At 50.1% G+C, this 142319-nt stretch overlaps 1 protein-coding gene and 2 long non-coding RNA genes across 9 annotated transcripts; 2 read left to right on the forward strand and 1 right to left on the reverse strand.

The window, feature by feature from the left end:
* The first annotated feature begins 7671 nt into the window (after positions 1 to 7671).
* Positions 7672 to 28442, forward strand: SDC1 (syndecan 1). Its single transcript, XM_073216071.1, has 5 exons — positions 7672 to 7999; positions 24824 to 24905; positions 25725 to 26197; positions 26809 to 26944; positions 27104 to 28442. Exons 1-5 carry the CDS (start codon positions 7934 to 7936, stop codon positions 27271 to 27273), a joined length of 927 nt encoding a protein of 308 aa, XP_073072172.1. The 5' UTR covers positions 7672 to 7933; the 3' UTR covers positions 27274 to 28442.
* A 9033-nt stretch (positions 28443 to 37475) lies between these two features.
* Positions 37476 to 107868, forward strand: LOC118973943 (uncharacterized). 5 transcript variants are annotated; one of them, XR_005063494.2, is made up of 6 exons: positions 37476 to 37987; positions 57001 to 57074; positions 58447 to 58554; positions 100870 to 100991; positions 106358 to 106514; positions 107233 to 107868. It is a non-coding gene; the product is annotated as an uncharacterized lncRNA (long non-coding RNA). The 5 variants fall into 5 exon arrangements; XR_005063495.2 differs by lacking the exon at positions 37476 to 37987 and adding an exon at positions 39955 to 40182; XR_005063498.2 differs by lacking the exon at positions 37476 to 37987 and adding an exon at positions 44579 to 44727.
* Positions 107869 to 110643: 2775 nt separating this feature from the next.
* Positions 110644 to 117789, reverse strand: LOC118973919 (uncharacterized). Of its 3 annotated transcripts, XR_012133078.1 has the most exons (4): positions 117679 to 117789; positions 114026 to 114088; positions 112987 to 113798; positions 110644 to 112329 (listed from the first exon to the last, which is right to left on the reverse strand). It is a non-coding gene; the product is annotated as an uncharacterized lncRNA (long non-coding RNA). The 3 variants fall into 3 exon arrangements; XR_005063447.2 differs by lacking the exon at positions 114026 to 114088 and having other exon boundaries at positions 112987 to 113493; XR_005063446.2 differs by lacking the exon at positions 114026 to 114088.
* Between the last annotated feature and the right edge of the window lie 24530 nt (positions 117790 to 142319).

Below are 142319 nucleotides of genomic sequence, written 5' to 3' on the forward strand. Positions count from 1 at the left end.
GCACATGTAGAAACATCAGGTCTGGAGAGAGTTCCACTTCCCACGGCATGTCCCTGGGATTATCAGCCAGAAGGGTGAGACCTGGGGAGAACAAGCTGTCCAAATTAAGGACGGTCCCTGCTGGTCTCCATGGAGGTCAGCTTTGATCCTGAAGTCATGCCGCATGAACGTGCTTCATGGCACGCAGGGCCTCTGGAACGCAAACCCCACGGCCCCGGGAAGGGGTGGATGAGATGAAGTGCACACTTCACAACTCTTGGCTTCATCATCCTTACCATGAAGGACTAAGGATCCAGCAGAACTACTCTGACTGCTAGAAAATCAGAAATCTGGATTCTTATGTGCAATTCTCTTATGGAAATCTTTATTAAAACACTGAGGGCAAAATGCTTCTTCAGGTCAAATGTAGCCCTGGGCATTGGCAACCTCTGCCTAATACAGCCTCTGTCACAGAATTCAGTCACCTTCTATCTCTGGAGTGAATTTTCATGTGTATCCTGGGCCTGGAGGTGAGGGTTCCCTGTGTGGGTGTGTTTGTGTGTGCGCGCACACGTGCCCGTGCACACACTACACCCAGGTATCTGCACCCACAGAACACCATGCCTTCGCCTGGCTGCTGTGAGCAACTCAGTCCCTTCAGAGCCCACCCCAAGGTCTCCCAAGGGGGTTTAGAATGCCTAGTTCTCTATTATTTCTATTCACCCAGCCTGGTGCTGGGTAATTCCAAGTGTTGTATATGTATTGTGTCATTTAATCTTCACAACAATCTGAGCTCAGAATACCTCAGGAACCTCCCACAGGCTGCATGGGGAGAGGGTAAAGCTGAGGTTCAAACCCAAGTCTATCTGCTGCTCCCAGTCCCCCTGCACATCTTCAGCATCACTAACAGGTAGGGAGCATTTCTGTGGGTGCCAGGCACCCTCCTAAGCCCTTCACAGTGCTTATTGCATTTAACCCTCACAATGACTCTCTCAGAAGGTATTACTATTTCATCAGTTCACAGAGGAGCAAATTCAAGCACAGAGAGGTAGGTTAAGTTGCTCAAGGTCACACAGCTAAAGTAGTGCTAAGAGTTTGTAGGAAGGAATTGCCTATAGTTGTCTGCTGAGAGGGTGGGGGTGTGCTAGACAGACACGGCCTGCAGCTTCCTGGCTCCCCTGCCCTAGGAGCCCTGGCATCAGCACCCCTTCCCAACAGGAGGCTGAGTCAGAGATTGCTCTCAGACACCAGGTCATTGGTGCTGGCCTCATGCAGATGGACTGGGCGGGCCAGTGACAAGTGGCCCCACCCAGGAAGTGGCTCAGGATGAGTCCACCTGACTGCACCTGGGAGGGTGTGGCTGGTGTGGCACACACCTGCCCTCTGGAGAGCTTCCTGTCCCAGCCTCGGGCAAAGGCTGCTCCCGAGGTGGCCCAGAACTAGTTGCAAGCCACAGGGGGAGTCTACCTCCTGCCTCCCCATCCAGCACTCCACCCCTGGGGCCACTTCACACACCAAACTGGCCCCTCCGATGCTGCTATTTACGTAAACCAGATGGAAAGATGCTTCCACTGATTTTCAGAATCGCACCCTCATCCACCTCCCAGCCTTATCGAATTCTACCTCCTCCAGATTTTCAATCCTGCTCCCTCCCATCTTCATTGCCACCCTTTCAAGGCCTGATCCTCTCTCCCCACTGGCTTTCCCTATATCCCAGCCAGCAGTCTCCCACCTGCAGCCGGCCCTCCGTGCAGCGCCTGAGCAGCTTTCTAACACGCAAGCCTGGTGGAGTGCCCCCTCTGCTCTGAAGGGTCAGGGTTCCTCTTGCTGAGGGAGGTCGCCCGTTAGTGACACACAGGCTGCACAGGAGGTTTCCCTCAGACCTAGCTCTTGCTGGAGCGCCTATGCTCGGTCCAGTGCAGCAGACTCGTTCCGGTTCCTGAACATTCTCAAGCTCTTTTCTTTCCTCCCTGCCTGGAATGGCCGCTCTCTGCCTGCTTATGGTTGGCTGAATAATGGCCCCCAAAATAGCCATGTCCTCATTTCCAGAACCTACAAATGCTACCTTACATGGTGTGGATAAAATGAGAGTTCCTGTGTCCAGGATTCTCCCCTGGCCCTGGCTGACTAGCTCACTGCACACCTGTGGGCAATACATGGCTGTTTAGTCTATAAAAGGAGCTCTGCCCAGTGCTCTGGGCACGACACGGTGGCAGGGCTGCATGGCTGCAGGAAAGCAGAGCAGAGGCTGGAGTGGCAGCACTGAGGACAGAGGCCCAGAGGACGGCTGTGCGGACAGAGGGGCCCAAAAGTAGAGACTGGCCTGCTGCATGCAGACTCGCTCTGAGTGAACGGGATTCTAGTGCCTGACCTTGTTGTGCCCCGTTTCCTTGAGTCCCCCGTGTGGAGCCACAGTCACCAGCCTCAGTCGCAAGATGTAAGAGCAAAACAGGTCTTTATTGTCAGTTCGAACTAGGGTCCCAGTGACCTGTCAAAACACAGGACTTGGTCTGAGACCCTGAACAAAGTTCCCTTTTTGCTTTTATACTTTTGGAACAGTTAGGGGCTCTCCAAGGGGGGGGTGGTTTATTGTGACCTTAGCTGATTGGCTGAGGAGGGTCAGGGTCTTGTTGCACAGGTTGCTGGGCATGGTTTCCGTGGGAGTGGGCGTGGCTTGAGCAGGAAACTTTTTACTCAAAATGGAAGACACAAAATGGGGGCAGGGGTTTATGTTAAGTTATTCAAGATGGAGGACACAAAATGGAGGCAGGGGGGTCAAGTTAAGTTTTTCAAGATGGAGGACACAAAATGGAGGCACATAGTTATTCAAGATGGGGGACACAAAATGGAGGCAGGGTCCCACAACCTGCCACCTGGAAATAAAGTCGGGTATAACCCTTTCACCCCAAAGAACATTTTGCTGTCAATTTCTTTGGTCACACTGAATCCATAGCAAACTTGTCCAGGGCTGAAACCCATTGGCAAGACACATGGCAAGGTGGGGGAGAGGGGTCTCTGCAGATTGCAGGTGTGATTCAGTTCAGCACTTTGACATGGGGAGATTGTCTTCAGTTATCCAGGCGAGCCCTAAATGCAATCACTCCTGTCTTTATAATTGGAGGGAGGCAGAGGGAGATTTTACTACACACAGAGGACGAGGCAATTGAAGAGGGAATGGAGAGGTTTGGAGAGGCTGGCTCTGCAGATTGGCGGGATGCGGCCTCCAGACAGGAAATGCTGGCGGCCACCAGGAGCTGGAAGGGCAAGGTACAGATTCTCCCTGGAATCTCGGGAGGGAGCGCAGGCCTGGCCATACCTTGAATTTGGCCAGTGAAACTGGTCTGGGACTTCTGGCTTCCAGAACTGTAAAACAATAAATATGTGTTATTTCAAGCCACCAAAATCGTAGTAATTTGTTACACCAGCCACAGGCAACAAATATGCTGCCCAAATCCTCTTTCTTCATGTTAAGACAGGTTCTAATGGCTTCCCCCAGACCCAGCCCTGCCCTCTCTGTGAAACCTTTTGGAGCCTTTTCTTTGTATTTGTGAATCAATTGTTCCCTCCAGTTGCCAGTGAACAGGCTGGCATGGCATACGTTTCTTTGTTTCGTGACTGTTTACGTCTGTTTATTCCCAAAGACAGCGACCTCCTCCATCCACCTTGAGATCCTTGTGCATTCACCTTGTATCCCTGCATGTCCAGCAGGAGCTCCTGCAGCTGTCATCTGTAGCACTGCCCAGTGCCAGTGTACCATTCAGGCTGGGGGACTGTGGGATGTGAATCCCTGGAGCAAAATTCTAAGGGACACTGTTTACCTGCAAGGTACTGGGAATGGAGCTTCCTGAAGTTGGGCAACTCTAGAAATGTTTATCAAATGAATGAGCTGCATCCCACCCTCCTCCTTTGTCCTCATAGACAGAATCCGGAGGCCTCCCTAGGGTGATGATGGGTGGGCAGCATTAGGTGGTTAAGTTCAGTCTCCCAAGGGGGTCTGTGGGCAGGAAGTAAATACTCTGATTTGAATGTACTTACAAAGGATGGATTTATTCCCTCTCTCCCCTGCTGACATTCTAACAAACATTAGCAGCAACTCAGAAAGTGAGGGCAACTGTATGTTAGAAATGGGCAGATGAGGCAGGGGGTGAGAATGGGAGGGGAAGCAGGATGTCAAGGCCAGTCCACTTGCAATAACCCACTCACCTGTTTCGGAACTACCTGAGCACAGAAGTGAAGACAGATACAGGTAGTTACATAATCCTCAATGTCTCAGCGTCTACGAGAACAAACATGTTAGCTGCTTAGAAGAAACAAAAACTTCCCACAGCCTTTAGTTCTCCATGTCTCATGATGGACTGAAGCACAGCCCCACAGTGGGCATGGGGACGGGGCTTCCTGTAGAGCCACTGGAGATCTGGCCCTGCCCCACCTGCCAGCCCATGAGAGCAGCCCAGGACTTGAGGGGAGCAGAGGGCCTCAGACTCTGGAAACATTCCCTCGCTCCAACAAGATCCTTCTTGTCTGCCCTTCTACTTTGGGACAGAGGTTTTAGGTAAAAAGTCAAATCTGGGGTAACAGTCCCTGAAGCAAAGCAGAAGTCTAATTTCCATCATGTAAGTCTAGGTGGGCAGTCCAAGGATGCTGGGGCTTTCATGTGCCAGTAGCCCACAGTCCTTCTAACCTTTTCCTCTGTCATGTTCATGTCTGAGATGACTGGTCCAGCTGCAGCCATTATATCTGCCTGCCAGCCAGGAGGAAAGAGAAAAGGGAAGGAGAAATGCCTCCTCCCTTTGACATATCCCTGAAGGTACATACACCAGTTTTGCTCATGTCCCTGCTCATGGTAAAGACCTAATCATGTGGCTACACATAGTTGAAAGATGCTGGGAAAATAAGTCTTTCTTTCAAGTGGCCATGAGCCCAGCTAAAATTTAGGGGATCTTTCATAAAAAAGTAGGGGGGGAAATAGATGTGGGAAGCAACCAGTAGTGTTGGCCCAACCAGTCAGCAAACAAAGGCTTTAGCAAAATGTTTCATAATAGGAGATATCAAATAACAATGAGATATCATTTTACTGGCATCGGATTGGCAACAAATAAAAGGTCCAATAAATGCCAAACTCATATAGGGGATGTAAAAAAATATGAACTCTCATAACTGCAGCCAGAAGTGTACATTGCTATAAACCCTTTGGAGAACAATTTGTTCAGAGAAATTGCTTAGAGCAACTCCTAAGAAAGATGTATTTACCTATAACCCTGGAGTTCTATCTCACATGTGCTCAGAAAGAAAGGTATAAGAACTGACAACAGAACTGTGTATAATATTGAAAAACTGGAAACAACTGAATGTTCATGGATAAATTATGGTAGATGCAGCAAATTATAATAAAGCTATAAAGACAAATGACCTAGGACCACATGTATCAACATGGATAATTTCAAAACATAAACTGAGGAGACTCAATCAAATCTGCACTGTTTCATTTCATAAAAAAAATACAAAGAAAAAAACCATGTTAAAATACGATAAAACTGGGTTGTACTTGCACAGGTGTTCATTATTATTTTTTTAGGATTGCAATTGAGGGTGTTGGGGCATTTTTCAAATTACAAAATATACATAACAATATTTACCATGTTAACTCTTAAGTGTACAGTTCAATGGCATTAAGTACATTCACATCGTTGGCAATAATCACCACCATTCAGCTCCCACAACTTTTTCATCTTCCCAAACTAAAACTCCATATCCATTAAGCAATAATACCTCATTGCCACTCTTACAGTCCCTGGCAACCACCATTCTACTTTCTGTCTCTGTGAGTCTGACTATTGTAGGAACCTCACATAAGTCGACTTACACAGTATTTGTCTCTTTGCATCCGACTTGTTTCACTTAGCCTGAAGGCTTCAAGGTTCACCAATGTTGTAGCACGTATCAGAATTTCCTTTCTTTTTAGGACTAAATAATAGTCCATTGCATGTATGTACCATATTTTGTTTATTCATTCATCTGTCAACGGACACTTGGGCTGCTTACACGTTTTGGCTATTGTGAAAAGTGCTGCTATGAACATGGGTGTACAAATATCTGAGTCCCTGATTTTAATTCTTTTGGGTATGTATTCAGAAGTGGAATTGCTAGATCATATTCTATTTTTAAGTTTTCGAGGAACATGATGCTTTATTTTTACATATTTATTATATATGTATTTTATGTATAATATATATTATATATTTGAAATAGTTCACAATAAAACAACTCTAAAGTGCTTCATGATGGGAAAAAGTTGCTTGGGAAAATGTTTTGTATCATCTTGAAGAGTGCCCTGACATCGGCACCCCCAAATCCAAGCCTCCAGGTTAATCTACACATACACTGGTACTCAACTGGCCAGTGATGGCTTCATGAAGGTGTGGGACCCACTTCAGGCCGGTGTGATGAGAAAAGAAGTGTGTATATTGGGGGACTTCAGAGGACTATTTCCTTAGTTCTGAGAAAGCACTAGGTGAAGGTGGCTCTTGTGGAGTGTGGCTGGGATGGGGACGCAGGAAGCTGTATAGCTCCAGGCAAACCTGCTGGGTGGGTGAAGGAGAATCCAGGGGCCTGCAGCCAATTATCCCTGCCTGCATAACCCAGGACCCAGGAATTTTTAATCTGTTAAAGAAAAACACTGAGACTGCCTGAGAGGCCAAGTCACCTCAGGAGAGCTTTTAGGTTCCCAGTTCCAGCCAATCGAGGCCAGCGTCGTCTGATGCCTGGGGAGGATGGGAGAGGAGGATGCCATCTTCGGTCTCTGGGTCCAGGTATGAAGGTCATTTGGCACCGCGGCTCCTGCCTACCAGATTGCTCATAGGGCCCAGCTTCCTCTTCCTCTTTTCTCTCAAGGTCGCCCTACACCTATGTGGCAGGCTTGCAGAGCCATTTTGCACTGCCGTGCCTGATTGGTGATGGAAACACGGATCCAGGACCTCTCAGGGAATCACGAAGGAGCAGGACCTCAAGCGGTGCTTCTCAGATCTGCAGGTCAGAGGTCACCTGGAGGCAAAGCCACTTATTTTTTACTTTAGCTCAGAGGGTGAAGGGCCTTGTCTTCTACAGAAACACGAGGAAAACTTTTTTTTACAGTTCCTTCTGAACACGTCCAGCTGTTTAAAGTTAAGGCCCCAAGTTTCCAGCACCTCATGGAGTGCTGCAGAACGCAAGCGCAGGTGGGAACTTGTGCTGAGGAAGCGAGACGCAGAGTAGAGATTGGTTTCAGGCCCGCTCACCTCCGGGCCCCCGAGCCGCCGACACAGTCCCAGAAAGTGATCCCGCCGGATCTGGGAGTCCAATGCACCTGGGGTGAGCTCCGTGTCCACGCCCAGAGGGCGCTGCAGACTGGCGCCCACAGTAGACCAACTACTGCCCCCATGACCCTCCCCAGGACAGCGTCTCAATACTCTGTGCCTGCGCGGAAGGGGTAGCACCCCGGCCCCGGCCACCCGGGAGCAGCTGAGCTGAAACGCTGGGAGCGACCACCAGCCCGGACCGCAGCTCGCGAGCAAAGCTAGACTGCCCCGCGGTGCAGGAGGGGGCGGGGACAGGGCGGGGCACGGGCGTGGGGCGTTCCGAGAGGCCCGGGTGGGCGGCCCAGGGGGAGGGGTTCTAGGGGGTGGGAACTGGGGCTGGACCCGAGACCTGGCGAGCTGGGTGTGGGGGGCTAGTTTTTGCAACGGCAAAAGGCTTGTGGGTTTATGATAAGGCGGAGCTCCACTGGAGAGGAGCGGGCAGGAGCTGAGCCGAGCGGAAAGGAGCCCAGCGGTGGAGAGCGGACTGCAGCCGGCGGAGCCCGCAGTCCTCGCCGAAGACAGGCGCGCGGTAGACATTGCCCGAGGGAGCCGGCCCGGAGCCCCGCGCAGCTCAGACCCGCGCAGCCCCGGCCCACGCTCTCCCCGCCGGTCCGGGCAGCATGAGGCGCGCGGCGCTCTGGCTCTGGCTCTGCGCGCTGGCGCTGCGCCTGCAGCCGGCCCTCCCGGTGAGTGCGGCCCGGAGCCCGGCGGGGAGGCGGCGGGGAGCTGGGGCTGGCCGACCCGCGGTGCCGGCGGCGACACGTGGAGGGGGAGGGGAACGGGGTCTTCCCTTCTTCCCGCGCTAGCCCAGCGGGCCTGGGAACTCCAAACCCCGAAACCAGGGCTCCCGCCCCCATTGCCTCCGCCGTCGGTTGGCGCAGCGTAGTTTCCGCTGCTCCGGGCGGAGGGCTCGTGCGCCCAGCGGAGTGAAGCCTGCACCGGGGCCCCGTGTTCAATTATGTAAAACTGCTCCACTTGCGTCGGAGCTCTCCATCCTGCGGCAGCGCCCGGGGTGGCCGACTCCCACCCGGTCACCCCGGGCATCCCTGTGGCTAGGCTTCCCGCCGGGGACCCGAGAGGATGCAGTGACCGCAGCCACAACTCCCGCCCGCAGACCCAAATTTAAGCCAGCCCGGCGAGCCCCGGCGTCCGGCCCCTTCGGCGGAGTCAAGTCTGGGCGCAGCGGCGCCGGCGCGGGAGCCGGAGGGCGCGTTGGCCTGGGAGCTGGGGCCAAGACTGCGCCGGGGTCGCGGGCGGGCGGAGGTGAGGCCCGCCGGCTTTCCGTTGGCTGCCCGAGGGGACCCGGACCAAGCTGGCAGCGAGAGGTTCCGGGAAGTTGGTCCCAGGACGCCGGAGACCAGCAGCAGGAACCCAACTTCTGGGCTGCTGAAGTTGTGCTCCCCGCGGAGAGGCGCGTGCCCGTGCTGGGCACGGCCAGGGCGGGCGGCTTCAACGCCGGTGCACCCCGGAATGGCTCTTCCCCTCCCCCGGCCTGGCTTTGTGCTGGAGCCGCGCGAAGGGAAGGCGGGTCCCCTTGGCCCGCGCAGTGGAGCCGGGGGGAAAGAGGGACAGATGTGGAGCCCGGTCCTGGGGGGAGGCCTTTGGGTAGGACCCCAGCATCTGCCTTTGGCGAGGAGTGGGTCCCCTCGAAACAGGAATCTGGCCGACAAAGACCATCCCGAGGGTCTCCAGAAAGTGATCTCCCGCCCCAGCCGCCGTCCGCTAGCCCGCCTTCCCCAACGGGGGCGCTTTGTTCTCGGCCCCTGTAACCCTTCCCTGGGAACCGCCCCATAGCGCCGGCCCTGCTGTGGGCTGGGATCGCGGCCGCCGCCAGGTGTCAGCGCTGGCCGCCGGGTGCCCACGAACACCCCCAGCCTGCACACTGGTGCTGGAATCCTCCCCGCGGGCTGGGTGGGCCTTCCCCCGGGATGGGGAGAGGAGGTGCGGAGCGACGGGCTCTCCCCCTTCCGGAAGCGGCGGAGTGTCGCCACCACATCTGGCCGGCCCCACTTCCCCAGCCCTGGCAAAGGGAGGCACGTGGGCAGGGAAAGAGGCTGGTTGGAGTAGCCCGGTCCTCCACTTGTAACGTGGCTTCTGGACATTTCTCTCAGTAACGCGACTGCTCTGTAAAGCGGGTCCTTCTATAATAATAGTACCTACCAGGTATTGAGACCTTTGGGGTATTTAAAAGGGTCTAGCTCAGATGAGGGGGTGCCCCCTCCAGCTGACTGTTGGGTTTGGAAGCCTTTTGAAGCCCAGGAGCATGTCCCTGATGCCTCTTAAATTGCTGATGAGTTGGGGTGCCATATCTGGAGAGTCATGGGGTCAGATAGGTTTTCTGAGCTGGGTCTCTAGTGTAGTCCTGGCTTTTGGGTCCAAGAAGTTGGGGTCTGGCTTCTCATTCTTCAGGGTTGTGGCTTCTGTGGGACTCAGATTGCAACTTGAATCACAGTTAATACTCTGGAGAAGAGAGTGGTGAGGTGTGGCTTGCTTCCCTGGCCCACTTGGTGTCACCTGGCTGTTCCACTCCCTCCAGGCCCAAGGTGGGACCTGCCCACGTGGGGCTGTCCACCTGCTTCTGGCTAGGAGCGGGAGGAATGGTGGGGGTTCCTTTGCCACCTTCGGGGAGGCTGGCATTCCTGTGAGAAGGGTCCCAAGAGCACTCGTTAACACCAAGAGGCAGATGGGATTTCAGATTCTCTGGGTACCATGTTTCCCCGATTTCGTGCTGGGTAGGGACAGATGCTGCAGGATGAGGTACTATTTCTCACCTTGAAACTTTGATATAGTGTGGCTGCACAGGGCCCTGGGGGCAGCTGAGTCTCAGGAGGAAAGGGAGGGAGGCTCATTAGAGCTGTGGTGGTGGTAGAGCTCCTGGAGGAAGTGGTTGAGTTGAGCCTGAAAACACTAAACTTTCTCAACCCTGTCCTGTCCCTCTTACAGTGGGTGTCCATGTTTGATTAAAAGTGGGGGCATGAAGTGCCTTCCCAGGGCCTTCCTCTGACCACTTCCTAAAAGAAGGAAGGCAGAGAGGCATGGCCTAAAATGCAAGGAGTCGTCCACAGGTGGCAGAGCTCCAGCACTCTCCCAGGGTTCACTGTGGCCCTAGTGGGAAGCAGGTCAGAACCCCCCTGGGGACCAGTGAGTTAGCTCCTGGGTGCCAGAATTTGAATGAGCACGGGAAGCAGGAGGTTGCTCAAAACCTCTCCCAAGAGATGAGAACAGGTTTGTCTAAAAGGTTGCTGTGCTGTGGGGGGTGGGGTGGGGGGGGGTCTTTTGTTTCTCTCTTGAATAGTTCTTCACAGTTTGCCTCTCTTTCTCTTTTCTGAAAGGCATAAAATCCCTTTTTGCCTTAATTATGGGGGCTAGTAGAGACATTTCCCCAGGGCCTGGCAGAGTGGGTGGGGGTGGGGGAGGCACTAACTGCCTGGCCTGGGCCCAGAGCCTTCTGGGGTGATGTCACTTCTGGCTTCAGCTCCACAAGGGAGGGTGGAGTAAGCCTCTACCTGTGGCTCACGGTGGGTTCCAATTTAAACCTTATTAACCCAGATTGGTGGGGAGAGTGATAAGAAGAAAGGGCCTGGAAAGAGTTACTGAAAATCTTGAATTTTGCAGTGTTTTATAGCGGAGTGTTTTCTGTTGCAGAATTTTGGATTCTGAAATCCCTTGGGAGAGAGGTATTGTTGATATCCAGGTTTTTTTCAGTCACCTGAGAATCCCTATTACCTTCAAAAGGGCAGGCTCTCTGCAATATTTACTTCCCTTTTTCTGTTAACAAAAGAATACTAAGCATGATTTAATGTCTGAATGCCAGCATTCTTACTGTTGTCAGCATATCAGGTTATGGCATTTGTCTTCTGGGCTTATTGAGCTTGGGAGAGCACTTTGCTCTGTGCCTGGTGGCCTGAGGTCGGCACGATTTGAATTCTGGTTTGCTCTTTTTCCTCTTGCATCCCTGTCTGATAGCAGCCAAAAGGGACATTTGTGTGCTGAAGCGTAACAAGCAGCTTTTGATTCAGTTCTCATTTGCACTCTTCTCCAGCAGAACTAAGAAGCAAATCAGCTTTGTTAGAATTATTTCCAAGACAATAGTGTTCAGCTCTGAGTAAGGGTCTCTCCTGAATAATGTTCATCATCTGTGACACATGGATTTTGTGCTTTCCAGGACCCAGCCAGGGCCCTGCAATATCCCCAATAGTACCTAGAATAACAAAGAGGCTGTCAAAGGAGGTGCTCATGGGCTCGCTCAGTGAACAGATGTGAATAACCTTCTGGGGGGATCACCTGATGACCCCATCTTCTGAGTTCCCCACCTGGCTTGAGTTGTAAGTGACTTGGCAGTCACAGGTAGCTTGGACCTGGCAGGGCTAACTTGCTATATAGATCCTGATTGGCGGGGGCCCTTGTCCTTAGCTGGGGTCCTTTGTCCACCTCCTTGCCATGCTCTGTGGACTGCAGTGCACCCCTACTGTTTGGCAGGCCAGAAACAGTTGTGGATTAAGTAGAGCACCAGACCAAGTTTCAGCTCTGCCACTGGTACCATGAAATCTCGGGTGAGTCACTCCGCTTCCAAGTCTTGGTGTCTGTGCAGAGCGGACAGCATACCTGTTTTCCCTGTTCTTGTTTTGTCATTTGGGTGTTCACTTCATAAGCAATGCATGAAAGTGTTTGGTAATGAAAGTGCCAGAGGAAAGTTAGCTGTCAATATGACTAGAGTTACCTGTAATTGTGTGCCTCCTATTGGTGCCCAGTGCTTTTCCTACATTCGGATTTTATCTTTAGCCCAAGCCTTTATGACCTATGTCATTGCCCCCTTTTCATTGATGAGGCCTGTGGAGGTGAGCCCCCCCAAAGGGGCTGACATGAAAGGAGGATTGTATGTATGTGTGTGCCTATGGGTATGGCATGAATAAAGTAATGGGCTGTCGGCCCCCAGTGTGTGAGGCTGGCTGAAACCTGCAAGGCCCTGTGGGTATTTGCTGTTTCATCCTGGAGAACCATGAGTGTGTGTGATTTGGATGGAGGGGGACTTTGGGCTGGACTGGGCTGAGCTGAGCTGGGCTGAACAGGGCCTTTAGGCGAAATCTGAGCATAGACAACATCCTGGCCTTGGGTTGGGTTCACCAATGGCCACTTATGGACAGGCCAGAGTTCCTCCCAGGAAGCCTATGCCAGGAAATGGCGGGATCTATGAGGGCAGGTGGGAACTGGTGTCCATTCAAGGACCATATGTCGTTGGCTTGGTGCAACATGGCCTGATGGGGGCAACTCTCCATGTTTGTAGGTGCCCTTGTGCTTGGCCCCGGGGCAGCAGCCAGCCTGCACTGGCTTTTATCTTAGGCACTGGGGCAACATTCGCAGAATTAGTAGATCCTTTTTTAAGCCTAGAAGGTGGGCACCATGGCACCAGTGGTGTGACCAGAACCCAGGACTCCTGGTTCCTGTGCTGGGCGCTTCCTGGCCCCCTCCCATGCCAGTTCCTGTAGCCACATGAGGAATTGCTCACTAAATGATTTCTGGTTCTGGAATCCCAGTAGTTTTGCAGAACAAACTATTTTCTGATTTCCTTCTTTTCAACAACCAATTTTGGAGTCTTGGGTTGAGAGCTCCATTTGAGGACCTGTCTGAGTGTGTCTAGAGAGAAGCAATGGGATTAACAGAGTCTGTGGAAAGAGGGCTTTTGGCACTGGCATCTCGTACCCTGGAGTGGATTCAGCACAGCGTCATTTTCCTCTCAGCTCTTCCAGGAGAGGTTGGGCTTTAGAGGGGGGTGTGCGTTCTGGAACCTCCCTCTGAGCGGGCCATGAGTGCCCGAGGGATGGCATGCATGTGTATATCCCTCGCCGCAGGGAGGCATGTTTGGGGCACAGGCTATGAGGTGAGTCCACAGATGCAAGACCCTCTGCTCAGAGTCACTTCAGCAACTATGTGCAACTTCCAACTCTGGGGACACAGGCGGCTTCGTCCCACAGCCCCCCAGAAGAGCAGCTGTGTCTGTGTGATCTTACTGCTTCTGCCTGTCCTCAGGAAGCTTATGTGGGGCGCCTGCACTGGAAGGTCCCCTGCACCTAATCAGCTCCCCTGGGCTCAGTGCTGGGAGACCCAGAGGACAGGCAGGTGTGGGGCGGGCTTCCTGCTGCCTGTCAGGCCATGCAGGGTTGGGGAGTCAAGGGGTCTGATGGGGCTGAAGTGTGTGGAGTCTTACAGGGGTGGGGGTGCAGGGGGCAGAATTGGGGCTTGGATCATCCGGTCAAGAGAGGGGAAGGCTGAGGGCTGGACCTGCTCCTGCACTCAGCTGGCTGCGCAGTGGGTCTTCCCGTTGACTAGAATGGAGAGCTTGGTGGGGGGTCCTCTCTCACCTCGGGTTCTTTGAGAGTCTCTCCTCTGGCGGTAATGGCTCTGTGAGCAGCCTGATTATATGGAGACGCTGTTCCTCCTCTGACCCTCAGCCCTGGTAAAACAACCTCTTCTCAGTGACTCGCCTTTAAGGGTTGCAGCAACAAGATAGGCAGTATGCATGCACGTGTGCCTGTGTGCACCCTGGGTGTCCAGGCACCTCTGCCTGGGTGTCTTGACTTGATTCCTCCCTGGGCTTTTCTCCTGGTTAGGCTGCAGTCTGAGTTTTTGGGAACTTCCTCCTCAGAAACCAGGAAGCCATCTTCCTCCCTCCCAGTCCAGCTAACTTTTCTCTTTTTAACTACAGCTCTGGCACACCTCCGTCCCTGAGTTCAGAAATCCCAGAGCAGGGCAGCAGAGCACCTGTCCTTTCTAGTTCCAGTTTAGCTTCCAACTCCATGCTTTGGGCAGGTCATTGCCCCCCGTGTCTCAGTCCCCCATCCCATCAAGAGTTTGCCCTTCCCTTCAGCTCTGACAGCCACGGAGCTGCAGAGGGACCTGGTCCTGGGAAGGGTGAAGGTGGCACTGGGGGACTTGCTGGGGGCTCAGGGTCCTCCACTGTTACTCTTCTGGGGACTCGACGGAGCACTATCTGCCTGAGGGGTTATCAAGAGGGAAGGCAGGGCAGGCTGCTTGGAGGAGGTGGATTTAGAGCTCAGTCTGGCCACCAGAGGTGGATAGTGGACCCTGGCCAAGGTCAAGCTGGGGCTGGAGGCCAGGTGATGTTCTCTGCACACACCCCGGCATCCTGGCCACCTGCCCCAGGTCTGCTCATCAGCAGGAGCAGAAGCCACGTTGGGCAGGTCGGGGCAGTGGGGAAGGCGGACATGTTTATCTCTCCCCTCATCAGCTGAGTCATGGTGCCAGGCCCACGGGTCCTCCCCTGAGACTCACCCAACCAGCCCTGACTATGCACCCACTGTGTGTTGAGCAGGGGGAGTGTACAGTGAGGTGGAGGAGGGCTCGGGAGCCTGCCTTCCAGCTCTGACTCTCCTCCTCACTGCTCAGCGACTTTGTTCATGGGCTTCTCTTGGCCTCAGTGAGCCCATCTGTGAAATGGGATGAGGACCTGAGAGGCTGTGGCTAGGTCATGCATCTGATTTGTCACAGGACTGGTGGGTGGCTGGGCAGGGCCTGCCTCTCCTGCTGCCCGGCAGAGTTCTGTCTCAGGCTCTGGGAGTTGGAGAGTATCCATGGGCCCTCCCTGGCTTGACCATATCTAAAGCCCAGAGCCCAAGCAGGTGAGGGGGAGTCCACAGCTGGTCCCGGGACACATGTAAGAGAGGGTGGTCATTACTGGGACCAGATAGGAGGGTTGGTCTGTGCAGATAGACCAGAGGGGCAGTGACAGCTGGAGGTCACTCAGCCTGAAAAGGGGTTTATCCCAGCAGTTCTGCGTCAGTACAGCACTTTTATGTCGGGAGCTGAAGCTGTAATTTTTCTGGCCATGGCAAGTCAGGGTAGGGGCTTCCCCTCATGGGGGCAGTGGGAGAAGTAGAGGCTGCCAGTCCTGCCCTGGGACTGCTCTTGGATGCCCTTGGTCTACAAAGGCGGTTAAGAGTGCTGTCTCACCAGGATGATGATGAATTCACAGTCTTTCCCACCTGTGGTGGCTACCTGGCATTTCCTGTGGCTCTGTGAACAGCCTGATTATATGGAGGCCACACCAGCCTTTGTTGGGTCCTTCTGCCCCCCTCAGCAGGCCAAGGATTCTGGGGCTGGCCCAGGGTGGATGAGATGAGGGGAGGTGGGAGGGAACCTCTGAAGTGGAGGTGCGCTTGTCCACCTGCCACATGCTGGGCGCTGGGAGGCCTCAGAACTGCCTCTGCGGTCCCACGGCACCAGGGCTACAGTGGCGGCTGATGTCCGGGGTCTGGCCCGACCTGGTTGGGCCTTATCTGTGTTAGTCGCATGGCAGCACTGGCTCTGCTCTCTGGTAGCTTCTCAGCATCCCTGCTGCCCAGGAGGCTAGAAGGCCTTGGAGTCCCATCTGGGGTGCGTCCCAGACAGACATGCGGTCAGGTTTGGGCTCGCAGGGCCCCAGCCTGCAGGGTGTTTCAGAGCCTCTGAGACTGTTGCAGAGGCTGCCGTCACCCCAGCCTCTCCCAGAGAGACCTGCTGGGGTGTGGTGCTGCTGTGCCCAGTGACCACATCTCCTCCAGGATGGGGCGTGGGGAGGGTCTGGGCAGCACGACCTCCAGGCGGCCCAGGCCCTGCTGAGCTGTAGGCCGGGCTAGGACAATGGGGGCCCACTTGGGCTGAGTGAGCTCCTCAGCCTCTGCCCCTTCCCCTCCCCACCCCTCAGGCACTTTGGGGGCTCAGGGGCCTTGGGGTTGAGCAGAGGTGCAGGTTCCCCTGGGGCAGGCTTGCTTGCTTGTTGTAAAGTCTAGGAAGGCTCAAGCCCAGACGCCGGCCCCGAGGTCTCTGTAGTGTGTCTGGAGCAGTGGCTGGGCATCCTGGGCTCTGGGAATTGTGTGAATTCTCCCCTGCCTTCTCCTCTGCACACTCCCTGTGGAACAGGACCATTCTTCTAGAAACCCGTCTAGGGGCTGAGCATCTGGTGGGTGCCCCTTGTCCTAGTGTAACTAATGGCAGCAACCTAGGCCTCGGTGTGCGCACCTGCCTACCTTTGGGGTAGGTCCTGGGGCCCAGTCTGGGCTCCCGAAGCCTTGGGGCTGGGCAGGCGAGGTGGGACCCGGAACCCGCCGGCTAGTCTGCCCTAGTTAGTCCCACCTGGGGCTGGAGCAGAAAGAGGTATGTGGGGGCTGGGACATGGAGTCTGGCTGACCCACATCGTTATAGGGCTTGATCCCTTTCTCCTGGAGTAATCTTGGGCCTGCTTTTCATCTGCCTCTGAGCCTCAGTTTCCTAATCTGTAAATTGGCATTTTCTTGGCCTACCTCAGAGGGCTTTGGAAAGATCCAGTGAAATAACGTAAGGAAGCCAACCCTTCCTTGCTTGCACTCAGGAGCAAGTCTGGAGAAGCTTCGGGGCTGCCTCTACTTAGGAAGTCCCCTGAGGAGAACCCCCAGTGTCTGTAGCTGAAAGAAAGAGGACAGTCTGACCCGGCCTGGGCAAGCAGCCACTCCATGCAAATAGCTGGCTGGTTTTACCCCCGCATGCTGATTTAACAGGGTCTGCACACATGGCTTTTGCCTCTTCTCACAAAGATGAGCCTTGGCTGGCAGGCCAGGCTTTGCTTGCCTCTGCCTGAGCTTCTGCCAGGGACTGGCTCCTGACTTGAGGTGGAACTGGGCTGCCAGGTGGGAGGAGGCCTGGTGAACCCAGATACCAGCGCACCTGCGTTGGGGGCTAAGCCGAGCAGGGCCTGTGCCCAGAACTTCAGACTGAGGGTTGCCCCAGAGAGGGAGCCCTTCCCCCTCCCCCCTCCCCACCTCTACCCAGAGGTCCCCCTCCCTGTGCACTTCCCCACCCCCATGGAGCCTCCAGTGGGAAGGGCAGTTCTTTTCTTCCTGAGGGTAAGAGTCCCATGATTGTCACTGTGGGTTGGGGGGTTCACAGCATGCCTTCTCTGGAGCAGGACCGCCTGCCCTCAAGCCCTTCCTCTGGCACTTCATTGGCTTTGTCCCCTGGACGAAAGACTAAGTCCGCCTTGCCTCAGTTTCCTCATCTGTAAGATGGGGTGGCACTAGAATCTAAGGTTGTTGTGAAGATTAAATTAATTCCAGTAAAGTGCTCAGATCAATACCTGGCACATAGCACTCAATAAATATTATCTGCCATTACTGTTTTTTCCCAAGGCATTATTCAGGTATTTCTATTTTTCAAGTAACCCCCAGCCTAGACACATTAGGTCCTTCCACCCCATTACTGTCCCTGAACTCTGGGCAGGGTGGTACAGCCACCTCCCCTTTCTGGGTGACTGGGCTTCTACGCCTGGGACCACATCTATACCTCCCCTCCCTTCAGCCAAAGTGGCCCTACTGTGTTCAGGTGCTGCAAAGGCCTGGGAGCTCAGCACTGAACGTTTGAGGCTGTGTGAACCCTGCAGACATCAAGAGGAGGAGGGCAGGCTGACGGGAAAGCAGCCCAGGCTGGTTTGCTTCTCTTTGGGCCAGGATCTCACCAGTAGTCTGGGAGCAAGCCCCCCCCGTGCAGACCAGGCCTTCCCAGAAAGTTCTGCCTACCTCCATTCAGGCCAGAAAGTACCAGCTCCACGCTGCTGTGGTCCCCACGGGACCTTGTCAAGGGCTCTCTGCCTTCCTGTGTCTCTGGCCTTTGAGCAGCCTCAGTGCCAACTCCGACTGAATTATATTTATCCTGGGGGCGGGTTCCCAGCAGGCTGGTCCGTTATTCTTCTGTACGTGGGAGGAGAGGCCATGTATATCTGGCTCAAAGTGGAAGCAAAAGTAATTTAATTAGTCTTTCTTCTTGGGTATGGGGTTGGCTGGCGACTGCATTCTGACACAGGTTGAAATTTTTGCACTTGGCATCTTCTGGCCTCCCTTTTGCTCTCCTTTCCCATCTTCCCTAGCTCCTACCTGCCCCCAGGGCCCCAGTTCCGGAATTAGACCCTCTCCCATATACAGCTGATTGACACTTCAGTGCGAGTGACACCCTTAGCCTTCTCAGAGACACTTCATTTTAAAGGGAGTACCCCGCAGCTGTAGGAACGCCTGTAGGCGAGATGTGGGTGATAAAGTGGTCCCCTGGACGCACAGCTGGAGCCCTGACTGGGGCTGCATGTTTCTGCCTCTGAAATCTGAGGACACTTTCTGTAGCCAGAGCAGGGGGAGGATGTCTCTAGAAGCCCCTCGTGGGGGCTGGTTAGGTGACCCTGCCCTGAGCTTCTGGCCTTGGGAACGCCTCCTTAGGGCAGCCAAGGCTGGGGAGGCTCAAGGCTCTGGAAGCCTTGGCTGCTTCCTCTGTCCCCAGGGGTGACCAGATGCCATCCCAGGGTCACCTTGGCTGGGGACATCGCCAGCATCCTGCCAGGCTGTAACCCGCCTTGGGAAGCTGAGAGCAGTGTGACACCGAGTCAGTGTGATCGAGTCGCCCCCCCCCCCCGGCCCCCATCTTCCATTGTGGGTCCTTCCCTTGCTGAATGCCATGTCTGCCTCTCGCCACCCCTCATAGGGGCAGCCTGTGGTGGCTGCTGCACCTGGCTGACCCTTGAGGTACATACCCTTGGAACTAGGAACCCCCTGTTACACTACCTGAGGCAGGGCTCTTCCAAGGTCACCCTGTAAATTGGGAACAGCCCAGGCTACAACCTGGGCTGGGCTAGTCACTTCCGCAGCCTCCCCTTGTCGGGCTCCCAGGGCAGCACCAGGCATGGTGGCTGGCTCAGCTGAGCCACGCAGCCCTGCTCAGCTCCTGAGTAGAATCCTGCCCTGCCTCGCCTGGGTCCTGGCAGGTGGGGAAAAGCAGAGGAACTGGTCTTCCAGCTCTGCAGCTCCACACCCAGCCCTCAGCTGGGCCTGTTCTGAGACGAGTCCCGGCATGCGGGCTGTGAGGCGGATGCCAGCTCTGCAAAGGGATGGGTATGGGGGTGTTGGTGGCAGCTCTGACCTGGCTTGGGAATCGGGGCTGGCACTGGCTGCCAGGATCCCCTCAACACAGCCCTGCCCCCTCGGGATTCTCCAGGGAGGCTGCATGGAGCAGAGGAAAGGGCTCTGCAACCTCGACCTCCAGTTTCCCATCTGTAAAGCCCCGGCATTCAGTGCCATGGGAAATGCTATGGCAAAGAGGTCTGTACAGCCAAGTGCGGATGCTGTCCTGCACCCCAGCCCTACCCTGGAATCCTGAGTGATGAGGTCTGTCTCCGAGTGGCAGGGTGGGGACAACTGAGGTGGGTTGGTGTGCGTGTGGCAGGAGGTTGTGGGGAGGGCTGCATGCCCAGGAGGCCCCCTGAGAGCTGCACCGCCCAGCGGCCCAGCAGAAGTGCTGTTGGGGTTGGTGTGGGTGCTCTGGGGGGAGGTGGAAGAAGCCCCCTCTTTGCGTGCCTGCACATTCCCTGGCCCTAGCAGCCCCGGGCCAAGCCCATCACCCTTTCTGCAGGTTTCGGCTTGATTTGGTTCTCTGTGTAGAGACACTGAGCTGATAAATCACCGTGCCTGTCAGGCCGGAAATGCTGATGCTGCCCTCAGGCCCTGGTGGCGCCCCTTCCTCCTGGGAGTGTCTTGGATGAGGGGTACCTCAGGGTCTCGAGTCAGAACCCAGGAGGTCTGTCCTCAGTGGCCTAAGCATGCTTCCCCGGCAGCTCCCAAGTTAGGAAAGAAACCCTCAGAGAGACAGTGATTTCTCTGCCTCCAGCATGATATCCTGGGGCAGGAGGGAGCCCAGTGTCTTCCTGGATCAGGGGCTGTGGTCCCGCTCCTTCCCCCTGCCTGGCATGGCTGTCTGGGGCTAACTTGTCACCCTCAATCCACTCCAGCCTCACTGATAAGGAATTGGGGCCATGGCTCCCAGGTGCCAGCCCAGCCTACCATAGCCCTAAGGGAGTTTAGCATTCTTCAGCTAAGCCCCTTCTGTTGACCAGGTGGGAAGCAGGCCCAGAGAGAGGCAGAGAGCTGTCCAGGTCACCCAGCAAGGGTGTAGTAGAGCTGGACCTCACCCTGGGGTGGCCACCCTGGTCAGGACTCCTCCGGCTGACAGCCCCTGGCTCGGTCCTTTCCCTGAGATCCTTGATCCCAAGTGCTTTAGGTTTAATCTACCTGGCCTCTCAGGCCTGCGAGGCCATGTGAGCCAGGACTAACCGAGGGGGTGCAAATGATCCCCCAGACAAGGGAAAGTGTTGCAGGGCAATAGGGCGTTTGGTGGGCCACAGGAGTGGGGCTGGTTGTTCTGCAACATTGTCTTTCTCGTCTGCCCTCTGGGCAGGTAGGTTCCCCTGGAAGGCAGCACAGAAGTCCTGTAGCCCCTGTTTCCCTCCCTGGGCCCTTGGCTTCACAGGCAGGGTGCCCCCCACTCCCTGCCCTGAGAGGAGAGCCATTCTCTCCCACTTGCTCCTGCTGGCTTCAGCCAGGCAGGGGGTACAGAGGCTCAGCCCAGCTTTTCAGGATAGATGAGTCTCGCTCTTCTTTGCTAGGACTTGAGGGGTGCTGCCTCTGAAAGTTCTGGGGTCCTCCAGCTCCATGGTGAGGGCTCTCCTGCAGACTGGGCAGGCACTGTGGTGGGTGTACTGTCTGCCGAGAGTGGACACATCAGAAGTGCACAGAGAATGTTCAGACCCTTCTTGGATCACTGGACTCCTTGGGCTTGTTTATGGGGGCTCTGTTGCTATTTGGTGCCTCTTCTTTGAACACTGGACCCATGTGGGGTTCTTGCCTCCCCTTGTCGCCAGCCCCCAGGCCTGTCCAGGTGAGGCCTTTTCCTGTTCAGACAATTGTTCTCTGAGTGCAGTCTGTGGAGCTGGGAGCTTGTTCAACATCAGAATCTGGGCCTCTGCCCCAAACCCACTGAATCAGCCTCGGGGTCGGAGCCCAGTACACTGAATCTCTAACAGTCTCCAGGTGATTCTCAGGGACCCCCGAAAAGAAAGGCCCTGGCAGGATGCAGGCGATGGTTTGGATGTCACCTTTGGCCAGTTCGGTATCTTGATGCACAGGTGGTGGGTAAAGGCTGGTAGTCTATAGCCTGGAGACCTCAGCCCTCGGGACTTCTGGGGGTGGGGGAATTGGCCCAGTTCCCTTAGATCCATAGATCTGATCAAGAAACCGAGAGGGTAAAAATTTCTTTAAAAAATGCCTGTGAATCTCTTCTAAGCCCCTTGAGGATGCCTGCTCTCTAGTGGGCTCTCGATGGTGGGGGTGACTGGTATTTATTTATCCTGTAGGTGTGACTACAGGGGCCGCCTGCTTTTTGACCCACAGCCTGGGCTCCTGGACCAAGTTGGGGGCCCTTCCCATCATCAGCACCACCTTTGGTTGTGCGGGAACGGCTGTGACCCAGCCCTGGCAAGGGGCAGCTCTTTACCCTCGGCTTCCCCCGTGACTGCGAGGGCTTTTGGGTTGAGGGACCTAAGCTTCCAGCACAGCAGCCAGGGCTTTTGTCCCACAGCGGGACAGTCATGGCCAACAGATACCTACACCTCTCTTTTCCGCTGCATGCTGCAGAGATTGCCACACCACCGAGGCCCCCAGCACTGCTGAAAGGGGGTGAGCATGGGTCTTACCCTCTTGGGGGTTGGTCTGAGGGCTTCAGGGCAACCAGAACATTTCTCACCCTCTTCTCCCCAAAGCCCCAGATGATGGTCCTCTGAGTTCTGAAGTTGAGGACCCTGTTTAATGTCAGTCTGTGACCACCACACGGCACTGTCCTTTTAGCCTGTGTTGGTTTGAAAGCAACATGATCCTGTGAACTTGGCGATGCTTTTTGCAGGATTTGTGTTTTGTCCAGCAGCAGGTGACATGTGTTAGTGGTTCAGGGCATGGTTTGGAAACTACAGGTCTTTGGATCTGGTGGCTATGGTTAATGGGGAAGCAGAGGTTGGGGGAGTGGGCAGATGGGCAACTTCTCTGGTCAGCCTGGAGTTAGAAGCCCCTGGGTCCACCATCCTCACTTGAGCCTCTCTGAGATGCCCACTTGGTATCCTGACCTTGACCCTGCCAAGGAACTTTCCTATCCAGGGTGTCTTGGGGGGATGCTGCACTACAGCCCCAGGCCCTCTGACCTACCAGGGCAAGAGGTCCACTCCAATGGAGGTTGCTATGGAGGGTGGCCTGTTTGTGGCCAGTGCGGGTAAGAGCTGGTAGGACTTCTTGAGTCCACAAGCTGTGGCCAGGAGAGCAGTGTGGCTGAGATGGAGATGAGCTGATAGTTCCTCTCCTGGTCCCTGTCCCCAGGCCGCCATGTGTCTGCCCCACTCCCTACTGGAGCCAAGCCTGGCCTCTCAGGCCAGTAGGCTTCTAAGGGTCTGTGCTAAGCATGGGGAAGGAGCAAATTGGCTGTTGCTTTGAGCACACTGAATGTGTCAGTTTAGACCACAAGGGTGTGGATTCGTTGTATGAAGAGCTGATCTTCCCTGGGACTTGCAGAGGTTACAGGGCCCCATTACAGGTACCTGTTGGCTTGCCTTGGAGGCGGCCGGCCACAGGCTCTTAGCACAGCAGGCCTGCTGTATGAAACCGGAAGTTTCACCCATAACTCCAGAGTCAGCTGGCACCTGGTGATCCCAGCTCAGCAGTTTCTGCAAGTTTCCACCCCAGGGAGCTGAGGCTATCACAGAAGGTTCCAGCTGGAGGGCATTTGGGAGGTCACCACAGCCCATCCCCTCCTGGAGACTGGCTCTGAGAGGGGAAGGTGGCCCTGAGGCCTGGGAGCTGGTTTCTGTGGAGAAAACGTTTGCTTAAGAACTTGTTGTATAAACAAGATTGCAGAGGGATAAGCCAGGCAGAGTTGCGGGAACAAATTGGTTTTAGGGAGTAGGCAGATTTCAAGTCTTACCTAGTCAGGAGGGAGGCCTGTTCCTGGGAAACTGCTCACCTGTTGGGGCCTCTCTGGTTAGGCGAGAGAGGCTGACCACGCTGGTATTCGCCTCCAAGACTGCCAGATCCCCAGTCCGTCGAGTTCTCTGTAAGCCTCAGTTTCCTCATCTGTGAAATAGGACCTGGGCCCCATGGCCCTGGCTTCTGGTAGCATGGACCTTCATTACGGTGCAGCTGAGGCTGGTCTGGCCAGATCCCGGCCCCCTGTTCCATGTCCACCAAGCCTTCTCTCCAAGGAAGGGGAGTTGGTACATTGGGAAAGGTGCCCGGCTCCAGGGTCTCAGAGGATGTGAGGGTGGGCAGAGGTGATGGGTGACACAGTGAGTGGGGGTGGGGGTCCTCGAAGGCTTGCCCCCTACAAGCTGCCCTGTTGGGAGCAGTGTCCCATGGCCTGGTCGGGGGGTACCCACTCTGTGCCTGCCTGATGGGCAGTACTCTTTTGTTACTGAAGGGGGCAGGCTCTGGGGAGGCGAGGGGCCGCTTCGAAGCTCTGTGAAGCAGGACTGATATTTGAAGCACCATTTGGCAACAGTACAGACAGGATGTGCCGGACTGTGGGTGGTGGGCAGGGACTATGACTGTTCGTTGTAGATGGGCCACGACACCTCAGACAGGCCCTTCTGGGGCCAAAACCTTTCTCTTGTGGGTGGTGAGAGGTGCAGTTTGGGTTTTGTACTTTGAAAGGAAGCTCTGGTATTTCTAGCCTCCTAGTTTCTGCCTGTGTCTGAAGACACGGCCCCTGGGGGTGGAGCCTGGAGGTCCAGCTCTGCCCCAGGCAGCCTCAGGAGGCCAAGAGTCTTGTCTGTCTCTGCTCTGCTCTGCTCTGCTCGAGTGAAGGGCCTCAGCCCTGCAAGGCCTCTTGGGCTGAGGCGGCCTGTTCTCTGGAGCCCAGCCTTGGGCAAGGCCTGCTCACTGACAGGTCTGCACACCACTTCCAGTAAGCTGACTTCCTCCTGCCTCTCTGTTCTTGAAACCCACGTCTGCCCCCCACTCTTCCCAGACAGGCCCCCAAATCCTCTTCCCCATGCTGAGCAGCCTTCCCTGAGTTAGGACAGCTGCTGTGGTTGGCGGGGCACTTCTGCATGTCAGACTCTGATAGGTCCTTGATGTGCATAAACTCATTGATTTTTGCAACAGTCCTGGAATGTAGATACTACTGTCACTGTTTTACAGATGGGGAGACTGAGGCCATAAGGGGTTTAGTGATGCGCCCAGAACCCCTCATCCATGTGTGTGCACTGTGGCACCTGTGGCCTCTTGGAGCTGGGCCAGGCAGGCAGCATTCCTGGGGTGCTCTTTGCACACAGGGCCCACCCATCACAGTCCAACAGCCCATTTGTGGGGCCTCCTTGATGCAGCCCCTTTTAGATCAGCCTCATCTGTCCTCAGCCTGATGGGTACCTGCCTTCCTTTCCCTGGGGGGCCTGGACCTAGTCCTTCCTGTGGGTGAGAAAACAGGCTGGGTGCCATCATAGCATGAGTGGATGCGTGGGCGACCAAAGGGCTGCCCAGAGCCCGGGGTCCTGGAGCCACGTACGAGTGCTTCTTTTCTGTGCGGTGTGTGTGGGGCTGGGGGCAGCTTACTCACCTGTCCAGGATTGGGACACTGGAGTAGTAGGTCCCCTGCCAAGCCTCCACTCATACCCTTTCCTGATCCTTTTCCAGCAAATTGTGGCCACAAATGTGCCCCCTGAAGATCAGGATGGCTCTGGGGATGACTCTGACAATTTCTCTGGCTCTGGCACAGGTGAGCTGGCATGAGGGCCCCGCCCCAAGGCAGGTGGTCAGGCAGCCCCTGACTGGGCCCAGAGGGCAACACTAGGGAAGAAAATGGGGTGTGCACTGCCAGGAGGGGATGCTGTGGGTTCCAGGAGGCCCTGCTGGCTGCCTGCTGCAGACAGACTTGGGCCCATGCTCTCCTCTTTAACTCAGTGGACAAGCTTTGGGAAGTCTGTTTGACTTCTCCAAGTCTTAAATTCCTCCTCTGTAAAATGGAAATGATATCTTGACTTGATAAGGTAGTTGAGAGCTATGAGGCAGCACAGAGCCTGCTGGGGTGCAGATCTTCAGTGAATGTTCCCTTATCTCTCCTATTTCCCCTTTTCCTGGGGGAGCGAGATCTTGAGCTGAAGGTAATCAGGGAGGCCTCCCAGATGAGGCGCTCTGGACCTGGGCAGGGTGCCGTCCATGGGAGAAGTGGGTTAGGCAGGGGCCTGGGAGCTGGGGGTTAGGACACAGGGCCTAACCTCTTCTTGGGAGCCTGGGCCTTGTGGGGGAGGGCAGGTGGACCAGGGAGGGGGCCAGAGAGGTACATGTGCTGGGGATAAGCCAGTAAGGCCCCTGAGGAGCCCTGTGCACCCCCAGGAAGCAGGCTTCAGAGCCACGGGAAGAGGGCTGTACCCAGGCATGTGCAGCACAAAAGGGTGGCTTTCCTGACTCATTTTCCAAAGTTGAGTGTAGCCTCAGCAAGTTCTACCCTGGGGGACACCGCTTCTCATTAAAGGAAGAGTCGGGCCCTCCTCACAGCCTGAGCTTCACCCCAACAAGCTCTCTTCTTGCCCTGCAGGTGCTCTGCCGGACCCCACCATGTCACAGCAGACCCGCTCCACTGGGAAGGACATGGGGCTCCTGACAGCCCCGCCCACGGCCCCAGAGCCCACTGGCATGGACACCATTGCCCCCTCCGCCTCTGTCCTGCCGGCTGGAGAGGGGCCCGAGGAGAGGGAGAGGGTGATTCTGGCAGAGCTAGAGCCTGGCTTCACCACCCGGGAGAAGGAGATCACCCATCCACCCAGGGAGACCACACTGCAGCCCACCACCCACTGGGTGTCAACAGCCAGAGCCACCACAGCCCAGGCACCTGCCACCTCTCATGCCCACAGGGACATGCAGCCTGACCACCATGAGACTTCAGCTCCCACAGGACCTGGCTTGCTCGACCCTCATCCTCCTGGCATGGAGGATGGAGGTCCCTCGGCCACCGAGAGGACTGCTGAGGATGGAGCCTCCACCCAGCTCCCTGAGGGCTCTGGGGAGCCGGTGAGTGCCCTCTGCCATCCTCTGCATTTTCTGGGATGTGGGGTGGGTGGGGGCCCTCGTGCCTGGTAGAGCAGAGGAGCTTCGGGGTGGGGGCCTGGTTCGGTCATCTGGCACCCCAACACCCTGTGTCTCGGGAGCACCCCATGCTCCCCACTGGGAGGGTAGGTCCCCAGGCCCCACCTTCCTGCTGCCTTCAGGGCTGAGCCAGGGCAGGACAGACTAAATAGGGGGACTGAAGCGAGTTGTTCAAGATCATGGAGAAGAGGGCTTCCCAAACTTAAGCAAACAAGGCCCTTGTTCTGACTGCAGAAGTTCTCCCAAGTCATGTTTCTCTTATGAGGTCGTTGTACTTTACATTTTACACTCATTTTTTCATGTAAAAATGTGTACTTTATCACTTGGATGGTCTTTTTTCCACAGTCCAGCCAGGGTCCAGTGTGATGTGACGAGAAGGGCCTAGCTGGGGGGTCCAGGAGGTCTGGGTTTGGGTGTATCTGAGCTGAGGGCACGGGGGCAGTGGGGGGGCTTGAACTGCTTCTGGGCCTGAAATGGAACTGGCTGCTGCTGGCGATAGCCCCCGCTAGCCTGACCCTGTCCCTGCCCTCCCGTAGGACTTTACTTTTGACCTGTCTGGAGAGAACACGGCCGGGACTGCTGTGGAGCCTGACCAGCGGAATCAGCCCCCAGCAGATCGGGGGGCCACAGGGGCCTCACAGAGCCTCCTGGACAGGAAGGAGGTGCTGGGAGGTGAGTTCTCTCTCAGATGGGTGGGGTGGGGAGCTGTCTTTAGCCCTGGTGTGCAGCTGAGCGTAGCCAGGGCCATCTGCGGGGCTGCCCGTGTGGGAGGGACTGCGGCCTGGCCTGAGGAGCCGGCAGGGCTGAGCCAGCTTCTGTCCACCCGCCCAGGGGTCATCGCTGGAGGCCTCGTGGGGCTCATCTTTGCCGTGTGCCTGGTGGGTTTCATGCTGTACCGGATGAAGAAGAAGGATGAGGGCAGCTACTCCTTGGAGGAGCCGAAGCAAGCCAACGGCGGGGCCTACCAGAAGCCCAGCAAGCAGGAAGAGTTCTATGCCTGATGGGGACCACTTCCTTGCCCCCCCTCGCAGGCCCCACCACCTCTTCCATGAAGAACCGCAGGCCCTGCTACCACACCGCTGCCCGGCCCTGCTGGCCTGCTCCCTGCCGGCAGAGTCCCGGGGCACACTGGGGGTTCTCTGCTTCTCCAACTTCTGCCTGGAGACTTGGGTGCGGGGTGCTCTCCCGTATGACCTTTCCCCCAGCCAGCACCTGGCATCTCACCGTTCTGACTCCGTTTCCCCAGAGTGGAGCAGTGCCTTCTCAGCTCTGGAGAGAAAACAGACCCTGTTGGAGCTGGCTGGCCCACTGTGGCTGGAGGATGCTGGGGGCTGACACCCCCATAGCACTTACTGGAAAGACAGACCGTCTTGGGGGCGTGCACTGCCGAGGGGCGGGGAGAGGAGGAGTCCAGGGCCCACTGAGTTCACTTTGTTTGGTGGGGCGGCCTGCTTTAGATATCGACTTGTTTTTGCACATGTTTCCTCTCGTTTCTTTGTTCATAGCCCAGTAGACTTTGTTACTTCTGAGGTAAGTTAAGTAAGTTGATTTGGTTATCCCCCATCTTCCCTAATCCACGGTGAGGAGATAGCATCAGCGCTAAAGAAGACTTTCTTTCTTTTTTTTTTTTTTAACTAGAAGAACCAAATCTGGAAGCTACCATGTAGGCTGAGTTTGTGTGTGGTCTCTGAGTTTGTTGCTCACGCGCGCAGCGGGGTCTGGAGTGTGTGTTGGGCGGCCCCGCCGGCGGGCTGGCCCATCTTGGCTGCCGTGGGCAGTCACCTCCTTCGAGCAGTCGTCCCTGTGTCTGTGCACTTGGGGCTGCTGCTGGGGCCTGTGCGCAGAAGAGCCTGTGTGAGAACGGAATCCTGACCCCTCAGCCTGGGGCGTTGGAGGACCATGGGCCCAGAGGGTCTCCCACAGGCGCCATTTCTGGGGGGACACTTTCTCCTAGAAGGTGACAAGAGAGATGTGGGCACGCCTGGTATTGAGCCGCTCCACGAAGGACCAGGCTCACCTTTGCTTAGCTCCTGTGGCCCTGCCTTGGGCTGGAATCAGGAATGTTCCAAAGAGTGATAGTCTTTTGCTTTTGGCAAAACTCTACTTAATCCAATGGGTTTTTCCCTGTACAGTAGATTTTCCAAATGTAATAAACTTTAATATAAAGTAATCACGTGAGCGCTACCACTGTTATGTCTTCTCTCTGTGCTGGTGGTGCGGATGTGACCGGCCTTTCCTCTAAACACCAGCGGTACCAGGAAACCTGGCTAAAAGCTCTGTGCCTTTCTTTCCTGGTGGGAGTGATTCTGGGGCCAGAGGCCCTCTGGCTTTTTTTTGTTTGTTTGTTTGTTTTTGTCTTTGCTAGAAATCTTCTGGAGGTCGGTAGGTTCAGCCAAGGTTATATGAGACCTGATGTAAATGTCTGTCACCAAGCTCAAAGCACCGTCTTCCTAAATGGCTGAAGAAGCTGTGACAGCCCCCGGCACAGCCTGACCCAAGGCCACTGGAGCCAAGGCTTGCCCCTCAGACACTCGGGGTAGTCCTCTCACACCTTTGCCAGGACCACAGGCCCCCTAGCCCGGGGCTCCTGGGAACTCCTGTCCTTGCTTTAATTTGACAACCTTCTGGCTGCTGTGTTGGCACCCGCCCCCCCCCCACCTGAGGGGGGCTGTCTGTGATTCAGAGTGATGCACTGCCAGATGAAGGGAACCTGGCTCTGTGTTCAGTACTGGACTTTCTGCCCAGAGTGTGTGACTGCATATGACTTCAGGGGTGGGCAAGGGGTCCGGGGCTGCTCATGTCTGCTGGCTTGTGGGGCAGCGCCGAGCCTGTGGCTGGGCCCATTCGTGTAACTAATAAACGGTACTCGTCATTTCGGGCCGTATTGATGCTCATCCCTCCTTGCCCTGGCAGTGTCCTTCCTGTCACCTTCAGGGGAGGCTGGCTCTGGGCTGTGCTGTGGCTGTTACTCCGCTGTAAGGCAGGGCTGTGTCCGCCTCTGCCCTCCTCCCCCAGCCCTCGGCCCAGCCTTCACTGTCCTCCAGGGCTCTCTGCCTCCCTCCCTCCTGCCCAGCCCCCCTCCCTCTCCTAGATCATTCCCTTCTTCAAGGACATGAGCGCTCCTTTCCCACTCAAAGTTTGCCCGCTATTCTGTTTGCTCATTGTCGCAAATCAACTAGCCAATGGTCTAGAAGAGTTGTCTGCTCATTGGGAAAAAATTGCATGTAAAATTTAGGGGTTAAAAAACTTAGTGTGTTGCAGGAGCCCCAGTGTTCTAGGGCCTCTTGCTGCCCGCCCCTTAGTCCTGTCCTGGCTGCTGACCCCCACCACATCATCAGCTGCCCCTCCATGGCAGGCTTCCCTGCCATGCACCCCCAGTGGGGCAGGGACGGCAGGCTCCAGAGTGAATTCTACCCTGCGTGACACATTGTTCTCTAAGGGTTTGGGGCTGAGACAGGACCTCAGATCATTCAGCAAAGACCGAAAATGCTGACTGCCTATTTCTGCCAGTCCCTGGGCTGGACAGTGAGGCACAGTTGAAGAAGGGGAAGCTTGGAGAGTAATACTTTTCCCGATCTTACTATGGGAGGGACACTGCTAGACATGACACCTGGATCATTTCCTCACTACCTATAACTCCTCAGCTGGCTATGGGACGGTACTGCTATTAATTATCCCCGCTTTGCAGCCAAAATCCATGGTATAAGGAGGAAGTATTTGCCCATGGTCTCACACCAGTGAACAGGGGAGCTGGGATTTGAACAGCCTGAGCCACAATGGGCCGTGCACACGCTGAAGATGGTATTAAGACTGCAGGAGGGTGTCTCCTCACGTGGGACCAGCAAGGTCCCACGACCCCAGCCTCCTGGGCTACCAGTTCCTGTCATATTCAAATAGGCTGAACTGTGCCCTTGCCCCACTGCTCTCTCCACTCACTCTGCTAATTATTCCTACTCTGTGCCTCTGCCCTGGGTCACCCCCACACCTGGGCACTGCCAGGACAGGATGGTGTTATAAACTAGGCTTTGCTGAGTGTGTAAGACTAATTGTGAAGAAGCTATTATGTGAATGGGTTTAAACATCATCTTCAAATTTCTCAGGACCCCAACCTCAAGGAGTTTATGTCCATCCTTCCTCAAGCCTTGGCTTGCTGCCCTACTTCCCATGACCTTGACCCCTTCTCTCTTTTCTGCTTCCCCAAGACCTCCCCGCCCTGCCCCCATGCCTGAGAACACAGCACTATTTCATTCTCACCTTTAAAGCAGGCCCACGGTGTGGCCCCACTGTGTGTGTGTGTGTGTGTGTGTGTGTGTGTGGTTTTGTACGTTGTATGGAGATGGCGGGACTCACTGAATTTCTGCTGAGTTCTTCCAAGTTATTTTCTGAACTAGTAAGTCATCTTTTCTTTGATCATCTCCTCCTTAATTTGCAGCCAGTTTCTGCCTTAAGTTGCCCTGCCTGCCCTGCCCTGCCTGCCTCTTGGATTTTGCCGAGGGGAGCACTGTTTTCCCAGCCGGAACAGAATGTGCCCCCTGCTTGCGGGGATACTGTGGGCCAGGGGAGACAGACGAGTCCCAACAACAGAGTGGCTGCTGCGGGCTAGCGCGGGGAGATGGCACCTCACCGGGCGTGGCATCTGGGTCACGGGAGGTGCCCAGAGGTGGCGCTTGAACTAGGTCTTGAAGAACAGATTCACTTCGGCCTCTCAAATGGGGAAGAAGGCACAACTTTGGCAAAAATAGGGACTCGGGGCTTCAGGCTGATTGTGCGGGGTGAGGGCAGGTGTGGGAGAGGACGGGTCTGGAATGTGGTGAGAAAGTGGGGGCCACTCTGCCCTGAACCTCCGTGAGGGCCTCGGAGCAGATGCAGGATGGAGGCCCAGGGACAGGAAAGGGCTGGTGTGGTGAGAGCTGGGCAGGAGGGGCTGGCTTGGAGAGTTTGTTAAGAGGGAAAACTGTTCCCACTTCCCTGGGCATCACCTTGTCCTCCCACAGGTGCACTCCTCATGTGGAGCCTGGGAGAAAGGTGCCTCCCGTGAGGTCAAGGGTGAGGGTGAAAGGGGGCAGAAAGGGCCATTGTCTCACACCCTGCTCCCAGGCTAGGCACTGACGGTAGGCAGACCCCAAAGCAGCAGCTGGGACAGAAGGCTTCTCTGAAATGGGTCCGCAGGGAACTACTGCAGAGGCACACCTGTCTGCCTCTTCCTGTCAGCCCCACCCCACCTGCCTTCTTAAGCCAGAAGCCTGACTGGGCTGCCCAGGGGGGAAGGGGCGCTAGGGCCCCTGGAGCTGCACGGGCTATGGCGAGAGGGCCCCGGCCCTGCTCTGCCTTGTGGCGGGCACAGCCCTTACCTGCCTTTCCCGGCTCCTGCTCCACTTTAAGGCTGGGCTCAGACTCCTCTAGGGAGAGGCACTGAGTCTCTGTGCCCTGTCCCGGCATCCTCTCGGCACCTCTCGTCCTGACCATGCAGGTGTGTGTTTCCACACTGGCTTCCTCCTACCCTCCTACCTGGGTGCTTCTTGAGAGCACATGCCTTATTGTGAGCCAGCACACAGCAAGGGCTTGCTGCAAATATGGGATTCTCTGCCTTTGGGAAGCTCATCGTGTCCACCTGAGGCTGCTTCCTGTTCTGAAAGCCAAGCATCTTTAGAAGCTTAATAATGGTGTGTGATACCACACACCCACCAGTGGAGAGTAATCAGAGGGCTTGTGAGGTGACGGGCACTCTCCTACGTGGTTGGAAAGCATGCCAGTTGACATGAACACTTCAGGACTGTTTGTGGTAATACCTGCTAAAGCTAAACATAAGCCTGCCCTATGATCCAGACAGAATGAGAGCACACGTCTGCTCAAAGGCACATAGAGAATGTTCACAGCAGCTTTGTGATCATAGCCCACATGACAACCCAAATACCCGCCAGTAGGAGAATGGATGAATAAGCCATGGTACATTCATATAATGGAATACTACTCAGCAGTGAAAAAGGACACGCTATTGGTACACATACAACATAGATGAATATCATGGGCAATGTATTAGTGCAAGAAGCTGGACACAGAGGAGCCCATACTGTACAATTCCATTTATATGAAGTTCAGAAACAGGCAGAACTAATCAATGGTAATAGAAGCCAGTGGTACCTCTGCTGGGGGTCTGGTATCGACTAGGCAGGGACATGAAGGAATTATGTTTGAAAGTTCTCTGGAATGTTCCCTGGCTTGACGTAGGTGGTGATTACAAGGGTGTATGTATGTGTAAATAAATCATCAAGTTATATACTTAAGGTGAGTGGATTCTGTGTATGTTCTTCTGTAAGAAGAAAGTTAAAGGGGTTATAAAAGGGCTTCTGAGATTCTAATTAGTTCCTTCAAACTACACTGTAGCTTTTTCAGCCAAAATGAGGGAGGCCCACATGGCCTCCATTTTCTTCAGGATCCCAGAGGATTCTAATTTATGGGCAAGGAGGCCCAGGGTAAGAGCCTCCATGACTGTGCTGAACAGAGCAAGCTGGCTGCTTCCGGGGCCTGGTGGGCTACGCAGCAGGCTCCCTCCTTGGACAGCCGGAAGGAGGGCTTGCCCGGGGCAGCCCTGATGAGCCCTCCTTCCCCAGCTGCAGCCAGACCCTGCTCTGCCTCCGGCTCCTGGCACCTGCCCGATCCAGCGGTGTTCTCAGCACTTACGGTTGGGAGCTAAGCTGCTCCTCCACTCCAGGAAAATATTTGTTCAGGGACTTGGCACTCGCAGAAGAGGAAATAAAAGCCACCTTGGAGTCGAGCAGGCGGCGCGGCTGCGGGTTGCTTTGCCTTCCCCCCAGATTGCCTCAGCAGGCCCTGAGGCCCGCCGTCTGGGGCCAGGCCCAGGAATCCCTCCCTCCTGCCTTAGTGAGAAGCCTGGGGTGCCAGCTCTTTGCTCATTCGGTTTGGGCAGTCATCTTGTCAGCTCAGTCAGCAACCATTTATGGAGCCTACTATGTGTCAGGCACAGTGCTAGGCCCTGGACGCCATCGGTGAGCCAGGCCCTGTCTTTACACTAAAGGCTGTTGTGAGGTAGCAAGGGAGGTTGACCAGTGGAAAGGCCCTTAACCGCATAGTAGGAGCACTGGAGTGGCAGAAGTGAGGCCAGGGCGCTGAAGCGCCAGCTAGCCAGGGCAAGCCTGCCAGTGTGGGGAGGATGGGCGGGCACCTGGCGTCTGGTTAGAGGACAAGGAGGCAAAATTAAGGGGTGATCAGAGAGGGCAGAGTATTTCGGGTAGATGGAACAGCATTGCCAATGGCCCAGAGGTATGAGAGAGCAAGGGGCTTGGGTGTGGAAAGTGGATGGGATCGGTGTGGTGGGGGCCAGGGGAAGCAGGTGCTGGTGTCAAAGGACCTCCCAGCAGGAGCTCAGGAGCCAGACTTTATCCCCAGGGCAGCCAAAGCTGGTGTTTGTTTTGCAACATTTAAACACATTGATTTTGATTCTTTTTGACATAGAAAAGTATAAAGAAGAAAACAAAATTAGCCTCAACTCCCACCACCCAGATATTTGTTGATGAAATTTACAAAATTAAAATACACATGATTAGAAACCCAAGCAGAACAGAAAAGGACATGGTGAAAATCCAGAGCCTCCTTCTCCCCACCTGTCTCTCTCACCAAAGGCAATTTCAGTTAGCAGGTTTTGACATCCAGAAACTTTTTCCGTGCATATTACTTGTGAGGATAAGTCTATGCTTTTGAAGAGCTACACCAAAGGAATGGTTCTCTACGCAGGCATGCAGCTTCCTTTGTGTACCCAGTTTCACTTTAGCGCATATAGTCGGTCCTCTCCGTTCTCAGTATCTACAGAGCATTCAGTTATATGGATGGAGCCAGTTGCAACTCTCCCCTCTTTCTGGGCATCTTACTTCCAGGCTTTTGCTATTATTAATATTGCTGGAAGAAACCTGCCCATACAGCCATCACACAATGTCATGTGGTATAGACAAGAGTGGAGGCTTACAAGTATACACCACAGGCACCGTGCTTGCTAGCAGTGGGTTCTGGGACCGAAGAGGATGTTCTTTATCATCCTCCTCCAAAAGTTTCACCAGTTTGCCACACCCAGCCTGCATGTTAGAGACCTAGAGCTTACCCTCTCCCATGCACCACACAAGGCAGCATTTTCTTTTTACCCCTGGGGTGGGAGATGGAGATGGTTATCATATGGTGTTTGGATTTCTGTTTACTTAATTTTAAAAAAACTTAGGAATCATTTCGTATCTCATTGCCATTTGTATTTCTTTTTTTCAGAGGGGAACTGCTTTTTCACATTCTTTGACCCATTTTTCTACTGGGCCTTTGTCTCTTCCTTATGGATTGGTGTGGGTTGCTTGTGGGCCAATGATTTTGAGGGAGCAGCCCTGTCAGGCTTTGGTCTCCAAAATGTCCCTCTGGCCATGGTGGGGGGACCAGGGGACTGGTCAGCTAGGAGGCCTGCGCAGTGGTCCCTGTGAGAGGGGCGAGCAGTTGGCCTTGGGAAAGGGAGGTTGGGGACATTCAGGAAGAGTGTCAGAACAAGCCCGTGGATGGATTTTTTGCACAATAGTCCAGGACACTTTTGGATCAGTGAAAATAACTTATTGCCAACTGCCCTCCCCAAATGTTGTGACACAGGATTTGTATTGATAAGCCACAGAGTTGGGCCTGAGCCCCCATGGGCCACCTGCCTGGTAGTTTGTGCCCCTCTTCCCTGACTATGTGGGGCATAAGACGGGTGGGGTGAGAAGGAGGAGCAGGTGTCAAGGACAGTTCCCAGGTTTCTACTTCAAATATTATGGCCCCATAAACCATGGAAATGTCTCAGAAATTCCAGTACTTCAGTACATAGTTACTGATTGACCCACATCAGTCAGCATTATTCTGAAGTAACCCAGAGTCCCCAAAAGGGGAATAGGGGCACACTGGGCCTGAGCAGCCATGTTGGGAGGGATGGGCGGGGAGCACGGGCTGACGACACAGCTGAAGAGGGACAGGGGTCCCTGAGTGAGCCCAGGCTTCCGGGTCTCACTCTCTTCTCTGCACAGAGCAGAGGGCCTGGCACACAGGAGGCGCTTTGGAAATATCCACTCAATGAAATTCATTAATGTTCAAATTTATGTTCAGGTCAAAATGAGTGGAAAAACAGGAAGGAGAGGAAATGTAATTTCTTCTCTTTTTTTTTTTTTAAACTAAGGTATTTTTTGATATAGAGTAAAATTCATTGTTGTTATACAATCTTTAACCACTGCCACCTTTACAATACAAAGCAACTCCAGCACCCAAAAGCTCCCTCAGGCCCCTTGCGAAGCCCCTTGGCAGTCCCTGCTGTGCTTTCTGTCACAGTAGTTCCTCCTTCCCAGATGTCCTGGACTGGGAGTCGCAGAGCCTTTTGAGTCTGGCTTCTCTCACTTAGAAGACTGCATCTGAGCTCCACCCAAGCCGTTGGGTTTATCAGGAGCTTGCTTCTCATTACTGTTGAGTAGTATTCCATCATATGGATATGGTGACTTTATTTGTCATCTCCCCAAACTAGAAAAACCCAAATGTGTTTCAACTATATGGATTTCCTTGTTTCTAGATTCATAAATCAAGAAACTTCAAGTACAAATCCTGATTTTGGATCCAGAAAGCATGGTCCCTCCTGCATGAGGACGAGAAGGTACCTGTGAGAACCTGCAAGGGTTAATAGGTCACTTGTGAGGAGGGAAACCAGGGCCAGGGCCACAGACACCTGCTCCTGGACTCTTGGACTGACTGGTCCGTCTCCGGGATGGCCCACACCTGGCCTACATAGAACCTCTGATGAATTGGAGAAGGTTTCCCACCGGGGGCCCAGCTCTGTTAGCAGATGGTGCCATGGTCAGAGAAAGGTACCTTATCGTGCAGGCCTACGATGAGCCTCATGCCTGGATAGCAGGGTATCAGTCTCCTCTTGCTCCTTGGCCCAGGCAAAGCCCGCACAGCCACATGGGGCAGCCCAGATTGGGGTTTCCCACCCTTAAAAGCTGCAAAGAGCTGAAACCAGCAGACTGGAAGGGAAGCAAGCCTGAGGTCCTGAGTAGGCCTCAGAGCTGGGTTGTGTGGTGCACCCGGGCTGCCACAGAGTCCTATGGGCAGCCTGGGCTCCAGAGACTTTGCTGAGGAACGTCTTCAATCCTGAATCTGTGAAGCCCTTCCTAGGACACAAGCCCTGACTGGCCAGGACTCACCTTGGCCTCTGACTGGCACTTCTACTCAGGCAGCCCAGATTCAAGGACTCCCCTTGATGGGGGCTCTTAGCCCCCATGTTACCCTACAAAGTGAAGGTGGTTTGGGGGAAAACAGGAGATGTGGTTACCCCTTCAGAGCCCATGGAGAAGTTAGAATAACATGGTGGTTAAGAGAGAGACCAGAGCCAGATGCCTGAGCTCCAAATCCTGGTTGGGCCATCTACCAGTCACGTGATCTCCCTCACAGGGTGTCCTGAGGACTAAGTACGGTCTTATGGGGATGGCACTGGGTCTACTGCTGCTTTGCAGGAAATGACAGATGTGGTTAAAGCAGTGACAGCACCAGGAGCTGGCTAGGTGTCAGGAGCCCCAGGGTGGCCTAACTAGCATTCTCTCTCTCTGGACCTCAGGTTCCTTCTCTAGGAAGTGGCCGTAGTGAGAGGGCCCTCTGCACCTTTCAGGATTCTGCCAGGGCAGGGGACCAGGGTCCTGAGAACCAGGCCTGGGTGCGTTGGTGATGTAGACCTCAGCACCCACCCTCTTGGGAGGTGGTCCTTGTAGCCTGAGGCTCAGGGCAGGAGGATTTGCACATGGTCCCAGGAGGCCCCAGTGCAGAAGCAGCCTCAGCCTTCCTGGTAGGCCCAACCTGGCCACTCCCGAACCGTGCGTGACAAGACCTGTGGCACGTGGTCATTGTCCACAGGAGGAAGAAGAATTTTATCAACTGCTTTTCTCTGTGCCACAAGGTTCTCAGACTGTAAGAAATATTTATATATTTTTCTCTTTTAAAATTAAGGTGTTTTGCTGTATCAGATGCACTACCATGAGATTTTATTAGAGAAGTCTTGTTTCCCGGAGTAACAAATGAACAGCTTTTGGGCCTAAGAATACACAAGACGCAGTGCAGGGCTTCTTTCGCGGGGGACTTCAGCACGCTGTGCGCAGCAAGGTGCTCAGGACCAGTGTCCCGAGGTGGGCGTAGCTGTCCTGAGCTGCACCATGCAGCTACAGTTCAGCACAAGGCTGGCAACCCAAGGCTCGTGGGCTGCCCCTCCCCAGACAGGGCTCCACCCACGGGTGCAAGGGGCTGTCGCAGTCAGAGCCCTGGGCTGTGGAGATCACTCATTCCCCCTTTCCTCAGTCTGGAGAGAGAGACTTGTGCAAGGTCACAGGCCTCAGGCACCCAACTCCTATTCTGACTCAGTTATGTGGCCCAGGGCGGTGACAGAGAGGGAACTGGTTGAAGGCAGGTAGCTAACGGTCAGTTGTTCTTCTCAGTCCTGCCTTTCCAACTCCCTTCCTCCCCTGCACCCACAGACAAAGCAAGGTTTCTCCTAGGAGCCAGGAGCAGCCCTCACCCTGCAGGAGGCAGGCCAGAAACATGGACCTAGGGCAAAACCAGGCTCTGCTGCAACTAGTTGGGGCACCGTGGAGAACCCCACACCTCCTCAGACCTCAGCTTCCTCATTTGAAAGCCTTGAATGCCAGTGCCTACCTTGAGGTTCAGGTAAGACTTGAAAGAGGCTTAAAAATTCCATTTCCTGTTAATGCTGGATAGTAGAATTTTGGATAATTACTGATAATAGCTACCATCTACTACATGCCTACAGTGTTCCAGGCCATACATACACCTACCCTCTAGTTTTAGGGACACAGAGTAGCAGAGAGGTAGAAGCAGGAGCTTTGGAGTTAGAACCCACTTTACTTGCTGTGTGACTAAAACTCCTCAGAATCTTGGTTTTCTCACCTGTGCAGTGGGGCCACAGCTCTTATCTCCAAGGGCTTCGGGGATACTGCGTAAGATGGAGTGAGTGAAACTGTTATCACAAAAACTGCCTTTTGCTGTGAGCATTTTGCAAGCACTCCATAAATAGTGGCTGTTACTCTTCTGTTTACCAAAACCCTGAAAGGCAGGTGTTACTACCTACCTTCTAAGGTATTACCGCCTTACAGGTGAGGAAACTGAGGCCCTAAGCTGTTACTCTGCACAGCTACTGAGTGACTAAGCTGACGTGCAAATCCAGGTCTTTTTCACTCCGAAGCCTATAGCACTCCCCTGTCCCCTGCTGCTTCCTGTCTCACCTGTTCTGGTCACAAAGGACCATCTGGGTAGGATGTGGGAGGCTATTCTAGACCAGGGCTGTCCCAGTGAGCTCTGAGGCTATTCCCAGGCATGGGAAAGGGTGGCCTCCCAGAAATGCCTGGGTGCTGGCGCCAAAGTCAATAATGATAACCTGCCCTGCAGGAAACCATAGTCACAGGATACAAACAACTGTGAGGGGGTGGCAGCTCATTTCTGTACCAGCCTCAGCCAGCTCTGTGCCCCTGTGTGCCAGAGGGCAATCTAGGGGTGACACCTGGTCTATGTCAGATCCAGGAGGTGGGAGTATGCCCCCTTCACCAACAGAGCATGAGTACGGGTCACATTTCTCTGTCCCTGTCCTGAAACTCTCCTAGGAAGCTGGCCAAGAAGGTGGCCCTGGGCTCTGCTGGGAAAGGTCCAAGAGAGTCCCTCGGGCCCCTGGGGTAGCTGTTCCCCCAGAGCCTGGCTCCGAGCACACCGCTCCATATATCTCTCCCACTCAGTACAATCACTGAGGCTTCCTCTATTTCGGGGCCAGGACCAGAGACCCTGCAACACAGCCCTGGCTTCTGCAGAGCCCACGGTTTCATGGCAAGGACAGACATGCATTATTAAATAATACAGATTCCCAGGGCAGTATTCCAGGGGCACAGAGGAAGGGCACCAATCCAGTCTGGGGAGCTAAAGTAGACGGCCTGGAGGAGGAACCATCTGGACAGGGTTTCACCAAAGGACTGACCAGGCCGAACAGAAAAGGGGTGTTTTGGGCAAGTACTAGGTGCACTCAGGGACACACAGGTGCCACCTGCCACCTGGTGTGCAGTGTCCGTGTCGGGGGTGGGAAAGCAGTGAGAGATGAGGCTGGGGGGAACATGTGGGGCCGGTAAAGGAGGGCTTTGTGTAGGTCAAGGGTGAGGGGGTATGGGTGGTGGTGCACAGGAGCCCCTCCTGCCTTGAGAGAGCTCTTCGTACATTTGAGTTCAGTGACCACACATTGCTAGTTTGAAATTGGCCATGGTGGGAATCTTTACACCATGAGAAGTAGCAAGTGCTACAAATCAGAGCCAGTTGTTCAAACAAACAAACAAGCAAGCAAGCAAACACAAAGACAGAAAGGGCAGCCTTTGGTGGATTTTAAAGTAAGGGCATGGGATCGTTAGCTTTGCTGCACAGAAGAACGCTCTGGCTGTTGCAGTATGAAGGATGGGCCTAAAGGAATGGGCTCGGAGCCAGGAGCTGGGTCTTGGGTGACCTCTTGGTGAGTGTAGGAGGTTGCCAGGAAGAGCTGGGTAGTGGGAGGGGACAGGCCGCACTCAGTCACCTGACCCCGCTGTGTGAGCAGCCTGGGGGTGGGGTGGAGAAGTAGGTAGCTCCTTCAGCCTTCTTCAGCCGGAGCCTGAGAATCAGCAATAAAACCCTTAATGAGAAACACCTGGGCTCTGTGCCAGCCAGGCTGTGAGCTGGGGCTGGGAGGGGCTTGGGGACTGGAAGTGAGTGGGAAGGCCTGCACTCCATGTGTTCGAGTGTTTACTGAGCCGCAGGCCTCCGCTCCAAGAGATGCTGGAGATACAGTGATGGTCACTGAGCAGGAGCCCCACTGATGAGCAGAGTGCCGATCTGTGAGTGCTTATTTTGTAGAAGCTTTTTGTCAAAGTCACAGGTGTCAGCCCAACCATGCTAAGTCCTGGGTCCCCCATATCTTCCCCATCTGAGTCCTGGGGGCAGGGAGGGGGTGTTGATTCGTGAGCACAGATAGGATGCATTCTCCTTTCCCCTCCTTCCCCCAACACCATTCAAGGGGGAGGCTGTGTCTGACACCCCAAAGGGGAGACTTGGCCTATCCCAAAGCCCACTGGGGTGTGGCCTGGCCCAGCCTGCCCTTCAGATCAGAACTGACCCATGGGCTCTAGTGCCTGGAGATTTGGGGTGGCCATGGGAGGGGCTGGGCTCAGGCCCTCTACCCACCTTTCTCTGAGGAGGCTCTGTCAGGGCAGGAGGGCATCTGGGTGGGAGGCTCCTCCAACCAGGCAGCACTTCTCTTTGGTTTCGCAGGATGGCTCAGGATGACGTAGAAGCAGCCGTGGGGTTCCCAGGCTGGGTGCTGACTGGCAGAGCTCTTAGGCTCCTGGCTGGAAGTGCCAGCAGTCACCAACCAGGTGGTGGGAAACTGGGAAAAAGATGTTCTGGCACTGGGGGGATGCCACTTTGAGAAGTGAGTTTCCATCTGCTGGCTACCTTCTGAGCCATCCCACCCACCCAAATTCTGCCCAGGTGACCCTCAGGCTCAGCTGAGGGTGTCCAGGGCACACACAACATCTCTGTGCACATTAGAAACAGCACCCACTGCAGGCAGATCCAGCCCTGTGGGCACATGGCATGGTGAGCGGACACCTCAACTGCAATTAGAAAGCAGGACAATTCCCTCAAGCAGACGCAGCTCCTGTGCAGTGGCCAGTGTGCGCAGACGTGCTCGGAGGCCCCAGACATGCCCTCCAGTGGCCAGAGGAGAGGATTTCACCTGCACACGCAACTATGCCCTCTCTGACCTTCCCCGTTCCAAGGGCCACCCTAGCTTTGGTTAATAAACACCCTGGAAAGGATGGGAGGGACTTGGAGGGTGGGGAGGAGTGCCAAGAATCCTCAAACAGTTCGAGGGCTGTGGGAGGTATAGCCCTCCCTGACCCCCACTCTAACCATGCTCTCCCTGCTGACAGTTCTGCCGCAGCTGCTTCCAGGAGGGTGAGCCCACGCTCCTTCTGGGCACCATGTGGGGAGGGAGGCCCAGGCATCTGGCGATGAAAGGCACAGGACCCAGGTGGCCCCAGCCACCACCCAGGAGACAACACAGCCCTCCCTGTAGGGCTTCCCTCTGGTGCCATGTAGTCCCTTCCAGCCCCCACCCACCCTCCAGACACATGGAATCACCAGCATAGTCCCAGAGGCTCCTGGGTAGAGAAGCTTGCCTCGCCAGCTGGGCTATGAGAGGTGGCTGACTTCATCTCAGCCCTTGCAAGTCAGCCATGCTTGCCAGCACCCTGGCCCTCTTCAGACCATTGACCCTTTGAGTGAGTCCCCTGGGGAAGGAGCAGAGAACTGCAAGCCAGGCTCAGGGACACACCCTAGATCTTGGGCGTATTCCTTCCATCCTGGGCCTCAGGTCCCCTCCTCTGTAAAACAAGGTCAAAAAGTTTCATAATGTGCAGGTCAGAGCAGAGCTGGGCCCTGAATCCAGAGCTTCCTTGCAGCCAGAGGGGGTCACATGGTTCTACTGGACCATGCTCCCCTGGGATCCTTTAGGACATGGTCAGCCTCTTGGCCCTTCTCCACATACATGGATTTCTGGAAGTCACAAAACTGTGTGGATTCTTAGGATTCACGAGGCCACATTCTTGAAACTGAGGTTGAGAAGGGGAGTGGTTTGCTAGTCAGCGGGGGAACCCACACAGCTCCCCCACTCCCTCCTCCAGCCTGCTTGCTCACAGTAGCTCCTTAGGCTGCTCAGGGTGGCTCTCTAGAAACTCATCCAGTTAGACTGCACGTACATTTCATCCATGTTGTGACGGGGCCCCCCTCCCACGGGAAGAGAATGTCCCCCTGGAGAAGCAGAAGCAGCTGTGCCTCCCTCCGTGACTATAGTATCACATGAGGCCACCCTCTCCCTTCGTCCCCAGTGACTGACTCACAGAACAGCAGTTAGTTCCTTGAATGGAAAGGAGTGGCAGCCACTGACTGGCGGGAAGGAGGTGACAGCTCTCTGGGTGGTCAGTTGCTAAGACCAGACCCCTGGTTTGCGCAGCCTGGAAGAGGCTGGGCCAGGGCCTGAGAAGCCAGGGGTGGGGTTGAGCCCACAGGCAGGAATTCCAGTGGCTTTTATAGGCCAGCTCCCTGAGGCCAACGGGCTGGGGAGTGGAGAGTGGGTTGGGGAGCAAGGGGCTGCAGCCGCAGAATCAGTGCACCACTGAGTCCCCACTGAGCACCTGCAGGATGCCCAGCCCCAGGCTCCCCTCTGGCATAGGCACCTTGCCCTTAGGGACCCCATGATCCTGCTGGGAAGACACATCAGATCCTGAGGACTTGGCCCTGCAGGAGCCAGGGAAGAGGGAGAAGCCCGCTACGGGCCCTTGGTGTCAGGGAGGGACTTCTTAGGCTATCCTGGAAGGATGGGTAGACTTTTTTCCCTAGGGAAAAGTCTGGAGATAAGAAAAAATAGGAAACTCAGAAATTGAGGTCCAGTGGGGGAAATGAGTTGGCGGTGGGTGGGCCTGGGGGATGAGGGGCTGGACCTCGGTCTCTCTGGGCAGTGCAGACAGACAGGGGTGCTGGTTTCCCTGTGGGGGCCACAGCCCTGGCCAGGGCAGGCCACCCGAGGGCACGATGGCTCAGGGGACTGTGATAGCTTGGGCTCTGGTGAGTCAGGGGCTGCCCCCTAACCCCTGGTTCCCAGCATCCCTCCCCGTGAGCATCAGTCAGCTCTGGGGATGCCCCCTCCCCGTGGGGCGCTCAGGCAGCCAGTGCCTCTCGGGTGGGGCAGCTTCTCCTGGGCCTTCTGGGGCTCTCTTGGTCCTGTCCAGGAAGCCTCCCCTGTCACCTGCTGCCTCTCCCCAGTGTCATGTGTGTCCTGGACATCCTTCTGGAAAAGGGGTGCTCGGGGGCCAGGCCACACACCAAGGCAGCCAGCCTCCTGGGGAGCACGAGCCCTGGATGGACACTGGACCCCTGCTGCCTCCCTCTCCTCCTCATCCCTCAGGCTCTCCTGGCCTCTGCTTTTCCCAGTGACTTTCTCAGCAGCTGCCCTCTGATTCTCAGACCATCAGCACTCACATGGCAGGCTTCCTGGAGGAGGTGGATCTTGGAGTGCTAGGAGGGCCGGTTTGTGACTCTAGAAACTTCCAGGAGCTTCCAGCCTTCCAGGAGAGGGTTGAGGCTATGCGTGAAAGCAGCTTGGCCTTCGTTCCCCACCCCCGAACCCACAGATTCTCTTCAGGCATAAGGGCAGTGAGTGGGGGTTGAGACCTGGGAAGAAGGCAGGAATAGCCTGAGGAGTTCTCACACTGGGGGACACACCATTCTGTCTGCCTGGTGGGTCTGCAGGTCAGGGGCAGCTGTCTGTGGACACAGCAGGAGGGCTGAGAACCCAGAGGGAGAGAGAGAGACGGGAAAGGGCACAGGGAGAGAAGGGGCCGAGGCCTCCTCTCCTCACTGCCTCCACCAGCCCGACACAGAAGCACCCCTGGATCTCACACCAGTGTCTTGGGGTCTCTGTTGCCAGGGATGCTCCTCAGCTTTTCCCTGGAGCTCCCACTAATTTTAGGTTCAGTGGTAACCACTCCCAATGGGACCCTGTCCCCATGCTGTGCTGTCATGGGAGAGGCTGTGGGAGTCCAGCCCTGGGTGCCTTAGCCAGGTGCACTGACCAGAGGGACGGCTGGATGCTGCTGACTCGTGACAGTTACAGTACTACGCCCCTCCCCCACCCTGCCCCTGAGATTGATGACTTCCTGAAAAGGGGTTAAATAGGGGGTTTGTGACGTGGAACATTTGATGTGACCTGAGCAGTTCCTGTTCAAATAACCCCTGGGGCTCCTGACCTCTGACAGTGCCCTGTGCATGGTCAGGAGACCCGGGTATCACACTTCTCTGAGTAGAGCTGCTTGAGGCTACTGAGCGCCCTGGGCACTGAATCTAGGCTCCCTGACTCCTGTAGGTTTGTTTGAGTTGCTGCCACAGAGGCTTCTTGGTGCCTTGAGGCTTAGGAAGTGAGCTGGGGAATCCCAACAGGAAATGAATCTTCCAGTCAGACTGGGTTCTGATGCCTGTCCCCTTTCCTCAGGGCATTGAGCAAAATAGATCGGAACACACCCTTGGGAGCTCAGTACTGAATCCCGAGGGCCCAAAGACTCCCGTGTGTGTAACTGCCCAGGGCTTCTAGTCAGGGCTTGTTGCGGGCTTCAGAGGGTCCCTGGGATTGGCTGAGCAAGCCCACACTCTGTAAGGAAGCATGTGTCACCCTTCCTTATGTGAGCTGGACCTTGAGGGATGGGCAGTGGCATCATTTTAGTCTCTACTCTCACTGCGCCCAGGAGCCTTTGAGAAGCCTTCATCAGAGTGGCTGGTGCTCATCCTTGTCTGGGCTGGGATGCCCACTCCTTTCGCCTTTCGTAAAGGTAAAGCCTCTACTGAATGATTTCTAAGGAGACTTCGCATCCCTCTAGTTCTATGACACCCTGGCTGTTCTGGTGTGTGATATGGGCCCTTAGCTCCAGTCTGAGCTCAGGGGCTGCAGTCTGTGGGGCATACCCCAGTATGAATGGGGAATTTCATGGTAGGAAGATCTGCTTCTTGCATGGATCTGAGCTGAAAATGGATTGGCAGAAATGTAGACATCAAACTGCTTGTCTATCATTACATTCCATCCTCTACCCCGACCCCACAGCTGGAACCCTAGAATTACAGGTTAATCACTGCATGCCCAGTGAGGTGTAGGTTCAGTAGCTGGTGATCTAATGGGTCTTCTGGAAGCCTGACTCCTCAGCAGTCTCCTGCATGTCAGAGAAGAAAGATTCAGTAGCAGCGCTCAGTCAGTGCACACACCCCAACCCCTGCAGCAGTGTAGACTCCGGCAGGCGCACTTGCTGGGGCGTGCTGAGCAGAGGTTCCAGGCCTCATGGCAGAGCCAGGAAAGCTCTCTGGGAAAAGAGGCCTTTCTGAGTTTTTTTAAGGTTTCAGTGTCACCTGGTGAGTCAGAGCAAGGGTCTGTTCCCCAGGCCCTGTCTCATCCTCCCCCGGCTGAAGTCCACCCAGCTGTTCCTGTTAGCTGCATGGCCACTGACCTGACCAACCAGTTGGTCAGACCTGGGTTGCCCAACGCATTACGTGTCTGCTGCCTACACTGCCTGTGAAGCAATGTGGCTGAATCAGGCCTTGGCTAGACATTAATGAATATCAGACCCATGGACTAGGGCTAGCAGTCGTGGGGGTGAGGGAGATGTGGTAATTCATCTCATCGTAGGCAAATGGAGAGAAGCATTGCGCCGGCTACCATCCGCCCCCTAGAAGGCAGTGAATATAAGATAAGCCTCTAACTTCCTGGGGTTCCGTGGGCAAGAAAGAGCAGGGAAGCCTGAAAGCCTGTCCCAGGAGAGAGTGAAGTGTGACTGTGGTCAGAATGTTGAAGAGGCAAAAACGAGTGTGTTTGATTTCCTGGGAGAAGGCAAACTGAACGGTGACTCAACTGAGAAATATTCAATCAAGTGTTTGCTTTAGGAAGGATGATGGAATCAGCAGGCAGTCCAGTTAGGAAGGAGACGAAGCCCTGGACAGGCCTCCCCTGTTCCCCCAAGCCCTGGCCCCCAAGCCCTGGCCCCCCAAGCCCTGGCCCCACGCTGGAGGATAGCTGGGATCTGATCTCCTGTCTTCCGCAGTCACAAGAGATGGGAGGTTAAAAGGAAGATTTAACCCAAATATCCCCCAGATAGAAGTGCCTCCCTCATGTTCAACCTCCCTAGCTGCTGGGCAAAAACATTCCTCAGCAATGTCATTGGCTGGCCGCTCTGGCTTTACTTAACTCATGGCCTCTCTGGGAATGGAGTCCCCTGGACCAATCCCGGGGACTCAGTGTGTCTCCCACACTCCTCCTGTATAATCCATGCACCTGAGAGCCTTCTCTCTGCATCTAAAGGGAAAGAGAAGGCCAGCAACCACTTATGCACTGACCACTCTCTGAAGTGCCTAAGCCATTCCCAGCATGATGGTTCACGTGGCAGAACTGGGTAGGTCATGGCTAAAGGTCAGGTAGAAAATAAGGGCTGCAGAGAGACTGGGGTACACCTGTGCACTTAGCCACCTGGATGTCCTGCAAGCTTCGCCCTTAAAGAGAAGGATGGAGGGTGGATGTGGAGGGCAAATGGAAGCTGATACAGGTGCCGACCCCTTCTCTACATGGCCACCAGGGGCTGCTTCCAAAACCCATACCTGAGTAGGTACCTGCCTAAAACCTTGAGAATAATCAAAGCAATTGTATGAATCAATAAGGGCCACTCTGTGACCCCAGCTGGCCTTTTTCACAGGACTTGCAAGGTCACGGCCAGTGTTCCATTTTATACTGAAGCAACTGAAGCTCAGAGAAGCAAATGCCTTGGATCTCAGGGCCAGGACTTGGTGACCCTGACGCCCAAGCCTGGGGCTGACCCTGCTGTGGCTGCACATCCTGTCAGGGCTCATGAGGCCCCGTGGGGATGGCCCAGCCCCTTCCAGCCCTGGCCCAGCCCCCTCCTTACTCCTGGGCTCCAGCCAATCTGTGTAACTAGTTTTCCGAAGCCTCCATATGCACTCACCTCTCTGAGCTCTTAGTATAGAGATCAGCAAACTGCGGCCAGGAACAAATCACACCCCACATGCCTGTTTTTGTATAGCCTGCAAGCTAAAAACACTTTTTACATTTCACATGATTGAAACATTTAACAAAAAAATGTTGTGTGTGTGGCATGTTGAAAATCATGCGCCAGTTCAGTGTCCATCAACAAACTTTTATTGGCACACAGTCACACTTATTTGTTCACATACTGTCTGTGCTGCTCTGAGTAGTAGAGTTGAGTAGCTGTGACAGAAAAAAGTATGGCCTGCAAAGCCTCAAATATTTACCATCTGGCCTTTTACAGGAAATGTTTGCCAACTCCTGCTTCAGGGTGTTGCTTTTTGCCGTGTTCATCAGTCTTTAGGGTGTTAGTGTGTGCCTTTAAACATCACCGATAATACTTGAACATGGGCTCATTGTGGGGGACTCACGCCAGGCAGGGGTCAGGACATGAACCCCTGTTTCCATCTCCTCCCGGGGTACTCGCTGCCCAGGTCTCCCAGCCTTGCAGATATGCTTACTGGGTCTGGGGTGCCTCAAGTGCTTCTCTGACAAACTCCCACTCCCACCTCAGGCCCAGCTCTGCATGGTCACCTTCTGTCTAGGAAGCTGCACCTGGCCCTCCTCTTCTCCTCTATGTTGCATCAAAGGCAGCATAGCGTGGGGGCTGAGAGCACAGGTGCCTGTGTCTGAATCTGCTCCTGCTACTTATATCGGTTTCTCTCTCTCTTGGTTTTCCCCTCATCAGTTACAATGGGGGTCATGAAATGATCCACTTCATATCTTTCTGTGAAGCCCATGAATAAAAATAATAATACCCATGGTCTGCTTGGAACAGGGCCTGGTACACAGAAAGTGCTGCATAGGGGAGGAGCTCATCAGTCCCAGCTGCTGGGCCAGGCCTGCATTGCGGAACTTCTCACCTGTTCTCGGTCCTTTGTTCATGGCCCATCCCCACAAGGTCGCATGCTCCTGAGGGCAAGGAGTGTCCTCTGTGCTCTTCCAACCCAGAGCAGGGACTCGGTGACAAACCGGTTTTCTGTAAGAAGGCAGGAGGGAGGCGTCAGGCAGCGGTCTCATGCCCTGAGACGATGAGGAGGAGACCAGGTCTTCTCAGTCCAGGTTGTAGGAGGTGGGTGGGGTGGGGGTGGGGGTCCTGTGAGGGACAAAGCAGGATGTGATGCTCCAAGCACTTGGCCCAGAGAGTGCGGTCCCTGAGGCTGGGCAGGTGAATCTGGAACAAAAATGGGACCTTCCTGTAAGTCAGGAGGAGCCCATCCTGTGTTTATTGCTGAAAAGTCTTTGAAAAGCCTCAGGGTCGCCATGCCCCTATGTTGTGAGGAGGGGCTGGGCAGCCCAGTCAGGCCCAGGCCTTCCCCCCCACCCCGACAGCCACCTGGTGACAGTAGGGAGGTGGAGGGTGGTTCCTGAGCAGGCACGCTGCAAGGCTGACTGACCCTTCGGATCAGGTAAGACTCCTCTCAGACCAGCCCAGACCAGCCTTTTTGGAATATTGAGGCTGGTGGGGTAGGGGGTGGAATGCATCTTCATGTCCAGCCAGACTGTCCCCTGTCCTTCCCAGAGCCATTTCCCCAGCTTCTGGGAGCCTGACTGGCCCTGCCCTGCTGTGTCGCCCTTGAGCTGGGCAGGTGGGTGTGGCAGCTGTTGTGCAAGGGGTGAGCTCACCTGCCTTGCCCGCCCTGGCCTGCACCGGCCTGCCTGCTGCAGTTAATCATTGTTCAAACGGCCTGGCAGGCAAGTGGGCTGCAGAGGTAGACGTGACAGGCCAGGCCGCTTCTCCAGGTCTCAGCAAGCTTCCCAGGCCTGGGGCTGGAGCCCTTCCCCAGGACTCTACAGCAAGCATCCTGAGGTGGGGCCGAGACCACCTTTCCTGATTCTTTAGTAGGAACTTGGCAAATACTTTTGATTGAATTAAAAGAATGTCCCTTTGTCAGTTTCCTCTCTTAGAAGGCCTGAACTCAGAGCAGTTCAGCAGTGGAGACAGCAGGGCCCAAATGCCTCAGTTCAAACCACAGCTCTACCACCTACCCACTGTGTGACCTCGGCCAGGCATCGTAATCCCTCTGTGCCTGTTTCCTGGAACATACAAGGTGGTGTTGGTGATATTGATGCGTTCCTCAGAGGACTGTCCTGATGATTAGGAAATATACAAAATGCTTACTATGTCAGTAACAGGAAGCCCAATGCCTGAAACCAAGACTAAACCACTCATTGCTGGGCTCAGCTAATCCCCAAGAGGGAGCCTAGTGGCCACTGGAGCTGGGCTGGGCTGTCTGTGCACATGGTGCAATCACTCCTCACATGCTGTCTTGTGAGTTAGATACAAGTGGCCCCATTTCCCAGAAGAGGATACCCAGGCTTGGGGAGAGAAGTGACTGCCCAAGGTCACAGTGGTTTAAGTGACAAAGCACAGATTCAAGTCTGTCTGCACCTGAATCCAGTTCCTCTACTACCCAGCATTGCCAGGTTTGCAGATCAAAGATGCGAATCTGAACTTGTCAGGCAGTTAAATTCTGCCCACACTCCCTGACATCCTCTGAGTGCTGGGGCATGGCTGGGGATGGGGCAAGGGGGTTCTGCTCTGAGTTCTGCTGTGAGAAACACAGAGATCAGCAACACCCAGCCCAGCCCCTGCTCAGAGAACCCCAGATGGATGAGGAGATAGGAGGTGCCATTCATGCCACTGTGGGCTGGGATCTGGGGGGCCCCAGGATGCCAGGCAGGGCCTGGGTGGAAGCGGATGGGAAAATGGCCTTTAAACAGCACACCCACTTTTTGCAGTATAGTTTATCAGGAAAGGGTAGCTGTAGAGTTTGGGGGTGCCTAGAACCCTTTCTCCCTCCCATCCCAAGCCTCCCCATGGAGCAGCTACTGGCTGTGACGGAGGCAAAGACAACTGCAATGGGATTGTGCTAGAAATGCCAGCTAAATAACCCTAGTAGGGGAGCATGCACCTCCAGGGAGGGTCTTGGCCCTCTGCAGGGGCTCTTGAGGGAGAGTCCAGGGAGTCAGGTAGCTTGCTCCTGGGCCACCGGGAGCATCCTTGGAGCCCCGTGGGAGCCAGCACACCATGGGATTAGCAACCGGGAAGAATCCATGTCAGGCATGTAATCTGAGACCTTGGGAAAGAAGGGACCACGAGGCCAAGTAATGCAGTTCAGGGACCGTGGCGGGTGGTGGGGGGCACGTATGTGTGTTGAGGACTAGGTAGGGCATCAAGGCTCCTCAGAATGGTGAAATTGGTGGAGTTCATCTCATGAAAGCTCTAGAAAGCTCTCTTTGAATCCTCCACCTCCCTTGGTGTGGGGGCATCCTCCCTCTGGGATGCCCATTCCTTCCCCGACTCAAAAGCTGGGTGCTCCTGCCCTCTCTGCCTCTCTCCAGCCAAATAAACTCCCAGAATATGTTCTGATAAGCTCACTACCGCTGAGCTGTTGATGACTGAAAATAGGGCTTCCTGGGTGGCCCTTCCCAGCTATCTTGCTGTCCACTGACTGTCCTCCTGCTCCTAAATACATGGCCACTACCTGTGATGAGGGAACACAGCTCCAGGCAGGAAAGGTGGCCCTGAGCACCAGTCCCCCAGCTTTTTAGGACACTGAGGCAGCCTCTTCCTGCCTGGCTGCAGCTGGAGGCATAGGAAGGGAAGCTGAAAATCTGCCTTGGCCATGATGAATTCCAGCCCCAGATGCCAGACTCAGGCCGAGGAGCTCTCCTGCATATTCATGGTCACACCTTGGAGGCCTTGAGGGCAGAGGCCGTTCCTGGCTGTGGCTGAAGCTCCAGACGGAGGTGTTGGGATACATGGGTGAGACCCTGGCCAGGTAAGAAGAGGTGTGATTCATGGTGTTGGTGCCAGGGAGGGACATCGAAGATATTAGAAAGATCCTGAATGAAGTGAAAAGGTCTAATCTCTCTAATCTGTCCACACACACCACCAGAATTATCCTCCTGATCTCAGCCAACCTGGCCCTTCAGTGACTATCAGTGTCCTAGGTAAATATCAGTGTCCCCAGGGATTAAGTAAGGTCTATGAATCTTCAAGTGACACTTTTCCTACAAAGACATATGTTACAATGTAAGCAGATTTCAGACCAGATTCACCACAATGACATATCTTTACTAGCGAGTAGGCACAAAAACAGTCATGAGGCCCCATCCACTGAGCTCTGGGACATCCCCTTTCTTTGTCCCAAGGTGTACCCCCAAAGCACTTACATGAAAGGCTCAGTGCCTAGGGATAAGCCTCTGTTCTGTCTTAAGGACCAGCCCACCTTCTGATTGGACCAGGAGATGGGCCTTCTGTCAGAGCTGGGCGATGATTGGGATCCAGAATCAAATGGGAATAGACCCCAAGCACTAGCCCACAGGTGTTAGTCATCCAGTTTTTCTGGATCCTTCTATCTTCCTCAAGCAAAGACACAGGTTCATGCTCCATCTTTCAAGCCAGACACATTTCTTGCACATCACTTCACCAATGACAAATGATCTAGAACATTTTCTAGGCTACTTAATGAATTTTCAGGAGCAGATTCAGGTAACTATATTTGAAGTGCTGGCTAGCCACACTCCTAGAGTGTGAATTCCTTTTAAGTGTTAACTAATCACCTCCAGAGCGTGACCTATAGTGAACTCACACATAGACACACCATCCTTCCTGTTTGTACTGTGATGCCTTAGTAAACTGCAGACAATTCCACTAGCCTAGGTTTCTCAACCTCAGCACCACTGACACTTTGGGTTGGATAATGCTGAGTTCTGGGGGCTGCACTCTGTGCTGTAGTGTTTAGCAGTGTCCCTGGTCTGTACCCATGAGATGACAGTAGCACACATCCCCATCTTTGCTTGTGACAACCCAAAATGTCTCCTGACACTGCCAACTGTCCCCTAGGGACAAACTGCCTCCTGGTGACTGAACTAGAGTGACTACATTTATTATGCAATCTGGGGCACTTTCTTTTATACTTTTTATAACAGAAAATGTCAAACAAATATAAGAATAGACAGACTTGTATAATGAATTCCCACCAAATATCACTCATCCTATCTTATTCCATCTCTGCTCCCACCCTTGAATTATTTGGAAGCAAATCTCAGACAACAATCATCTATAAGTATTGAAGCATGTCTCTCTAAAGGATAAGAATTCTTTTTTTTTTAACACAACTACAATGCTATTGTCATATCTTAAAAAATTAAAATTAAAAAATTAAAAAATTAAAAAATATCATAAAATATCCAGTAAGTAAAACCAGGATACTTCTGAGAGTGTAACGGAGAGTTAAACGGGATAGGAGGCATAAATTGATACTGTCCAGGAAAATGGGGCCTAAGGCATGCACACTAAGACATTGGGCTAAATAGAGACCTTCTAATGCATGTGTCTAAAAAGTCATTTCCCTGCTCAAAAACCTCCACAAGCTCCCCAGTGCTAAAACACAAAGTCCTGACTTGGGCAGGGAGCCAGCTGGGGGCAGCAAGGGATTATGGGTGCCTTTCAGATGCCACTGGCCCGGGGAGGGTGCGAGCACTGTGCGTTTGTTTGCTGGCATCTTTGATGTACCTTGGCATCCGAGGACGTGCCAGGCCTAGTTGCTGTGTGCTGTTTGCTCTGGGCTTTTCCTTTCATTCATTTTTAAATTGATCTCGTTAAAATAGTTCTATAAAGAGCAAAAGAAGGAACCTAGGAGAAAATAAATGCTCTACAATTTATAGGGTCAGGGGAGGTGGGAGCCCGCTGGCCGTGGGCCAGTGCAGCTGAGAGCTGCTCACCCACCCCACACTTCCAGGCTCCAGTATCGACACATTCAGATTTCTTAGAATCTTTATAGAATCTGCATATACTTCTTGTGGATGAACCTAAAATCCTTATGAGATCTTAATGCAAACCATGTAGAAGCTTCCCAGAATCCTTTTAGAAGCCACATCAGACTGTCTGACAGCAGTACCTCAGTGCCCCCACCACCTTTCAGTGTCAGAGGAAGCTTCTGTCTGGCTCTTCTTAGCAGCCCATTGAACTGAGACTCCTGGGCCTTCCCTGGGCCCCAAAGAAGAACCCCCAGGACACAAACACACTGCAGGCAGGTATAGATATACACAAGGGGGCTCCCACTGTTCCAACCCACCTGGGGCCTCAGGTCAGCCCAGGCCACACCCAGTCTGAGGTGGAGGCCACTCCTTCTCCCTGGGGGGCTGCCATGCCACCCCACACCCCCTGCCTGTCTTCCTTGGGTCTTTGACAACCCCTCAGCCCAGGCCCAGGCTGACTCTCCTTCTGCTCCCCAGACCTCTCCAGGCTACTGTTGGGTCTGAGGACAAACTGCCCCATCTCTGACACCAGGAATGAAGTCACATTTCAGAGCATGTTTGCACCAGCCTTTAGGGACATTTCCTACCCTCAGAAGAAGGCTGGCAGCAATCTAGCACCTCAGCCTTGATGGTGTTGGTGCAGTAACCCCAGGGAAGCCTACAAAACATCCTATCAGAGACATATTCCCGTAGGAACTTCAGAGCGACTGTATTCCGAATGGAGCATTTTCATGTCCCCAGATCGGGTGTTTCCTCCACCAGGAATGACCTGACTTCTGTCTGTGTGTGTGTCTCAGCCTTTCCAGTCCTTCAAGGCCAAGTTCAATGTGACTTTCCCAACTGAGTGTGAGGTTTTACTCACTTGCTCTTTCCCTGTGCAAATCCCCCTTTTAAAACTTCTGTTAATGTCCCCAGTGAGATGAAACTTCCCGGCTGCCGCTGTCTATGGCCACAGATGAGGCCCCAGGAGCAGGACTCCCCACTTCCAGCAGTCCTTGTCCTCGCAGCTGCAGGACTTCCATGTGTTCAGAGCCACCTGCCCCCACTGTGTCCCAGGTGTGTTCAGGAATGAGCCCTGCCACTCGCTGCTGCAGCTTCCCCCCACTGCAGGCCATGGGGGCTCCTGACCCACCTGCTGGCACCTCTGTCACCTGCACCTTGCGCTTCTGTTCTTGCATTCCAAGGTGGCAGTCTTCAGGCGCCAAGCAGGGCCGCCTTCCCGTCAGGTCCCACTGGCTGGGGTACACATGCACGTAGGTCCTCTCTCCTTCCAATCTGTACACGTTTTGTCACCCAGGCCTTAAGGAAGTGAGCTGCTGATGTCCAGGCTCTCATATGCTCTTATTTCAAAAAAATAAAATGAAACAAAATTCTTCCCAGTTTTTGTCTATAGCCCCCTCTCCACACAGCCTCAAAAGCTAGCCCAGGGGAGGGCAGGGGACTAGGGTGGTCACATTCTCCGTGGTCCTGTGATCTGCCCACCCTCAGCAACATGCCTCTTGCACCCAAGTCTGTCCTCCTTTTTCAGCACTGCCTCCTCCCAAACATAAACTAAAGGGGAAAAGAAAACCCATGGGCAAACCTGCTCACCTACAAGGACACCACAGGCCTGCCATGGCAGCTCCTGGTTGGTCCCACCCGGCAAGGCTGCTCGGGTAGCCCTGACCTTCCCCACCCTGCGCACGTGGGATCCCACTGCACTCCAACTCTAAGGACAGACCAGGGCACGTGGCCAGAGCAGGACTTGAAGGCCATGTGGCCAGTGCCAGGGCTGCACTCCAGTTTGCTATGTATCAAACTAGTATGTCTCCTACTACGCACGCGATTCTTGACAGCAAGGATGTGGGGGTTATTTATTACATTCACCCACGGGACTAGTTCATTGTGCCTAGCCAGCCCCCGCACCCTGCAGTGTCTGCACGCATTCCTCCCTCAGGTGTGAGCAGAAGGAAAGCAGCACCAGGACCCACCAGGCTGCCCCTTGCTGTGCCAGATACAGAACTCAGCCCCCCTCCCAAGATGCCCTCTTGCTGTGTTGGGGGGTCTCCCCTAGGGCCCTGGCGCAGCACTCCTAGGCGTGGCTGTGGCTGGGGGTCTGGGTTCTGGTGCTTTCCTTCCAGGCCCTTGGAGCCCGCCCAGGTCAGGAGCAAGGGGGGAGTTTCTCCTCCATGCCATGTGGCACCTTTGTCACTAAGCCAGGTGGTGTAGAGAAGGAGGTGTGGCCTGGAGCCAGGAGATGGGGCTCAGAGTTCTCACCTGCTTCTGAATTAGTATCTGAACTGGGCAGTCATTTTATTCTAGGCCCCTCTCTAAAATAGGACACTAACCCTTGTCTCATGTGGTGAGTTAAACACATGTTCACGGTCATGTTCACACATTCCTTAACATGCTTCCCATCAAAAGGCAGAGGTGAATTGTCGTCTCCTTCGATATGGGCAGCTTTGGTAAGATGCTTCTAATTCACTGAGGCAGGAATGATGCTGCATGGCCCCATTTCTAGGTTAGAGGGGGGATAGAGCATCTGCCTGGCTTTGTTGCGCCTACGCACAGCCCCCAGGAGCCCTGAGCCCACATGAGACAAGTCTGGCTACCTAGAAGCTGCCATGCTGGCTGGAGGGACGGGAGGCATGACTATAAGGAGGTGGAGGTGTGTGAGGCGCCCCAGCTCTCATGCCCCCAGCTACTGGGTGCCCCAGGCCAGGCACCAGGCATGAAATGACTGGCTTCAGATGACTGCTGCCCATAGCCTCCGGCTGCCCCAGCTGCTGCCAAGTGGGGCAGAGTCAAGCTGGCCCCTGCTGAGCCCTGCTCACTTTGCATATTCACGAGCAAAATAAATGTTGCTGTTGTTTTAAGCCGCTTAGCTTTGGGGTGATTAGTTATGCAGCATTAGCTGATAACCCAGCACGTGCTTACCTTCAAGGGACGCTGTGAGTACCACCTGGCACCATCTCTTCCACATGGTAGGCACTCAATGAAACTGAATACATGTGACCTGAAAACTGGGCCAGTGTGGGTAATTGTTGGTCACATGACAGGACAACCTGGTTACCACCTGGTGAGAGATCTGTTTGGCTAAGCTAAGTCACTCTGGGTTTCCTGGAGGTGCAGAAGGTTAGTCACCCCAGGGCAGCCAGTGGGCTGTTTCCGGGGTTAGGGGTGTGTTCCCTGTGGGAGGAGCACCGAGAGGAAGGGTGTTGTTTTTCCTGTTGGCTGTTGGCAGGCCAGGCTCCCAGGAAAGGGTGGGGAGGGTGGGGAGGGTGCGGAGGGCGGGGAGCAGGGGCCTGAGGCTGGGCTGGGTGATGGTGGATGGTGGTCCCTGCAGGATTTGCACTCTGCCTTTCCACCTTTTGGGGTCTGTGCTTTCACCCTGAGGCTGAGGGTCTCCCCTGTGTACCTCTAAGGCCAGCTCTGCACAGGCTTAATACACAGGCTGGTGTCCAGTAAATGTGTGTTGAAGGTCTCCACGCATCTCATTGAGTAGCGTGGCAACAAGATAGGTGGTGGCCACGAGGTAGACTGGCCGCCCCAGAGCCTGATGTGCAGGTGGCAGGAGGCCAAGTGCGGGCCCCTTCCCGCCCATGCCGTGGGGAGAGCAGGCCTTATTTGGAGGTCCCTGTACTACTCTGTGCCCCATATCCAGGGCCCACCCCCCTGCACTACCTGCCCAGCCCCACCAGGCCTGTAGGCTAGGGTCCCATGGCTGGGCTCCCTGCTGCTCTCCGCTCACTGTCAGGACCTCTGCTGTCTGCTCAGCCAGCCTTCTTGAACCCCAGCTCCACCACAGCTGGTGGATGAGCTTCTTCTTCCTCCCGCCTGTCTGAGCCCACAAGCCACTGTGCGGTATCAGCTCCGACTACTGTTTTCCCAGAGGTGGTTCGCCCAGAGCCAGAACTCAGAATCCACATGAAGAGGCTACTGAAGAAAAGGCTGAGTTGTTGGAGGCTCTTAGACCTTAAAGGAAGCAACCCAGGCTGCTTCCCCTGCCCCCACCCTACATTTCCTTCCAGACACAGAGCTTTACAGCAGGAAGGCCTGCCCGCCAGAGCCTCAGGCCGGGCCAGGCACTCCATCTGCCTGCCTGCCCTGGGCCTGGATGTCTGCCCGAGCAGATGCTATTTAACTTGCTGCAGGAGAAATGTCTGTAAATGTTAATTATTGACCTAAAAGCAGCCTGTCAGAAGCACCCAGCTGCTGGGTCCGTCCCCACTGTGGAGGCCACAACCCTAATGACTGCACAACTTGCTTTCTCCAGGGGGGGTTCTTGCCGATCCCCATCACAAGATGTTGCTGCCCTGAGATCACGGAACTACACTGATGGAGAAGCAGGTGAGCCTTGTACTGTGGGTCATGACCAGACTGCAGTGCCCACTCGCATGCTGGAAGGGCCCTGAAGCCACGTGCCCCTGAGACAGGGACCCGGCCTTTGTGGGAACCGGCTTGGTCTGCAGCTGGTGCAGCAAGAGTGCAAGCTCATCGCCTGAAATCAGGGTTGGCTCTGTGGCCTTTTAGTCACAAAGGAAAGAGTGTGATATTCCACCGGCCATGTGACCGACAGCCCTCCCAGGGCCCTGTTCACACTGGTATGCCCAGAGATGGTGCATGCCGGGGCCCTGGCTCTCCCTGGGGCATCACTCGACATGGGAATGGGGGGTCCTCAGCGGAGGGGCTCCCAAGGGGCTCTCCTGCTTCCTCTTGGTCCTCCTCTCCTGGCCACCTGCTGCCTGGAATTGCCAGAGTTGTCTGGGGGTGGAGAGGGGGTTTATAAGCTGTGCAGGGGTTTACCTCTCAGTCTGATGCTGGTGAGAAGCCCCAGTGTCCCTGCTTCCCTCCTGCCTCTGCAGGGCTGAGGACAGGCACTCTCAGAGCATGCCCACCTCCGCTGGAGAGGTAGCTCATGTTCAGACCAGGCAACATAGGCTGGGCAAGCTGGTGGTGCCCATGTGTCCCCAGGTCATGGGGTGAATTTTTTTCTTTCCATACTGCCCATATCCCACCTTCTGGGGCCTGGCAAATACCTGTATCCCTGCACACAGCACCGCCAGGATAATAAATGGGGCATTGACCTCAAGAAGAAGACACAGAGCCTCTGAGCTTAATTCCACACTGGCTGGCTATGCATTGACAGGTGGCCATTGTGGCAATGTGCGAGCGCTGTTTATCTTGGAGACCCTATCTATGAAATCTAAAGTCAGACTCCCTCCCTCTGGGCAATGTAGAGTGAGAACTGATGGCCTGGCATAGCTGACAACACTAACCAGTGGCTGGGGGACAAAGGGTCAGTGTCCTGCCAGGAGAGAGAGGAGCAAAGGGCTGCCTGGCTGTGTGGGGGAACAGAAGACAGAGGTCGGAGTGGGAGACCTATGAGGCCCCCGTAAATGAAGGGGGTGAGTGGAATGGGGCTGAGGGGCCCAGCAGACATCCTTCCCACAAAGGCCTCTGCAGGGGCTGGGAGACATCACCCAGAAATGAAGGACCACTGGGTTCACGTCAGCACTCTCTGTATGTGCCGGCAGGCAGACAGTAAGGTGTGCAACAGTAAAACCACTAACAGGAGATGTGGGGCTAGACATGGGGGATGTGCACACACATGTGGGTGTATACACATGCACACACACATACCCTGTTGGGATGGGCTATGCTGGAGGCAGAAGATCTGAGCAGGGCAGACAGTTATTATGCACCTCATGTATCTCCACAGAACCACAGAGGAAGAAGAGGATCTCACGGCCTCAGAGGGACTTCACTCTGCGTGGGAAGGACATGCCCCTTGGACACCCCCACACACCAGACACTGGGATTGCAGCGAGTTGAGTAAAAACTAGACAGTGGCTGTGTCTCCCTGCTCTGTGGTGTGAGTTACAGGGCTGAGCAATGCCCCGTAACTGGGACAAACAGAAGACACGCTGAGCTCATAAATCTTTCTTCTTGGCCTGGTGTGAATCAAGAGGCTATTTTCCAGAAATGAGCATCCACAGACTTTTGAGGCCTTTCTCCCAAAAGACTGTGATATTCTCCTGCTGTCTGGAGTGAATGCCATCTAAATCCAGCTTTCCCACAATGTAACTGGCAGACAGTGTCACCCCCAGAGATCTGGAGATTTAGGAGGGGTCTGATTCGAGCACAGAGGTGCTCTGGGAAATGGAATCAAGTGTCTGGGCCTGTGTGGTCACCACAGCGTCTCCGTACCTGCTTCTGGGTGTATTTCTGGGAAAGACCAACGTGCTGACCTATCACCTGGGAGATGTGGATGACTGCTTGAAAATCTGATTTGAAGGCCCCCCACCCCAACCCAACGTGCCTACAGAGTGACACCTCTGTGGTCCCCCGTACTTGGGGAGCACATGGGTCGTGCTTGCGCCCTTGTGTGGACAGAAGAGGTTTCCTGGCCTGGCTCAATAGAGACAGGGAGAGGGGAGGGAAAGAGGGAGGGACTGGTCCAGCCCAACACTCATAAAACCTCTTCATCTGCGTGTTTATGGGCCCAAGTTCCTGTGGTGAGCCTTTAAAGTCACACAGCAGGCTCCTGTGTGCTCATGAGATCCCACCCATCTGTGATATGCTGCCCTTAGCAACACTTGCTGCCCAGGCCACTCTGGTCCCCTCCCATGTCACGGCCATTGGGCGACAGGGAAGCAAGGGGCTGGAGAGTTCAGGGATAGTCCTAGCGCTGAGTGAGGGTGGAGCTGGGGGTGCAGGGCCCTGGGCTGGGGGTGCTGCTGGGCACAGGTCCCCCAGCTTCTTGGGGAGATTCCACATTCTCTCATTATCTTCTGCCCAACTACCTGGTGGAGGGCAGGCATCCCTGGTGACATCCCAGGGTCCCCAAGCTATGTCCCAGCTCTTCCTCATTCCAGAGAAAGTGTGTGGAATAGGGTTGCCAGACAAGTCACAGATAGCCCAGCTAAATTTGAATTTGTTGAAAAACAAGTAGTTTTTTTAGTACAAGTATTTCCCATATATTGCATATAATTTTTTATACTAAAAAATTATTTGTTTATCTGAAATTCAAATTTAACGGGCTGTCCTGTGATTTCATTTGTTGAATTTGGTCACCTTAACTTGTAAGGAACCACAGTTACTGCTGCAGGTCACTGAAAGCCCTCCCTGGGTTCCAGGCGCTGGGCTGAGCCTTTGCATGTGTTATTCATTTAAACCTTATCAATTCACTGCATCCCAAACTTGGATGATTTACTTACCACTTTCAAGATGTTTGCCGTATCTTTTGCACACTGCTGGTACTATTTTTTATTTAATTCTTTTCTTTAGATCAATTTCCTTTTTCTAAAAAAAAAAGTAGTTTTAAATGAAATCTTATATGCACTATGAATTGTCATAATAGTTGCACAATTAACACAATATGATCATGGTATTGCCTGCTGGATACTCTTGCCTGCGGGAAGATTGGAGGCTGTGGTATTCTGAGGTATTTTAATCACTGCTTGAGAGGTCCAGACTCCTGCCGGAGCTGATACTGTTCTCTGCCATCGTCTCACCTTCCTCGCTGGAAGTCTTCATCCTCCGAGAAAGGCTAGAAATGCTATATTGTACCCCCTTTCCCAGCCTCCCTTCAGCCAACAGGGGGTTATGGCCCAGCTGTCACCATGGATATCGAAATTAAAACCTCTGGAAGCTTCTGGGAAAGATTTAAAAAACAAACAAACAAACCTTGGAAGCAAGCTTAATGCCCATCAGAAAATGAATGGATAAAGAAAATGTGGTATATACATAAAAGAGAATTATTCAGCCTTAAAAAAGGAAATCCTGTCATATGCTACAACATGGATGACGAACCTAAAGAACATTATGCTAAGTGAAATAAACCAGTTACAAAAAGACAAATACGGCATGATTCCACCTATGATTCCACCTATATTTATGTGAAATATCTAAGGCAGTCAAACTCTTAGAAACAGAAACTAGAATGGTCTCCGCAGGGACTGGGGGGAGAGGAAAACAAGGGGTGATTCATTAGGTCTAGTATTTCAGTTTTGCAGGATGAAAAAGTGCTAGAGAGTTTTTGTATAACAATACACAGTAGCAATTGTTCTGAGCACCTAAAAATGGCTAACATGGCAAATGTTATATATATATATTTTAACACAATAAGAAAATTTTGTAATTGGACAGTGACAATTATTGTACAATTTTGTAAATCACTAAATGGTTCGCTTTAAAATGGTCATTTTATGTGAATTTCACTTCAATAAAATTTTTTGTGTGTGCATGTCTTACAACAAACAAACAAATTGTGATTCAAGCTACTCTAAATGTCTTTAAATAAGGTCATAGATATATACAAATCCTGGTGCAAGGCAGCCAATTTGTAGTTATGAGGAAACTTGCCTAACAACCAAGACAGTAAGATGAAGATAACAAGGAAAGATGGAAAGAACCTGGGTCTTTGATGACCTTATAGAGCTGCTGAGCTTCCCTGAAACTGCCTTCGCCTGAAAGGCTATGTGAGATAATGTGTTTTCCTCCTTGTTTTATTCACTTTTAATTTGAGTATTATTGCATCAAAGGCATCCCAACTTGTACGAGAGATTTTCTCCTTATGTGCTTAGAAGAATTTCAAAGAAAAATGAAGAAGGAATACATTTCCTATCATGGGATTCACCATTATTTAAAGGTACGTCCACAGACTATGAAAAATTATCGATTATACTACTCCAAATCTCTAGTTTGGGATGGTATAATAGAAATCTTGTAGAGTTGTTATCCCTATTGTCATGTGAGAAAATAGCTATAGTCACAGGGCTAAGAAGCTGAAAAGCCTTCTTCATTTACTTATGAAACCCTGAATTTTCATGACACAGCTGGAACGAATATTTCTGGTGAAGAAGGACAGGTGGGATTCTAGTCCTGAGTCTTCCTTCCCTCTGAGGGACTCTTTCTTTCTGCTCCCCACTGACCCCTCTACACTGGCCCCCGTGACACCAAGCCTGTATCCCCCTGGAGGCTCCTTCCCTGGCGCTCTGGCTCAGCCGAGACAGGCTGGAACTCTGACCCACACCATGACAAATCCCTAGTGAGACAAACACAGAAACACAGAAACCAAGGGTCACACACATGATTAAGCTCCCCACACCCTCTCTGAATCCACAAAAATGGACCCACAGCATTCTTGCTTCCAAGGTTCCCAGACCACTTATCCCCACCCCATACCTCACATGGAGGCTACTTCACAGGCCCCTCTTCTGCGGGCCTGCCTCCCCACAAGCATCGTCCTACGTGCTGGTACTGGAGGAGGTTGTCTCCTGCATTCCTGGCCCCTTTGCTGCTCAAGCTATGATTCGTTCTAAACCTGCCCACCAGGCTCCTCCATCCTCACCTCTTACCTCTCACCTTGTCCCTAGGGAATGACCAGTAGCCTGGTCCCCATTACCAATCCGGTGGCATAATGACCTTTTATGGTTTTAATGATTAGGCATCCACTTGCCAGGTGGGACCCTTGGGCCCACGTGCAGCGGGCCTGGTCACAGAGCCAGGTAGAAGAGCAGACCTGGCCTGTGAGAGACAAGCCACAAAGCATTGGGGAACACAGTGGGGAACACTGGGGAGGGTGAGCTGGGGTGCTACAGTGGGTGGGGTGCTGTAGATCAGTCTTCTTGGGGCCTTCCTGAGAGGGGTCCAAGTTAAAGCCATGAGCTGGGTCCCCATGCAGCAGTCAGAAGGGGTACCCCTGGAGCTCTGCTGTCTACTCACCCACCCCCCCTTCCAGGGCATACCAGGCAGTGCCTAGCACTTGGGGTGACGGACGACTCACATCTGGCCCCTCTTCCTCCATAAAAAAGTTCCTGTTAGTATCCTTGGGAGTATCCCTGAGAAAAGGCTTTTTTTCCTACAGATAGTGGCCAGTTTGAAAATATATGTGAAAAAGATCCTCTTGGTAACACAATTAAAGCTCACAAAATATTTAGGACCAGTTCTAAAAAGAAATGGGAGAGACTTATGTGAAGAAAACTGTAAAACTTAATAATAGACATAAAAAAAGACTCAGTTAAAGGGGGGTACATACTACATTGGGAAACCTCAATATTATGAAAATATCCCCTGTAGAAAGTATCTATAAATTCAGTACAAAACCAATCATCATTGTGATTTCTAATTAAAATTGACAGTGTTATTATTATTGTTCACATGATAGAAAAAATGCATAAGAAAAAGCTATTTTGAAAAGGAAGAACAATGGAGGGGAATATATTTTGCCAGATATCAAAACATACTATAAAGTTATGGAATTAAAAAAGACATAGGAATAAATAGGCAAATTGATCAATGGAATAGAATGGTGAATGAGAAACACACCCTTAAATATATAGGAATTTAGTATGTGATAAGGTTGGTATTTCAAATGAGAGGAAAAATAGTCTGTTAAAAATGTTGGGAGAAATTACTGCCGAAAATGAAAATCAACTTTGAGCTCTACTTCATACCATTCATAATAAAAATCTGTAGATTACTTAAAGAACAAAACACTTTTTAAAAGCTACAAAAGAGTTATAAAAAAACATTATTTTTATGGTTTTGTGATAGAGATAGCTTGTGAAATACATAAGATTTTTTTGTAGATATAGACAAACTACTCCAAAATGTGTATGGAAACATAAAGAAATTAGAGTAGCCAAAACAATTGTGTAGAAGAAAAATTAACTGAGAGTTATTCTACCCAATTTTCCACATGTTATATTATATAGGTATAGTAATTAATTAAGGCTGGGTAATACTGGTAGGGGGAGAGACACAGATCAATGGAACAGAAAAGAAAACCCAGAAATAGACCCACACAAATATGCCCAACTTATTTTTTATAGAAGTACATAAGCAATGGTGGAAGGAGAGCCTTTGAAACAAATGGTGCCGGGGAAACTGTGAAATCCACAGGCAAAAAAAGGGACACCACACCTTATATAAATATTAACTAAAAATGGATCATAAACTTAAATGTGAGACATAAAACTATAAAACTGTTAGAAAAAACAAACATAGGAGGAGAATCTTCAGGATCTTGGGCTAAGCAGAGTTCTTGCCTTGACATCAAAAATGCTATTATTAAAGGAAAAATTGATAAATTGGACTTACTCAAAATGAAAAACTTTTGCTGTGTGAAAGACCCAGTAAAGAGGATGCAAAGACCAGCTAAAGACTGGAGAAAATATTTGTAAAACACTTATCTCAGAAAGAAGAGTGAAAAAACCAAACACGTAAATTCATAAATGGGCAAAATCCCAGGAAAGCTATGTCACTGAAGAGACTATTCTTATAGTAAATAAACACATGAAAAGATGTTCAACAGCCTCAGCCATTTGGAAAATGGCAGTCAAAACCACATGAGGTATCATGACCCATCTGTCAAAGTGGCTATAATGAAAAACAGTGACAACATCAATGGCTGACCAGGATGTGAAGAAATTGTATCTCTTACACTTTTTGCAGGTGGGGATATAAAATGGGAGAGCCGTTGGAAAACACTTTGGCAGCTTCTTAAAAAAAACTGAACAGGTAACTATCATTGGACCTACCAGTTGTGCTTTTGAACAATCTGTGGACAAGTGTTCCTAGCACCTCTTTTGTAACAGCAACAAAATGGGAACACCCCGAACTTTCTTCCCCAGATGAATGGTAAGCAACATGTAGGCATCCACACCCTGGAATACTTCCAAGCCATAAAAGGGGACAATTTTGACACACAAAATAACTCCAGTGAATCTCCAAGGACTTATGCCCAGTGAAGAAGCCAATTCCCAGAAGTTACATATTTCATGATTCCTTTTATAGAACATTCTTGAAGTGACAAAAGTATAGAAATTTGGAGCACATGAATGGTTGCCATAGTTGAGGATGGGGTGGCAGTGTGCTGGGGAAGGGAAAGGGAAGTGGATGTGGCTAGAAAGGGGGCACACAGGGGCTTTGGGTGGTGAGAGAGTTGTTCTGTGTGGCCTACCCCAATGTCAGTGTCTGGCTGTGGTATTGTACTACAGATTTGCAAGGTATTACCATTCGGGAAATGGGTCAGCAATATAGGAGATCTCTCCGTATCATTTCTTTCAACTGCATGTGAATCTACAATTATCTCAAGATTAAAAGCTTAATTAAAACAACTAGAAAAGAATAAAAAATAAATAAAAGGTATTATTTGTATGGATTTGTGACAGGGAAAGCTTATGAAATAAGACACTCAAAACAAAAGCCAATAAATGCAACCACATCAAAAGAGACCATGAACAAAACTGAAAATGAGCAACCCATTAAGGAAAATATTTGCAACAATGACAATATCCACCTATTAATATTTAAAAATATAAATACCTCTTATAAATCAATATGAAAAAGTAATGCACAAGGAAACATAGCAAAGGATAGGAAAGGACAATACGCAAAAGGAGAAATCCAAGTGGTCACAAAAACCTGTTGTAAGATGTAGTATCTCCAATAATAAAGGACGTGCAAATTAAAACGATGAGGATCACTTTTTATTCCATCAGACAAGCAAAATAGAAAGTCTGATGGATGCAGGGCTGGTGAGGACACTGGGTATTCTCATCTTCTGTTGGTGGGTGTATAAATCGGTAGAACCACAGTGGAGGGCAATTGAAAGAATATGTAAAACCTCAAAACACGCTGACCTGTGACCCTGGTACCTTCCCTAGAGAAACAGTCCTGTGTGTCCTGTGTCCTTACTGCAGCTTCCCTTTATCACAGTGAAGAACTGGAAATGACCTTGCTGTCTGTCACGGGGAGAATGCTTACGTAAACTCCGGTGTCTCACTTCTGTGGAACACTGGGTGCACAGCTGCTTGGAGGGAGAAAAAGCAAGTTGCCGGTCATACACAGTGAATGACAGATACCATTCATGTAAACACACACCCTTCCTGGGGGTCATTTCCCTGTTAAATTCAGGACGGCAGACCTCCAAGGATCAGGCAACACAACCTCGGAATCCTAAAATGTTTCTCTCATATGTTTGTTTTCTCTTTCTAAGGTGATTATTCTGTATCTTTTCTCTCCTCACATCTCCCACATCTCCCCACTTCACGTCCAGTTGGTGACCTTACCTAACACTTCAACAACAAGAAAAAAATTAAAAATAGGATTGCCATATGTTTCCAGCAATCCCACTTCTGGATTTATATCCAAAAGAATTGAAAGTAGGGTGTCGAAGAGGTATTTGCACACCCATGTTCACAGCAGCGTTATTCATAGTAGCCCAAATTTGGAAACAACCTGGATATCCACCAACAGATGTATGGACAAACAAAATGTGCTGTATACATACAAAGAAATAGTATTCAGCCTTAAAAAGATGTGAGATCGATACCTGACACAATTGTGGCTGGACTTTGAAAACATTCTGCTAAGCGAAATGAGCCAGACACAAAATATGGTATGATTTCACTTTACACAAGGCACTGAGAAGAGGCGAATTCGTAAAGATAGAAAGTAGGATGGTGGTTATCAGTGGCTGGAGGGACGAGGACTGGGGAGTTGTTTCATGGGCACAGACTTTCTCTTTGGGATGGTGGAAAGTTCTGGAAGTGGATAGAAGTGATGGTTGCATAGCATTGAAAATGTACTTAATGCCACTGCATTGTAAAATTTAAAAGGGTTAAGAGGATAAATGTTACATGTTGTATATCATCTGCCCCCTTACACACAGAAGAAGAGTGAGGGGATTTATTATTAGTCTTTCTTCTAGACAGCAGGACTCACTCCGGAAGGTTAAAAAAGAAAAATCTACCTTGTTTTCAAAGGTACCCCCCTTCCCGAGTCAGCACCAAAATAGAGGGGAAAAATAAGACATCTGGTCCCAGGAGCCGGTAGCTGTACTGGATGATTGGGTGTCTGGGTCCTCAGGGAGCATCTGCTTCTGCGTACCGTGTTCCCTGGACTTTGCATGCTCTGTGCTCCAGCAAGTCCTGCCCAGTGCCGGGCATTCTGCTATATTTGGAGGCCCCGAGGCCCCAGGCCTCCCACGCCTGACAGCACACCCCGCAGCCAAGATGGTCCCTGTGTGGGCACAGATGACAGAACTCTTGTCAACAAATAGGAAGTGGTAACTTGAAAAAAAAAAGGAGAAGAAGGCCTGTGGGGAATTTTTCAGTTGACAATTGTACCAACCCGATCTCTGGCCTCCACATGTCCAGGTTTTAAGCCTGCTCTGTGCAGCTGAGGTCTGCATCAGGGTCTGCCAGGCAGCTCCTGCAGACGCAGCCATGGAAACTAAGTGGCCTTGGGCTCCAGGAAGATTTTATACATCCCTCCAGACTTTCACAGCCCGCATCTTCTGCCCGCCAACATAAGCTTTAGGAAATACATGCACAGTACATCAAATCAATCTCATGAAGGTCCCCTCACTTAATGGGGCACATGTACTCCATCAAAAATGGCTACAAAGCGATAGACTTTTAAGTGAACTTCATTTTCCCACTGCTTTTCATTCTAAAATCGGGAACATGTACTTCTGGAGAAAAGTAATCAGCCATTTAGACATGATTTCTTTCCCCACTTTATTGAGGTATAATTAACAAATAAAATTGTATATACTTAATGTGATGATTTGGTATAAATACACATTGTGAAATGATTATCATACCAAATTCAAGTTAATTAACATATCCATCACCTCACATAGTTACCTTTTGTGTGTATGTCTGGTGAGAATGCTTAAGATCTACTCTGTCAGCAACTTTCAACTACACAGTACGGTAGTGCTAACTATAGTCGCCATGCTGGACAGTAGATCCTCAGAACTTACTCATCTTAAAACTAAAAGTTTGTATCCTTTGACCAATATGGCCCCATTTCCCTCACACCTCTGCCCCCAGCAACCACCACTCCACTCTCTGGTTCTATGAATTAGACGTTTTTTTTAGATTCCACATGCAAAGTGATACATAGTTTTTGTTTTTCTCTGTCTGACTTATTTTACTTAGTGTAATGTCCTCTGGATTCATCCATGTTGTTGCAAATGGCAGCATTTATTCTTTTCAATGGATGAATAATATTCCATTATTAAAAACCCACAGATATATGATATATATGTCATATTATCTTTACCCACTCATCTGTCAACAGACACCTGGTTACTCCCATTATCTGGGCTATTGTGAATAATGTTTTAGTGAACATGGGTGCACAGGTATCTCTTTGAGAGACTGATTTTATTTCTTTTGGGTATACACCCAGAAGTAGGATTGAAGGATCATATGGTAGTTCTATTTTTTAAATTTCTTGAGGAAACCCCATGCTCTTTTCTATAATCTCCATACCAATTTACATTCCCACCAACAGTGTGTATAGGATTCCTTTTTCTCCACATCCTTGCCACCGTTCATTATTTTTTGTCTTTTCGATAATAGCCATCCTAACAGCTGTGAGGTGATACTGTGGTTTCAATTTGCACTTCCCTGACGATTAGTGACGTTGAGAACCTTTTCACATGCTTATTGTGCATTTGGGTGTGTTCTTTGGAAAAATGTCTATTCAGATCTTTCGCCAATTTTTAAATTGGATTACTGAGCTTTTCATCTGTTGATTCCTGACCCATTTTTTTTCTCAGTTCCTCTGAAAACTTTATTATGAAAATAGTACCTCAGAAAGGCTTGATCTCTCAAAGATTTGCTTGGCCATTTATGCATCCATCGTACATTTATTGAACATCTACAACTGTCACTAAGAGTATCGTGGTGAGCAGAACTGGTATAGTCCCTGCCCTCATGGAGCTTATAGCCTTGTGGGAGAGTCAGATATTAGGCAAATAATCACAAATATATATGTGTGTGTGTGTGTGTGTGTGTGTGTGTGTGTGTGTGTGTGTGTGTATGCTCTGACCTACTAAAAGGAGGTCAGAAATCAGAGCATTTAACAAGGGGGATGTGACCCAGAGAAAACTGAACTGAGGAAGTAAGATAGAAGCTGAGGTCTGAAATATTATTAATTACTTTATTCTTTCAGTTGCTCAACAGGTATTTATTGAGTGTTGACTGTATTCCAGGCCCTATAAGAGGCTGCAAGGATGTAGTGGTGAACCAGCCAGCCAAGGTTCCTGTCCTCATGCAGCTTCCTTCTAGTCCTCGTTAATGAGCGGTGTTGGGGTCATGAGCGGGACAGCGGAAGGAGGGCGGGAGCCAAGCGCCCAAGGCAGAATGGAATAGGGCACTCTCAAGGAGCAGCCACGCACCCCTTGGCTGGAGCCCAGAGAGGAAGGAGAGACAGCTACAGATGAGACTAGACTGGCAGATGGGGCCCATCCTGTGACTGAGGATGCCAGCAGTGCAATCATTGGAATCCATCTGTGTGACAGTCCCATTCTCAAATATAGCCCATTGGTTTTATGCCCCCTGATGATTATGGCTTCCTGGCTTGGCAAAAAGCTGTTTGCTTCAGATGTTGTCTGACAGATTGGGTTTGTTTTCCCTTGTGCATGTATAACAGATGTCAGCAGCCTTAGCAAGCTTGCCGCCCCAAGATGGACTCACAGGGTGGTGGGGACTTGATAATGGGGGGAATCTAGTAACCACAATGTTGTTCGTGTAAGTGTATATGAATGATACCAAAAAATAAATAAATAAATAGGAAAAAAAGGATGGACTCACAGGGCACCCGCCTTCTCTAGAATTTATTTTTCGATGTGCCCTTCTTTGAGGAGCTCTTTTACTTGATGGAACAGTGCCACGTACTAACCCTGTGACCAAGAGACAACCAACAGCCTCTCTGAGTCTCAGATTCCTCACTGTACTGTGGGGGATAATAATACCTTCATGGTGGGTATGTTGTGTGGCTCGTTGAATGAAATGTGAAAATGTATGAGAGACTGACCAGCACAGTACCAGAACTCGGCAGACGTGCACTAATGTCATTTCCTCTCATTTATCCCTCATTCAATCTGGAGTTTTGTTAAGCAAATTGCTCTTAAGCAAGGGTTGTCTATTCTCAAATTACAATAACTGCTACTTTCCAGGGTAAGAGTTTATTAGAAAGATTTCCTCTTGCCCCGGTTCAGAACCAGCCAGGGGACATGGTGGAAAGGGTCCTTTAGGAACTCTTGGGGTAAGACTTCATCCTCCAAGAAAGAAGCAATAAGGAAGAAACCCAGGCCTTTGCCTTCTTTCTCGGGGAGCAAAGTCATGTGCATGTGTAGATTGGGGAGCACACCTCGTGACCTCAGAGCTTTACAGCCTGGTACCTCTGAAAGCTGGTCTCAGAACAAAATAATTGCATACAGACATTCCCTTTGATTACTTTCTAATACCAGTTTACAACTCTGCTTCCTTGTAACCCCAAAGAAAGCCCTAATCATGGAGCACATAACAAAAATCAGAATTTTGGCCCCGTAGGAGTGGGATCTGTAAGCATGTATTTGGACAGGGGCAGTGAGCAGTGGTTTACTAATGTTGAGCTCTTTCTCCAAAGTAAGCTCCCCATGAGGCTAGCGGGATATTTCCATCTGAATGTTTCAGTAGAGCGCTGGAGGCAGAAGATAATTTTTCTGTGGTTTGCTGGAGGCCAGGCAGTTTTTCCATTCGGTTCTTTTATTGTGATCATGATTACTCCATTACCTACCCTTAATGGGGTTTCTATGGGTCCCAGTCTGTTTCTAATAAGAAGCACACTAAAAACAAAGTTTTGGTTGTGTTTGAAATCTTCAGCTTTTTTTCTGAAATAATAGGTTAAAGGATTTTATTTGTCTTCTGAGGTTGCAAGGTTGGCTCAGAAATGCTCTGACCCAAGTCCCCTGGGGAACGGGGAAGTGGCACTTAGAATGCCACCACCGAATGCAGATTCCTGGGCTCTGCCCCATCTACTGAATGGAAGCTCCAAAGGTGAAGCCCAGAAAATCCCCCCTTTACCAAACATTGCAGGTGATTCCAGTGAATATTAATGTTTGAGAAGAGGGAAAGGAGGAAAAATCCATCAGCAATATTTCTTTTTAATTGCAATATAATTAAAATACCACAAAATCCACCATTTCAAAGTGTACAAATACCACAAAATCCACCATTTCAAAGTGTACAATTCAGTGGTTTTTAATGTAGTCACAAGGTTGTGCAACCATCCCCACTAACCAGCTTCAAAGCATTTCTAAGCTCCCAAAAAGAAACCCTGCATGTATGAGCAGTTAGTCCCAATTTCCCCCTCTTCCAGCCTCTGGCAACCATTAATCTATTTTCTGTTTCTATAGATTGGCCTATTCTGGACATTTCATATAAAGGATATCTTATCAATTATGACGTTTTATGTCTGGCTTTCTTCTACTTAGCATAATGTCTCCAAGGTTTCCTATATCATAGCGTGTGTTAGTACTTCACTATATTTTGTTCTTGAATAATAGTCCACTATCTGAACACATTACGCTTTGTTTTTCCGTTAATCAGTTGCTTATTAATCAATATTTGCTGAGTACCGTGCCTGTGCAAGACAGTCCGCTGGGTTAACCAGGAGATGGACACAAGTTCTCCAGTAGTGCAGGGAACTCAGAGGAGGGGACAGGGAAGATAGCATCTGGCACAAAGCAGAATGAATGAGATGCCACACGCAGGGGAAGAAAGGTAACTTGGAGAGGCAGCATGGTGCCCAGCTGGGGGATAAGTGTGCTGCCGGAGTTCAGGACCAGTGGTGACAGTCACTCAGCCAGCTGCGGGGGCCTTTGCTGCAAGCTGGTTCAGGGTCCTGGGGCCCCAACGATGAACCAGACACTGCCTACCCCAGGGGCTCATGGACTATTAAGGAGGCAAAGCATGGTTCCTGATGATGGTATAATACAGGGTAGCTGTGGAGGGAAAGGGCAGAGGGGTACAGTGGGGGAGGCCCCTTCTGGCTCAGGGGTTGGGAGAGATGAAGGGGCACTGGAGCTGGGAGTGGCCCCTCAGATGGGACTTGAAGGGATGGTAGACAGTGGAGCAAGTCACCAAAAAAGTCAGGGGCAGAAACGTCTGACGTGCGTGCAGGGACAGAGTGCCAGGACACCTGTTTTCCTTGGGTCAATAGTTCTCAACCCTGGCTGCATATCAGAGTTGCCTGGGGGCTTAAGAAAATTACCAACCCTAGAGATTCTGTTTTTTTTTTTTTTTTTTTTTTTTTGAGAGGGCATCTCTCATATTTATTGATCAAATGGTTGTTAACAACAATAAAATTCAGTATAGGGGGGTCAATGCTCAATGTACAATCATTAATCCATCTCAAGCCTAATTCTCGTCAGTCTCCAATCTTCTGAAGCATAACGAACAAGTTCTTACATGGTGAACGAATTCTTACAGAGTGAATAAATTCTTACATGGTGAACAGTACAAGGGCATTCATCACAGAAACTTTCGGTTTTGATCATGCAATATGACCTATAAACCATCAGGTCAAATATGAATATTCATTTGATTTTTGTACTTGATTTATATGTTGATCCCACATTTCTCCTATTATTATTATTATTTTTATTTTTAATAAAATGCTGAAGTGGTAGGTAGATGCAAGATAAAGGTAGAAAACATAGTTTAGTGCTGTAAGAAGGCAAATGTAGATGATCAGATGATCAGGTGTGTGCCTATGGACTAAGTATTAATCCAGGCTAGACAAGGGCAGCAAGACATCCACGGATGCAGAAGATTTCTCTCAAAGCAGGGGGGGTGAGGTTCTGAGCCTCACCTCTGTTGATCCCCAAATTCTCACCTGATGGCCCCCCTGCGACTGTGCCTGTCTTAGGTTGTTCCTCCCTTGAGGAATCTTACCCGTCTCTGGCTAACCAGTCATCTTCCGGGGCCATACAGGGAAATGTAAAGTTGGTAAGTGAGAGAGAAGCCATATTGTTTGCAAAGGTTAGCTTTTTACTTCTTTGCAGATTTATGCCCTGTGGCTTCTATGCCCAGCACTTGTCTCGAGGTATCTTTACCACCTGGAGGAATTATGATACTCGGTAAATTCGATATGAGGCACGAATTCTATTTAAGGTTTGTAATTAGGAAGGAAGAAGAAAAGCTATAGATGTAGCATATGAAGGAAACTTGGGAGGATTGATTATTTCTTTGACATATCTTCTTGTATAGTACCTTAAGTATGTATAGGTTTTAAACTACTAACTAATTTGCACACACATATTAACATAATAGGAATACGGTGACATAAACAAAGCAAATCTATAATTACCAGCCATCTCCAGTGAAGCCAAGAAAACCATTTAGGCACCCTAGGCATTTGTGAAAATTTATCTATGATATGATGGATATTTTCCAACTGTACTTGAACCATTAGACAAATTAAAGCAGCCCATTTCTGGGATCTGTTCACATCCCATATGTTCTTTTAACCATAGATAGTCTATAGTCATGAGATTTTGGGGTGCTACAACTTGCACCCCTCCCAACTCCTGGTTGAGTTCCAACAGTACAGATCCAGTCAAATTCGTTGTCTCACTGTATGCACATGCCAGCCTAGACATCTCCCTCCTCCTTCTTATGGCAAGTCCAGGAGACGGTGGGCTGGATGCAGCCACAACCGCAGCATCGTCCGGATCCCTGTGGAGGCTTTTTGATGATCATCCCCCGGCACGAGTCCTCCAGAGAGTGCTGATGCCGGAAGCTCCTCCTCATATTGTATCTTAGTTCATTTTCTGGGTATCCAAGCTAGGCCTTGATCTTCTGCGTAGAAACAAACAGACCCTTTGCCCACACTTTGACATGCCCTCTATACCACTGTGCAGAACTCATTGGAGGTCAGCACACAGTAACTGCTTTTTTTTTTTTTTTTTAATTAAGAGAAAGGAATATTATCAGAAAAGAGTACCTCCATAGCTGATCATCTGACACCCTTTAAGTGATCAACATTAAGGATATTTAAAGCATGCGTTGATCTTTGATTTACCAATAGTTTTATCCTGTTAAGGAGTAATCCCCCTTTTCTTTCTTTCTTTCTTTTTTTTTTTTAATTTTTAATCTACACTTACCTGAAGAATACTATGTTTACTATGCTCTACCCTATATCAGGTCCCCCCTAACAACCACATTACGGTTACTGTCCATCAGCTTAGCAAAATGTGGTAGAGTCACTACTTGTCCTCTCTGTGTTGTGCAGCCCACCCTCCCCTTTCTCCCTCCCCCCCATGCATGCTAATCTTAATACCCCCCTTCTTCTTCCCCCCCCTTATCCCTCCCTGCCCACCCATCCTCCCCAGTTCCTTTCCCTTTGGTACCTGTTAGTCCATTTTTGGGTTCTGTAATTCTGCTGCTGTTTTGTTCCTTCAGTTTTTCCTTTGTTCCTATACTCCTCAGATGAGTGAAATCATTTGGTATTTCTCTTTCTCCGCTTGGCTTATTTCACTGAGCATAATACTCTCCAGCTCCATCCATGTTGCTGCAAATGGTTGGATTTTTCCACTTCTTATGGCTGAGTAGTATTCCATTGTGTATATGTACCACATCTTCTTTATCCATTCATCTACAGATGGACATTTAGGTTGCTTCCAATTCTTGGCTATTGTAAATAGTGCTGCGATAAACATAGGAGTGCATCTGTCTTTCTCAAACTTGATTGCTGCGTTCTTAGGGTAAATTCCTAGGAGTGGAATTCCTGGGTCAAATGGTAGGTCTGTTTTGAGCATTTTGATGCACCTCCATACTGCTTTCCACAATGGTTGAACTAATTTACATTCCCACCAGCAGTGTAGGAGGGTTCCCCTTTCTCCACAGCCTCGCCAACATTTGTTGTTGTTTGTCTTTTGGATGGCAGCTATCCTTACTGGTGTGAGGTGATACCTCATTGTAGTTTTAATTTGCATTTCTCTGATAATTAGCGATGTGGAGCATCTTTTCATGTGTCTCTTGGCCATCTGTATTTCTTTTTTGGAGAACTGTCTGTTCAGTTCCTCTGCCCATTTTTTAATTGGGTTATTTGTTTTTTGTTTGTTGAGGCGTGTGAGCTCTTTATATATTCTGGACGTCAAGCCTTTATCAGATCTGTCATTTTCAAATATATTCTCCCATACTGTAGGGTTCCTTTTTGTTCTATTGATGGTGTCTTTCGCTGTACAGAAGCTTTTCAGCTTAATGTAGTCCCACTTGCTCATTTTTGCTGTTGTTTTCCTTGCCCGGGGAGATATGTTCAAGAAGAGATCACTCATGTTTATGTCTAAGAGGTTTTTGCCTATGTTTTTTCCAAGAGTTTAATGGTTTCGTGACTTACATTCAGGTCTTTGATCCATTTTGAGTTTACCTTTGTATATGGGGTTAGACAATGGTCCAGTTTCATTCTCCTACATGTAGCTGTCCAGTTTTGCCAGCACCATCTGTTGAAGAGACTGTCATTTTGCCATTGTATGTCCATGGCTCCTTTATCAAATATTAATTGACCATATATGTTTGGGTTAATTTCTGGGGTCTCTAATCTGTTCCACTGGTCTGTGGCTCTGCTCTTGTGCCAGTACCAAATTGTCTTGATTACTATGGCTTTGTAGTAGAGCTTGAAGTTGGGGAGTGAGATCCCCCCTACTTTATTCTTCTTTTTCAGGATTGCTTTGGCTATTCGGGGTCTTTGGTGTTTCCATATGAATTTTTGAATTATTTGTTCCAATTCATTGAAGAATGTTGCTGGTAATTTGAGAGGGATTGCATCAAATTTGTATATTGCTTTCGGCAGGATGGCCATTTTGACGATATTAATTCTTCCTAGCCATGAGCATGGGATGAGTTTCCATTTATTAGTGTCCCCTTTAATTTCTCTTAAGAGTGACTTGTAGTTTTCAGAGTATAAGTCTTTCACTTCCTTGGTTAGGTTTATTCCTAGGTATTTTATTCTTTTTGATGCAATGGTGAATGGAATTGTTTTCCTGATTTCTCTTTCTATTGATTCGTTGTTAGTGTATAGGAAAGCTACAGATTTCTGTGTGTTGATTTTGTATCCTGCAACTTTGCTGTATTCCGATATCAGTTCTAGTAGTTTTGGAGTGGAGTCTTTAGGGTTTTTTATGTACAGTATCATATCATCTGCAAATAGTGACAGTTTAACTTCTTTACCAATCTGGATTCCTTGTATTTCTTTGTTTTGTCTGATTGCCGTGGCTAGGACCTCCAGTACTATGTTAAATAACAGTGGGGAGAGTGGGCATCCCTGTCTGGTTCCCGATCTCAGTGGAAATGCTTTCAGCTTCTCGCTGTTCAGTATAATGCTGGCTGTGGGTTTATCATATATGGCCTTTATTATGTTGAGGTACTTGCCCTCTATTCCCATTTTGCTGAGAGTTTTTATCATGAATGGATGTTGAATTTTGTCAAATGCTTTTTCTGCATCTATGGAGATGATCGAGATTCTGTTTTAATTAAATTGCTTTAGGGTGAGTCCAGGCAGCAGTATTTATTAAAATCTCCCCAAGTGATTCTAATGAGCAGTCAGTTAAGAACCACCGCCTCGCAGACTTCAAGGAGAGACAGTTGTTGGACATTAGCCTGGAGCATCAGGCGGGGAGCCATCTGTAGGCAGATTGACCACATCATTTGTTATCCAAACTGGGACATTTTTCATGAGAGGAGGCGCTATTAATAATTATGCCGGAGCCACAGGTATAAACCACACTGTCCCAGATGAACTGGACTCTACGGTCACCGTAACTCAGAAGACCTCGAATGCAGGCTATGGGACTTGAATTTAGCTGCATCACAAGTGGGAGTCATTGAAGGTTCTGGAGCAGAACATTGACACCTGATACAATTGGTGCTTGAAGATTAGGGAAGCAGTAGGCTTAGCTGGAGGCAGGAAGGCAGGGGAATCTGGGGAGGACTGACCTGGGAAAATGAGAATCACCCCCAAATGAAGCTTTCATTTAAATAAAATGTTGTGCTTGGCTGGGCAGAGGGTGCTCCTAGCCATGTCCTTTGCCCCCGCCATGGCCATCTCCTATGTGAAAATTCTGTAGCACCTACAGGTAAGAAGTCGGCGATGGGCAGGGGCTTTCCCAGCGCCCTAGGTAGCCTCTCTTAGGGAGGTTCCCTGAGGGCTGTTTGCAAAGGTCCCTCTGCTACTCTGTGAACTGCGAGAAGCCCAGGAAGCCTGCCTTGGTGCCCTGCCCCAGCCCTGCTATGATGGCCACCCTCCTGGGCTTCCACCTGTCGGAGAGACCCTAGTTCCCTGCCCCCGTCCAGCTTCTGATCAATGTGAGGTGCTGCCGCCCAAGCCTTTCTCTCCCTTTGTCTTCTGCCTCACAGAGCTTGTCAGGCGAGATATACACCTGCCCCACCCAGCCCAACCCAGGGCGTGTCTGGCCAGGAGCGTGAGAGTTTGGGTCAGCTTCTGTGCATGGGGCACTCCTCTTCCCAGAGGCTGGTGCCCAGGCAGGTGGCACCAGGTCAGAGCTTTACCTTCTATGTCCCTTGATCCTCAAAGCAGAAAGTGTTGGCCCAATGGCTGGAGTCGGGGAAGGAAGATACCCAACAATGGGCTGTGCTCCCCAGCAGAATGCAGCGGGGCACAGAGGGGCGCCCTAATGCCCAGTATGTGGTCCACAGTGGAGGTGGGATCCTGGGCGGAGGGGAGGAAGCCAAGTGCAAAATGAGCAGCGCCCCTGCACTCGGGCTCCTTCATTGTCCTCTTCTCCTGGCCTCAGAAAGATGTATTTCATTATCTCAAATAATCTCAGAACATCAACACATAAATGCCTACCAAACTGCCCACCCCTTGCATCTGCGGTGGCAGAGGAGAGCACTGAGTGCAGGGGCTGTGCCAGCCCAGCTCCTGCCATACCCCTGAGCTGACAAGGAGGCACGTCCCAGGCCTAGGCCGCAGGGGGCAAAGCGTGGTTGCCTCTGGCCCGGGACCTGAGGAATGACCACAGCTGCACCTGGTACCCAGTAAGTAATGCTATTGGTCAGGGTCAGCCCTAGGTTATGTGGCCTGAGGGCTGGGGCCAGAGGGCACTCTCAGTTCCTTCCAGAGAGAGAGGAATTCCTGATGCATCAATATATGGAGGAAGCAGTTTTGTGATAAAACCTTCAGAGCTGGAGGCTGGCACTTCAGTCTCTCAAGAAGTAAGTGGGCGATCCCAGTGTCCTCATCTGGAGACTGGGCATGTGGCAGATTGAGAGGTAGCCTACCAGGCCAGGCTTTGCTTTCTGTTTAATGCAGTTGCTATCAGCTCCTTTTCTATCTAGACAATTTGGTGAGAACCAACTTCTTTGTTCAGGGGACTGTCCCGGGAGTGGCCCCTCTTAGTTATCCACAGGTCAGGCCAGTGAGCTTTGATTTCCTGGGGTAAACGATAGGACAGCTTCCTGGATGGCCTGACAAAGGCAGGCCCTGGTAGGCATCTGCATAGAGGAGCAGGGAATTAATTTGCTTGGGGCCAAGGAACATTTGGGAAGAAAGGGGTGAAGACAAGATCCTTCCATGCTGAAGTCGTAATTCCTCTGGTGAAGCTCAGGAGAGGACCCCAGGCCAAAAGGAGACGGTGCCAGGAAGAGTGGGCAGGGTCAGACTTGGTGATCTGGCTTGATCTCAGGGTCTCTGTGTGCCCAAGCCCGGAGTGCAGCTGAGAACAGAATTCCCCCAGGACGAAGCCACCTCTGCCGTGGTCATGGTCCGCTTGGGAAGTGTGAGCTATGAGACCTGCTGTGACCTTGGAACCTGACCTTGGCACCTCTGAGGACGAGGTGAGGGGCAGACTTGGTGAGGCATGATTCCTGCAAGACCGTTTTCCTAGAGACCGCATAGAGCTGTGCCAGAGCAATGGGGCCTGGGACCTCTTGATGTTCCAGTTTCTCTCTGATTGCTGTTTGCGATCAAAATTACTCCTAGGACTGAGGATGCCTCCAATTTCCTTGGAGGAATCAATGTGGAATAAAGCTTCCCTTTAATATGGGCATATAGAACTGAAGCAATTATTGAATAAACAAGATTGACTGAATTTGTGCCCCAAACTAGTGAAGTATGTTTGCTTAGGAAAAAGTCCAGAAAGTTATACAACAAAAAATCATTAGTCATTGCCTCTGGTTGGTAAGGTATCAGGTGATAGCAATTCTCTTTTCTTTTCATGTATCTGTATTTTCCATTTTATCCCTACAGTGATCATGTAATTACTTGAGTTATTAAAAAACACTTTTGTAGTGGCTCAAAAAATAATTGTTATCTCGAGGCCCCAAGAAAAGGCTACATTTTGTCTGCTCTTATCTCTTCCAGGAGGTGGTGAAGAATACATGACATTTTGGAAAGCGTTCTCTTAATCCTAAATGGTTTAAATAGAAAATATACTTGTTTGTCTTCAACTGTCTGGAAAAAAATCAATGAGTAGAATCAATATGGCAGAGCTTGACTTGCAGTGATGGGGGAGATAGAACGCTGGTGGACTAGTTAAAAGGGCAGGAAGAGACGGCCCCGGTTGGGAGCGTGGTTTCCAAGTCTCTGAGAGCTGCCCTGTGGCAGAGGAAGCCCAGAGCCCCCAATGTGCGGAGGTTACGGGGCTGAAACCTTAGGCAGCCCATGGAGGACCTTTCCAGCACATCTGTGAATGGGATGCCTTAGGAGATGCTGTAATGAAACGACCTCAAACTTCAATTGGCAAAAATGGTTACTGCTGACTGTTACATCATTATTCTGCTGCTGGTTATTATGTCATATTACACATGATAGGGGTGTCGGTGAGGAAGGGCAGTGAGAAGAGAAAAGGTGGATCTGATCCAGACAGGAGGCTTCAAAGAAAGAAGACAATTAGGGCCCATGTGATGTCAAAGGGCATGGCCATTGTGGAAGGGTGGGTTCCGGTGGATGCAGACATGAGACAGTAGAGATGCAGCTAGTGTAGACATGGAAAAAGTGGGGTGGTGGGGAGGGGGTTCCACTTAAGAAACAGAGGAAACTTAGGGGAAGGGCAGAATGACACTCTAGCACTAGCCCATATAATGCATTTGTACAAGACAGAAAATCGTGTCCTAGCTGGTGAATACCACCTTGTCCTAGGGGTCCTGGCTTGGCTAAGTGGAATGTGAGCTGGGTTTTGTTCCTCCATTGTCTCCGCCAACTGGTGGCCCTTGTTTAGTGAGCAGCCTGTGCATTTGTACATGGAGGTGCCGGGCAGCTGCAGCATCATTTGGATGGTTGTCCATAAATGACCTCAGCCAGCACTGGGGGTACAGGAACAGGATGTGGTGCCTCAGGGAGGAAGCCAGCCCTGTTCATGGCATGGTACAGGGCCCAGTGGGTTGGGCTGGGGTCCAGGGCAGACTTCCAAGGCTAACGGTGAGCTGAAGTGTGAGGCAGGGAAACTGAGGCAGACCCTTATTTGTATGGACAGAGGCAACATTGCAGACAAACGGAGAGGGCTTGTGCCTTTGAGGCTACCCATACTCACAGGCACATCTCGGGCCATGAGACTCAGTCCAGACTTTGGGACACCCTGACTGATTGGGTGGGAAGGGATCACAGCAAGGGCAAGCCGAGTGGGCTTGGAGGGCATCAGTGAGTCCCCTGGGGGCCAGGACTGGCAGGTGCTGGCCAAGTACCAGACCCACTAACCGCTTTGGCTGTTGTTTACGGCAGCGTTTTTCAAACTTTAAGCGTGCATTGGAAACAGCTGGAGAACTTGCAGGGGGCCCCACCCCAAGTGTCTGATCAGTAGATCTGTGGTGGAGCTTGAAGATTTGCCTTCTGAATTTCTAACCAGTTCCCAGGCGATGCTCTTGGACCAGCGCCAACAACTTGAAAACTGCTGCCCCACGGGCTGTTCTTGCCCCTGAGGCACAGGGCGTACTCTGAGAACTTGGCTCCTCTCTGTTTCTCCTCGCCAGCCCTGGGCCCCCGGACGGCCCCTTCCCCACTATCCCTCAGGACCTTAGTGAGGCTGCCGCTCAGTCTCCTCTTCCCGGCAGGATTTTACACCTGCACCTTCCTTCTGTTCTTAGGTTCCTCTGAAACAAGCCACGTCTCTGAGGAAGAACTGGCCACACCCGCCTTGGGCCGTGGGAAGGGGTTGGGGCAGTCCTGTGGTCTCCTGCTGCTGAGGGGCAGCCATGAGCCCTGGCGAGTCTGGTCCATGGTTTCTGGGATCTGCTGGGCAGGTAGAAGGAGTAAGAGCCCCCCTGGCCGAGCAGCAATTGCCCCCCTGACATCTGGTGGAGCCCAGATCGGCCCCTCTAGGTCAGAGAGCCAAGTTCCATTGCATCACAGCCTATGAACGGGATGAACTCCTGGCCCTCCTAGGGTCCCGGCATCCCAGCTGTAAAGGGTGGCCACCCTAGCTACTCCCTAAGTTCCTTCCCCATTCTAGCATTCTCGACACTGAGAAGGAAGGTGGGTCAGAGGAAAGAGAACGCTCACTAGGGTTTGCTGGAAAGGGCAGGGGGTGAGAGTGATGTCAGCTGTGGTGAGCTGGGCCTGGGCAGGCAGCGTGAGTCACTGGGAATGACAGAGCAGGGATGGGGTGCCAGGGGAAGGCTTTAACGGGAGTCATGGCCAAACCACTGGTGAGAAGGCTGGGGCTGGTGAGGGGTAGGGCTTTGGAGACCGGGAGGCCGCCTGATGGACCACGGGGCAGGCCCAGAGGGCCACTCCATGGCTCTGGCTGGACCTTCAAGGCTGTGGGCTCTGGAGAACTGCAGGCACTTGTTGGGAGTGGTCATGCTGGGGACGGCTGCCTGGGCTCTGACCGAGCGCTGTGTGGGAGCCTTCTGGGGGCCTCTGTGGAAGCCAGCCCTGCTGGAAAGCCCCCACCTGCAAGGAGCCTGCCTGACCTCTCAGCTCTGGGCTCCAGTCCTGGGACCCCTTCACACAGGGGTGTTCCTGCTTCTCTTCCGGTCTCAGAGCCTCGAAGGTGGGGCCAGGAGCTGACCCATTCTGTAGCCTCTGCACAGCTTAGCTTAGCACAGTGCAGGGCACTCAGTGGGGACCCAGAGTCCTGGGGAGATGTTTGGTGGACAGCAGGTGTCTTTGGCCCTTGGGAGAGGAGATGGGGTACTGGAGGGAACCAGGAGCAGGGGCTGAGGGTGCTCTGAGCAGGCTACAGTTGTGGCGGGTGCAGTGGCCACTTAGCAGGAGCTTCTGGTTGGGGAGGTGGGGTGTGCTGGCATGGGAGGTTATCTGAGGGCACAGGAAATATCTGGAATCTATGGGAATGGGAACTTAGGTCAGAGGTCACCTCAAATTAAAATTTAAAAAGCCCGCTGTATGCAAGGAATCAAAGGAGGTAAAGACATTTGCTCTTCCGGAGTCTCCTGAGCCCACATGTTAGTAGTTAAAATTCTTGTGGGGCCAGACAATGGGCACTGAGAGTGGCTCTTGGGGGCTGGAGAGGCAGGAGCCGCCCAGGGGACAGTGTGATGCCTCAGTTACCTTCCAGGACACACCCCAGGATTTACTGAGCAGAGCTGGGTGTTGTGGGGGGACAGGGTGCGCTGGGGTCCAGGGCCTCTGGCCCTTCACTCTGGGCTGGCTGCTCCTGGGAATGAAACAGGATGCAGGACCCGGCTCTGGTCTGAGCCAGGGCAGCTTGTTAGCTGGGGGCCCTGGCTCCCTCAGATTTATGGGCTGGGGCCCCTCATCGGAGGGCCGTGGTCTTTTGATCTCAGCCCAGGGTTAGGGGCAGGGGATTCCTGGGTCTTAATTGGCATCAGACAGGCTGATGCTGACCAGGACTCCATCCCAGCCCCGGATCCAGCCCCAGCCCCATGGCTGCTGCTGACTGGGTGTGCAGGGCTCTGGCGGGTGGGCTGAGTGTACACACAGAGTTTGTTTCTGCTCTGGGGCCTCCCGGGTGTAAAGACCTGGACTAGGAATGAACGGCTCCCAAGCATCCTCCTCCTGAAGCCCCTCCCCAGCCTTGACCCATCCCTGACCCTGACCTCTTCCCCTTCCCTCTCTGCCCTCACCTGTGCCAAGTGTCCTGTCCTTTCTTGAGAGGTGACCATGTGCCTGGCACTGTGAGGATACAAGGCAAGTCTAGCAGATGAGCAGGGTGCACATCCAGGTCCAGAGGCCCTGGACCGCAACGCACCCCGTCCCCCCACATTGTTTGACCTAAGATCAAATAATCAAGTAATTTCCTTTGCTGAGATTTGCTCAGCCCAGGGGTATCCATTTGCATGAGGGTTTTATTATTTTATTATGTTTTATTTTGTTTCCTGCTTGAAGGAGGGGAGAGGAGATATATAAGAGACATTAGGAGACAGCAAAGGAGACAGAATGACATTAGGGAGAGGACAAGGGAGGGAGACAGCTGAGATGGAGAGGAGCAGAGAGAGAGAGAGAAAGAAGACAGGGCTCTAGAGAGGCTCCGGCCACAATCTGGAATCCAGCCATGTCTAACCTGAGCTGAAAGGGTCAGGTCTTTTCAGATGTTTGGCCCAACCAGTTCTCTTTGGGCAGAAGTTAGACCGAGCAGGGCCCCTCTCCTGGACAGTGTAAGTGAGCAGAACGAAGGAACATTGCTGAGCATGACGTGTATCCTCACGCACTCAGAGAGATCCCACTCCTACTGCACCTGGGCTTTGGAGGGAGGGGAAGAGGGAAGGGGAGAAAGTGCAGCCGCAGGACAAAGCGCCAGCTTTCAAGAATTGACCTTAATGTGGAGGAGCTGACACTCCAAAGTAAAAGTCGCTGGAAGATTCTGTCTTTCCCGGGACAGCGAAGGCAGAGGAGGGCACACTGGGGATAGAGTGGCAGCGGCACTGCAGGAGGATGGCCAGGCCCAGAGGGCAGCAGGATTGCATTGCCCTGGTGGCCTGGAAAGGGCTCAGGAGGGGCCACTGCATCCCTGGCTGGAGACCCAAGTGTACTGGCACCTTCCCCACGCTGGGTCAGGGGAGAAAGAATAGTATCTTATTAATATTATCATTCATGAAAGATGGATAAGCTTTTTTCAGGTACAGCAAGGGGGAATGAGGCTATCAAGTAAGGGATCATGGTTATAATTGAGGCAGAAAAGCAGGGTATACATGTATAAAGGCTTGAGTCCATTTATCTGTTGAAGGCCAATGGTTCTATGATGGCTGGTATGGTATTTCTTCAAATTCTCCCTTGTCTTCCCTACTTCCCAACTTCTCATTCTGTTAAGTACTAGATACTTCTTAACAGTTCTCTCTAATTAGAGGAATCTGTCCTTGTGTGCGTGACCAGGCAAGATATGGATTGGACCCCAAATCCTATTTTAAAAAAGGAAGATGGTTGCCCCACTAGCTTTATTGAAGTGTACTTTAGATAGTTACATTCACCCATTTTAAGCATGTAGTTTTATAAATTGCACCAAATGGAAATAGACGTGTACTTCCCAACATCAAACAATTTTTACTACCCCCAAGTCCCCTCATGCCCTGTTGCAATCAAGGCCAGCTCCCCCTGCTCACCTCAGGCATCCACCGAACTGCTCTCTTAGGTAGCTCTGCCTTTCTTGAGCTCATGTGCATGGACTCCCACCGTATATAGCCTTTGTGTTAGTCTTTTTCCATTTAGCTGCTGAGTTTTAGCATAAAGCTTTTGAGATTGGCCCATGTAGTTGCACACAACTATTTTATTCCTTTCCATTACCACGCATAATCCCATAGCCTGGGTGCACCCTTTTTTCCACTCTGTGGCTGATGAATGTTCATTCCTCCCGTTTTGCAGATGATGAATAAAGCAGCAAGAAGGCAGGGGGTGTGTCTCTCACACGGGCTGGGGTGGGGAGGCCCTCTTCACTCACTCTCACCCTGCCTAAGATGGGTGGGGAGGGAGGGAGGCTAGAGCCTGACCCCATAGTACCATGGGACCCCAGGGAAGGGTGGTGCCTGGGAACCTGAGGGTTGGTATGTCAACGGACCTCCTAGACATCTTTAATGATGACAGCCACTGTGATTTAAGTGCCTGCTGTATGCAGGCATCTCCAGTCCTAACTGAAACCACACAGCAGGGGGATACAGCCTGACTTGACAGCTTGAGAAAGCTCACTCACAAAGCCAGGCGACTTGAGATCACAGAGCTAGAGGTGTCCAGTTAGGATCCAGGCCTCCCCATGCTGCCTTCCTGGAGGAGGTGGGCATTCAGGAGGCACACACCTGCCAGGCTGGGGAAGCAGGTGGAGGCCCTCTGAGTTTGATAAGGGCCCTTCACAGAGTCTGGCATAACCTGGGTGGTGGGAGGGCTGTCGGCTTCTGGCCTGCAGAGGGAGGTGGGAGGGCTTCCCTCCTACCTAAAGGCAACCACCCTAGGGTATGTGAGGTGAGCTCTGAATGGGAAAAGCAGCTTTGGAGGAACTGGGCTTAGAGGACAGGGAAGGGAAGGCCCCCATTGTCCCAGGATGGGAAGATGTGGGCTGACCCTGTGGGCTTTTCCAATCTGCTGCCAGGTTCCTGCTTTCCCATGGGAAGCACAACCCCGGGGAGTCTGAGGCACAAGGTCATTTCACTGTGGGCCTGAGAGCCTCAGCCTGACACGTCCCACCGGTAGAGTTCCTTCCATTCAGTGCAGTGGCCTGGGAGCACCTCCAGAAGTTCTCTGCTCAAATTACGGGTCCTTCCTGCACTGTTCCATGCAGGCAGACTGACGAGAATGAGGCTAGAGGTTCAGAAACCTGAGCCAAGTCTTGGCTCTGCCACTACTAACTAGCTGACGGCTCCCTCCCCTTTCTGGGCCTCAGCTTCCCCATCTGTAAAAGGCATCAGTTTTGGAGACCAGAACAGCAGAGTCCTGACACAGCTGATTCTAGATCTTTGTGGAATAATCAGGACCTAAAGGGGCTGAGAGCAAGAGGCCCCCCCGAGGGAGGTGCTGGCCCCTCTCTGGGCACCCTGGGCCTTTCCTGGTAGAGCTTCTCTAGGGAAGGAGCTATTCTGGGGACAGCTCTGGGAACAGCCCGGCTGCTCTCTTGCTGCGGCTCCCTTATGCCTTGGCGATGGCCTGGCCCTTCCAGAAAGTGGGTGGGGAGGGAGCTGAGAGCTGTGGCATTAGAGCCAAACTCTGCCAGAGCAGGAGCTCCTGCATTGAAACCAGGTCAGCCTCTTGCACTTCCTATTATCCCAGCGAAACTGGGAGAGCGCACACCTGGGGCCATTTGCTCAGCGTCCTGGTTTTATGATCAGAGGGCCTGAGCCCTGAATGAGGAAAGAATGAGTTCATTCCCACTGCCCCCGCTCTCTGAAGGGTTGGCTCTGTCTGGCCCATGCCAGGCCCCGTGTCCTCTGCAGTGTGGCCTGGGGCACCACATCCATGGAATGCAGGAGGCGGTGTCTCCTCAACCCTCAGTCTGCTCTGCCTCCACCCGTGGGCTGTGGTTAATGGGGAAAGGCCACAGCACCCAGCCTGGTCCAGGGTGGGCTAGGAGGCCTGTGCACACGGAAGCAGGCAGGAGGGCAGAGCAATTCCCACACCCTTCTCCCCCAGGACCTGTCTCAGAGCTGGGGGATGCAGGCATTTTCTCTCTCAGATGGGGTTAAACTTAGAAACCCCACAGCCATGTCCTACCGACTGGCTTCCTGGACGTTCCTGTGGAAGTCCTCAAACACTCCTTCATCCCAGAAGGTGGTCTTCCCTTCCCACTCCCTCCTCTCCCTGCCAAGTCTCTCCCTCTCTTTCTCCGGGTCTGGACTCCCCATTGCTACACTGCAGCCCCGTCTTGGAGGCTCTCTTCCTCCTTTCCAGGTTGCTCTCCTGGCTTGTGTTCATTTCTCTTTTCCTCAGTTTGTTGTCACTTTGGGGAGCACGTTCTTCAGTAGTTTCCTGAGATGGGTTACATGGGAGGGAATTTTCTTGTGATATCGTGTGCCTGAATTTGTCTTTAATTCTCATACGTAACTGGTCATCTGACCAGATGGAGAGTTCTAGATGGGAGAGCATTTCCCTCTACTATTTCGATATTCCTTTTCTGTGTTCTTGTGTCCTGGTGCTGCCAATGAGATGATCAAAGCCATTCTGATGCCTCTTCCTTGGCATGTGACCTGTTTTCTACCACCTCTTCAAGTTTGTAGGATTCCATCTCCATCCCTAGCTGTCAGCCATGTTGCAAAGTTACACTTGGCCTGGGTCTATTTTCCTGCCTTGCCCAAGCTCTCCTCTCTGTTACTTCTATTAGCCCAATATTGGATCTCCTGGACTAATCCTCTAATCATTTAAGTCTTTTCTCTCCTACTTTCCATTTCTTTTTCCCCCCTTATTTCTAGGAGATTTCCTCAATGTTATCTTCCAAACCTTCTATTGTTGCTATCATATTTTTTTAGTTTCCAACAGTGTTTCATTTTCATTTGCAGAATATTCATTTTTTATATCATGCTAGGGCAGGGCTTGCCAAACACTGTTTTTGTTGGAGAGAGGTCTGGTGTGCCATTTCTCAAGGGATCCCCAGTATCAATATTAAGGCTTTTCTCTTGAGCTGGCCAGACTTTTCTTAGAAGAATCTTCTAAGCCAGCACTTTGGTTGCTTAGACTGCTCCGTCAGCCATTATTCTGTTAATCACAGTGCAGCCGGGCCTGCACGTGTCAAAGCTTAGAGGGATCTGTGATAGGCAGACAAATGGTCTCCAAAGATGTCTACATCCTAATCCTGGAACCTGTGACTATGCTACTTTATATGGTGAAAGGGACTTGACAGATTAGATTAAATTAAGGATCTTGAGATGAGGAGATTATCCTGGATTATATGGGTGGGCTCTAAATGCCATCACAAGGGCCCTATAAGTGGGAGACAGGGAGGTCAGAATCATGGAGAGACAATGTGACATGGGGAGAGACTGGAAGATGCTGCGCTGCAGACTTTGAAAGTGGAGGGAGGGGCCACGGACCAAGCAATCAGGCAGCATTTTGAAGCGGCCAAAGGTAAGGAGTGGATTCCTTCCTAGAGCTCCCAAAAGAAACAGAGCCCCGTTGGCATTTTCATTTCAGCCCTTATGACTCATTTTTGGACTTCTGACTCCCAGAACTGGAAGATAATCAGTCTATACTGTTTTGAGCCATTGCATCTGCAGTGGTTTGTCACAGCAGCTGTAGGAACTAACACATGAGCTCTCAGAGAATAGCTGTGGGACGTTGTGCCTGGAGCCCAGAGGGAGGTGGGAACAAAGACAGATGAGGCTAGACAGGTGGGCCAGGATTACAAAGGCCCTTCTGGTCGTAGATAAAAATTTGACTTAGTCTGAAGGCAGCCCAGCAGAGCTGTGCACAGGGGAGTGACATCTCAAGGAGGCTCCCTGGTGAGGAGATGGGCCTGTGGGAAGTGACTGGAGGCAGTGACAAGAGGGCTTGCTGCAGGCACACGGACAATGACATGGCTTGGGTCTGGTGAGTGGCATTGGGGGAGGCATAGCCTGCTCCCCACAGGGTGCCTGGAGACCTGAGACTGAGCAGAGGGCAAATTCCTCTTCTCCCAGGCCCCAGCCTTTCCCTTCCTGCCTCACCCAGCTATGGGGTCAAAGGCTCCAAAGGGCCCCATGAGATAAGGTAATGACTTGGGAGAAATAGTAAATGTTGGAGGATGTTCCCAAGGGCTCAGGTGGGAAAGGGTCATGGTCTTCTTGTGTGTGCCCAGCATGGAGGGGTTCCAGCGTGCCCACGGCCTGTCCCCTCGGCAGTCTTTCCCCTCAGAGGACTTGAGCAGGAAGCTCAACCTGGGCAGTCACAGGTGCCCGAGGTGTGGCCCTGGGCAGCCTGCCTGATGCCAGGTCTCCTAGCGTGACTGCCTTTACGGACAGCCAGGCCAAGGAGCCAGGAAGTGGATCTTAGAGGCCTGAACACTGGGTGGGGATGTACAGGGCAGGAAACTGGTTTTTCAGTCACTGTGATCCCTGCTGGGGTGAAACTGGCCACTTCATCTGAAATATCAAGATGAATAAAGTAATCACAGAGCACGGTGCCTGTGGCGAGCACACCCTGCCCAGGCCACTTGACCTCACAAGGTGTGGCTCCGTCGCTCTGAAGTCCTCGGACAGCCCCAGGGACTCCAAGCTGATTCTCTGGCCTCTGCCATAGTAGAACAGAAAAGTCAAGTTCAGTGCCTGGAGGTGCTCTTGCTCTACAATAAAATGAGTGTGCTAACCATGCCTGGTTCACGATTATCATCTGGAAAGCAAACTAGATAAATTATATGGAAGCATTTAAAAATGTGGAATGTTGATTTATCAGTGTAGTACCCCTTCGGCAGTTCTGATCACAGAGGCCCCTTAGGAAACCCATTCCTTGTGGTTTGGATGGGTCGGCCTGCTAGAGAAGTAGGTACATACCTCAGTCTTAGCCAGAGAACTCCATATCTCTGACCACGAGGATTGGTTCAGAAATGGGCATGTGATCTCGGACGAGAGTCCTCCAAGCCTTTTTGGCCGGAGCTCCCTGTAAAGACCGTTGCTATCCACTCAAATTGCTAGGATCACTCTGGCCTCGCATATGGGGAGAGCTCAGTTGGGAAATACACACAGGGAAAGAACCTTGTTGATATCATTCTAACCTCTGGATGCAACACTTCCTGAAGCCAGTCCATCCTTGACCCTTTGTTTCATGAGTTAATCAACACATTCTCTTTTGTATTCAGAAGAGCCTGATTCAATTAGTATCTTAAAAAAATAAAACCAAATCTCCTTTCTCTTCATTTTCACCTTTACATGAGTTTCTTCAAGACTTGGCTCGAATTCTCTCTCCTCTTCCAAGAAGCCTGCTTGGATTACCCCATCATGTGGTATAGATAGTTCAGATTGCATTACCTTATACTAGTTTGTCTGTACTATTATAAATGTTTTGGGGAGGGAGTGTTTCCGGAACACATGTGGTCCTTCCAAGTAGCACGGTTGCTCCCAAGGGTGGGAGTGCGTTGTGTGAGTCTTGCAAAGCTGCATGCCATGGGTGGGGTGCGCCAGTGCGTGAGCACATGGACAGCTGTGTGAGTTTTGAGGCCAGGTGTGGGTGTGTGCATGTGATGAGAGCAGAGGGAATGTGTCTACATGTGTGTGTAGTGAGGGAGTGTGTGAATGCACGAACAGAAAGACAGGCAGTGAGACCAGTTCAGAGACAAATCCCTGCAAGGCTGGCAGGAGGGTCCCTGAGTGGCTGGGGACTCATGGTGGGGCCTTGGGCTGAAACTTCTTTACCTTCCTAGTTCAGCTTTGATTCTTCAATCGCAGAGGCCTCAGCTTTTTCATTTCTTCCTCCCCAGTGCCTAGCACAGGGCCTGGCTTGTTATCAGAGCCCAGGGTTAGTTTTGAAGGAATAAATGAAGGGTTGAATGGCTGGGCCCAGATGACAGCCTCCCCTCCTATATGCAGCCCAGGGTGGAAGTAGGACAGCCCTTGTCCAGCGCGGAAGGCCAGGTGGGCTGCAGGTGTTATTTCTGGAGCCCCCTCTCTGTGCTCTCACTCCCCTCTGGCTCCTTGTATGGTCACGTGCTCCCCCCCGGGGACAGTCCTGTACCTCCCCTGCCCCAGTCTGCCATTCATGAGGCTTCAACTTGAACATGACTTACCCAGGAAGCCTGCGCTGCGCATAGTCACACATTCTGGGTAGGTGTCCCTTCAGGGGAATCCCAGCACTGTTTCAGGCATTTGTGGAAGTGGCATCACGTTGCGTTATAAGTGCCAATTTGTGTCCATCATGCCTCCATGTTTGAGTCCCCAGGGGCTCAGATCATGTTAGATTCTGCTTTGGTTTTATCCCCTCTTCTCCAGTTGTTTATCTATTTAACAAGTATTTATTGAAAACCCACTAGTGTGCCAGGCACTGTTCTAGACGCAGAGGTGTGGCAGTGAACATGATAGAGAAGTCCTCTGCTGCCGTGGGGCCTCCACCTTAGCTGGGGGAGAGGGAACCGCCAAGCAAGTAAACAAATACTCAGAACAGATCAGCGCAGTGATGGTTAAGTGCCATCAAGAAAACAAGCCACGGTGATGCAGATGGGGGAGCCTTTCCAAGGAGATGGTGTCTGGCTGACATGAAGGTCTGCAGGAGGATATTCCAAGTGGAAGGAAGAGCTGCGGCACTGTGCTCCGCTCCCCAAGTCTGAACAACAGGACAGGCTGACACAGAGGAGGAGTGAGGAGCGTTGAGGTCAGAGAGGCAGGTAGGGGCCCTGATTCGTAAAGAATCAAAGGCCATGGCTAGGAGTCTAGGTTTTGTTCAAATAACATAGACTGTTGGCTTTCTATAGGGATTGGGATGGTGGACAGGTAGATGGCTACATGATCTCATTTCAAATCTTAACAGGTCCCTCTGGCTGTGGTGGTAGAATGGACTGCAGGGATCAGAGGAGGATTGGGAGGCCCTCAAGAGCATGTGGGTGAGCCTGTGGCCAGAGTGGGGATGGAGAGGAAAGGAGGATGGAGTTTACTGAGTTGAGTTTATAGGACTTGGTGATGAATGTCACCTGGCGAGGAAAAGAAGGGCAAGACTCTGGGCTGCCATCTAGTCTTGAGAGACTGAGTGCACGTGCTGGTGCCAGGTGTAAAGATGGGAAAGACCAGATTGGGCGGGGACAGAAGTCAAACGTTTGGTTTTGCCTGTGTTCATTTTGAAATGCTTTGTAGATAAGCAGAGGTGACAAGCAGTATGAGCCTTTAGCTCAGTGGAGAGGTCAAAGTTGAAGATGGAGGAATAGAAGGCATCAACACAGCTCAATGAGGTCATGTAGGTAGTGTCTGAGGATAGCAGGCAGTCTACCACCAGGTCCTGACACATGACAACATTTACAGGTTAGCTGAAACCAGCAGAGGAGCCTGAGACAGGCAGAGAGAGAGAAGAAAAGTAGGGAGGTGGTTTTTGCTGAAGGTAAGAACAGAGCAAATCGCCAGGAAAAGCCATAGCCAACGATCCCAGTTCTGCCCATAGACCCAGCAAGCTGGCGGAGAAGGAACCACTGGCTTCAACAGTGTGAAGGTCGCTGGGGACCCTGACAAGTGCAGTGTTAGTGGGGCAGGGGTGACAGAAGCCCAGCGGGTGGGTGTGGAGAGAGTGGGGGTGACAAGAGAGAGCAGCGAGTAGGGAGGGGGTCCTAGAGAACCCTCACGGCGCCTGGGAGCAAGCCATTGGAGCTGCTAGAGGGGGAAGCAGCACCAGCAGGAAAGAGGGGTTTGGGTTTGATTTTTTTTTTTTTTAAGAGATGGGAGCTCTTAGAGCATTTATGTACACTGACGGGAAAGATTCTGTGGAGAGGGGGGAATTGTGATAGAGAAGGTAATAAGATAAGTTCATGAGCAAGATCTTGAGATGGCAAGAGGGGTGGGGTGAAGAACTCAGGACAGCTGACTTTCGATAGGAACTGGGATGGTGGGCAGGTAGATGGCTACAGATGCAGCGGGCTTACAGTCCGGGTGGTAGGAGAATGAAGGCATTCCTTGCAGTATTTCTGTTTTCCCAGCGTAACATGAGGCGAAATGATCAGCTGGAGAGGAGGTGGCAGGAGAAGACAAAGAAGAACGTAGAGTGAAAACACCAGGGATGGAGAGGGAGAAGGCCACGCCGGGTGCCCCTTCACACGTCTGGCTAGATGAGTGAGGTCAGCTACACTGGGAGTTGCTCTCCAGCCAGGTACAGGCCCAGAGGAGGCAGAGGGCAGGGCCGTGCCTCTGAGCACCCTAGAGCTCAGGCCTGACTGAGAGGATGAAATGCCTCCAATGTCCCTGCCGGTCTTGGCCTTCCAACAGAAATCCGTCCCACCACTGCCAGCCCCAAGCATGTTCAAGAAACGTCTGTCCTTTCGATGGCTGGGGGAACTCCCTGGGAGTTGATGGAGGGGTGAGATCATTGTAGGGAATGCTCATTCCTGCCCACCCAGCCCTTCCCATATCTCATGTCCCATATTCCCCTCCTGCACGACACAGAGCAACCTCTCCCGTATGTTGTACCCAGGAGCACCAGGATAACAGTGTGGGGCAGGGTCCTGGCCCTGACAGCCACAGCCTGCCCTGCACCCAGTCCAGCCACAAAGGGCTTCTCAGAGGAGTTTTATTGGGGTGCGTGTGTATGTCTCTCCTTTGTTGTCAGGCACCCACTTGCCTCCAGAGAAAGGGCCCCTTCATCCCTCAGGTTAGTCATCCCTCCCTACACAATCAACAGGTCCTCTCCACAGCTTTCTCACCCACGCTGGGCCCAGGCTGAGCACAGCAGAGGGCACAGAAAGACGCTTCGTAAATTCTTACTGAACAGATGAATGCGTGGACACATCAAGGCAATCCTCTGTCCAATGGAAGAAAACCCTTGCCTTTGACCTGGTCAGGCCAAGTGGCCCCTTGCTCATCTCTTCCTGCGGTCAGCGAGGGTGGTCAGGACCAGCTGGGGCAGAGCCAGGAGGTCTCCAGTTCCACGGGGAGTTCCTCCTGGGACAGGAAGCACAGAGCATATCCTGGAGGCTGAGGAAAGAGAGCAGGCCTCTCCCCTCCTGGAGTCTAGACCAAAGGGCCTAGAGTCAGTCTAGTTCTGGGCATGGTGGTGGGCACCAGCCTGCCTGCCTTCTCTGGGGCCTTCCCGGTCATGACCCTCGGTGGTCAGACCAGACCCTGGCACACAGGCTTTGGCCTCTTGCCAGCAGTAGTGAGGCTCTTGAATGGCCACCCCGGTGACTGCAGGGCAGAAGGTCAGCCAGTCGAGGGTCATGCTCAGGAGGCCCTGTGTTTGTGGCAGGCCTGTCCCTGGGTCCAGACCTGAGGGGAGACGGGCCTCATGCCCACCCTCCCGCTCTTCCATCTGTTCCCACCTCTCCTTTGTCTCCAGGATTCTCCTGAATGCCCTGGTCAGCTAGGCAAGGAATGGAGACCTCAGGTGGATTTCTGGAAGGAGTCTGAGAGGCTAAACTCAGGGGCACTTGCTGAGCCCTCCTGAAGGGGTGCTCAGTCTGACCGGAGCTGTGAGGAACAGTAAGACCCAGTGGCTTGAGGCCCAGAGTGGTGCAGGTGAGGGGTGCCCTGCTCCAGGCTCCTGCAGGGGCGCTAACAAAGCCCAGCTGGGCAGGGGGGCAGGCCTCAGCTGCCAGGCTGCTAACCAGAGCGAGGCCCTGAGGGCCAGGGATACTTGGGAGGGCACATGGCCCGGCTGGGGCTGGCCAGGAGGGAGCTACCCTCTAGGAGATGGCGTGGGGGACCCCAACCCTAATGGGAAGGCGGGGGGAGGAGCACGCCCCTGCCCAGCAGTGCCCAGGTCCAAGGAAATACTGCCTGTGAGGAAGCCTTAGAGGGGCCTTAGAGAGGCCCTGGGGGTGAGCCTGGTGATGCCCTTAAAAACCAGGTTAGTGTCCTGAGGCCACCAAAACAGAGCACCACAGACTGGGGGCCTGAACAGCAAAAACGTATTTTCTCACAGTTCTGGAGGCTGAAAGTTCAAGTGTCAGGTGTCAGCAGGGTTGGTGTCTCCCGAGGCCTTGCACCTTCTCACTGCATCATAACATGATCTTTCCTAGTGTCCCCCATCTTCTTGTAAGGACACTGGTCAGACTGGGTTAGGGCCCACGCACATGAACTCATTCAACTTTAATTACCTCTTTAAAGACCTTCTATCCAAATACAGTCATATTCGGAGGTACTGGAGTTAGGGCTTCAGCATATGAATTTTGGGAGACACAGTTCAGTCCCTAACAGTGACTGTGGGAACTTTATCCTGACTGAATGTGCATGTAGTAGAACAACTGACTGCTGGGCCCAAATAATAATACCAACAGTAGGAGAGACAGTTCCACCCGTGTGTGTGTGTGTGCATGCGCACACACACCTATGCACAGCAGCTTGCGTTCACCCAACAGGTCTACTTCCTTTGGCTCACCTGATTTCTCCCAGAGCCTTGGAGAAGGACAGGCACTACTGGCCCATTTTATGGATGAGCTAGAAGTTGCCCAGGTTACACGGCTGCCTCAGTATCCTGGGTGCTCCCTGCCCACTGTCCCATGCTTTCCAGCAAGGTCTTGCCCAAGGATCTCACGCTGCCCAGCTGGAAGAGCCCCCAGCAGTCACTTGCGTGTTCTCGACGGTGTGGTGTAGGAGGAACCGGAGGTGGCAGCCTGCGAGCTGGAGGTGAGGTGACTCATGAGGCCTGAGTGATTACTGACTTATCTCATTGGCTTACCTGCTTCTCAGGCTCTGACAAGCTCGGTGATTTGCTCAGGGTCTGACAGTCCCAGCACCCTGAGGGCAGGGCTCACCTCCCACCCCCTGGAGGCCCTGTGCAGGCTTCTGGGCACCTCCCCTGAGCTGGCCATGGCAGGTCCCTCTGGGTGGGTCATTCCACCTTGCTCCACCCTGACAGCCCCCAGTCCTGCTCTCTGGGGACCCTGCCCCTCCCATGCCTGAGAACCCTGTGCCTTCTGGGCCTCACCCTGGCACCTTCACACACGTGTGGAGGGGCTTGGCTCACCAGTGGCCTCCTGTGGAAGGGTGAGGGCTGTGGCAGGCAAGGCGGGGGTTTGGAGGGCAGGGAGGAGGCTGGGGCAACAGCCAGTTTCTCATGGAGGCCATAGCTGCACTTCTTTGAGTTGGCCTGTCTGCTCCCACCTTGTCGGGAAGCCTGGGCAGCTGCCTTCACCTGCTGGCTGAGCCCTTGCGTGGCTTCCCATTGGAAAGCTTCATCTGGACACTTCCGAGGGGCTCAGGCTCTTCACAGCCTGCCTCCATGGCCCTGGCAGATGGGAGGCCAGGAAGCCTGGCCTTATTTAACCTGGCTGTGGCGAGGAAAGAGCCCCTTGGGGGAGGCCCATGGGAGTTCTGCTCATCTTTGACTGGCAGCTTTGTCCAGCCAAGCAACTGCTTAGAGGCCCTAGAGTGTCCTCATCTGCAACTCTGGGTCTTACCATGGCTGTAGTGAACTTCATGACCGGCTGTGGGTGGGTCAAAGATAGACAGCTCCAGGGGCTTGGGCTCGGTGGGATCTCTCCTCCTGGTCAGCTCCGGGGTGAAGGCCCACCCCAGCTTGAATGGCCACCCCAGTGACTGCAAGGCCTTGGACACAGTGACCAAGGACTTCACACCAGCTGGATGGTGCCTGCAGGACTTCGTCCAGTCTTCTCAATGACACTGTGGAAAGTGGGGCCAGACAACTCACTTGCTCACGTCACATCCCCAGGGCCTGCGGGGTCTACCTTGATTGCCTTCATACCCTAAGCCAGCCACAGCACTGGCAGGTGGTAGAGGGTCGAGCACGCTTGCATCTGTTGAATGAGGAAGCACAGTTAGGTCCCCAGGTAGTTCAAGTCCCCTCTCCAACACCCACCCCACCCGGGGGCACAGTCAAGGACTTGAGACCTCGTTCACCGGTGTGGGTGGGTGGGAGACACCTCTCCATTTTCACCAGGAGCCCCCACGGGGTTGCCTGGATGGGAGGAGACTGCAGGTCTGACCAGGGCCGGCGCTGTGAGTGTGGGGCTTTTCGGGAAATAGAGGCCTTGATTGTGTGAGTCCTCTTGGCTGGTAACTGAAACGGATTCCCCTCAGACCAAACCCTGAGGTGCACTGGGCTCTGGGCTGGTTCGGCCGTGAGAGGGGCTGACTGGGGCCTGGCTGGACGCCAGCCCGAGTAGCGCAGGAACGTGGCCTTTATGCCCTGCTGGGCCCTGCTGGGGCGAGTGGCCATTGAGGGGAGCTATCCAGAGGCAAACACCAGGCAGCCTTGGATGGACACTGCCAGGCAAACCAGACCTCAGGTGGCCCTCTGCAGCCCCTTCTAGGTCACTCATTCGTCTATGTGGCTGCCAAGGCTGCCATGCAACGGCTGAGGGGGTCCATGGGAGTTCCCTCATTCCCATGAGCTGTGGCAGCAGGGCCCACATCCAGTGCCACCCCAACCTCTCACAGGGACAACACCAGCCCATCAGGAGAGAGGGTGATGGCCAGGGTGACCCATCAGTGACTTGAATGTAGGGACAGGAGTCAGGGTTGGCGAGCTTGTCTGAGGGCAAGACTGGCAGTCCTGGCAGGCAGAGGGCAGCAAGTGGGCCTGTTCTGCCAGAAACTCTTGGTGTGGCCTGGCTGTTCCAGTGCCCAAGGCCAATGCTGCAGGAAACCCAGAGCTCCCAGCCCACTGGGCACCCAGGTGAGGGCAGGGCACTCTTGCCAGCTCACACACACAGCTCCCTTGGGCTGGGTTCTTCACAAACAAGGTCTTGCCCTACTGGGCCCACTCACTTTCTCTCTCTCTGCCTGTTTCGGTGGAAAGTGGTGGACATGCCTGGGTTCAGATCCTGGCTAACTGAGACCTGGGGCCAAGCCGCTTACTATCTCTGAGCCTGAGGGTCTCCTCTGTAAAACTGGAATGTGGTTGTGACAATTACCTGAGAAGATATAGGCAATGACACCTACCACCCCCAGGAGCCAGACTTGGCTGGTGGCTCCCCCCACCTGCCCCTTGTCCCCAGAGCACCGAGCCCTGAAGCTGCTGTGCCCCTGGCCTGACCCTGACAGACGCTCACCTTGCCTGGAGTTGGACCTGGGCTTCCAAAGCCATTCTCTTGTCCACTGCTGCCCCAGCCAACTGCTCCTGCTGGGCCAAGTCCACCTCCCAGCCTCTGCTGCCGTCGGGGCCTGCTGACCGGGGCGGCCCTGCTTCCTTGCCTTCCCTGGACCCATCCTTCCTGCTCCTGCAGCACCCTCTCCTCCTCGCTGATCCAAACCTCCTCAGGGCACCCCAAGGCAGCGGCTGCTCTTTGCAGGCTGAGGGGTGTCTCTCCTGAGCACCAGCCAGTCTGGGAGCCCCTGCCGGGACCCCAGCCATGTTTGCACTGGAAGTCCTGATAACTGAGCCGGGCTCTCGTGGGGCAGCATTTCCATACTCTGACCTCGGCTTAGTCAATCTGACCATGGTGTCCTGCCCTCCAAGGGGCCAGGACAGTAACACCAGCCTCACTGGGCCTCCCAAGGGCTGGGCGCTGAGAGGTTTGTGTCCAACATCTCAAAGCAGTCAGAAGGGTATCAGTATCCCCACTCACAGAGGAGGAAATGGGCCCAGAGAGGTTAAGTGACTTTCCTGAGGTCACATGGCTAGGAAGTAGCTGACCAGGGACTTGACCCTAAAGTCCATGCCCTTCTCGTGTGGAGAGGTCCTACCTACAGGGAAGGAGAAGGTGAGGCACTATCTCAGGGGTGGCCTCAGGGAGCGGCCCTTCCCCCAGGGGCTGGCTAAGCTGTCAAAACAGACAGCAGCGCCGCTAGCCTGTGGAGTCCTCTCCCTTTTGGACCTTGGGTGTCTGAGGCTGCGCTCCCCTCCACGGCAGGCCCAGCAGGGCCCATGGTGGACGGCCCTCCTCTCACCAGCCTGCTGCCCACTCTCCCTGTCCTCTCCCTGTTCCCCTTGCCCCCAGCTCTGGTTCTGTTCTGGGCAAAGGGAACTGGGGATGGAATGGCAGCCTCCCAGGGTAGGTTATTTTATGGATTCAGGGGCTGCCTGATGAGGTCCAGGATGTATCAGAAATACATGGCTTCCACTGAGGAGTTTGCAAACAGACAGATCTGGATTCATATAGTGGCTCCAACATTTGCTGCTAGAACACAAATTGATTTAACTTCTCTGAGCCTGTTTTCTCCTCTGTAAAATGGGTCATCGTGAAGGTTAAATACTGAGATGAGGCATCTGGTGTTGGACTTGACGTGTGGTAAATGCTCAGTAAATGGTGGCGGTTGTTAGTAATCTTTCTCTAAATCTGGATGTTCTGGCTGGAGTCACCCAGGACTTTCAGAAACTTCTGATTTCATTGCTGCTCTGAACTGAGATTCACAGGTGGTGAGCTGCACTCAGGGGCCATTCACTAGATAGGGAACAGCCTACTGAATCAGGAAGGTCACAGGGGATGAGCTTCTGCAGAGCAAAAGAGGCGGCCTTGAGCACTGACATCACATCTAGCTGCTGCAGCCACTGCCCCCAGGGGCCTGACCTCTGCCCCAGCTCGGACCCTCTGTTCCCTTGAAGCCTCACCCCATGGCCCCAGCGACAGGAAGGTCTCATAACACGAGCCCTGGTGGGAGGCCAGCCCCACCTCTCACTGCTCAGGCCAGAAAGGGAAGGGCCCGGAGCAACCCCAGGTGGGAGGGAGGGTCTGCACAGGAGCGCCGTCCGCCTGGGTTAGGACAAGGCTGTGCTTGTCCTAGGACAAGGCAGGGCCGGGAGCTGGAGGTGCGAGACCAGAGGACGCCAGCAGCTGGCTGGTCAGGGGGCCTTGGAGAAATGGTGGACCAGCTGGGGTGGGAGGTCTCTGCGCCATCCTGCAGCTCGTGCTCCACATCTTAGTAGCCATCCCTTTATGGGGCCCGTCAGACTGGACTGTGGATGGGCATCGAGCTGGCCTGCAGATTGGGCATAGGTCGCCTGGGAGCCGGGCCCTACTCTCCGGCAGGAGAGCTCTCAACTGCTTTGCCTGGATTTCCAGAGCTCCCTGGCTGGGGACTTAATCCTTGGGAAGGATAAAGAACTGTCTGCTGGTGGACAAGGGCAGGGGTCTGCAAAATTTCCAGCAAACGGACTTGTCCCGGAAGTGGCCAGGCAATTCTACTCATATGCCCTAGCAGCTTTGCTGGTCACAGCATGGCTGCAAATTACATGTTATTAGGACAGTCCGGATGATGAAGTCACTGCAGCCCTAATCCTATTTCAATGACAGCTTTGGCCGAACAGTAAATCCTGTTGCCTCTTGTCACCCATTCCCCGAAGGAGCTAACGTCAGACATGACTCTAGGGAGGGGTCCTTGTCAGAGCCTCGATTGGCCACTTGTTAACTTTCCCTTCAAATGGAAAGTTAGTTCTTCCAGGAAAGCCTGCCAGGCATCAAACTGTATTTTTCAAAGATGGCTCCCATGGTATATTCCAACTTATGTGCTTTTCTTAACACTCCTCCCATTGAGTAGTGGTCTAGGTCCCCTTTCCTTGAACTTGAGTAGGTCTTTGTCACTTTGATGAGTACATATCGCTGCAGAAGTGACACTATGTGACTTTCAAAGCTAGGTCAGAAAAATGCCACACACTCCCACCTTTTTCTCCTGGGACTCTTGCTCTTGGAATCCAGCCGCCATGCTGTGAGGAAGCCTCGGCTGCCGAGGAGGCCCCATGCAGGCTCCCATTAGGTCCCAGCCGACCACTAACATTAGCCTCCAGCCATGTGAGGGAGGAGGCTTTCTAGAAGACCCTGGCCTCAGCCATTCTCTGACTTAGCAGCATGAAGGATGCTGTGTGAGGACCACCTGGCTGAGCCCAGACAACTGTGAGAGATAATAAAATGACTGTAGTTGTGTTTTAAGCCACTGTGATTTGAAATGACTGGGTTCATAGCAATAGATCGCCAGAACCCTCATGGACAGTGGAAATGGACTGTCTTTCAATCTCAAGCTTCTCTGCTATTGAAAACTGGAAGTATACTCCAGCCTCCCAAACTTTCCTTCTTAGGTGCTGAGATTTTGTATATCTGGGTGATTCAGCCTCTCCAGGCAGGATCTGAAAGCAGGCATTCTAGTTTTCAGAAGCAGTAAGATGACTCTCTTACTCACTTTCTCAAGGAAGTGATTGTCTTGACCGTCCCTACTGAGAGGCAGTCATGGTGTCCAGGAAAGATCATGACTCAGATGTCAGGTAGGCTCAATGTCTCAGTCTGTTCAAGATGATACAACAAAACACCAGAGACTGGGTGGCTTATACACAACCAACACTTATTTCTCACCGTTCTGGAGGCTGGGAAGTCCAAGATCATGGTGCCAGCAGATTCGGTGTCTGCCGGGGGCCTGCCTTCTGGGGCACGGCTGGTGCCTTCCAGCTGTAACCTAACATGGTGGAAGGAACCAGTTAGCTCTCTGGGTTCACTTTCATAGGGGCAGTAATCCCAGTCATGTGGGCAGAGTCCTCATGACCTAATCATTTCCGGAAGCCCCCACCTCCTGATAGGCTAGGGAGACACCAACATTCAGACCACAGCACCTAGGTGCGAATGCCAATTCTGCCACCTCCTGGCACTCTGTTCTCAAGTCAGTCACTTTCCTTTTCCGTGCTTCCGAAGCCTCAGCTACAAAATGGGAAAGCTCATACCCACCATTCAGGATTGCTGTGACAATCTGAGATTCTTTCTAGCCAGTCTTACTCTAAAAAAAAAGATTTGGGACAGGTTATGGAGATGACATATGCAAATCGCCTTGCATTAGCAATGACAGTCGATATTTGACAAATGTTTACTAAGTGCCAGGCACAGTTTTAAGCTCTTTGCACATGTTAACTTGTTTGATAGCCAGAACAATGCTGTGAGCTAAGTATTATTATTATCTGCATTTTGCAGATGAGGAAACCATGACACAGAGAGATTAAGTAACTATCCCAAGATTACACAGCAAGTATCAGAGCTGGAATCTGAACCCAGGAAGTTTGACCCTAGAGCCTGCTCTGTCATCCTGTCCCATGGTAAGTGGCTGACTCTGGGTTAGAGGTGCTGGTGGCATGAGGGTCCAGCCTGTCCTCTTCCTGAAGAACCAGTCTGGAGAGAGAACAGGGCTTGAGCGAAATTGATATCAGTGGTGGGATGCCTAGTGCTGAGACTGCTGATGGGGGAGACACAAGAAGGGGGAAAGCCCTGGGCTGCTGCAGGAGTGACAGACCAGGAGGGAGGGAAACAGCTGAGGAGGAGGACCTTTTGCAACATCAGGATAGTAACACCCATCTGGAGCCCTCCGGGGGCTGAGTCATCCTGGAGAGAGAGGTAGCTGTGGGGAAGTGGAGCTGACGGAAGTGTCAAGGACACTTGGCATTGAGACTTGCCCTTTTACTTAGGCCATGGGACCCTCAGTGAGTCAGCAGCCCTCATCTCTAAAGTGGTGAGAAATTGTGGAGCCTCCCGAATAAGAGTATGCTCACAAAGCGCTCAGGAAACCCAAATGGAAGCTCCACTCAGTTTTCTAGCTAGCAAAGGAGGTATTCTTTGAAGCTTCCTGAAATACATTTTCAGTGTTTCAGAGGGAAACTAACTTAAAATGAGTAAGGTGCTTCCTTACCTTCTTAAAGTCATTTGAACATCATTTACTTTTCTTCGTGACTCAGGGTTAATCACTGCGAACAGCATTGCCATGCTGAGCCGCAGGGCGCTGCCTTGTGTCAGTGCGACTCTGTGTGGCCCGGGCTGCATGCTTCGTGAATCCTTTCGATATAGCCCTTTATAGATCATTAGTCCCATCCCGCACTAAAGCTGTCAGCTGCCACCTCTCGGTGCCGTCAGAATGTCAGCCCAAAGCCGTTCAATGACACTTTGATTTGTTGCTCCTAATCTGTTGTGGATTTGCAAACCAGATGCCTGCATTTGTTGGACATGTTCGCTGAAGCAGGGCTTCCTGCTTATGTAGAACTAAGGGGTTCAACTCTGGGTGAAGTGCATGAGCTTTTTAAAGTGCATGGAGCTTGTGATGTCAATTTTGGTTACTCAGAGACCCCCTGTGCTCCCTTCGTGGATTTCAACAGCTCCCAGTGGGGGAGGTGTTACTGTAGCTGGCGACCTATCAGTGACCTTCTTATTTAATTATTTAAAAAAGAATGTTTTTTTATACAGGACTGTTTCTCTTCCTGCCTGCAATTAGTGTTTATTTTCACTTATGTAACTTTGAGGCCACCACTGCTCCTTCAGTCACAGGCCTCAGTCCACGCCTTGCCCCCATCTAACCATATCCAGCCTCCTTAGGTCCACCTGGCAAGCACTTTCTAAGTGGCCCATGTTACGTGCTCGGGCCCCAGGCACTCAGTGCAGCAGTCAAAGGGTCTGCTATGAAGGCCAAGCCTCCCCTGCCTTCCGGAAGCTCACAGTCTGGCTGAGGAGGAAAGGTCGGTGCCCAGAACGGTCAGGGAACACACGGCAAGGCTGGAGGTACAGGCGGGATGGCTGTGGCCCCACGTGGCCACTCTGTTAGGGCAAAGGGCAGGCAGGAGGGAAGGCTGCGGGGAGACCTGCACGGGCACATGTGGGAGGCACAGCTAACACGGGCAGGGCTTAGCTTCCAAAGAAATGGGGCAGGAGTGAGGTGTGGGCAAAGCCAGCCCAGGGCCATTTAGAGAAACGGGGAATGGGAGGGTAGGACATGCAGTGGGAGCCCCTGAGGACTGCTGGCCAATGAAGAGTGGGCCTTCCTCCAGGGGATCTGGAGTTGGGGCAGGGGTGGGAGAGCACTAGGAAGCAAGCAGCAGCGGTGGAGGAGGGCATGGCAGGGCAGGAGACAGGAGGGCAGAGTCCGGGCTGGGCGAGCCCCAGTTGTGAAGGCCTCACCGGTGGAAAGGAGGAGGAGCTGAGAGGCCATCTGCCGAGCAGGGAGGGTGCCGGCTCCCCAGCATCTGCCCAGGCTGAGCTCAGACTGAGCTAGTTTTGAGGGGAGGGAGCCTGCAGACACCCACGTTCTCCAGGGTTCTGGCTGAGGCGCCTGGTCACTCCAGCCTGTTGTAACAGGCAATTATCAAAGTGAAATGTAAACAGGAAGCCTCTCATTTGATAACCCTGAAGTTGGTCTCAAGTGATAGTAACTGAGAATGCACTAACTCACACACAACAAAAGAAAAAGTTTTCTTTTCAAATTTACAACCTATAAGGAGCATCTTCGGGCTTGCCCTTGGAGGCCTGGGGAAGTCATTGCCTCCCAAACCCTACCCTGTGCCCCTTCCCTGACAAAGCAATCTAGCTGGAGGACAAGCTAGAGATGTCCCCAGCAATGCGGTACTCCCAGTTCCCAAGGCAGGCCCTGGAAGGTCCTTTGGCATCCCCTGACATTGCTGGCACTCAGATAATCAGTGCATGATCTATGTCCCTTACCTCGGAGTGCCTGGCTCCCTCCCACCTGGCCCCAGTGCTCTGACGGCCTACCAGGCAACTCACTACACTTGCACAGTTGTGGTCCTGCTAGGGATTCTGGTGAGGCAGGATCAGTGGGGGACTCCGGCCCTTGCTCCAGAGACCCCCACCCCCCAGGAGTAGAGCAGGGGAGACGTGTGCCCACACTGCATGCTGCACAGCCCTCATCTTCTATTGAATCCTCTCAGCAGATGGTTGCATCTCTGCTCGGTTGAGGCCATCCAGGCTTAGAATGGTGCAGCCACTCTCCTGGGGTTACTCGGATGCTAAGTGGCAAAGCACAGGGCCGGGGTGGGGGTGAGGCAGAGCAGGGACATGGATCAAGCATCATGATTAATTTTGCCTGCCTATGATGAAAAAAACGCCGAGATGTAAATAGTACAATAAGAACAGGAGGGACCCCATCTTAAGTCAAAGATTCCATTTTAAAAACCAGGGAGTTAGGAGGTAAGATTCCTAACACATTTTAAGGTAATCAGTCAATGACCTATCCTATCTTAAAGCAGGGCAAGCAGTTCTAAATGGTATGTTTCCACTGTGTAAGGGTAACCACTACCTTGGAGAAGAAGAGGATCAAGAAATTCCTTGTGTTAAGTTTATCTTACAGAACATCTAGAGGACTGATTATGGATAATGACATAATGTCTCTCGTTGGAGAGAGACCTCATGAGATCTCAAGCCAAGCCTACACGTACTCCCCTGCCTCCTGCCCTTTACCCCATTCTTGAAATCCTTAAAAGACTCAGATTCTAAGCTTTAAGTGTGCTTCATCTCTGAGGTTGCCTGCATTCCTCTTTCTTTGAGCATGGACTTAGCCAATAAAGCCCTCTCACTGCTCAACGTACTGCTTTTTGTCTCTGTGCTCTTCCAGTGGTAAGCATCTTTGTTACTTTGCCATTTCATTCAATTTTCTAGACTTAAGCACTAGCCTTCTTCTTTTTCTAATTTATTTCAGATAAGCAGGGAGGGGCAACTGAGGTGTCTCATATGGGCTTGCAAGTTCCTGTTGCCTGGGTGACCTGGACAGGACTGCAGCTGTATGATCATGCTCTTTAGCAGCCTGCCTGAAAATCTCCTTTCTTTGCCTCTGGGAAGTTCTCAGAATGTAATCTCACTCCACCCAGTGCTCTGTGGCTCCCCCAAATCCTGGGGTGGTAGGTATTTAGTTCCCACACCATGCAGATTCAAGCAGACCCTGGATGCCAGGTAACCCTGGCTTTAGGAGTTGGCAAGGGATCTGCCCCATGCCGAGCAGGAGTTCATTGAGCTTCCCTTTCCTCCCTCTGTTTTTCCTTGCTCTCTGCTGCCTGCATGGCTGCTGCCATTCATTGCCACTCTCGCTTTAATGAATTCCTTCGTCACCTACACTTGTACACCAGAGTCAAGAAACTTACCCCTTCCAGGTTGAGGTTCACCTAGTGCACAGGAAGAGACCTCTCCAGATGCAGCTGCCCCACAACAGGGGGACAGATTCTCACATTTTGGAAATGTACAGAGATGCCCATGTTCCAGAAGGCATGGACAAAATATAAGGGTCTCCAGGCATCACACAGGTCTCCAGCTGGGTCCCATCTAGGGAGGACCCCGCCCCCGGGGCTCTATCTCCTTGCATTGTCCGGTCCACCCAAGCCAGCCCTTTCCCAGAGGGAGGAAGGTGTCCAGTGGCTGGGCAGACCACAGAGAGCATGAGGCCCGCAGAGCGTTCACAGCAGCGAAGGCTTTCTCCCAGCACGCCCCCATGTGGCCAGAGCAGGAACTGCGTGTCCCTGGGGGCCCTCCTCGCTGCAGCACCCTGGTCGCAGGTCACTCAGACCTCTGTTGCACAGGCCTGAGCAATGCAGCTTCTTTCCACGCTGTGCTCTGTCACCAGTGCAAACCTGGAGTCAAGTGACAGAATGGTAGCATAGTGACTGATGCCAAATATGGGCAGCGGCTGGAGAGGGGTGTTCTCCGGGGAATATACCAGAGACCCAGGAGGTCCCATCTCTAGAGGATAGGAGCCCTCCAGAGGCAGAGAAGAGCAAGAATAGGTCCCAGGTGGAAGGGCTGAGGTCTTGGGTTCAGGGCAGGGTCACCTGCAGGGCCCCACCAAGAAGCTGGGGCTTTTCCTGGGATTGTTGTTTCTCAAAGGAAAGGCCGGTGGCACCCCTGCTTCCAGAGGGAAATCCAAAAAGCCACAACAAGATAAACATTTTGTCTTTCCTGAGTTTGCTTTAGGGTACATAATTAAATACATAAATTTGGATTTTTAAAAACGGGTATCTTCTGGAACCTGTAATGTAAAATCCCCATGCATTTAAACCTGAAACAGGAGGCTTCTGTTCCATTTGAACTGTAGTGGGTGGCTTCAGGATGTGTCCCCAGATATGGGGACATCATTGTGTCCATCATGCCCTGAAAACAAATCTATGGAAATGCCAGCAAAGCCCTAAGGAGTCCTTGGAGGGGAAGGCTTTAGGGGGGAGCGAGAAGAGGCCCCGGGGCATCGAATGAAGATCAGTCTGGCTGCTCCAATGGAGAAGAAGGCCAGCGGTCATGGAAAGGAGTCAGGGTCCACCGCCAGGGCTGGGAGGAGGTGAGCCCCTATAACAGGTGTGCCTGTTATAGCCCCAGGGCTTCCTGCAAAGCTCTTGGGCACTCCATAGGGGCCCCAGACTACTTTGAGAACTGCTGAATTAAGAATATGGTCACATGAGCCTGGGTACAGATCTAGCACCTACATTTTTTTTTTTTTTTGTAAAGGGCTGTCTCTTGGGGTTCAGGATCTGTTTTCTCTGCCCATCCAAAGAACCTGCAACACACCAAGATGGCCAGGGTTCATGTGCCTGTGATGGACCATATGCTGCGTCAGGAGCCTGGAACAGGGCTCCCATTCATGGTGTTAAATAATTCAGTAAATGGGGACAGAAAAACATATTTACAGATACTATTTCATTCTCATTTGCAGGTCATTTTCCAACACAGGAATATAAGAAGAATTATGGGACATTAGAACTCGTAGGACCCTGAGATTTCTAGTCCAACTCTCTCCTTTTAAAGATGAAGTTACAGCCCAGATAATCCCTTTCAATCCAATTCAACAAATACTGAGCACCTACAATGTGGTGAGTAAACTCAGTCAGGGTAAGATGCCAGGGTCAGGTGACGGATGGGGTATCCAGGGAAAGTCCCGTTGAAAGGAGACTATTGAGTAAAGGCCTGAAGAAAATGAGGAAATAAGTCATGGGATGACTGGAGGGAGAAGTTTCAGGCAAAGGGAACAGTAAGCGCAAAGGTCTTGAGGTCAGAGGATGCCATGTTGAAGAAACAGGAGGAGACCAGTACAGTTGAGCCATGGGGTGCAAAGGGCTGTGGTATGAGGTCAGAGAGGGGTTGGGGCAGATCCTGTACAGCCTAGAAGGCCACTGACAGACTTAAGTTCTGTTCTGGGTGAGACAGGAAGCCATTAGAGGGTGTTAAGCAGAGCCATCACACAACTGACTTAGAAATTAATTCCAGTGACTACCTGGAGAGTAGAACAGGGCTGAGGGCTGCAGAGAGAACGACCGCAGGAGATTGAACCCAGCCCATCTCAGTGCAGCATATGCTCTTTGGATAGCAAAGATAAGGCAAACTAGATGTCAGAGATAGCCATTAACACAAATGTTAGGCTTGAGATATGTACCCAGGCCTGAGGCTTATATTCTTAGTTCAGTGATTCTAAAAGTGGTGTGTGTCCCTTAGAAGTTCCCAAGATCATTTCTGGGGTCCCCAGGTCAAATTTGTTTTCATAATAATATTAAGATATTATTTGCACTTTTCACTCTCATTTTCTCATGATAGCACAGTGGAGTTTTCCAGAAACCACATGACATGTGACATGGCAAGAGACTGAAAGCAGAAGTGGATATAAGAACCCAGCTCTCTTCTTCTAAGCCAAGTAGTAAACAGATCTGCAAAACCATGCTGACCTTTAAAGTCATTTTTTTTGTTTGTTTTACAAGTTTCACTAAAACACTGTGTTAATATGGGTTTATTATTGCTGTTTTAAATGAATTAATAAATATTTTTTAAAATTTCAGCTTTAGTTTCTAATATAGTATGCATCAATAGTTATAATCCACATGGACATACAGGAATCCTCAATCACTTTAAAGAGTGTAAATGTGTGGAGTGTAAAGGGACAAAACGTTTGGTCTGACCAGAGAAGCCCTCATGCTCAGAGACCTACCTGCTGCTGTTCCAACTGGGAAGGGTCAACCAAAGAAGCCTGTGCTCCCCAGAGTCCACAAAGTGGGCTGACAGGCAAGCGTGAAGGAGACAAATGTAGGGAGGCACTGTGTTGCGGCCAACACCAACTTGACATTACACCACAGCAACACAAGAGGGCGCCCTTACCAATCAGCAGATTTTTCTAGAGCTGGTTACCATTACCCATGTAAATAACAGTTTTATTCACCATATTAAAAAAAAATTTAGTGTCCTGTCCATAATGATGCAATTTTTACCTCTTGTGTTTTCTCTGATTCAATGTGTGCTCCAATGGACTTGTGCTACCTGATGTTTATCAACTTCTCCCTGGCAAAGAGTCCTGTCTGGGGTCAGGCACCCCCAGATCACACTTGCTCTGGCTCCTCAGGAGGGGTCAGGAAGGCACATCATGCATCTGACACCTCCCGCGGAGTCGTGGTGAGGGTGGAAGGATGCTCTTACTACATGGAACCCCCTAGAAGCCACAGTGTATGGTGGCCCCCCACCAGCCAGGACTGACAGATGACACTTTGCTTTCTGATGTCACAGGCTGTTCTCCTTGGGTTTTATCTGTCCCATCCTTGTGGTTACACATACCTGAGACTGTTTTGTAGCAGCTAATTAGACCTAGTCTTTGAAGGAGAGCATCACCAGAAAGAGGACTGGCTGGGTCAGGGATCTGACTTCCACCTATGCTTCCTGGAGTGCCCTGTTCAGTCGTGTGTCCCCTGGGCCACAGGTTCTCATCTTTCAAACGGTTCCTCCGCCTGGTCAGAGGGCTGTTATGAGAATCAGATGACACAGTGGTGCAATGGGCATCATCAGTCATAAGACACTACTACACAAAGTGTGGATATTTATGGAATTCTCCTCTCTCTCCTACTCTGGGGGGGGGGGCGCAGTGATAGGTTTTCAGTAGGAAAGGATAGTCTGTTTTGTGTGTGAGGTTTCTCTTGTAGCTGGTAAGGATCTTTTGGAGGACAACATGGTGGAAGACATGAGTTAGGAAGCAGTTATTAGAGGTCAGGCAAGAGGCGCTGAAAGCTGTCCATAGGGATAGAGGGCAGGGGGCGAGGGTGGGGTGAAACCTCAGAAGCAGAATGCAGATGGGAGTGGGAAGGGGCTAAGATGGGAATAGCCTGGGCCAATTCCCAGTGGGTCTGAGGGGAAGGAGTAATATGGCCTTGAAGGTGGCAGTCATTTTTCTCACCATCTCTGGCCTCTCTAGGTTGATCCATTCCTGGTGCAGGTTTTGTGACTGGCAGGCCCTCAGGGGTCTCAGGGGGGCCCTTAGTGCCTCCAGCTGATGGACACATGCTCCCACAAACATTATGCTAAATAATTCATTAACTGTAGGTAGACAAATACATTTATAGATTCTATTTTGTTCTTGTTTACAAGTCATTCTCCCACACAGGGACATTAGCAGTTATGGGACATTAGAACTAGTAGGCCCCAAAGAATTCTAGTCCAAACCCTCATTTTAAAGATGTTGTAGCTCAAATACTCCAAGCTGACCCAATTCAACAAACATTGACTACCTACAATGTGGCAAGTAGAATGAAGCGGAGTAAAATGCCGTGGGATGGGGGCTACTTTGGCCTCACTGTTTGTGTCCCCTCAAAACCATATGTCGAAATCTTAACTCCCAAAGGAGATGGAACCTTTGGGAAGACCTAAGTCATGAGGGGGGACTGCTCGTGAATGGGATTAGTGTTCTTATAAAAGGGACCTCAGAGAGCTTTCTGGCCCCTTCCTCCAGACGAGGACACAGCGAGAAGTCAGCAGCATGCAGCTGCAAGAGGGCCCCCACCAGAACCTGACTGATGTGCCGAGTGCTAGGATCGTGGACTTCCAGCCTTCAGAGGAGTGAGAAAATAAATGTTCATTGTTTATAAGCCACCCCAGTTTTTGGTATTTTGTTATAGCAGCCTGAATGGACTGAGACAGGGTGATACCTTAGATGGGCCACTCAGGGAAAGCTGCTCTGATAAGGTGGGACTTACAGATGGGCTCCAGACACCCCGCTGACATGAAGCACCTCAGGAGCAGCTGAAGGTGGACCACAGATCTTCCTTTCCAAAGTAAGCTTATGCTTCGACTCCTATTTCAACAGAACTACCTGAATATCTTCACTCGCTTTTCTCCCAAATCTCACTTCACTGGTTACATTCTGGGACCACAAAATCTGGTTATGTTCTGGGAGAAATGGTACTTCCATCTATACACAGATGGTAGGAAAAAATACTCACTGTCAGAGGAAATCATCAGTGAAATATTTCAAGACAGTTTCCCAGACCTGAGGAAAAAGTTTCCACATTGAAAGGGACCATTTCAGTACAGTGGATGAAAAGAGACCTAAGCAAGGTGAGTCAATGTGAAATTTCAGAACACCAGGGATGGAAACAGAGAGAGAGAGAGAGAGAGAGAGAGAGAGAGAGAGAGAGGAAAATCCTATCAAGTGCAGAGGAAGCAGAAATCAGAACGGTGTCATACTTCTTAACTGCAAAGATAAGATAAAGACTTTACCAGGTATTCAAATGTCAATAAATATACCTCTGATGTACTTTATCTCAGAAGCTACAGGGGGATGTGTTTCACCAAAATACGGGGGAAATGGAGAAGATAAGGGAGTGCTAACCTAGAGAAGGCGAAGGCAACCTGCCAGTGATGGCTGTGCACTGGCCTCCAGTGGAATCTTCTGGGCAGGACAGGGCTTCCCAAGGGCGTCCCAGGAGGGCAAACTGGCGGGGGACCAGGGGCTTCTGAACATCTTGGGAGGAGATTTATATACCTGAGGTTGAATTACCCCGGATTTATAAAATTGGGGTTTAATTTCATACTTAGGGGTTTCATTAATGATAAGTAATTAGAAACCTAAACAAAGGACAGTGATTAATTTCACAAAAAATGGAAAAATACGGAAGAAAAACTTACCACAGTACACTATATAATTCAATCTCATTGATACAGTAATAATAATGTAAAGGCAAAATATTGATCTAATTAAAATTTTAACGTGACTATTTCATAGGGTAGGAAATATGTTTGCATAATGGGAAGGAGTGGCACCCTCATCTGTAGTGGTAATTCAATGAATGTTATTAAAAATTAGAAGATCACACAGTGTCAATACAAATGTAATAGAGGTATGGTGGTAAATACTAAAAGAACCAGCTATAAGCCTGGGGCGAAGGTGAGAGCTGGGCCTGCGGACGAGGGCCTTTTAGGAGCATTAGAACTGATAAAAATTGATGGGAAGTTAAATACACCCACTTCTGTCAGCCTTCAGTGTTCTTGGTGATTGGCCACAGGCTGTTTTTCAAAGCTTATTTTCCTCTACCCATCATCTCCCCACATACTTGCATGTTTTAGCCTCGATTACATCTCCCATCCAAGAAGCTGTCACCTGTCTCAGATGCTGTCCCCCATCAGTCTCCTGTCAACTACTGAGGTCACCCACTCACCATAGTCTATGTACCAGTGCATGCAGTCTCCGGGATCCTGAGAGATTCCGATTCAGGTCAGGCTCTCCGACAGGGCTCAGGACCACTGGAACACAGAGTGGCCCCCAGTGGGCCTGCTGTATCTCAGCTCTCGGCATCGGGGTCAGACGCATATGTAGGGTGATCCTATGAGATCCAAAAACCCAAATCCTGGCACGTGAAGATAAATGACTGTGGCTTCCTCTGCCCTCAGGACCAAGGCAGCCCTCTGACCCTGCTGGCCTGGCCAACAAGATGCCCTCCACTAACTGGCCCAACAACACTCCCCACACAGCTGTCTCTAGACCCTCCCTCTCATTAGAAGGCAAGTTGGTACAGAACAAGTCAGATTTCCTAGGAAAAGGTGGAGGGACAATCCGTTGAGATGTTAATGTGTTCTGCTGGTGTTTTCTCCTCCCCCCTTCAAGCAGGGAGCCCGACCCTTGGTATGTTCCTGCCTGAGAATTTTGTGAAGCAGGCGTGACAGATCTTTATTAATAAAGTCCGAGCTCACGCAAGAGCTTGCACTAGTGTCCCGCAGGGGGCGCCCTTGAGAGCAGCGTGATGCTTTTGGCTTCGAAAGGAGATCACCTGAAGCCTCTGAAAAAGACCAGCCCCAAGGTGCACCTGGGCCCCCTGAACGCTAGGCTCTGGGGCTTCCTGCCTTGCCAAGCACTCCTGCACTGGAAAATTGTACAGAAGCCCAGAACCACCTGTCCTGAAGGGTCCATGCTGGATTACCTAAGTCAGTGGGTGAATGAGTGGTGAACAGCAGGGGAACCGGTGGCTGATGATGGTGAGCTCCCGAAGCTCCCACGGGGTTCTGGGAGGGAGGGGTGTGTGAGAGTGCTTGGGGTAGATTAAATTGATTTAGAAGAATTAAAGATACACGAATCAGGGGAGCCATTTGAACCACGAGGGTCTCAGGGCCTACCTGGAACAGACTGTGCCTGGGCTGGACTCTAGGAGACCAGGTGTCAGGAGGTGCTGAGGCCACTGGCAAGGGGAAAGGAATGACCATGAATGGTTTAAACGAATTAAGATTTATGTCTGAGGCTGGGAAGGGGTTCTTGAGTTCATGACATCTGGCCATGATGGAAGAAAGAGGGGCACAGAGAAGGCTGTTGGTTAGGAAGCCGCTGGTGTCTGCTCACACCCATTTCCATGTGCTCTTGAGAATTCTGGCTTGTTGTTACAGTTTAATCTGAAAGGAAGAGAGAAATGAAACAAGACCAACTTGTTCTTTGTGATTATAAAAGTGACACCAAGAGGCTATTTCTAAACTGGGGGCAGATGTGGGTGGGTCTGTCTGGGTCAGTGGTGGGGAGGGCCCCAGATTTGTCTGCCTGGAGGCAGAGGAGTCTTCTGGGCTCATTCCAACTTGAGGCAAATTAGTTCCTCAAGAAGACAGCCCAGGCAGGGCGGGTGTGAATCAGTAAGAGCCCCTCAGCCCTCAGAGGAGGGACGGCAGAAGGTCAGCAGAGCACTGGTCCTCAGATTTAGTCCTTTGCCTGGGACTCCCAAGTCCTCAGCAGTGACATTAATTCCATAGTTAAGTTAAAATAGAGTGAATGATCACCATGGCTCTGAGTGATTGAGGTTCGGGATTTGAAAGCATGTGGCAAACAGCAATTTTCCGAAAGAATGTGGTTTTGGAACCGTGCCTCATGGAGAGGCTGTCTGGTGGGCTCCTGGAGTGATGGCTGGGCGTCCAGCACTGGCAGGGCTGCCTGGGAAAGGCAGCTGAACCTATCTGATAACGCATCCCAAGTGGGTCATGGTGCCAGTGGCAAGCACCACTAGCTAGCCTGGCTCTGCAGGGAATACTGCCAGCCTGGCCCCGGGCTAGCACACACAGTACCTTCGTGAATGTCAGAACAGGAGTCCCGTCTGGGCAGCTGAAGTCTGAGAAGGCGCCCTTCTTCCAGTCTGCAGCAGGGCTTGGCACATGGGGCTCAAGGTGAACTTCAGCCTTGCTCTGAGGCTGGGTACTTTTGGACAGTGACCCTGGGCATCAGTGAGACACCGTAGGACAGGCAGAGAAGAGAATGGGAGGATGTCGAGAAAGTGACGGGGTGGGAGGGAGTGGCAGGTGAAGCGGCAGGTGAAGCCTCAGAAAATTTGATGCAGAGAAGGTCCTTCAATGTCCTGCCTTTGGATGATGGATGCTCAGTCTTGCTGGCCAAGCCAGGGCCAAGCCACCCAGCTGCCCCCTCCCCAGCCTGGGACCCTGGCCATGGTGACACACAAGTTATGCTGACAACATTATTGCTTTCTCTGCAGCGTGGATGAGGGAATTCCATTTCTCTTCACAAGACTCTGTGTGTTCGATTCCTGGTGCTCACAGCGCCTGGAAATCCCTCCGCCTCTAGAAAACCATTCAAGAATATTTCTTGAGAATCTCCTCTGTCCATTCTTAACCTCAGGAAAAAAAAAATCACACTGTGCCAAAATGCACCGTTGAGTCCCTTCCCTCTGCCCGAGTGGGACAGCTGCTCTGATTCCTTGCAGCTGCCCCTCACGTGATACTTGTGCTGGCTGCCAGCGATCTGCCGTCTGTTGTTTCTCTCCAGCCGGGGCCTTCCCAGTATGGGCCCTATAATACTCCTTCACTTGTTCTGCCCTTGACAACATCCTTTATACCGTCTCAGGGCTAGGCCTGCCGTCTGTCATCTTAAAGGTCCCAGCAGATGTCAGGAAGTGACCGTAACAGAGGAAGGAAGGGAAGTGTCAGACAAAGCCCCACGGAGGAGGTGGGGTTGGAGCACTATGAGGCTCTCAAGAGGGGGAAAGGGCAGGAGGAGGCTGGTGGCCTGAGCAGAGCAGAGGGAACCTTGGGACCTGCCCAGGTAGGTCCCACCCATAAACCTCACATGCAGACATCACACTCCTGCGCTCACCTGAGGCTGACCCCTGCACGCTTCCACACTTCTTCCCCACCAGGAAAGGGTTCCCAACAGCTTCTGATACCAGAGGTGAAAGCTTCAATTCACCTTTAGCGCCAAGCCTGCCTTCCCCCATCCCTCCCTTCTTTCCTCCATCACCAAAAAAGGACATTGAGATCCTGCAAGTGTAATATGGTTACCTATAATATAATATGTTCTTGGGGAAAACTGGAGTGCTATTAACTCATAAAGGATCGTGTATGGGTGCATCTGAACTTTGTCGTCAAAGCTGCTGATGTGTGTGGGTGGGTGGTGGTGGGGTGCAGAAGGAGGGAGGGAAGAGATAATGGTTTGGAAAGGCGTAGGCCAGGTGACCACACTGTGCCCTAACTATTGTTCCTGAGGCAAATAGGTGAAAGCTGTACTAGGAAATGGGGGACATACTGCACCAGATGTTCTGTGATGTTTAAAAAAGCTTTTGTTTTCGGGAATATGAAAATTCAGTATACATTAACATTACATACATGCTAACAGATAATCGCATAACATTGTTTTGAAGCAAAAGAACTGTTTCTAAAAAGTAGAAATATTCTGAAAGCTGCGCCATCAACAAGCATAAATGAATAACTGATACATGTAAGATATATATTGTCAGTAGTGTGCCTTTAACCGCACCCCCCCACCCCCACCCCGCCGTAGGCTGGTCCTCTGGCACGCGCATGAGGACCGCTGGCAGCCCGCAGTGGGGATGTGCTCTCAGGGTCTGCCAGATGGGCAGACGGAAGAGGCCAAGGTGGCGGCAGAGTGCACCAAAACACAGTATTCTCTGTACTGTTTTAAGAGTTCAGATGCCTTAAAAGTCATCCAGAGACTCCAAGTTAAGAACAGCAAAAACCAGAGAAAACTCTCCCATGGAAAACTCTCTACTCTAAATCATTTGAATCAACAACTCCTTCTAAGAAAAACAAATGAAAAAGATGTTCAGTAATCTGGATTTTATTTAAAATAAACTTGTGCGACAAAGAAAAGCTGACCATTATACTAGGGAGCACCGAAGACTTCTAAGTACTGAAGGTTCCATTAATCTGTGAGTCTCAAAGTGGACACCCATGTAAAACCAAACAAGACAAAACAAAACAAAAAAACACCAAAACCCCACTAACCAAATCATCTGTTAATTAAGTTAAAGACTGAGCAATTTGCTCTGCATTCCTGTTAAAGGAGAAGCAAAATGTTTCCTTTTCCCTTAATTTCCCTGCCCCAACCTCTTTTCTTTGCATAACAGGTTTTATGTAAATGAACCCCTTGGAAGTTCCATCTCTCTCGCCTGTCACCTCGAGGATATAAAACATTTGTATGACTTGGGCTCTTTGGAACAGATCTCCTTCCCCACTGTAGTTCTATCATCCCAAGTCTACATCCAAATTCCGGCTCAAATAAAACTATTTTCAAGGTGATTTTACTGGATTTTTCATTGACAAACTTTATATTGAAAAGTTCATCTTATTTGAATGTTGTCAAGCGTACCTTAGGGGAAGTGATGCAGAAAGCAAGAGTTTAAACATCCATCAAAAAGGTCCTCATTCTACCAGGACCGGGCACTGGGTCCCTGATCCTGTGTGACACTTCCAGCGGTACTAAGAATTTCTTTCACCAGAGTAAATTTAACAAAGATTCATTAAAAAAAAAAAAAAAAAAGATAAACAAACCCAGGTTATCTGATTCTAAAGCCTGTTTTTTTTTGTCATTATACCACAATTACCAAATTAGGCAGATCTTTAGTTTCATAACTGTGATAAAATTGTTGAGCTATAATCAAAGGATATAATTTTACAAGAAAATCGTTGCATTCACATTCCCAGCATTGTGCTGAAGGCAAAGCTTAGGAAAAGAACCTTGTATGCTGGTCAGTGAAAAGGGACACGGAGACAGGCAGCAAGTTGGAATAGGCAGCCTATGGGGAGAGGAGTGCCCTGGCTCGGGTCCACATGAGGGTCAGGCAGCCCTTGATGGCCTCCTGGTCAGATCGTGGCTGCACGTTAAAGGCCAGGGAGGGTTATTGGCTGGAGATGGTGTATCTTTAAGTGTGTCCTTTCTCCTTGCCAAGCGTGCGTTTCCTGCCTGGTGCATATGGGTGTGAGAACAGATTCCTTAAGGGCCTTTCCAGCTCTAAATTCCCGACTGCCCAAGAGAGCAGTTTAAGCAAAGCCCCTGAGGCTGCGTTGAGCCACTGTGAGCTCCTTGTTCAGCCAGGAGTAGCTCTCTGAGCAGGGGCTGCACTCGGGAGATAGGCAGACACCTTCAATGCTGAAGGGTTTGATTTGGTGCTGCAGGCGGCCTACTGGAGGGAGGTAGTAACTCACTTAATGCAAATCGCTGATGTCCACAGAGAAGGAGGTAGAGACACACACTCTGTGTGTGAGCTGTATTGGATATTTTGTCTGTCTGTCTGCCTAGATCTGTTCTGTCTTGCTCTGTGCCAAGGCCCTCCAGCATATTGCATCAAGGTACACCCTTGCTAAAGGGAGATACAGTGGAGATCTGAGGTGCGGGTCAGAGATGAGAGTGGGTATTTACTCCTCCCCTGCCCACACCTCTGCCTTTTCCTTCCTGTCTTGCTGATTTCTGGCTCTGGCCCTTTGTCTACCTGTGGGGGCTCCAGTTCTACCAGATTCTAGGGGGCAGCTCCTCCCATGGGCCCTCCTGGCCTAGGTGTCTGCTGTGTCTAGTCCTGGGTGTCCTTAGTCTCGTGTTGCCAGAAAAAAAATACAGGATGCCCAGTTAGATTTGCAAAATTTCAGGTAAATAACGAGTGAGTTTTTAGTATGTCCCAAATATCAGGGCTGTAAGTATTTATCTTAAAAATATTATTCATTAGTAAGAAGCTAACCTTTTCAAAGAATATTGCTTCTCTCTCACTTACCAACTTTACATTTCCCTGTATGGCCCCGGAAGATGACTGGTTAGCCAGAGACGGGTAAGATTCCTCAAGGGAGGAACAACCTAAGACAGGCACAGTCACAGGGGGGCCATCAGGTGAGAAATTGGGGAACAACAGAGGTGAGGCTCAGAACCTCACCCCCCCTGTTTTGAGAGAAATCTTCTGCATCCATGGATGTTTTGTTGCCCTTGTCTAGCTTGGATTAATACTTAGTCTACAGGCACAGACCTGATCATCTACATTTGCTCTCTTACAGCACTAAACTATGTTTTCTACCTTTATCTTGCATCTACCTACCACTTCAGCATTTTATTTAAAAAAAAAATAATAATAATAATAATAAGGGAGAAATGTGGGATTCACATATAAATCAAGTATAAAAAAATATTATTCATTGTTTATATGACACTTACATTGTAACTTGGCATCCTTTTTTTATTTGCTATATCTGGTAACCCCATTTTAATTCCCCTAATGCTACCTGCACCCTGTATTCAATCTTTTGGGAAACTGTCTTCCATTTCTTCCCTTGTCCACACACAAGCCTCCCCTTCCCACTGAGGTTCTCTGCCTGCCCCTCACTGAGGGTGAGCTTTGCCAGGGCCCAAGCGCACCCTGGTCTGCCAGGGGGCTCCCCCACTCCTGCTACTACCTCCCTGACGGTGCCTGCCATCAAAGTCGAACAGTCTGAAGGGGAGGCGTGGAGCTGAATAAATGTACAACTCACTCTGAGAGGACGCCCCACGTTGGGCGCCAGATGTAACGTGCCACTCATCTTCTTTGGGTGAAATGAGAGAACAAAAAACACAGACAACACAGACAGACAGACAATGGCTGCAGTCCCGATGTGGTGCAGCACCCTTATTTTTATACTGCCTTTCTCGGACCCCAGCCAAGTGCTATACTCATCTTTCCCTTCTGGGGGTTGGGGGGGCAGGCCAGAGCACCTTGTTGATTTTCTTAGAAGCTGCCTGGTAAGCAGGGGCGGTGTTTTCACACATCCTCAAGGTCTCTCTATTTTCAGAGTGAGGAGTCTTGGCTCGTCTTCGAGGACAAGATATGTTTTTGTGGGCAGATAACTTCCAAGGACGGCACCGGTTGTTCTCAAGCCTGTGCTTTCCCGTGCTGCATTCAGACATGGGGGAAGGTGCTTTCCCATTCTGCCTACAAACATGTGAGAAGACAAAGGCCATCCCCAACATCTCCCCCAATGCACAACACATGGGGGCCTGAGGAGGCCTCTCATGATTCAAGAGGCCAGGGTTACCTGCGGAGGGCAGGGCCCACTCTGGCCTGTGCCTGAGAGTGGTAGCTGAATAGACTCAGTCTCCCCCACAGGCCTCAAGGTCTGGGAGGAGACCCTTAGGATGCCTGAAGCGTTGTGGTTCCAGGAGGCTCCAGGCAGTAGAGCAGCCAGGCAGCTGTCCACTTGAATCTCAGCGGCCCTGACCACTGTGAGCTTTAGTTTCCCCATCGATAACTTGGAAATACACTCACCCCGCAAGGTCATTGTAAAGAATCAAGATAATGTAATGTAAAAGGGTTGGCACAAAAAATAGCAATTATTGTAATTACTATTGGTTGTATATGTGTCTCCCCTGTGAGATTACAAGGCCCTTGAGGCCAGTAACCATGTCTTACCCACTTCTGTGTTCTCAGCATCTGAGCCGGGCTGACAGAGGGCATTGCTCGGATGTGTTAATGGAGCATGAATTAGGCAGCACAAACTATGGGACAGAGGCCACAGACCTGCTGCGGTGTGTTGAGCTTCTGAGAATGGGAGCGCAGTGTGAGGTGCCTGACTCGGACCTTCAAAGGCCCTGAAGCCCAAGTGTAACGTGCCAGAGAGTTGGGATGACCGTGTGATGATTTTGTTCATCTCTCTATTCCCCCTCCCACCGTCTTTGTTGTGCATGTGCTCTGGCTCTGCTGATGATTATTGTGGGGTCCAGTACTAGGCGGTGGGGCTGGGGTAGGGCCTTCTTGGGGGCAGAGGGCCTCCTACCAGATGGCACTCAGGCCCACCCACACCTTCTGCTCCTTAAGAGAGCCAGGATTTCTGCTCCAGGGCCACAACTGGCAGAACCAGCCTGATTTTGGCTGGTTTCTTCTGGGCCACAGCCTACTCACCAGCTCTGAGATGCCCTGGGTCAGAAGCCCAGGGGTTCTGAGGTGGGTTGTAGTGGTGGTGGGAAGGGGGTGGCAGTGGGCTGAAGGAGCCCATTTAGGAAGCCCAGGAGGGCCGCTCAGATACCCTTCATCCTCGGTGACAGTGGGGCTTCTGAGGACCCTGGGTCTGCTGCTGGGCCCAGCTGACTTCTGGTTTGACATCAGGCTGGGTGTCGGCTCTGTCAGAGACCACCCAGCACAGGCCGCAGCTGGGCTTTGCAAAATAAACAGTTAGCAACACCTGGCCACCCAGAGGCCTGACTCACAAAGGCTGCCTTGGACTCAGACCTCCAGGGCTCCCCATGCCCCCACTTCACTGAACTCCAGTGGTTGGAGCCAGGCCAGACCAGGACAGAGGTAAACCAGTGAGACAAGGGGGCAGCAGAGCCACCTGGCACGTCTGAGGGCCTGTCCATCTGCCCTAGGGACACCAGCTACAGATCCACTCCAATCCATACCGCAGATGCCATGCCGCAGAGAGGCAGGAGGAGGGGGCGGAGAGCTGAGCCTCAGCTGCCCGAGGGACATTGTCTGGAGGAATCATCTGAGTAAGTACAGCAGACAAAGCCTCTGGACTGGACTAGAGGCATTTTGCTTTCCTATCTACTCAGCAGACAGTAGCTTGTGAGGAAGGTTGGATCTATTCTCTAGAAAATTTAAAAAGCTGTTTTCTCTGCAAGTCTGAGTTGTGGTATAGATCCGCTTGGGATCCTGTGACAACTGGACGAAGTGTTTCAATCAAGTGAAGATTTACAGTCAGTGAGCCACTGAGGGACCCACATCACTGGACCACACAGGGCTAGGCGGATTTTCAAAGTATATATAGCAGGAGAGAAACAGCCCCCTGCTCTCCACCCGCTGAAAGCCTGGCCCATTTAAACCCCCTCTGCCCTGGAGCACGGCTGCAGAGCTGGGGTCAGACCTTGCGCTTTGTAGACTCCTAGGCTTTCGCGCACCGGGGACCTGCTCCAGTCAGTTCAGAGTGAGCTTTCGGGGATAGGCTAGAGCTCTAACACGTGATCCCTCCCTGTCTGAGCGTATAGGTGGTAGAGGTTGCTACAGAAACTGAAGAAGCCAGTTTCGGAAAAAATAGAGCTAATCCAAGATTAATTAAGTTTTGTAGCTCTAGAAGGAGGGAGGATGGAGAAAAGAGTTCATAAATGGTTTAGTAAGCCAGATTATTGCTAAATAATGAGCTAAAAGAAAATGGTTAACAATGTAGATTTAATACCTATGGGACCTCAGGAAAGTGTCTTGACATTTAATTATCAATATGCAATATTTGCTTTCCTGGGAATGGTCTCCCTCAGACCAAATATTAAAGTCACACAGTGGCTTCTGGGCCAACACAGAAGGGGTTGTGCTGTATCACTGTAGTTCCCTATGGTCCCACTTCATGCTAGGGATGGACAGAACCATCTCTCAGGTGGTGTCAATACTTGTTTGCGAGTTCCGTTCACCTGCTTCATTCCTTCCCTGCGGCTGCTGGATACTCAAGGAAGCCAGAGGGATGGGAGAGCTTGAGGGAATGGGAACTAATATTTATTGAATGTCTTTCATGTGGCCTTAGCATGCAAGGTAATTTGTACACATTCCTGTATTTCTTGAGCAGAAGGTGAACTGTCTACAGCTGGGTGCATGGTTCTACCTATCAAGAACTGTCAAGAGTCTCATACTTTAGCCTATCACAATGTAGAAACTTTGCCTGCTACAGTTTCGTGGATGCTGACAGAAGACCCAAGACTCCTGGAACACAAGCAAAGCCTTTATTACTTGCGCACAGCAGGCAGCATGAGCTTCATGGTTACATTGGTTCTCCTGGTCCCTCAGGTCCCACAGGGTGATGTGGAGGCCCAAGTGGATGCTGGACACACAGCTGGTTTGTTTCACAACTGAGGAAGCCCAAACTTAGGAAACCCCAATTTCTTATAGTGGGCTGCAAGCAAAACTGCTCAAACTTTGCCCTCAAGGGAGACATTTATTTTTCGCATACTAGACAATTTCTGTTATACTAGACAATGTATGGATTTTCCCTCAGCTTGGAGGGAGATACTGTTTTGAGGGCACTACAAAAGCATCCTTGAACAGATACCCAGAACAAAAGCTGTGCTCACAGGATCTGCAGAAGCATGAGAGACCAGCGGAGTGCTAGCTCCTGATACTAAGTAAGTACTGTTGACTCTTGACCAACACGGGTTTGAACTGCTTGGGCCCACTTATATTTATATTTTTCCAATAAATATTTTGGGAAATTTTTTTGGATATTTGAGACAATCTTAAAAATCATTTTCTCTAGCTTGACTGTAAGAATAGAAGAAGAATACAATATATAGATGGGAGGGAGGGAGCCCCATTGTGGTCTAAGAGCAGAGGGAGAATAGCAGGGAGGGAGGTGAGATCCGTATTTCCGAGTGCTTAGAGGTCATGATAAAGAATTTGGATTTAAGTAAGGGTTGTAACATGACCTGATTCCTTTTTTTTAATTTACCATTTTGTAGAAGAAATTTTGAATAGAATGAACAACTCATCCCAGATTTTGCCTTTCAGCACTGTAAGTTCCATGTCCTGAGGAGCCCCCAGGCCTGAGCAGACTGGGATAACTGGTCACCCTGAGTGTATCACAGGTCTGAATCTTGGTCCACATTCTGAAGGACATCTGCTTGCAGCAATGTGAACCAGTGCCCTCAGCAGTTTCTTATCTTGGAAGCTCTGGTTGTAACTGTCTTTGGTGCCAGACATGTGGTGCCAGACACACATGAGGCAAGATAGTGAAGATATCAGCTGTATTTTTCTCAGAAGAGCACAAAATATGTTGAAACTTCTTAAAAGAGTTCAGAAAATAAACAAGATTTTAGTTACAGAGCTCTTACATTTTTAAAGACAGCTAGACCAGTGGGACATACTCCTTTTTAAACTTCCCTTTGATTTTACTGGGACTGAGCAGTCGATTCTTCACTGTGTCTTGAGCCATGAAATGCTGGTTCTCTGGAAAAGGGGGGAACAAAATGGAGAAAAACATCTATGAAAGAGTTCCTTCCACTCACCCCCTAAAGATAAACTCCAACAAAACAAACAGAAAGCCAAGTCTGCTTTAAAACGTGCCTACGGGTTGACTGAGTGGCAGTTGGGGGCTTGCGTTCTGCTCTCTGCTTTGCAAACATCCCACAAAGACTGGAATGATCATTAGACTGAGACGGGAAAGTAGAAAATCAAGTCAGCCTGGAGTTTGGGGACAATTAGAGGATGTGAGAGAAGGGGAACAAAGCTGTAGGAGCAGGGAAAGAGGAAACAGAGCTGGAGGAATTTGGAAATACACAGCAATGACAGCGCACTGTTAACTACTTCCATATGGTGATCAGGAATTGGTAAAATATGCTGGCTTCCTTTTTTTTTTTCTTTTGAAGCAAAGCGCTATTATTGTGGGCTCTGAATCTTAAAAGAGCTGGCAAAGCAGAGGGCTTACCCGTCCACCCTGTGCAGGGATTTCTTCTGGAGGCCCCTGCAAGGCAGGGGCCTGTTACACAGATTTATAAACCCAAAATATCAGGCAAGCTCTAGTCTGTAATCAGAAGGAGGTTTTCTCTGCGTGCGGTTCAAGCCCCATGGGATCTATGTCTTCTTTCTCATCCTTGGACCAAGAATCCAGTGGGCCAGACTTCACGTGCGGTGGGATCTCAGTGTTCCTTGGCCAGCCTTGGCTAAGTCAGCCTCATCTAGGCTCTCATATGGCCCTCAGGCTCTCGCCATGATTTCCCTTGGCCCTGGCCTGGCCGGCCGCCCGCAGCAAAGGGGTGTGTTGTGCTCTTAGATCCTCTCCATGCCACTCTGGCACACACCCTGGCCTCCATCCCCGCCCTACCTTCAATGCCATCAGTTTTGACTCTGGCACATGCCCTGGCTTCCATCTCTGCCCTACCTTCAATGCCATCAGTTTTGCTCTCAAGTGGCTGCCGCTGTGCCTGCAGCCCTCAAGGAGGGAGGCTGGGACAGCTGGGCTTTAAAGCCAAGGTTTCTTTTGCACGTCATAAAATTTGAAAAATACAAAAGGAGATAGGTGAAATAAAAAATAAGTCTCCTTTCTTCCCTGTTCCCCTCTTCAGTATCAACACCTTTTCCTCCCCATACCAATATCTTACATGTCTTTTAAGATACATACTATGTGTCCAGAATCATAAATCCCCCCATATATATATGTATATATATGTAATACACAGTTGACCCTTGAACAATGTGGGGGAACCCTTGACCCCCTGCTGCAGTAGAAAACCTGCATGTTACTTTTGACACTCCAAAACTTAACTACGAATAGCCTACTATTGATTTTTATGGTAGTAAGTGACAAAACAGAGTAGTATCTGCATAGGTTTTATGCATTCATGACATACCTAACTTAAATTTTTTTCCCAATATTTCTAGGCTGTATCATCTGTGAGTTTTTTCAGATTATTGCAAGTCTTCAAAATTTTTTCCAATATATTTATTCAAACAAATCTGTCTAAGTGGCCCCAGGCAGTTCAAACCTATGTTGTTCAATATATATATGTTTTAAAAGTTTTTTTAATAGTGGTAGCATATTTTCATGCTCTCTGTATCTGTTGTTTTCACTTAACGTATCTTGGAGATATATTTATTTCTGTACATAGTAGACCTGCCTTTCCTTTTTTAAAAGCTACATAGTATATTCCATTTATACCTGTGATGGTTAATTTTATGTGTCAACTTGGCTGGACCATGGGATGCCCAGGTATTTGGTCAAATGTTATTCTTGATGTTTCCTGAGGGTATGTTTTGGATGAGATTTACATTTAAGTCACTGGGCTTTGAATTAACAGGTTACCTTTGATAATGTGGGTGGGCCTTATCCAATCACTTGAATAAACCTGAACAGAACAAAAAGCTGACCTCCCCCAAGCAAGAGGGAATTCTGGAAGCAGACTGAGTTTGGAATTGAATTGCAGCATTGGCTCCTTGTCTTTGGCCTGACTACCTTTGGACTTGAACTCAACTCTTTCCTGAGTCTCCAGCCTCCTACATCAGATGTTAGATTCACCAAGCCTCCATAATCACATGAACTATATATACACACATCCTATCGTTCTGTTTCTCTGAAGAACACTGACTAACATCTTACTGTATTTAAACAGGCTTCTACTAATGGACACTATGATTTTCAGTTTTCTGCTCCTACAGTGTTACAGTGAATATCCTTGCATTATGTCATTATGCACATACCAAACCCATGTTTTAACTACTACAGTATTTTGCTTCTGTATAAAGGAACTTAAAATTCTTCTCCCCAGGCAATAGCCAGGCTATTTTGAGTAATGTCTTGCTATAAATCTTACTTTGAGTGTCATTAGTTCCTAGGGAAGTGGAAGTTGCAACTGTAATGAAATAGCCCTATATACCCACTAGAATGGCTAAAATTAATAATGACTGGCCCTAATAAGTGTTGGTGCAGATGTAGAACCGGTGAGGATGTGAAACAACTCTTATTCCCTGCTTGTAGGAATATAAAATGGTAATAACTACTTTATAAACAGTTTAGCAGTTTCTTAAGAAGGTAAAAATACTCCAATGATATGACCCAGTCATTCCATTCTTAGGTATCTTTTCCTAAAAGAAATGAAAACATATGTCCACACAAAGACTTGTATACAAATGTTCACAGCAGTTTTTTTTGTGGTAGTCAAAAATTAGAAACAACCAAATGTTGATCATTCATTAAATAAACATATGATGGTAGATCCATATAATGGAATATGACTCAGCAATAAAAAGGAATGACCTTATAAGTCCAGGGACAGGAAATCCTGGGGCAAAATACCTCTAAAAACCGAAATCAGTCAAAGGGAGAAATAAAGTTTAAAATCCATTTATTGCTTACAAACTGTAGTCTGGGGCCTTCTCTCTTTACTGCTCCAGCAGAAGCAAAACCAGCCCTCGCCCTCACCTACAAACTCTCCTCTGCTCCAGAAGAAGCAAGCCAGCAAGCCAGCCCCCTCCCCTTAACCTCTCAGGCTCAGACATGCCCTTGGTTGCCTAGGTAATTACCCATTGATATGGAGATGAACTGCTCCCCACCCCTGAGGAAAGATGCAAATGCACTAAAGCCATACTTCTCTCCACCCTTGAGCATCTGTTGATGTGCAGATGTACTAAAGCCAGGCAAGACATTCCAGAAATACTACAATTTTACCCACAGACCTATAATTCTTGAACAACAAAGATGAGTTTCAAAATACTCATGCAGAGTGAGAGAAACCAGACAAAACGCATATAAATACTTTATGACTCCATATATCTAAAATTCTAGAAAACACAAATTAGTCTATAGTGACAGGAAGCAAATCATTGGTTGCCTAGGAAATGAGTGAGGGAGCAAGGAAATTTTGGGGCAGGGGTGATGAATATGTTCACTGTCTAGAAAGTGATGAATATTTCATAGATGTACACATATGTCAAAACATCAAATTGTACACTTCAAATATGTGCAGTTACTATATTTCAGTTATATACCAACAAAGCTATACAAATTTTACTTTAACTGCCAAAACATAAATATTAATGCTTTCTTCCTTTCTGTATTCTTCCTTAAACAACTTTAATCTCCCTCATGTAAATTAATGTCCTGGGGAGATTAGAGAATGTCACATACTCAGAAAGGTAAAAGGGAAAAAAGTATGTTAAAATGTTTCCAAAATATCATCCCAGTTACAAAAATACATATTGTGAGTGCCTCCCGCCCCCCATCTCTTCATTCAGCCTCATCTGCCATCGCCCCCAAAAGGCCCGGTAAGCTACACCCTGCTGAACTGTCAGTTCCCCGACACACCAGCTGTGGTCGCTGTGCCCTGTCGAGTGGGCAAAGCTGAAACCAGGTGCAAAGTCTCCGGAGCAGGAGCTCACTGCCAGCCTTGAGGGCAGAGCCTGAGGATGTCCAAGGGGCTGCTGCCCTTTCCTCTCTGAGCCAAGCTGTCCTTGCCTGGCTCCAAGCTGTGGGAGGAGAAAGATGAGTCAAGGCCACAGTGCAGCCTGCAAGTGGCCGGCTGAGAGCACCTGGGTCACTCCTCACTGCTTGGCAGCCCTGGAAGAGGCCTTCCCCCCAGGCTCAGCCAGGCCCCACACGCAGGACTGGATGTGGATGAACAACTGGAAGCTGATACAAAGCAACCAGGTCCTTTTACATGTCAGCACAGGCCAGGCGCAGGAAGGAAATGGACGCCGCCGAGTGGAAGAGGAGGAGCTGCCCGCGGCAGGTTAGGGCTGAGAGGGTCCGACACTGACACCTTCGAGGCTGCACACTGGAGACGGCCAGGGGCCTTTCCAAAGTCTCATGTTCACTGTGGTTCAGCAAGCCCTGAACCCCATGGCCTGCGATTGTCTGAAAACAGGGGCTCCAGCACACTTGGCTTGTTTTCTAGGGCATTGCCATTGGCATCCATTGTTGGTGCATGGGACTCCCTCCCTCCCCACCCACTCCTTGTCTCCCAACCCTTGACAGAAGGATCTTCTGGGGTCATTGTGCTTCGCTTGGACTACAAACGTCCGTGTTCTCCATTTTGTGAACTGTACAAAAATGATCAAGACATCCTGCCCATTCCCTGCTCACCCAGCAGGAATGAATGTCCGTGAATTTGCATTGCTTATCACTTTTAAATTATAGTTATAGTCCAGGCGTTTGGACTCTTAAGTTTATATTTGTAGGATGAAGAGACAGATACTTAAAAGTTCAGATGTTGAAAATGAGAAAGCAAGGGACTCTGAGTTGTTTGGTTTCACTTGGCCAAGACCCCCTGGGAGCCCATGATTCCATAGACTCTCCTAATTTGCAGATTGTTTTAGCTCACAGGAACCTGGTGTTTCCTGGAGACTCAGATGCTTGGTTATACTTCAGTTTAGCTGTTCAAGAATAGCTGTTAAATTCAATGGTGCGGATGGTGGACTATTCCATTCTCAATAAGATGTATTTAGAAGATTCTACCATTAACAGTAGCATCAGGTAAACAAATATGCAAAGAACTCCAAGATCAAGTATTTGTAAGGTATTAAAAACCATCAAAGGCAAAAGAATTCATAAGTCGCATTTGACCAGACTGTTCCTGTGAACAGGAGCGAATTCACTCTGCCCAGGGAGGAAATGTTTGACACACATTGCCAAGGTCATGAGGGCCTGGATTAGAGAAAGAGGGGACCACAATTTTTATTTTCTCAGAAATAATCTGGAGACTACAGATCAGACCAGAGGTAGCACAGGAAGTGTATTGGTCAGGGTTCAAACCAGAGAAACAGAATGAGGAGGAAGTATACATTATGAGATTTACTGCAAGGAATTGGCTTATGTGATTGTGGGGGCTGAACAAATTCAAAATCTGTTGGGAGGGCCACCAGCAAGGGCAGGCAGGAACTTGGGGATGGGTAGAAGACAGTGTCTACAAGTAGAATTTCTTCTTCAGGGAAGCCTCAGCTCTGCTTTTCAGGCCTCTCAGTGATTGAATCAGGATAATCTATTTTACTTAAAATCAACTGACTATGGACTTTAACTACAGCTATGAAATATCTTCCTTGCACACCTAGGTTAGTTCTTTTGACCGAGTAAGTGGAGAATGGTCATCAAGCTGACACTTAAAAAAGCCATCACAATAGATTCTGCCTGTTGGCCTCAGTCTAGGCCATTTCCATGGAGTCCTCCTGCGAAGCCTGGGGGCCTGTATGTGAGTTGCAGCTGTGGCCTGTGATGGGCGAATGGAGGACACTGGACCGGATTATCCAGCACCACCTGTCTGCATGCCGTAGGAGATCATACCGTGAAAGACCAGAACAGCAAAGCTGGGTGAGCTGACACTCTTCGTCAAACTCTTAAATTTTCCATTTAGAAAACTGTGGTCAGACCAGCTAAATAGCTAAGACCAGCTGGAAAACAGTTGAGGTCCCCCATCTGCAAGGATGAGGAAAGAAATTAGAAGACTGAGAGGAGAAGGAAGGAAGGAAGGAAAAAAGCAAACGGACCTTCCACCCTCGGAGCTGAAGGGGGCTCTGGGGCTCCCAAAGTCTCTCCCCTCATTACACAGATTGGGAAACTGAGGCCTTGAGAGGGGAAGGGAGTTCCTCAAGGTCACTCTGTGGGTTTTGGAGGGAACTGACCTCAAAGCCAGGCCCATGATTCCTGGGACAGTGCTAGGCCCCCCGCTGCCCCCCTGGTGCCCCTGCAGTCCCAGGGAGCTAGAAACAGTGAAGGATGGGGATGGGTATCACCCTTCTCACCCTCAGGCATTTGGAGTTCGGCATTCTCAGAAAAGTAGAATCAAGTCATTAATCTAGATAATTAGTTTCAGAACCAGAAGGCTTGGGGACTGTGCCATGAATATAATTCCAAACTCTGCCTCTCCCCTGAAAAAGCATGACCACTTACGTCCTGTGTCCACAGGTGACCTCCACACCCATCCATCCATGCCCAGGGCACAAGGGGAGGGCTGGGTGGCTCCATGCAAGCCTCCACCATCTTGCCTTTCCCAGTTCTCATCTCCAGAGGGAAACATGGCTCAGGGCAGGTGTGTGGTGGATGGCAGGGCAGAAGTAACCTTGTCCAGTTTCTCTCCTGCATCTTAAAAAAGGCAACATGGAGCACAGAGAAATAACTCAGCTCAAGGCCATCCAACAAGCTACTCGCTAGAAACTCCAGTCCTCTGACTCTCAATCCAGAGTCTTTGTGTTTCTTTCCATTCTTTTTCACTCATTGCCCGTTGATTGATTCTGGTAGGGCAGCCCAGCACATGGCCAAGGCTGTAAACGTGCCTGAAAGCGTTCTTACTGCCTGTTGGGGGCCAGATGGAAGGTTGGCAGGCTTGAGAGGGCTCAGTAAGGTGTAATTTAGCTACTCAAAGTCTTACATGAGAAAAGTATTCAAGTATGGTTTTGAGGTCTCACACTCCAGAAAATCACATGGAGAAATTCTCTGGGAGAAACGTGAGCCTCGGCCGGCTCGGAAGCTGCGTAAGCAGTGGTTACAACCCTGACTGATCCTAACTGCATTCTGGGTTTTGCCGAGCGTGTCAGTTCTCCCTGTGGCTCATGAAATCCCTGCTCAAAACTGAACCCTTTTAGGGAGAAGAAAACTGACCCTGGGAGCAGGGGCTGAAAGCCACCATGGGTTATGTCATAGTGCTGCTCAGAGATGCCCTGGGTCATGAAAGGTCATATTTCTAAATGACTAGTGTTAGAAGCAGATGCCAAAGCTGGCAGAACCAGGTTCGTAGAGCTCTAAAATAGATGCTCTTACCAGATCAAACAGTCCATTTATCTGTGATTCAGGGTGGATGACCCCATTTCTGGATTGCCCATTCATCAGGAAATATTTATTGAGCTGGGCTCAGAACTGGGTGGTTTGGTGTATAAAAAGATTTATAAACACGTCTGGCCTGCCAGAGCTGTCCAGCTGAGGTGTTAGACAAACTAATACACAGATATTGAATGAAACCAGCCCGGGTGTACACATAGCATGCCACGTGAATGGTGCTTTCTGGAGTTGTAAATTGGGGCAGCTGTGGCCATGGTGGTCAAGACAGGAGAAATGAGGGGAGTGGGACATTCAATGCCATGTTCCTCTTCCCACTGTCTCCTTCTGGCAGTCACTGGCTGGGCTTTTTGCCAGTGACAGAAGGTAGGAGGCGTGGTGACAGCCTGGTGAAGCAATGCATAAAGGAGGGCATCCCCTGGTAAACCATGTTCTGTATTCATGCACATTTCCTCGTGATTGCAGGATCAGTCATCACAGCCAGCCAGCCTTCAGTCCACTCCCCTGCCCCCTGGAAAGTCCCACCTTCAGATTTATGCGGGCCAGCTCTCCACCATGCTTACAGAGGCCACTTGCCATTTTCCATTAGTCTAATCAGTCACGTGATAGAAACGGCAAAAGTAAGGCACTAGCCTTCCCAGATACCTCCCCTAATGCCTTTCCAGACGGAAAGTGTTACCCCAAATTTTTGCTGAAATTACAGCTTGATTCCCATGGAGTTAAGTGGTATCCTCCCCACCCTCCTTTTTTGAAACACCAGTGAGGAGGTGGGGGGACTTAAGCCTCTATTATCTGGGTGCAAATTGTTTGTTCAGATGCACTGTATCAGTGGAAACAGCCTTCAGGAAAGGCAGGCTGTCACCCCATCAGGTCTGTGTGCTCTGGGCACAGCAGGAAGGGCATCTTCCCGGAGACACTGAACCACTGCCCTATGTCCCAAAGAGAGAGGAAACCAGCGCACTGGGGAGACTTGAAATCTTACCCTTTAAGAACAGGTTAAAGGAAATTTGTTTTCTCTTCAAACTATGTGTATGTATTTCCTTATAAAAAAATTACTTTTGAAATTGTTTTGAGAAAAAAAATGGTGTTATAGCCACAATGATGCTGTAATGACTGGAACTGTGAGACCAAATCAGGCACTTCCCAGGGGCTGGCAGACAAGGGAGGTGCATGACACTGGGCAGGCAGGATTGACGTATGTCACGTCCTGTCACCAGGCTCTGTGACATTTACATGGAGAAGTAAGGATGATATGGGGATAGCTAGGTTGGCTAGCAACTCAATCAGAAAACTGCTCTGGAAATCAGTTTCCCTTTTCTTGTCCTCTAGAGACATGTTTGACCACCCAGGCTGGTTTCCTCAGGCTCCTGTCTGTCCACTGTAGAGTCCGCAGGTGGACTGGTGCTATGAGGCCCTGGTGGCAGATGATGCACATGTGGGTGCTAAGCCTAGCTTCTCTAGACAGCTGGTGTCCCCGACATTGCCTCTGACCACAAGCTGCGGCATTGACTATCACAACTGGGAGGAACCTGATTCAGCTGGCCTGATGCAAGTTCAGTAACCCTGAGCTTTGATACTTTACGTCTGCTTCTCGATGGGCTTAGAAGGAGCCGGATCACACCCAGTTGCTTGCTCTTCTTCTAAAGGAAAGTTTGGAATCAGACGCTGACAAATACATTGATGAAATAGGCTTCCAAACTTTTTGTAGTTCTACGTTTTTGATTAGGTAATATATTCATGTAGTTCAGCAATCAAAACACTATAAAAAGTCCTCATTGAAGTCTTCCTCCCATCGTTGCCCCCACACACCCAGTGCGCTATACTCCAGTCCTCTTCAGGTTGTTACTTATTAGTTTTGTTTGTTTTTATCCAGAATATTTTATGCAAGTATACATAAACACAAATATGTTATTTCCTCTTATTTTCACAAAAATACTACAAAATGGTATGTAGACATTGTTTAGTGCCTTTTTTCTAATATCTTACAGATTTTACAGTTTCTGTTTATAGAGAGCTTCTTCATTCTTTCCATTAAAAAGATGCAGCATTATTTATTAAACCAGTCTCTGTTGATTGCAATCTAACCCAGTTGGATTGTCTCCAAACTTTTGCTGTTACTAATACCACTATGCTGGCTAACTTTGCTTCTGTGTCATTTCACATATATGCAAATTCATCTGTGCTATAAATTCCTCAGAGTTGGATTACTGGGCCAAAAGGTGTGAATACAATTGTAATTTGATGGGTTTTGTCAAATGCCTTCCACAGGGGTGGTACTGGTTTACATTCCCACTAGCAAAGTCTGAGGGGGACTATTTTCCTACAGCCTTGTCAAGAGTGTATATCACTAAACTTTCAGATTTTTTGCTAAGCTAGTAAGTCAATGGATTTCAGTTCAATCTGGGGGGTAATATCCAATTCTGATATAATTTAAAACTGACAAGATTTGTAAAAATATACAAAGACTTCCTATATATTCTTGGTTGAACTTTAATTTGTTTTTTTTCTAATTGAGTGAGGTTGTGAGTAGAGCCAAAGAGCTGATTGATGACATCATCAACAAAACAGATGGTCCCTGACTTAAGATGGTTCAACTCATGATTTTTCAACTTTATGATGGTACAAAAGTGATGTAAGTTCAGTAGAAACCATACTTCAAATTTCGAATTTGGACCTTTTCCCGGGCTAGTGCTGTGTGGTATGGTACTCTCCCATGAAGCTGGGCAGCAGGAGTGGGGCTTTTGGCCAACTGCAGGGTAGTCTAAGTGTTGGGAGAACATTTAAGCTAGGCCAGGCTAAACTATGATGTTTGGTACTTTAGGTGCATTAAATGCATTTTCAACTTATGATGGTTTTATTGGGAAATAACCCCATTGTTAAGTCAAGGAATATCTGTAGATGCAGGGTGTTCCTACGGATACCAAAATGCAAGCAGGTGGGACAAATCATTAAGAGCAACAAGACCTGCATGGTATCTGTTTCCATGCAGAGGGAGCAGAGTGGAAACAAGGTGCTGAAGGACCTGCAAGCAGGAAAACTCACACTAGTCAACAGACACTCACAGGAGGCTCAGCAGGCCACCCTGAGGACAACAGCCAAACTGGGAGGGTGCTTTGCAGGCTCTAATTTGTGGGCAAACACAATTATACATGGCTGGTAAGGTGGGACAGTGCTGAGACAGCTTGGGCCCCATGAACTCTCAAAACCGGCCAACCTAGGATCCCTTCCGAGACAAAGCCCTAGGTTGAAGAGAATGCTTGGGGTGTTACCCAGTTGAACAGAACAGGGGCAGAGAGCAGAAGTTTCAGTGAGAGAGGGAACAGCGCCAGCAGAAAGTGTGAGGCCATATTTTTCAACACTTGGTGATAATAGAGAAGCAGCCCAAAGACATATTGGCAAAAATACAAAAAGATGTCCACAAGAATATTCAAAATATTCATTGTAGCACTATTTGTAACAGCAATATAGTGAAACAAACTAAAAAAAATCCCTCAATAAGAGACTGGTTGAATCAACCATGGTGCATCCACCCAATGGACTCCCATGCAGCTATAAAAAGAAATGAGCAGTATTTCTGTTTACTACTAGAGTGTGATCTCAGGAATATAATGTTAACTGAAAAAAGCAAGGTGGAGAAAAGTTGAGTGTGCAACTATTTATTGGATAAATGGGGGTGATAGGAACCTAAGGACATATAGGCTTGGGTTAAAATTCTTTTTTAACTTGAAAAGTATCTACGGAAGAGAGAGAGGACAATGTAGAGAGTAACAGAATCCAGACCTGAATACTGCCTTTTGAATAAGCCCACCCACCGTCTCAGAGAAACCTAGGTGTCATCTTACTGAGGCTGCAAGCATCCTCCAGAGGACACGTCAGCAAGCCACAAACCCACTTTTCCCCTGCCCCTTCCCCTCAAAGATCCCGCCAATGCCCTGGCCATCAAAAGCCTCTTGATTTATTAGACTCTCTTTCCTTTGTTCTGCTGGCCAGGACAGAGGGGTCCCTCTCAGGTGAAGCAATAAACCTGCTTGGACTGTTGAGTTCACATCCTCTCTCTTCTTTCAGAGAGGACAGGGATTAAAAACTGGATACCTCAGAATAGATTTTCTTTTGTAGATTTGACCTTGGAGACAGGTCTGGTTTCATTATATTTTAAAAATCAAAATGAAAAAGTGGTCTTTAAAAGTTGAAGAAAAACCTAAACCAATGTATCTGTATCCAGTTGGTGATGTGACCACATAGAGAGGAACTACTTCAACTTACTTTAAAACACAGTAATTTGACATGAGGAGAGGCTAAAAGCGTCCTCTCCCCTGCTGTTGCAGCAGCAGAGTGCTTCCCTATATGGTGCTATGGGTTGCAATGGGTTCCCCCAAATTCACGTTGAAGTCCTAGCCCCCGGTCCCTCATAAGGTGACCTCATTTGAAAATAGGGTCATTGCAAACGCAATTAGCTAGGCTAAGAGAGCTCCTTAGGGTGGGCCATAATCCAAAAGGCCTTGTGTCCTTATAAAAAGGGGAAGTTTGAACACAGAGACATGCACACAGGGAGAACACCACATAGAAGATGAAGGGAGAGATCGGAGTGATCCTTCTACAAGCCAAGGAACACCAAAAGATGGGCAGCGAATCACCAGAAACCAGGCGAAAAACCTGGAACAGTTCTCTCTCACAGCCCTCAGAGGGAAACTAACCCTGCTGACCCCTTTGGCCTTCCAGCCCCCAGAAGTGGGAGACTACATATTTTTATTGTTTAAGCCACCCAGTTTGTGGTATTTTGTCCAGGCAGCTCTAGTAAACTAAAGCCTATGGCTTCTCTCTTTAGTTGTGTAGATCACTTCCTCAGCTACTTTAAAATAAATGAGGTTCCAGGAGGATTATTGCCACCAGTCCTGCTCACCAAAATCCACTGACAAGAGCAGACAGGCACCTTCCCTTCAAGTGAGAACCTCACCCTAGAAGTTTACATTTGTGGTGCCCTTTATATCTTCACCACTTCCTCTTTCAGCTTCTAATTTCTGCTGCTCTTAGTAGCTCTAATTCGTATTGTGAAGCCTATGGATATCTGCTGCCAATTTTGCTGAGCATTTAACTTCCCTAATTTGGTCATCCCTCTTGATGCTTTTACATGATTTAAAGGAGAAGCAATAGAAAGATGCCAAACCCATACCCCACATTCACAGCGGAAGTTCTCAAGGTTAAAATTTAATTCCCCAGGCCCAAGTGGTGATTTTAGCCAAGAACAGGAAAATTAATTTCCCCATGGTGATAATTACACAGTACTTTTCATCTTCCAGTGGTTGGGCAACACTTAACAATTACTCCTTTCAATACCCTGGAGCAATTAAAAGTAGAAACCATATATTTAATTTGGCTAAAGGAGAAAATTACTGATATTAGCAGACAAGAAATATCTTGAGGGCCTGGAGATGAATAATTAAATCATGGTAGAAATATTTCAAGGACTAATTGCCTTCTGCTTACATCAGAGTACAGAAATTACAACTTCATCAGGAAGCAAATTGTATTTCTATTTTACAAGTGAAGAAACATTCAGACAAGAAACTTCTTAGGCAAACACTGATTAGTTAATCATCTAAATGGATGTTAATGTGAGAACTGTATGAATCTACAGTATTATGAATTTTGAAAATCCCAAATCCACTTTCTGTCTCTGTTAAAAAAAAATCTGCCAATGGCAGGTCTTAGGGCCCCAAAGACACCATTCCAAATATCAGTAACCACTGTGGTAGTTGAATGGCTTAAGTTAGTGGTTCTCAAACGTTTTGGTCTCAGAATCATTTACACCCCCTTAAAAATTCTAGAGGACACTAAAGAGCTTTCATTTGTCTGGGTTATATCTGTTGTTAGTTACCATATTAGAAATTAAGATTGAGAAAAATTTAAAATACTTCTAAATTGACTTCAAAATAATAAATCCATTATCTGTTAACATATATAACATACTTTTATGAAAAATAACTCTAACTTCCAAATTCTCAAAAATGTAGTGAGGAGAGTGTCATTTCTTTATAGTCTGAAAATCTCTTTAGTGCCTGGCTAGATAGAATGTAGCTGGATTCTCACATCTGTTTCTGGATTCAATCTGTTGTGATATGTTCTTGTGGTTGAAATATGTGAAGGAATATCCAGCCTCACACGGAAAAGTAGTTGGAAAAGGAAGTATTTTAATAGCCTTTTTAGATAGTTGTGGCTATTCTTTGATTCTATACCAAAATTTAGTAAGTGGTAATCCCTTAGAGGTCAGTGCATGGTAGAATGGGAAACTGTATCAATGAAATTTCATACTACTACATTAAAAATTATTGGTCTACCTAGTATTTAGCTGGTTCTTTTACTATGCAGGATTTTGTAGCATGCATGGGGAAACATTGGTTTACTGAATTATGCAGATACTCAAATGTTGAGAACATTATACAACATCAAAATCACAGTTATTTTGACTCTAATCTGGTCAGAAAAATCTTTATTACCATCAAGATCATGGTGGTAGATACAAGTCTTCCAAAATTCTAATTTTTCTCTTGAAAGCTCTAATTTTATCACTGGCAACAAATACTCCAGTTAGGACAGGCTCACTACATTCATTTTCAAGCAAATGACTGCCGAATACCCATGTCTGAATATTAATTTTGCTTGCCAGCCATTCTTTCAAGTAACATTGGCACTCCATGAAGAAACCAGATAGTTCAGTCCTCAAGTCAAACAGTTGTACAAGTGCTTTATTTGTACTTTCCAATTTGGTATATGAAATATTAAAAAGATGTGTTCTCAAGACTCAACATAACAAAATTAATACTTTCTTGTTCCTCATGAACATTCTGACCCAATCTAGCATTTTTTAATTGCTGATGTGTGGCAGTGCAGAACACCATAATGAATAGTACAGTTTAGTACCACTGTCTTGATTGGTGCTAATGCTCCAGCAGTTTCAATTCACCATCATTTTTGTACCATCAGTGCAGGTGTCAACACAGTGAAAAAGACAAATAATATATTATTATGAAAATAATTTTGAATTCACAGATCCTCTGAAAGGATCTTGGGGACCCATAGGGGTCTGAGGACTATGCTTTGGGAACCACTGGCTTAGATAATTTACCTGAGTGAGCACTGAGCCCAGACAATATTTAAGAAATTGCCATTTTGAACCAAGCCCTGATATGATCCTTGGAAAGATAAAGTGAAAGAGACAGAAACAAAAACAGGTGATGGATGGATGGATGGTGGGATGGATAGATTTCAGTCTAGATTTGGTAATTTGACATGTTGTGTATAAAACCAGCATTTTCCTATACCTAGTACCCTATCTTTCTCCCTAATGTTATAATCTTCCTTCTCATAAATAGTTTATCCCTATACCTTTCTTTCTCATTTTTCACTTTGATCTCGCATCACCACTGCTCCACTGAACCTACTCCCATAAACCTCACTAATGCACCCCCAACCCCTGACTAACACCACTGCTGGCCAAGGTTGGGAGTTGCTAAATCCAACCTTTTTCTTACTTGATACTCCTAGGGAAATGACACTAATGACTACTTCCTCCCTTTTATTCTAAGTTAACTGCATTTTTTATTAAATTAATAATACATTATACTTGTAAAAAGTAAAATACATACATTCAAATGTAATGCTGGCAAGAATGTGGTATGGTTATTAGAATACACTGCTTATGGCAAAGTAAATTGATACAAATTTTCTGGAAAATAATATGTATATGTATGCAAATAGATATTTGTCAAAAAGCATTAAAATGTATCTTCTTATCTAAGAACTCCATTTCTAAGATTCTATCCTAAGAAAAATAATAATTTAACATGCTTTTAATGCAAAAAAATGGTTGTTGCAATGTTATTTACAGTAATAGAATGCTAGAGTGGCTAAGTAAATTGTGGTTTACTCACCTGATAAAATATTATATAGCCATCAAAACGGATTCCTATGCAACCTGTGTAAGCACAAAGAGAACCATTTGAAAGCTTAAACTTGTATGTGTGCTCTTACTAATGCAAGTGTTATTTAAAAATGCTTCAAAGACAATTATAAAAAAATGTACAAAAATAAAACTGTCAACAAAAAAATTAAATAATACTAAAAGGCTTATCATAAAATATAGTGGTTCCCTTCCCAAGTCCTCCCAGCTCCGTTAATACCCCTCCCCATTTTCCATCCTTTCCCCACTTCCTCAGGTCCTCTCTGCAGCGACAACCACTTTTGATGCTTCCAGCCACACATTCTTCCAATCCCTGTATTCACATTCTTTTGCAGTGTGACTGCAGCTCCTACCACCAAGAAGTAAAGTCTAATTTTCTATCTCTTGAATCTTGGCTTAGCTCTGTGATTTGTCTTGGCCAATGGACTTTAGCAAATGTAAAACAAGTCCTTCTGAAGTGTCTGAGCATTAGGTTTGCCCTTTCATGGTGCTTTTACAAACCTGCAAGAACGAAAAAAAAAAGAGCCTGGGTCAGCTTGCTGTAGGATGCAACACAGATGGCTAAATCATCACCATCACTCCAACTGACATGGAACTGACCACTGGACATGTGAGAACATTCTAGACCATCTAGCCTTGCCTAAGCTCACCAGTTGACCACAGAGTACAGCTGAGCTGGCCCAAGCCAGAAGAAATGCCCAGCTTATCCACAGAATTATAAGAAGTAAAAATGTTTATTGATTGAAGCCACTAAGTTCTGTGGTGGTTTGTTACACAGCAAAAACTTACTTATATATACATTCAGCTTTTTGTTCCTGGCATGTACACACTTCCATGTTTTTAAATGATAGGTATATATGCTATATTTTTACCATTAAATATTTGATATTTTCTGTTGGCTTCTATTATAGATGAAGATTGATTACTCTTGCACTGTCATCTCTGTCACCTCCCTTCTCCTCCCCAAATATATGTATTTTAATGCTTTGTGAAATCAGTGCTTGTTTACTTGCTATGCCATTTATTTATTATCTACGTCTGAGCACTGCAGTATAATCTGGTAAATTTCTTTTCCAACTTTATGTTTTTCTTGGACTTAAAATAATTGCCTTGTTTATTCATGTACTTAGTTTTCTGTGTGCTTATTGTTTGCTAAACCTTGCCATACTTTCCCAGTGCCTTTGACGACAACCTCAATGGTCAATCTGTTCTGACTTTTTTCTTACTGACACATTCCAGAGAACTTCTTTCTCTTCTCACTGTGCTGGTTGCTTTCTAGGTCTACTGCACAGCTGTGATCCTGAGACTTCCCTTTGCTCTTATCCTATGAAGTTACCTTTCTTTTTCTCCTAAAGGTGATCCCTGTTTTCTGGTTCTCATGTCCTCCCCTTTCTGGTTTTCTCCTTTGTTTTGGTGGACTACATCTTCAAGGTTCCATCAGGACATAAACCCAGTAGAACTGCAGAAAAGAAAAATGATGATAGAATTCAACACGTTCTTCTCCGGAGTCACAGTGCTCCAGTTGGACTGGTTGACCTCTACACCTGTAAAAGTTTGCATATGAGACCTCTCCTCACCACCATTTGGAGTCTTATCTACATCTTTCCCATGTTGGCTCACTTGCTTTCTGTTTCTCTTCTTTCATGGCTTCATTTCATTTTGATGGAGCCTATCCTCTGGTGACTCTCTGAGAAAAAGGTTAAGTGGGAAGTAAATTTTTGGAGTCTTCAATGAAAATATATTTACTCTATCTCCATACTTGATTGGTAGGTTGGCTGTATGTCAAATATAAATTGGAAATCCCTTTTCCTCAAGTTTTGAAGGAAACATCTATTGTGTTTGTTTCCAGGGTTGTTGAGAAGTTCAAGGATATTTGGTTCTGATACTTCTATATGGATTTTGTTCCCTTTCGCTGGAGGCTTGTAGACCTTTCTGTTTGTTTCCAGTGTCTTGACGTTTTACTCTGATGTGCCTTTACATGGATCTATTTTACTCCAATGATCTGGTCATTCGGCAAAGCACTTTCAGCCCTGGAAAATCATTCTAGTTCTGGGAACTGTTATTATGATTGTTTCTTGACTTCTACTTCCTATTTTACTCTTTCAGGAATTTCTAGTATTCACATTTAGGTATCTCTAATTCTCTAATTTTCTCTTTTCCTTATTTTACATACCTTTGTCTTTTGCTATGCTTTCTGGGAGATTTTCTTAACCTTTTCCTCCAACCTACTGGGTTTTTCCTTTTTGCTCTCATGCTTCTAATTTCTAAGAACATTTTGTCCTGTGAGCATTCATGTCATAACATCCTATTCTTGTATGGATATAGTATCTTCTCTTTTCTTTCTGAGGTTCTCTGGACATTTTCTCTCTTTTCATGGTTTCTATTTCCTTGTAACCCTTATCTCCTAATGGTTTGGCCCTCGTCTTCCATGTTAGTAGATTTCCATAGAACCTTGTATCCACCATTATCTGTTCTACAAATAAAAAGAAATTAGAAGGCTGATTGTAAGCTGTGGACATATTGGTGGGATTTATCAGTTTTGAGCTTCACTGTTGGTTGATCTGGGTGGGACATTTATTGAGAAAGTACCAGTGCAATTATCCTTAGGTCTTTCCTCTTGGGCTAGTCATGGGTTGGATTTGGGTTTGTGGGACTTACACAGTTTGGGGAACTTTTTAAGCAAAAGAATTCAAAATCACAGTTTCAAAATTAACTATGAAAGTAAATATTTATTTAGAATTAGATAAAAAACACAATGATTTACAAAATTTTAAAAGCTGATAACCACATCACAAAAAATCCCATAATATTTAGATGAATTAAGTACTTGACACACACCTATTTTTTTTCCTTAATTCTTACACTATTCTACAGCTTCTTAGTTTGACAATGATTTTGCAATATCCATAGACAAAGGAGAAAGAATTTAGTCTTTCTTGTAGCATGGTTGGTCAAATTTTTTGTTTTTTACTGACAATTTAAGAGAAAGCTTAAGAGGAACTTAAGAAACACAACCGTATAACTCTTCATTGATGATATCATGTAAGTTTTTAGGATTATTGTCAAATTTGGGAAAACTTCATCAAGAAAGTAGATTAGTGACGGCCTAGGGATAGCAGGGATAGAGATTAGAGAATGATGGCTGAAGTCAAGGGTGCTGGGGGTATTTGATAAAAATGTTCTAAAACTGATAGTGGTGATGGTTGGGCATATACTTAAAGTACCACTGAATTGTACACTTTAAATGGCTGAATTGTATGGTGTGTGAATCATATATCAATTAAGCTTAATAATAAACTTATCAATATGGTTCTTTCAAAACTGGGTGATTTGGAAGTACTCTGCACAGACTAGTTCCTGGCTCTGAGTATTTCAAACCTTGTTTTTCCTCCATGACCCAGGTACTTTCAAGTTCATGCTCAGATGTAGTGGGATCTCTGGACCTGCCTTGGCACAGCAGGTCAGTAAGCATAACGGCAATAAGAGTGGTCCTGGAAGCCACTTCCAAAGTAGGGATATGTGACTGAGGCACATGAGTATCTATCACACCCAAAACAGTGAAACCCCAATTCAGCCTCTTATTCAAATGGCCAAATCTCCACAGCCATTTAGGACATCACCTGATGTGAGAGGAAGTGTACAAAGAAGCAGAAGTGGAAAGGGCCGACTGTCTAACCCAGTGGAGGTCAAAGTTTCTTACAGTTACCCAACTAAACAAAAAACATATGATCATTTTAAACACACAGCAAGAGGCTCTTTCAGGCTCTAGCAAGAGGGTTCTGAAGCTGAAGCTTGTTAGGTGAAAGTCTTAAACAATTTGAGAATTATTAGGCTTATAGTAATTGGAAAGACTTAATTTCAAATCAGAATTCTAAATCTGAAGTTACATTATCATTTGGTTTAACCCATTAATTTTGCACATGAAGAAAATAAAGTTAACTGAATCACTGAGTCTGTTGCTCAGTAAAGTGGCATAATGTAAAACTCTCATACATAGCAAATTTAAGCAAATGAGAGAGTTCTTAGAATATCCTGAGAGGTAAGCCAGGACCATAGAGTTCCCTACTTATCAAGTCTGAAGCTGGACAAGGAAAACTTATTCCTGCTGTAAAAATGGTCATAGACAACCAACATGTGGATCACAATCAAGCTTATCTAGTCACTAATAACATATCAGAAAGAAATAAAGCTAGCTTTCTTTTAAAACAGTCTACAACTTGTTATTTTCACTAATTTAGACCACTGGAAGGAATTAAGTGTGTTTTAAGATTATCGATTGTCTTATAAAACCTCATTTGTTTACAAGATGCCCATGAACATCTCAAATGGTTCTTTCCCATAAATTCTTGATATCGTGTAGATTTTTTTTAAGTATGGCACATTTCATGGTTTTGTTGAAATATCTGCTTTTTAATGACACAGGATGGAGGCTTCAAAACAACACAACTACCTTTCTAGAAATAATTTAGCTGCCTGCCCAAAGCTTGTGGTTCAATAGAACTATTTGCTTACATGTTAATATGGATAGTCCTTAATAAATTTATTATATACCTGAAAGAAGCTGAACAGATAAAAAGAATAGAATGCCATAACACAAATATTTACAGGACAAAAAAGTTCTCAGAAATTAAAACTATGGCAGCAGAAATGAAAAACTCGGTAGGATGGAGAATAGGTCAAGAAAATCTCCCAGAAAGCAGAGCAAAAAACAAAGATAAGTAAAATAAGAAAAAGAAGAAAAAAATCGGGGCGTTAGAGATACCCAGTATGTGAATAACAGGAATTCCTGAAAGAAAGAGGAAACAAGTGAGGAAATGATCACTATAGTAGTTCCCAGAACTAAATGAGGTATTTTGCAAGACTGAAAGTGCTTGCTGAATGACCATGTCATTGGAATAAAACAGATCCATGTAAAGGCACATCAGAGTGAAGTGTCAAGATACTGGAA

The sequence above is a fragment of the Manis javanica genome, chromosome 1, assembly GCF_040802235.1.
Source record: "Manis javanica isolate MJ-LG chromosome 1, MJ_LKY, whole genome shotgun sequence".
NCBI lineage: Eukaryota > Metazoa > Chordata > Mammalia > Pholidota > Manidae > Manis > Manis javanica.

What these genes read in the sequence shown, in the direction of transcription:
- SDC1 (XM_073216071.1), top strand. Translation starts at nt 7,934, where the DNA reads ATGAGGCGCGCGGCGCTCTGGCTCTGGCTCTGCGCGCTGGCGCTGCGC. An exon ending in TTTCTCTGGCTCTGGCACAG is followed by an intron (nt 24,906 to 25,724) that starts GTGAGCTGGCAT and finishes CTTGCCCTGCAG; the next exon opens with GTGCTCTGCCGGACCCCACC. An exon ending in CTGAGGGCTCTGGGGAGCCG is followed by an intron (nt 26,198 to 26,808) that starts GTGAGTGCCCTC and finishes GCCCTCCCGTAG; the next exon opens with GACTTTACTTTTGACCTGTC.